The 132,198-nt window shown below is 41.1% G+C and overlaps 1 protein-coding gene across 1 annotated transcript; it reads right to left on the bottom strand.

Moving 5' to 3' along the window:
* Window positions 1-30,362: 30,362 nt before the first annotated feature.
* On the bottom strand, window positions 30,363-98,660 carry TMEM200A (transmembrane protein 200A). The gene is made up of 2 exons (XM_037045758.1): window positions 98,122-98,660; window positions 30,363-33,296 (listed from the first exon to the last, which is right to left on the bottom strand). The coding sequence occupies exon 2, from the start codon at window positions 33,278-33,280 to the stop codon at window positions 31,805-31,807; it is 1,476 nt and encodes a 491-aa protein (XP_036901653.1). The 5' UTR covers window positions 33,281-33,296; window positions 98,122-98,660; the 3' UTR covers window positions 30,363-31,804.
* Between the last annotated feature and the right edge of the window lie 33,538 nt (window positions 98,661-132,198).

Here is a 132,198-nt window from a genome sequence, read left to right on the forward strand (position 1 = left end):
AACAAAAAAATCAAAGTAATTGTAGTATTGATATGCTTTTTATGATTGTAATGGCCCCAATAGAATCTCTCCATGAGTTGTTAATTGTAACTCAGTATTAACACTGGATTATACTGCAAATGTACACAAAAGCTGTGCACAATACCTGTCACACAGTACATGAGCAGTAAGTATTAGTGATTTTTATTATTATAATTATCTGCTCGAGAGGATGGCTGTCAACTCCCAGTTGCAATATTCATAACTGGCTGGTCCATTAAAATATACGATATTTATTTCATGGCAAATTTAAGATCATGTCTTCTTCTTAACAATAATCAATAGTAACAGTCCACTCCACATTTTTATGACATGCTTTATGGGCTTGAAAAATAATAAATGAAACCGTGGCCAAGAAAAAACCATGTGAGTTAGTGCTGTATGGGTGGTGAAGTACTGCTGAGTTGACTCCGGGCATTTCCGGGCATCGTCCTGGGTTCAGAATTGGATTGTTTTCATATTGAAAGAAACAAATAAGATACTGTAATCAATGGTTCAGCCCATCAGCCAAATAGTTGTTTCAGAATTTTAAATTGTTCAGTCACCAATATGTCATCTTAGGGCTTACATAGCAAATATATGATTCAAATAGCTTATTGAACACATACAAGAGAAAATATCTTACTGTTTCCAATTGAAAGATTTTAAATGGGGGTTATATAAGAAAAGGGAAAATCAATGATGTCAAACACTCATTTTAACAGGAAAAAATCATCTATGGTAAAATATTTATGAGCCTAGAATCACTCAGAATAGAACTTTTCTAAAGTTTTCAGTTATAATTATTAGGAAAGCAGGCTCAGAGATTAAGCCAACATGATAAAGACTAAACTCAATTACCTCTGTTTTAAAAAAGCTATAAGCATTTCCTTGTCAGATGGCTTAGAAAAGTGTGGTTACACAAAGCACCTCATTAAATGCTGGTGGAATACCACCAAACGTTCCAGAAAACATTTCATTGTCCCATAAAATTAATTGTATTATTTGTTATTAAAAAACCTAACCAAATACATTCTGCAAGAAATAGGCAAACAATTTACAAGCACTCTAAATCGTGGCAGACATTAGCATGGTTTGGAGCTAAATAAAGAACTAGACGTTCAAAGCATCACATTTAATTGGGTTTTGGATCTTATCAAAAAGTTGAGCCCTTTACATCATTTTTACTCCCTTATCTTTAAATTGCAAAATAGTATAAAAATCATTTTCATTAACTGGGTTAAAACTTCTAAGCAGATACCCAAGCAGGATCCCAGGAATTTGACAATGTGTTGTCTGCATTTATGCTCTCACTACACAGCTTCCAGTGGTGGGGGCTATCTTTGTGCCAACAATGGGCTGAGTCTGTAAAAAGAGTTCTCACCAACCATCAGAGAGATGCAAATTAAAACCACAATGAGACACCGCTTCACACCAGTCAGAATGGCCATCATAAGCACTTCAACAAATAACAAGTGCTGGCTAGGATGTGGAGAAAAGGGAACCCCAGTACCCTATTAGTGGAATTGCGACTGGTGCAACCACTGTGGAAAACAGTATGGAATTTCTTCAAAAAGAACCTAAAAATGGAACTGCCTTTTGACCTGGCTATTCATTCCACTGCTGCAATTATACCCTAAGAATCCTGAAAAGCCAATCCCAAAGAATTTATGCACCCCTACATTCATAGCAGCACAATTTACAATAGTCAAGTGCTGGAAGCAACCTAAGTGCCCATCTGTAAATGAAAGGATCAAAAAATTATGGTACATTTACACAATGGAATACTATGTGACAACTGTACTTGAACAACAATTAAAAAAAAAAGAGTCTCCCTCATATGATCTGCTAATGGAGGAGACAGTCCTAAGGTCTCTGGCTGTCTTCAGTTAGGAAGAACTAGCCAGGGGTCTGCAAGATCAAGGAAGTCTTCCAAAGGGGTAGGGGCCTGTGAGCTGAGATCTCAGTGAAGAGTAGATGCTGGAGAGGGGAGGCAGTGAAAAACATTCCCTCTGAGGAAGGAGAGCAGGGAGCAGGAGGGCCTTACTGGAGGCTGTTTGGGAGTCAGAGGAGTGATAAAGAATCTCTCTTCTACCGACTGTAGTTGCACTCCTTTGACCTCTTTTTCTCTAGTCCTTGACCTTGCCTCCTTCCCTCTCGTCCTGTCTTTGGCCTGCCTGGCCCATTTTTAGCAAGAATCCTGCTAAGTCAGTTTAGAAAGAATCCCCCACTGTTGATGTCTGATCACCCTGGCCAGCTTCCAGCAAGAATCCTGTTAAGTCAAGTTAGCATGAACCAGACTTTGGTATCTCGTCTCAGTATTTTCCATCACTGACTTCCTCTCTGCCCACTGAGGATAAATTCTCACTGTTCTTGTTGTCCTAAGAGTTGAGGTGGCTTATTGTGATTTTTTTATAGCTCCCTACTGTGATAGTCTTGACACTTAATAAAGTGGTATATTGGGACCCACAAAAGAGGGTGACCCCAGGGCCAGTTCCACATCACAAAGGTAAAGCTAAGTCAGCCTGTACTTAGAGGAAATACCTGTCAAGGAAATCTAATATACACCAATCAGAGCCCTCTAAATCAGTTTTAAGTTTACCCTAGAAAATAGGACTTGCTACCCTTAAAAGGAAATTTCCAACCCCCTAGCCGTTCACGATGCATTTCCACGCATAGGGTAAGTGGAGGGAGTCTCGCTGCTTTCTCACCCACATGTCTGGGCAACTAAGGAAAGCAGTTTCCCATAACCTTGAGAATGGGCCTGATAAGCAGTGTTCTCAAAGCCTTGAGACTGGGTGCAATAAATGATTCCCGTAACATTAGGTGGGCACGCATGCGCAGAATCTCACTGCATCATACAAGGTATTCTGGCCCCCTGTAGGCTTTGTCTGTATTTAGTATATAAGGGAGGGAGAGGCTTCCCACAGGATGACACACAGTTGCAGCGTGCGTGGCTCGCCCACCATTGAATACAGGCATGTCAGACATCCCCACGGCTCCACGCATTTTCTTCCATCTGCCCTAACCCAGGAAATTGCCAGGCCTTGACAGGCTGCAAGACACCATGTTTCCTCTTCTGATGTTCTATAAAATTTGATCTTGCCTAAAATCCTGTAAGAAGAGTGCTCCACTGCTTTCGAGTCACTGTGCTTCCCCAATGCATGGATTGTTTTCCTTTGAACAAAGGACATTAAACTGTTGCTTGTGGAAGTAGGGCTCTTTCATGGGATCCTAAGAAAAGCATTTCATGGACCCATACATGGGAGCTTGTGGTGTTGCCGGGTTTATTTAGGCGGAAATAGAAGGTTTCCTCGGTCCCATTTCTGTCCATCCTGCATGGGAAAAGCCCAACCATGTCTTCAGCAAGGCCAATACACAAGCCAGTGTCCAGACCATCTGTTTCATATTAACACTTAGTCCTTTGGTGCCCACAGGCAGCTACTATGCAGCCTCAGTCCCCATCCAGGTAGTTTAATGCTGTTTTCGGTTGTACTACTGCACGTAGGCTCCCACCTGGATCTTGTGTTTGGAGTCTGTACAGCTGCTAGACCTGCATGGTTGCTACCAAGAGAATAGGTGAACAAACAGGCCAAAGAATGTTCCAGAGTGGGAGAGAATGAGAGCTTCTTTGTTAAGCTGGATTATGTCGTTTGGGGCTGGGGATGGACCAGGTGCTTCTCTAAAACAGCCAATCAGCTTCCCAAGCTTTTGTGCAGTTCTGATGAGTCTGCTTCTGGCCAATTAATCCCTTTCCCGGGTTAGACTGACACGCCTCTGTGGTCAAGCTCCTCCCACTGTATCATTTGGACCTCTCCTGTGCGTGTGTTTATTTCCCCCCATAGTCTGGACCAGTGAACCAGGAAGATTGAAAAGAAGAGTGTTAATCCCTTTTGTGGGGTCAAGGCTGCAATCCTCTGAGTGTGTGAAGCTGTAATTTCCTGGTGAAACATGCTTATGTTCCCCAGTTGATTATGCTTAATTATGTCTGATTCCATTTGCTTCCTTCCTTTATTAATATCTAGCTAAGTACCTAACATAACGTAACCAAAAAACTTTTGGTTTTGTTGTTTGATATACCTATTGCAATAGTCCTGAACAAAGTCCTTCTAGCCATCATAACAAGTCTCAGACCATATTTTCAGCAGGAGTGGAGAGCAATGGGTGGGCAGAGAGGAGAGTGGGGCAAAGAAACAGAGGGAAAAGGTGCTAGAGTCTGCCTGGGCCAGATGAGGCAGAGGCCCTGGAGCCATGTTAAAGACTTTGGTCCCTATTCAAAAGAGGACAAAATGGCACTGAAGAGTATTAAGCCTCATAGTGACATAATCAGTTTGCATTTTCGCAAACAATGTTGGCCTTTAACAATGAGCAAAAATTTTATTTAAAAATTCTTTACAATATGTTAAGGGACACTAAAGAAAAATGAGGTCATTGACACACATGCAAATCTGCACCACAGGAGGCAGAGATTTGAAATCTTCCTCAGCCCACAACTATTAGTGGTCCTCAAGTCCATGTTTCCCTGCCTCAGTCCACCTGCAGCTAAAAGACATTCGTATTGATTGGCCATGACCAACCACAAAATTTCTCCACATGCTGGGGGCATGTGCTGTGGGAAATTTGGGTTACTTTAGCAGCCCCACCCGAGACTGGTGTGAGAGCTCAGAGGGGACAGTGCTTGTTCGGCGATAATTTATACCCTCACTTTCTGGTTTAACATATGGTGACATTCAGATATTACTTTGAGAAAACACCTTTTCAATTGTAAATCAAATACCTAATGGTAAAGGGGGGTAAGGAAACAGGATGTGATAGCACAGTGAAACCATTCAGGGCCGTTAATACTTTAGGTTAATAGGCTCCTTATGGTTAGCAGAATAAAAATATTTGTTGGGAAAAATAGAAGAGAACCATCAAGTTTGGGCAGATAAAAGTAAGTTTGGGGCCTAAAATGTTCCATATTGTGAAACAGGTAGAGATAGGAGGTGGGACAAGAATGTGCAGGTGCCCAAAGGGAAAGCCCGTATCCCTGACAATGGACTCCAGATGGGGAAGGAAACCAGAAAAACCGAAAAACAAAAACCAGGTGAGAAGTATCACCTGCCAACGATAAGCTGTGTCTATCAGGACCCTAAGTGTCTTAGCGTAACCTCTGAATCATCTCGCTCCATTCCACGATACCACTTCATCCTCGTTTGCTGGGAAAAATAAACTATGGCTTCTTTTCTGCTTTTCAGAGAGGATTTTCAAGTAAATTTTCTTCCGATGTTTGGAATTTGCCTCAAGTACCATCTCATTACTAAACTTCACTCACCAACAACTTTGTCTCTGATTAAAACATACACATAATCTTACATTATGCTGTATAAGCTATTCCCATCCTCTGCTGTGTTGTGAGATGTTTCTTTTTTATCCACGGTTAGCTAATTAGCAGAGCACGTAAAATTTCTAGCATGAAAAGTAGTTAAATATCTGGAGGGAAGCATTTTGCTTCATGAGTCGGCTGCCAGGTCCTTTGAGATCTTAGTGGTTTATGATTTGGTGACAGTATAAAATCTTGCTCTTAAGTGTTTGCAAGTAGCATTGAAATTTGAGAGGTGGGGGCATGAATTATGTCTGACACTGCTTTGGCAGTGAGCCGTGGAGGTACTTTCAGGAGCTGGGCTGAATGTGCTTGTGTACTCTCTGTGTGACCAACTACAATAATGAAAACAAAGCAAAGGACTGGCTGTCCTGTAGCTACCATTCAATGTTATATTATAATAGCTCAAAAAGCAGAGTTGCTTCTAATCCATTATATAAAAATGGGCTGCAATCAAGGCCTCCTGTTGTAGTCATCACACAGACACAGGTTCTTCAAAAAGCTGGAAAACTAGGCAAGAATACCAACATCACATGAATTTTTTCCCTCTCACCACTTTTTTCTGTGGGTGGCGACCAGCAGTGGATATTACTGGGCAATTGGCCTTTATATAAATGAATGAGCATTAGAATAGAGCATGGATTGGTAAGAATTTTGTTTTTATTAAGCAGTAGGAATTGTGGCTTTCTATTTGGGTCAGAAAAACGACGCAATTAGAGTTTTAATTAGAAATACGCTGGCCTTAATTACCCATCTGTCACTCTTGTTTGACGTCAGTGGAAATAATTCTATTTTTAATTCACAGCTCCTAGTTCCACCTTTAACTTACCCCAGTGGTCAGTTAATATTGGAAAATAGCCTTAATAGAAAAGAGAAACTGTTATCGTCTAGGAACACAGGTAATTATACTATAGACTTTAGAAAACCATACCCTTTCGTGGGAAGAGGCTGCTCAGAAGCATCTGAGGTGTTCTTTGGGGCCCCACAGTAAGTAGACAATAAAGCTGTTACACAGAGCTGATGCAGACCCCGGCTCGTGGGGTCTGCGACATTGTGGAGGGGGAGAGACATTCACACTGACTGCCAAGTCCTGTGGAGGAAAAGGGCGGGCCTGGCTTTTCTCTCAAGGGAGCAAAAGCCTTGGCCCTTGCCATGATCGGCCTTTATTGGGCTTATTACAAGATGGTCCTCATTTACTCTGCACTGGTTGCTTTAGACGGTTACCTTTTACAGAAAACAAAGGAGGCAATGCCGCTAATCACGTCACAGACGAGGGAGGGATATTTGCAGATGAAAAGGGAAAAGTGGTTGAACTGGTTACACTCATCCTTGGAAGGTTTAGCATGGATTTTAGGAAGTTATTTTGCAGTAAATGTTTGCCACAAATCCGGGTGAAGGTGTTTTTAGCAAAAGCAAGACTCAAAGCTGCCTAGGCACATTGCAGGCCTGATTCCCCATGGGAGAACCTATCCATGGGCGTGGGTCCTGTGCATCTCCGAGTGGGAGTTGGACCCACACCACGCAGAACGGTCTCCTACACAGAGCAGAACAAGTTTCATTTCTGCCACCTAGTCCCCAAATGCAGCAAGTTTCTTTCTCACTGCAGCCCAAGTTACGCTGCCCCAACCCCACCACTCTTGCAGGTGCTCAGCCCCACCCCGTACAGTGGAGGGTCTGTGGGGGTTGGGGTGACTCTGGTAGAAGCCCAGGCAACCTGAGACACAGTGAACTCCTACAGGAAAGAAATCCTCCCATCTATCTGGGCCTCCTCACCACGCGCGCGCACACACACACACACACACACACACACACACAGGCCCTGCCCCAGGGCTTACTGCCTCACTGAGAACATTGAAGGTGACTAATGCATAGTTGTAGGCTGACCAATTGATAGGATGAGCCAGGAAAAGTCTTGCTGGCCCCCAATATCACTCAAATTAGTCTGTCACATGAGAGAACTTCTGTAATAAGAGATCAAAAGTTTTGTGCTAAGATAGTATTTTGAAAAAGACTTTTTAAAATTCAAGTGACTTAAATGAAATAACAACAAGTCATCGGCATTTATCATTAATGTTTACTGAGTGTTACTATGTGCCCACATTGAACACCTCACAAATATTTAAATCTCAACCATATCCTTAGAGGGTATTCGCTATTATCCCTATTTTATAAATGAAATGGGGCAATTCCTTTGCCCAGGGGAATTTGTGTAAGACCATATGAACATTAAGGAGCCAAATCCTACCAGCCCAGTTCCAAAGCTGGACTCCAAAACCTTGCTCTATATTGACAAGTCATTTATGAACCAGCATGAGCAAGAAACAGCCTGTATCCCTGAGAAAATAGGACAGGGAACAGGACAGAAAACAGGGAAAAGGAGAGGCTTGGGACATGGAGAGAGAGAGAGCCAGGCAGGGAGGCACAGTGGAAAGGAAGAGTTGGGTACAGGGGGAGGGAGGCATCTGAAAGAAGCCTGCCTGAGTCTTACCTGAAACTGTCCAATTATTCACAATAGCCAGGGTGTGGAAATACCTACGGGTCCATTGATAGATTAATGAATAAAGAAAATGTATATACAGAGAAGTGTTAACTAACCTAATGAGGGCAATCATTTAGCAATATATACATGTGTCTAATCATCACAATGTACACATTAGATATGTTATATGTCAATAATATATCAATAAAGCTGGAAAACAAAATGAAACTCCAAAAACATAAAATTGTCTGAAGCTGACCTTGAACATAGTTCAGTATTGCCAGTTCGAATTAGTCCGGGTAGATTCTTCGGAGGTCAGACTGTCTCTATATCAGTTTCCTACTGCTACTAAAAGAAACTCCTGCATTTTTAGTGGTTTGAAACAACATAAACTTATCATCCTATAGTCCTGGTGGTCAGAAGTCCTAAAATCAAGATTTGGGCAGGGCTGTGTATATTCTGGAGGCCCTAGAATCCATTTGCTTGACCTTTCTAGCTTTCCAAGGATGCCTGCGTTCCGTGCTTGTGGCCCCGTCTTCCATTCTCAAAGCCAGCAGCACCGCATCTTCCCATATCTCTCTCTGCTTCTGTCATTACATGGCCTTTTACTGACTCAGGCCATCTTGTCTCTCTCATAAGCATCCTTGTGATTACAGTGGGTTCATTCCCATCACCTAGGAAGCAATCCATCTCAAGGTGCCTTACCCAAGACCCTTAACTTATCACACATGTCAAATTTCTTTTACCCAGTAAAGTAACACATTCATAGGTTCTTAGGATTAGAAGCATGAGGACATCTTTGGGGTGCCATTCGTTATTAAGTCTATTAAAGTTAGTAGAAGTCCAAGGTGTTATATACCCCACCTCTTGTCTGACTGGCAAACCCCCAAAGATTGGAAACTGTGTTGTTGAGAATGTGGAGAAATGAGGATTGTCCCACAGGAGCAATGAGTTGTGATGGATACAGAGGAATTGTGATGATCTAAGTTTTAAAAACATGTATTTCCTTTTAATGAAACTGTTAAAAGTGTTCTGCTGTTGAAGGTGTGGTCCACATAGAGGGGGAGAGAGAGGAGGGAATTGCTTCGCCACTTCTTTCAGGAGGAACCTCACCATTGTTTCTCTCCACTTGTCTCCATGGGTTTGTGGCTTTGCTCCTCATCCTCTCTGCAAAGCAGCGGCATTCCTTCTGCATTCCGTTGTAACTGTTGTTGCTCTTGCTTTGTATATTTGAGAGCCACGGTTTTGAATAACGACATTGAGGAGTAGTCATCTACACTTATTTGTCTCCTTTGTCCACTTTAAGCCAGGCAATTAGAGCCTTGTTTTAGCATCACTCACAGAGTCCACGTGCATCAGACTGTGTTTGGCTATGAGCCATACAACAACCAAAGCTTAAGCCTGTCAGGATTTTGCCTTCCCTGACAAGGAGCCTGAGGCATGTGAAGCTGGACAACTGTTTGAGGTGTTATGGGGGCCCAGATTCCTACAGGTTGTTCCTCCTTCCCTCAAGTGTAGCCTTGGCCTCGTGATCGCAAGAGCACCCCTGTACCTCTCAGCTATGAGTCCTTATCGCAGGTGGAAGGGAGGTATGCCAAAGGACAGAAGAGAATGCCAGCATGCTGTCCCTTCTATAGCATGTTCCTACCTCAATCCTCAGCGACTTTGGCCTGAATGTTACTGGCCAGACCTGGATCACATCGTCAGTCCAGATATAAGACAGTCTGGGGAGCTGAGTGTTCGAGTTTTTTTGGATTCTCACAGTAGGGAAAAGAAGAAAAGGGGGTTGTGAATGCTTTGGAATGCCAAGCCATTGTGTCTGCACCAGCAATGCTCCAGACCTGCTTTAGAGGAAACTTTGGGTCTTTTGTTGAAGAAATCTCTATGGAGATAGAGCTGCTCTGAGGATGAATTCTGCATCACAGATGTCGTAAAAAAGTTAACTTTTAATTGTGATTGGCACCGTATCTAGAAATTTGACAGAATCACAATTGTATGAATTAGAGAAAAGCAGAATATATTTATACTAGTGCAATATCTCTAATAAAATTCTATTTGTAACATTATTTTATATCTTGGCACTACAAAAAATGGATTTTAAGAATAGCAAGATGCATCCAAGGCTGTCCAGATTTATTATTTTATTTTGCAAAGTAGAAAACACACCAGAGCAGTGGTGACAGGATTTTCTCAGGGTTGGCCAGTCAGTGAATGGCACGAAGGGGCTTCTGTCCAGAGCACCTTCCCCGGCCAGGACCACCTCACGGACCAGCAGCTACAACTGCTGGGACTGCCGGGCTCGCTTTTTCCCCAGGGCCCTGCTGAGGGAGCTGCAGCCGCCGTGGTTCACAGAGTCTCAGCCTTCTCTTTCTCTCGTACCCAGAAATAATTTCAACTATTGCTGTAACTATTGCTGTTTCGATCCAGACATATTCTATTTATATTTTTATGAATTCAAATTAGATTTTAGGGGAGAAAGTTCAAAACTGAAAGTGAAGAAATTCTGGTGTGTATCTTAGTGACAGCTAAAAAAACCTCCATAGGCTATATATCTACTTGTTAAAAATATAAATAGGAAGATCTGGAGGTGAATGTTTATTTTTAAATAAAAAAATTAGTGAATCACAAAATTAATAGGATTTTGCTAGGAATGTTGCCATAGTAACCTTAAATTCAGGTTCTCCTATGCTCAGAATTTTTCATTGCAATGACCTTTACTGTAGATTATTTAAAAGAAAGTGAAATTTAGACTTGTAGGATATACTACCTACTTTTCTGTCAGATATTAAGCAATCATAACAGTTCTCTATTTCCTTAAATAATGCTCCAAGCAGTGTCAAAGTACTAATTACTGCTTTGACACATTTTTAAAAAAGCGAACTGATTTGAAAGTCAGCAGTTTAAAATATGGCTATCGTCATTGTTAAAAAAATTGAAACTATACAGATCAGTGAGACAAGTCCTAGTCCTGTGTCTGCCGGTATAGCCTTGTGACCTCGATGGCGATGTGTCTGGGCTTCAGTGTCCTTCTCTGTAAGTGAGCCTGGTGGACTATCTTACCCCGCAGTCACACGGTGGTCACAGCCAGTGCTTCAAAGGGAATATCTGACTTGCATTGTCTTTATCGTCCTGACCACTGTTCTCACTGAATCAATCTAGGAAGCCGAATCTCTAAGAGTTATGAAGCAATTGACTTGTTTCAGGAATTAGACCTTCCACAAGTGTGGGGAGGAGGAAGGCACAGGAGATCTGAGGGTCCCATAGGGGTGTTGGAGGATCAATGGAGTGGCTGACCCTTCCTCCATTTGAGAAGCCGAGGCCATGTAGGAGAGGCAAGCAAAAGTGGAGCTGGTGGAGAAGTCTACAGGAGCAGCCAGTGGGTCCACAGGCAAGTGTCCAGAGATAGACTTAGGGACACGTTGGTATGCTTATCAAACTGGCTCAAAAGTCAGGAAAAATTAGTGAAAGAGAAGCAGAGCGGAGTAAGCTGAAGCTAGAACCTGCTAGCATGTCTGACCACAGGACCTTCAGAGAGGGAGGCTGCTGCTTAATTCTGCTTCTTCAGTCTGGCTCAAGGTTCTCTTCTGGCCATTTCTAACCTGGAACCCATTTGTAACAATGGGGGTTGTAGATGCGGCTTAGTTGAGTCGATAGTAGAATAATCTAATTCAAACACAACCCAAGAATCTGATGGGATCTTTGTTCTGATTCTTTCCATATTTTAATTTTTTTATATTCTATGCATCTTTGTGAATACTCTCAAATCCTTGATGCAAAATGTTAGGTAATAAACACCTTTAAACAAGTATGAAAGCATCTGAGGATGTAGGAACCATGTGGACAATCTGCCTGCTCACAGATGCTAGAGCTGTGGGAGGAAGAGTAGGAGGTTTTGCAGAAACGGGACACAGAGCCAGAAGGGCAGGGGAGGCAGTGGGAGGAAGTGGCAGGTGGAGATACGGGATCTAGAAAGACACAGAGAAAGGAGTCAGGAGAAGGGAATAGGAGTAATAGGGAACTAAATGTCTGGAAGCAAGAACAATGAAAGTTGGAACAACAACCCTAAATGTACATCTAGCTGGTCATAAGAATTGATCTTGGGAACTTTTGTTTTTCACTACATTGATATGTTTTCTATATCCCAAGGAAACAGATAACGCATATATGAAGGCTGGTGCACTATAATATATCAAATACTCACCACACTCTGTGTAAGACAAAGAACATTACCATAGTTGAAGCTTCCTGGGCACCAGCCTCAGACAGCCTCCCCTGCCTTGAGAAGGTAGACTCTATCCTGAATTTAGAGGCCAGAAATGTGAGGTTCTCTTTTTAAAGAAATGCACAGGAGAGTACGTGGTGTGGGTGAAAGGAGGGTAGATGTGATTTCACGGAGTAACTTTTTTTTCCCTCAAGAGAAACACCAGGAGTTTTCTGTGTGCTCTGACTGTACTCAAGCTTCTCAGTGCTGCAGGGGTCACCTGGGTGGTCTCTGGGTTTATTGATGCGGTGTGGGTCTGAGTGGGCCAGCAGGGGTTTCGGTCCTTACTCAGATTCCAGTATGCAGCACTTCAATGCCTTCTGTATTTCCCCTCCCAGGCAAATTCTCGTCCTACGATTATCACACTGGAACTGAAAGATCCAGTGACCTCAGAAAGATGAGTAACCTCATCTGCAAATACGTGCTTTCTACAAATGACAGGCATTAACTGAGATAGTTCTTGTATATAGAAATTCAGTATTTAATAGCCCTAGTGAAAGCTGTTTGTAAGTGATAAATTAGCAGAACCTCCGATAAAGAAGGATACAGTTCTTTGCCTGTTCTACATTGGTCTCTTCAGGTCCTTTTAGATGTGTAGGTTCTAAGCAGCCAATAAGTAGAAGTAAATCATAAGGAAAGACTTGAGCAGCTGAAAAGAAAGTACGCAGAAGAGAGAAGGAAGGTGGAGGGAGCCAGGGCTGTGCTTCTTGAGGAAGGGACCGTCTTAGCCAATTTTGAATCCTCCCCTGTATCTTGCGATTTGCCTGGCACAGAACTGTTTGTTGATTGTTGAATTGAAGTGAGATAGTCATAATTGGTCAGCAAAGCCTCCACAGCTTTCTCATTTAACCATCTTTTCTATCATCTACTTTGATTCCAACTCCACTGTTTCAGAACTGCAAGCGGAGTTGGAATCCACAGAGAAATCTTTCCAGCGTTGGTGTGTCTGCCAAATGCAGCAGTGACTCAGAAGTTGCCACACAGCAGCCAATCATCATCCTTCAAGCCTGTGAGGATAAATGCCCCCAGAGAGCCAGGTGTAAATCAGCATTTTCATTCCTTTATCTCTGTACCCAGGTTGTCAGAATGCACTATAGTAAACTCCTGAGACTGAGCTCATAAGAGTTGGGGAAAGTGGGAAACTGTAAACTACAGGCAGATGTTCTGAGTTTTGGACCAAGGTCTGGCTAGGTCAGTGTGGCTATAAGGCAGGTTTTCTCAAATCTAGTATAACTGTCATTTTAAAATTTTTATTTATTGATTGATTTTAGAGAGATAGGGAGGGAAAAAGGGGTGGAGAGAGAGAGAGAGAGATCAGTTTGTTATCCCACTTATTTATGCACTCATTGGTTGATTCTTGTATGCACCTTGATTGGGGATCGAATCTGCAGCCTTGGTGTATAGGGATGACACTCTAACCAACACAGCTACCCGCCAGGACTCAAACCATAGTATTGTGAATCTGATCGTTTCTTGCTGTTGGGTGCAGTCCTGTGCGTTGTAGCCTGTCTACCAGCATCTTTGACCTCTCCCTACTACATGCCAATAGTACCTCCTCCTAAGTTGTGACCATTAAAAACACCTTTGGACATTGTCAAATGTTCCCTGGAGATAAATTTACCCCCAATTGTGAACTGCTGTTACAAAGAATGAGTCTATAGAAGTTTTTCCCAAAACATAATCGTTATATCAGAAACACCCAGTGCGCTCATTAAAACACGGAGTCCTGGAGGCTACTCCAGAATCATTGGGATGGAAACATTTGTGCGTGTGAAGTTTGCAGCCCCTCGCTTTCACTGGTGCTACGTGCCTGGTTAATTTTGGGAAGGGGCTCATGCTGTCAGAGTCCTGGCTGTGGTAGTCACAGGGAATGTAGCGCACAGACACTCCTCTGGGCATGGAAGGATTGAAGCTGCCCAATGAGATGTGGAAGAACTGAAAACAGAACAAAGGCTTGGCCTAAAATTTTTTCTTAGGGCCTGACTCTGCCTATAACAACAGATTACATTCGTAAGGCACTTTCTCCATGTTTAACAGGCCCTACCTCATGAAATCTCGATAGCCATGGAAGGAAGGCACTCCATTGAGGATGGGAAAATCCACATTGACAGGCAAAATCATGACCTGAATGCAGGTCTCTCTTCTACAGCATAACCCATGTTCTTACCAGTACATGGTGAGCAGCCTAAATTCCAAAAAGTTCAGCTCAAAAAACCCTCTAGGGCGACAAAAGTCCCCAGGCTTCTATAGATCTATTAGAATCTATCCCAATCTAATTAATAATAACTAATCTATTAGAATTGTTTTCATTTGGTTTGTAATTTAGGCTTCTGTTGTATCAGCATCATATCCTTCTGTCACCTTGGCGGGCTGTCCTAAGGGTAAGGATGAGGAGGGCTGTGGGTAGAGTGGCTGGACCATCCACCAGAGGCCCAGCAGGAGAGCAAGGGCCTGGCTCCCCCAGGGACTGGGAATAGTAGTTCTCCCATCTGGTGTGAATGAAGACCAGAGCCCTTTAAATAGTTTAGTGACATTTGATTTTCTTTTCTATACTCTTTCCTTCCACAGTGTACTCCCTTTCACACCTTCTTTTTTCCTCTAAGACATTCTCTTTCATCCGAATTCATTCACTTAAAAATGAAAGGAGGNAGCTGGACCATCCACCAGAGGCCTAGCAGGAGAGCAAGGGCCTGGCTCCCCCAGGGACTGGGAATAGTAGTTCTCCCATCTGGTGTGAATGAAGACCAGAGCCCTTTAAATAGTTTAGTGACATTTGATTTTCTTTTCTATACTCTTTCCTTCCACAGTGTACTCCCTTTCACACCTTCTTTTTTCCTCTAAGACATTCTCTTTCATCCGAATTCATTCACTGAAAAATGAAAGGAGGTAAGGAGGATGAATCCCAGTGATTTTTCCAGCTCAGCATCCCTGCTGGGGAGGCTGCAGCTCCGGAGCTTTGCAGAGACCCTGAGGGTCTCTTAGTCACCGGGAACAGAAGGAAGATGGGAGTTGGAAGGAAGGTGGAGTCAGAGCCAAGTGCCTGAAGGAAACAGAAGACAGCAAGCTTGCTTTATTTAAATCAGGAGTAAGGGAGGGAGAGAGGATGGGCAGGACAGAAAGAGAGACAGAGAGACATGGTATTCTGATGGGATCCTAGATTCTTAATGTCCAATCAAGTATATTAACCCTAGAATTTATTTGTATTTGTCTGCTCTGTGCTTCTGTGATTCCGTCATCTTTGACATCTTTTACTTTCTTTTTTCTCCCTTCTCATTTGGTTTGGAACACACAATGCCTCTTGAGACAGGATCTGAGGCTATGACAATGTATTTTTATAATTGTTAGCACATTTTATTTGCTTGTGGTCCCCCCAAATTCAAGTTCCATAGAAAATACCAATTAAAGCATAAAATTCAGCTACAATTTCTTATCAAAACCTACCATGCCCCTCCAGTAGGACACGCTCCTGGGAGGGCCAGCGCTTGTCCTCAGGCCTGCCCAGAGCTCCCAGAGAGTGCGGCCAACCCCGCTCCTCCTTTTCCTTCTTTCTGCTCAAAGTCTTCCTGTAAGCAACCTGCAAATCTGAAACACTGTGAACGAGGGGCTTTTCTTGGACTTGCTTCCAGTTGTTGCACTTATATTTATCCCTGGGGGAGAACTGGCTGTGAGTAAAGCACTTGATACCTGTTTTTCCCGTGCAGCGGGGAACGCAGTGGAGAGAGCAAGGCTTTCAATCCAAGGCCACTGTGCCCTGCACTTTGTAAGTTCCACGCCAGCTACTGCTTTGTCTTTTTGCAGAGAAACACCCATTACACAGTAAGAAAACACTCAAAGTTGAAGAAAAATAAAGGAAGCAGATTTCCCTTTGTTTCTACCCAAAAGGGCTCATTTTACACACGCACACACACACATGTACACTAGGGAAAAACTCCCTGAGTGGCATCAGGAAACCCAGATTTTATACACCGGTAGAGAGCAGGAACCCAGGCTCTGCAGCTTGCTTTCATAGAACCATTTGGTGTTAAAGAACCACAGCGATCGTGTCTGTTTTAAAGGCTCCCCAGCAGAGTGTCCACCTTCTGAACGGCCACCTTCGAGCTAGAGTGCTCTCTTCGAGAGAACCGAGATGATTACAGTCGTGTCTAATCCGAGTGACTCCTTTCATCGTGATGACAGCGGACCTTGGAATCAGTCTGAGGTTCTTTGGGGGTTTTCTTCCATATGAGTCTACAAACATGACAGGGAAGCAGACCTAGTTACTGTGTCCAGTGCTGGCAGTAGTTTTTTTTTTTCCTGCATTGCCTCCTCACTACCTCCCTTTATATTGCAAACATTAAAAAGAATAAGTAGAACGACTTAATTGTTCACATTTTGGAGGAAATAACAGGGACTCAAATAGAATTCATTCTGTTTGGTCACGTTTTCATATCTGGAGATACCTGCTGTTTCTGAATTTAAGGAATATAGTAGGAAAAGTCCAAAAGTTTGGACGTAGGCAACCTAAGAGGACGCTCTTTGTTTTAAACTATGCCCTTTGGTTACAGATAAGGTTTCACCTTCCATCTTTTTGCAGAGGATTCCCTGAGCATACAGCGTATAAATATCTCCTTCTGGGCATTCATCTTCCCTACACCTTGTCTCCTCTGCAACCACCAGGCACCAGCGATGAACACTGCTGCTCTCATTGGGTTGGCCCTCCTTATAGGACAGACTAAAGCTCCCACTGTCCACAGCAGCGTGAGCCTACTAAGTGGCCAGAATGACACTAGTGGCTTCAGTCTCTTCTCACACTTCCTTCCCTCTGCCCCCACCGCACCTTGTCCTGCCTCTGTTCCAGAAATGGCAAGAACAGGTTTCTGAGAGGACAATGTGCCATTCTGCGGCACCATTCCGATCCTTGGCGAGGGAGCTCAGGCAGTATGGAAGAAGATTACATGGCACAATTGTTTTTTAAAACCTATGAGAGCTAACATTTTAAAGTTTGTTAGTCTATTGGGGTGATTGGATGCTTTAAAAGACACACAGGATGAAAAGAACTTTAAGGAATGTGACAGGAATACAAATGCTGATAATCCAAAGGTACCAAGAACCTATCATTTTGCCATCTTTCCAAAAAGGCTTTCTTCCATCTTTGAATCCACCTCGTTATAGGACAGCCTACTCTCTTCCATTGTTCCTGGGACTCTTTCTAGGAAAATCTTGATATCTGGCACAGTATTTATTACCTCTGATAAATATAGAAAAGATCGGAGACTTTCCCTCATCTACTGTTCACTCCAAAATTTTATTAATTTTAATGAAATTCGGAAACTGTAATTCAATCTCAGTTCAACTTGATTGACACCTCTGTTCTGAAGAATATGTAATGTTATGCTTAATATTTATCTTCTTTTTCCTTGAGGGAGTTATACCTAGACCTCCTCAGTCTATTTCCAGGTAAATATGAGAGTGATGCATTATGTATGCTTGAAGTTATGATAAATATTTGATGCAACCAGGAGCTTTTTCAGTGAGTAAAATCTCTTTGGATCTTAAAGCCTTGTACCCTGGAGCCAAAAGACAGGTTGGCTAAGAACACCTCTGTAATCCGGTTGTCTGAATACAGATTAATTATTGGAAGTGGTGAGCTGCTTTTCTAACATCAGCAATGAGACATTTATGACTGGGGCTTAACATTTCAGGATTACACTGCCATCAGCAACCAGCCAGTGCTGTGGTGCAAACATAAATACTACAGTTGCCACGGAAACTGAGATCACCTTGGCGATGATCAACAGCAGCAGGGCTAACGGTGGAGGTTGCAATCACATCCTCTGGCCAAATTAATCCCAGTCAAAGAAAGAGCAGCTAACACTTTTATAATAACACATGAAGCAAACCTCTTTTCCAGACCATTGAAGAATTATCATATTTTATGTTATCATATTTTTTTTCTCTGTGAGTAAAGAAGCCTCTTACGTTAAAGAAGAAAATGTAAATAGCCAAATTTTCATTTACCAAACAACTTTTTATTTGCTCAGTTGAAGAGGGTGTTGAATGATTCAGAGAGCGGAAAGGAAGGTTTGATGAGAAACACATAAAGAAAAACTTATGAGCTTTTTTATTATTTTTTCCTTTTTCTAGGACTCCTCATCCTTTGAGAATCTGGTGACTCTACGTTATTATAATCCTTGACACAAATGTTTGTGGCTTTTTGAGAGATTGCCTTGTTTGAGAGAGAATTGCTAAACCACCAAATATGTGATGTTATCAAAAAAGTCTAAAACTGGACAGGAAGAAATTATTATTGCTTAAACAGAAGGGTTCTTAATAGAACGTTGAGGCAGTAAAAACTTCTTTGTTACCTGGCACGGTTGGCTGGAGATGAGGCTGTCTTGGCTTTAAAAGACAATAAAATCATCCAGTTCCAGTCACCTAGCTCTGTCAGAAATGTTAGTATCAAAGGGAGACAAAATAATGGAAATACTTATGTTTTGGAAGTAAAGAGTGTTACATTATGAAAATATTATTAAAAATTGATAATGTCAAAGATGATTATTTTGGTGCCTGCGGTTCATAACTCTTCTTCTGGAAAAAGTGATGTCACTATTGATGCAGAGTGAGGAGTAGCATGGTTTCCATAGTAGGAAATCCCAGAAACCTCAGAGGTTTAATTCTGTAAAGATTACTTCTCCATCCCAATACAGTCTAATTGCAACGGCCCACTGAATAATTTTAACATCACGAAAGAGACCGTGCACTTCATGTACCTCCTTAGATCCAAGGAAAAGGACACAACAGCCTCTACAAAATGCTGCTGCCAAAAAACCTCACTGATCAGACGAACCATACACAATACATATGGGGAAGAGGAGCTTGTGAAATAACCCCTGAGAGATGCAATGAGCTGAACCAGAATGTGGAAAATAATAAAAGACAAACAGGTTGGTTTCTTCAGCACAACAATTTCAAGGAAAAAACAATGGAAGAGGAACCTAAATATTAAAAGAGACTTAAGAGGCATGTTAACCAGTTGTATTGTATGAATCTTATTTATATTTTGATAGGAATAAACCAACAGAAAAAAATTATCAAACAGTATCAAACAGTTGGGGAAATTTTAATACTAAATGTTTAATCATATTTAAACACTAATACTTTGGTGTGGTAGTGGTGTTTTCATTAAATTAGGGCTGTTGAAACATTTACAGATAAAATGGTGTATTTGAGATTAGCTCCAGAACAACGCAGTGGGTGGTGGTAGTCGGGGTGTTCTTTCAATCTCTCAGCAACAGCAGAAGCTTTGCTCCTTAGTTTGATGATATTAGAAAGGACTTCATGTTGCTAAAATCTGTGGCTTTCTGAAAAGGAAAATGGTTGAGAAAGATGGGCTTCCACCGTGAAATCCATGGTGTTCACAACAAGAAGACTGGCTAAAAACCTTTCAGTGTTATCCCTACGCTGACACGAACAGACTTAGAAGCCCCGGGATCCCTTTAATTTCGTTCTTTGTCTTTCATCCCTAGGGATGGTGCCTGAGGTTTTATTTCTAAATTGTCCTACATCCAGATATTGGGTCAGAGGATTCTATCTGCATCTGCTGATTTTTGAATAACTGAATCCCGACTCTAGATCAGTGAATCTGAAAGCATGTTTCTGGGACCTCTGGGGGCCCCCAAGACTTGGAAGAGGTTCATGAGATGAAAATTATTTTCCTAATAATAAGGCTGTGTTTGCTTTTCTCACTCTCATTGTCTCAGGAGTGTGTGATGGAGCTGTCCCGAGGCTACATGCTATGCAAAAACATTATTGCTCTGGTAGCTAGTGTGTTTAGAAATGTGTGTTTCTTCTACAAAAGTTTATTTTCCTATAAAATAAATACCCATGGATAGAAAATGTAATAAAACCTTTTTGGAGCCTTTAACAAAATTTAAGAGCAAAGGATTCCTGAGCCCAAGATGTTGGAGTATCACTACTTTAGATTGTTATCACGTCTCCCTTGAATGAAACTGTCATGCAAGGTATTAATGGGGTTCAGGACATGCTCCTTAGTATATTGAATATTTTAAACTGAAAAGTTTGAGAAAATGGCAGAAGTAGGAAGGTGACTCTGATCTCCCCCACACTTGTCCTTCTTTCTTGAAAACAGGAGATAAATTTACCATGTGAAAGTTACCCTCTCTGTACCACGAGGAATCAGACATCCTTGTCACCAGAGAGAATTTAAGGTTAAGAAGGCTGTATAAACAAAACTTGTTCCTTTCTCATCACTTACTACTCCTAGCCCAAACCCTTTTGTCTCATCAGTTCTTCACAAATTTATTGTTTCTTTCTCTAAGGCATAAATCCTTCCTTCTCCGGTCACTTCTTCAGGTCTTCATTCTCATGTGAAGACTTCTATGTACACAAAAAAAATAATAAAATGTGTATGCTTTTCTCCTGTTCATCTGCTTTTGTCAGTTTTATTTTCAGAACCATATAGGGGCTGAGAGAGGTTGGAGGAAAGCTATTTCCTCCCCTACAGTGTAATAGAAGCCTATGAATTTTTGGAGAATTATGACTTTATTAAGCTTATAGAACAAACTATTTTTCTCCTACTTGTGCATTAGTGTCTTTATTGTCCCAGAATAGGGTAGAATAGTAATTATAACATATAATATTCATTATAACCTGGTAGCAAGATAAGAAACTAACTTAATATTCACCAATAATTAAGACACTGGTGTGTATTGGTGAGTATTATAATCAATAAAAAATACTTAACAGTTATTTGTGCCCATATTGGCTTAGGTCACTTTGTACCAGTAATGAAAACCGTAAAGCATATATGCTCAGAAGACTTGAAACAGAGTGTTAGAAAGTTGAATGGGAAATAAGGCTAGGGGATGAGCAGATAGAATGAAATCCTGATTCAGGCAGAGAAGACACCGGGAGAAGTTGAGGGGAGGGCTCGTATGGAGGGAATGTGAAGGATCCAGTGTAGAGGTTCTAAGTCCCAGAAAAAGCAGGAGATACGGGACTCAGACTCCTTCATTCCTGGCATTTCCTGAAATAGTTCTCTGGCAACTAACCCAGACCTGGATTCCCTTCTCGAGAAAGGAGCCTTCAGAAGAGTAATGACTACAGAAATACAAATTTCTCACGCCCCACCTGCTTGTAAAGAGTACAAAGATATTCACTTCACAGTTAAAGATAAAAGGCTTTATATTAAAGTGTAATCAATCAATAGGCACAAATGTTTATTTTATATTTTTTTCTTTTGGGAGCTCAGGGGATGAAGGAAGTTGTTCCCAAGGAGACATGTGTAGAGATAGGAAAAGGTGAGTAATGAAGGCTTAACTATAAACAGACATATATCCAAAATTTCTTTAGCATTTCTCCAGGCTGGGTCAAGTACTACTTACTTGGGTCCTTTTTCAAGAGTAGTTCAAAATATATGCCACTCTGTTTTTCAAGTTTTGGAAGATGTTTCCTTTTTTCTTTTTTAATAATGATTTTAGTTCTGAGAAGATCTGTCACTGAAAAAGCAAGAAACAGAATGTATTCAAATCCATTCAATTACAGGTGACACAACAATAATTTTTGAGTTTCTGGATCAGCTCAGAAACAGACTTTTCAAAACTGTTTGCCTTTGGTCTTCCTGGCCTGACCCAGCCTCTTCATTCTGAATCCATTGTTTCCACCTCCTCATCCCTCATATTGTCAGCAGGGGGTTCTGCGCATTTACAGAGCCAGAAAAGGCCAGAGAGGTGGGGGGTGACCAGTTAGAATAAATGGTTTGTGCCCAGAGTGAGATGTGAGATAAAGGGCATGGCACAGTGACTATGTCTATGAAGGTAAGGGGAATTTTATTTATTTTGAGTTTTGTGTGCTGCTTGAAGGACAAGCAATGTCTCACTTGGCTTTGTTTTTGCAACACCTAACTCAATGCCTGGTACACATAGCTCTCTAAAACTGAAAGATCCTAGGTATCCTAGGGTGGGGTCATGGGGAATATTTCATGTCTATTTTGAAAGACATACTTCCAGTAAGAGGTAGCATCATTGTCCAAATGAGGCAGAACCCACATTCAAGGTTCAAGCTCTTCCTTGGGAAACCGGGAGAGGGAAAGACTGTGAGAAAAGAGTAAACGAGAAATGCTAACTCAGCCTCTGAAATGAAGAAGGCATGCCACCTGATCTATGGCAGGGACAGCTATTGGGAGAAATAATATTGGAGGCAAAAAGCCACACACTGTAGGTAGCCTTGAGGCAGGAGACTGTCTGTTGTGTTCAGAACAGCAAGAAAAATGAGTGGCTAGAGCTGAGTAACAGGGAGAGTAATAGATGAGATTAGAGGGGTAACAAGGAATAGATTACGTGGGGCCTTGCCTGGAGTGGGAAGCTATTGCAAGGCTTGAGGAGATAAGTTACAAGATCAGTCTGGTTGCCACGTTGGGAAGAGACTACACATTAGCAAGGACAGAAATAGGAAGATGAGCTAGGTGGGTGTCTCAGAATTCCAGGTGAGAGGTGAAGGACTGGATCAGTGGAAGTGGTAAGAAATGTGAGGCTTGTGCATGTAGTTTGAAGGCAGAGAGAGCCAACAGCATTTGCTGAAAGATTGGATATGGGATGTGAGAAAAGTTTAGAGTCAATGACGAATGTAAGGTTTTGGGCTGAGCGGTTAGAATATTGGAATTTCCATTGATGGAGAAAGGTACACCACAAACTTGTTAGGTTTAAGGAATGATCAGAGTTCAGTTTCTTATACATTAAATTTCACTTGTCTATTAGACGGCCAAGTGGAAAAGACAAGAGTCTGGAATAAAGGGAAATGTTTGGGAGTCATGGGCATTAGATAGTTTTAAAAGCCCATATACAATGGAATATTTAGCAATAAAAAAGAATGAAATCATGCCATTTGTGACAACATGGAAGAAACTCAAAGGCATTATGCTAAGTGAAATAAGTCAGACAAATATTACATGATCCCTCTTACATGTGGAGTCTAAAAACAATACAAAGCAAAATAAAAAACAATCTCATAGAGACAGAGAACAAATTGGTGGTTGCCAAAAGCAGGTGGTGGTGGGTGCAAAAAAATTTTTAAATCGAAGATTGCATGCAATGAATAGTGAGAGACCACCTAATAAAGTCGCTGTTTCTGACTTGTCATGGGAAAGTACAAAAACTTTTTATCTTCCTGCCCCTATTCTACCTTCTTATTTCTTTTAGGTCACATTGACAATGGATGTATATCAAATAACTTAACTTCTTCCTTTTTTAAACAGAGGCAGCTTCAAATAGGCCACAAGAGGGATGTTTGATTAGATTAGATAGATAGATAGACAGATATGAATAGAGATGTTTTTATATTAGTATATGAAAATTTCAGTTACCCCATATCCTCACACTTTTTAAATCTTATGTCTTTTTGATTATTGCTATTCTAAGGAGTATGACGTGCTATCCCATTGTGGTTTTGATATGCAGTTCCTTGATGGCTATTGATGGTGAGCATTTTTTAAGGTGATTATTGGCCATTTTGTATCTTCTTTTATGAAGTGTTCATATGAAGTTTGCAAATTTTTGTTAGATTACTTATCTTCTTCTTGTCAAGTTGCAGGAGCACTTTACAAATAAAATATACAATAAGATAAAAGCTGTTACATCACCAAGTGAGGGTAGACATGGGAGAAAGGAAAGGCAAAGACAGAGCCCCAGAGCTCTCCAATGTGACGTCAGTGATGGAGACTGAGCGAACAGGACTAGTAAAGTGGGAAAAATACCCATGTTCTGGAAACCAAGGATAAGAGAGAGACAAGCAGACAAGCTGATGAATTAGGTCAGATGATGACTGGGAATCAGACATTTCCCCCCTTTCCTTGTTGCTGCGTTGATACAGGTCCAAATACTCTTTTTCTCCTTACCTCCAATACTCCCCAGTCCACTCTGCAAACCACCACCAAGTTTATATTCCTAGAAAACCTCTACCAGCGTATTTCCATTGTGCTTAGGAAATCTCACCAGCATCCTAAGACCCAGCTCCTTGGCCTGGCTTTTAAAGTTACTGCTATTCTGAAGCCCCAAGCTTCTTTCCAGTGTATCTTTGGTTCTTCATCAATTCAAATTCGATACTCAAGATAGTCACATAGTCAGCGGCTTTACTTCTCCCTGATTCTGTCTTAACCTTGGCTGCAATTTCCCTCAACGAGAATGGCCTTAAAATATTTCTCTGATGCACACAGATCCTTCAAAATCTACCTTAAAATATTTCACCCTAGGAGCAATATTATCTTCTCTTTGATACATTCCTTTAAGGTGTCAAGGAGTGCAGTTCTTGTAATTGGTTCCCAATGTCGTAAACAGAAGTTGTATGAATCTGTAAGATGTTTTATACTCTTTTTAAACAAACTCTTTCTTCACCCATTTAATAAAATTAATAATGTCAGGATTGATTTTCTTAACTTGGAAGAATGAATATTTGCATCTTCAATATCTATTTTCTCATTCTTTTGGTATCTGCTGTTAGCTCATATATATAAAAGTTCATTAAGAGCAAGTTCCTATTTTGGGTTTACATTTAGGAGATGAAAGTAATTTGCCTGCTCAGGTAATGTTGGGCTTCCTGGGAGACTAGGGAATGAAAAAGATGTGCTGTACCCATCACCACATCTTCATAAAAGGAATTGTAACCTGAGATTCCCACAATGCAGTAACTGAAAGATATTATTTTGACTTATGGATAATTGTTTCACTGATAAAGAGGAATATCAGCTTTATTTCAACTAGGACTTGGGCCTTAATGTTAAAAGGCAAACATATGGGACAAAAAGTACAAAGTTAATTTTCAAAAAGGCCATTGACCAGCTCTATAGTTACCAAATTCCTTCTGCATTTCAGAAATAGCTTTTTTGTTTTCTTAAGCTTTTAAAGGATATACACATCTTTTGAAATTATTTTTCTTGTTCATCCTAAGATCAAATATCAAAAAATACCACTGGATCAATTCTTCCTTTCCCTTCCTGCAATTGGTTGATAAGCCAGTCTATGCCTTGCAGTCCAATAAAACCTAAAATTTTATAACCAGCTGCACGTGTTCTCCCTTTGTTATCACAGAGTATTTTGCACACTGACCCATAAGTGTAGGGCAATAAAACATAGACTATATTTTTCACCAGGAACTAAAAAGTAAATTAATTGTATAAATATGCATTGGGAGGCCAATGTGTACCAGCAAGGCGATCCTCTGAGGCATGTTGATGAATAAAGTCTGAAGTTTAGAAAAAGAGAAATATTGACAAGGGAGTGTACAAAGAATACATTAAAATCAATTCCAGAATTTCCTGGACTTTCCAAAATATAAATAATTCATTGACATACCTAAATTGGCAATAGCCTTCGTTCTGACCAAGAGTCAACTCTTGGTTAACTATGGCAACAAGAATGAGAGAACAAAGATAACTCATATAAAGTATATAGTTAGAAATACTCCACATCACAGAGATTCTCCCTTCCATTATGAGCCCACGGCAGTATTAGCATTACATTGCAGAATGGTCAGTACTGAATTTTATTTCGCCTTTAACTCACCAATCAAAGAACATAACCATAAAGTCATGTGAACAAAAGTAAATAATGAGATATATAAATGAAGAAAAGAAGTTGAAAGAGAAGTTCAGTCTGAATGATCCACAGATTAAATACTAAATATCTGAGAGCAGGCTATCCGTCTAAGACTAGACTCCTATGGTGTAATTTTATAAACATCAAATAATTTTGTATCAGAATTTCTTAGTGTCTGTCATTGCCAGAACTCCACAGTGAAAAAAGAATGGCTTATATTAAATTTACTTTCTAAGGTGTTAAACATCTTGCTAGCCAGGGTTAAACACAAGTAGTGTTCACATGTCATAGAGAATGTTTCACTTAGAGTATTCATTAAAATTTTTCCTATCTGTTAAATGATAATGAGCATGTTTAAGAGATAATTAATTGTAGCCCGTATTGAATATGACCCAAGTTCTAAATGTTCATATTTTTTACTCATATATATTTTAGCTGATCCCTTTAAAGCTCTGAAATAGTAATAAAATATAATAATGAACTCATATAATGCAAGAGACTTTGAAAGACATTCCTCAACTTAATTTTTCTCAGGTTATGACATTGTAAATGATAACAGAAGTTAACACATTTGGAAATTTGAAATGCTTTAGGGAAAAATATGTATCTAATGAACACAGGAAATGAGTGCAAAAAAGTGACTTCATTTTTTTTAAAATAACAAACTCTGGAAAGCTTTGAGTTGTTGATGACTCATTGGTTGACAACCTTAAATTCCTAATTAATTCACTAACCCTTAGGGTGACTGACTCAAATAAACTGAATAATAAACACTGTTCATGTATTTTAAAATCAACTAAGAATATTTTTTCACTGCTTCGGGGATTAAAAATTATAAGCTTGGTTTTATTCCAAAATAATGCACAAAGAGAATGCCTTCGCTGTGCATGAGTTTTCGATAATCAGAGAAAACACGTCACTTGCCCCCGGATCCCCCTAACCCACACTCCTTCCTTCCTTCCCTCCTCCTCCTCCTCCTGCCTCCCTTCCAGTACATGTGGTTTATTGAATATGGATGTAAATGACTCATTTTAGTTTCCCAGATCATGTTCAAAGAGAATACAATGGCTCAGAAGGACATAATGGCACAATGTTCATGGCAGTTATATACCTACCTGATATATATCAAAACACAGGAAACCGATGCATAAAATAAATATGAAGATTCCCATTCCACACTCTGTGCCATCTCTAATGTCAGTCCCTGGTACAGATCACCCCCCAGGCACCCCCCACACACACTCCTAACGTGATGAAAATTTCAACCTATATTTCCTGCCCGAAACTTAGATATTTTTCTCTTTACCAGTCCTAATAAAGTCATATTTATTCATCAGATTTTGAACATTTTTAAACCATCTTCAGTTAGCCACCTTACTGAAAACAAATGACTTTTTTGGCCAATCCAATATTTTGCTTCTTTTAGTCATTCGTGGTATGTTTTGGTAAGGATTAAAATAGGTTAAATTTGAACTGAGGAAACAACTGAAAACTCACCTTTATCTAGCAAGTGTTAAATGCTAGTATAACATCCATTTTGATACAAAATCATGCTAAAAGTATTTTTCTTTTTACTTATATTACCACTATGTTTTCTAAAACTGTATAACAGAAACATTCTTTTGAGCCTGAAAGCTTTTACAGCTGATGCCTACTCTTAAACCAACTGTGGGCTTTATATTTTCATTATCTACCAAAACCAGTATTTACTGCTTCAAAGAAGCTGTTTAAATTATTATGCTTACATTAAGATTATTAATGCTAAAGTTAATCTAAAGTGAATCACACATCCTGGTTTGGGCCACTTGCCTTCTCCTGGTGTCGTTACCATTCATTCACCTTGCTTACAAGTCAGCCGACAGCTTGCTCAACTGCTCTGTAAAAGCTCGTTTGGTTTGGGGGAATGTATCAGTTCCTAATGGCTGCTGTTCACAAATGACACAAATTTAGTGGGTTAAAGTATTTATTCACTTATTTATTCACTTGTAACTCTGGAGGCCAGAAGTCCAAAATCAGCTATACTGGGCTAAGGTCAAGGTGTCGGCAGGGCTGGTCCCGGTAGAGGCTCTGAGGGCAGAATGCACTTCCTTTCCACTAGACCTTTGTCCCTTGCATTTCTTGGCTCCTTCCTCTGCTTTCACAGCCAGGATCTTATTTAGAATCATCCATTCTCTCTGCTTTGGTCATGCCGTCTTCTCTGTAGTCAAATCTTCCTTTGCTTCCTAATTATAAGGACTCTATGATTTCATTGGTTCTACCTAAATAATCCAGGAAAATCTCCCCCATCTCAATATCCTGAATTTAGTTGCAAGTCCATCTTGCCATAAGAGGTAGCATTCACAGTTCTGGGGATTGTGGGCACAGGCATTTTTAGGGGCCTTTTTTCACCTTACCATAGGGGATATACATAGGGTTGGGATGAGGACAAGGTAAAGGTTTGAAAGCTCTTAAGTAACACTTTCAGATGGTAATAGCGCATATACATGATGAATGCTCACTATATGCCAACTCGGGCACCCTCCTAGATCCTTTATGAGCATCGACTCATTTAATGTACAAGACCACCCAGTGATCTTGTCCCAGTGGTTCTCGGCACCTCTGTTGGGTCAGTGCCCAAGGCCACATGACCAGAAAGTGGAAGAGCCAGGCGCAAATCCTGGTCCTCTGGCTCCAACATCCATAAATCTAAGCAGTGTGCTCTACCGCTGCTCTTGCCGCTCACCTGATAAGCAAACCACTGCAGAGATGGAGTCAGGCAAGAGAGATCTTCATTCAGGGCACTGGGAACCCTGCACCTTTGGAGGTGGGACTTTACAATTTATGTTCTTACTCAACTCATTTCACAGTGGAGGAATCTAAGGGCTTGAAATTAAGAAATCAATTGAAATTGAATCAATTAGTATTGGGAGGTTAAGTGATTTACTTAAGTGTTACTTAAGAGCTTTCAAACTTTTACCTTGTCCTCATCCCAACCCTACGTATATCCCCTATAGTAGGGTGAAAAAAGGCCCCTAAAAATGCCCTCATCAGGGGCATATTGTGACCTTCTCACCTAGGGCACCTGCACACTAAGAACACTCGTTCGGCTCTTGCACTTCCCAACAGCACACCTCATGTTAGGAACTGAATTGTAAACTCCCAAATTCCTTCGCTGAAGTCCTAACCTCCTGTACTTCGGAATGTAACTATATTTGGAGATGAGTGTGGCATTTGACAATAGTGATTAAGGTGAAAAGAAGCCTAAAAAATGGGGCCCTAATCCCACATGGCTGGTGTCCTTACAAGGAAAGAAATGCCAGAGATACTCACGCGCAAAGGCCACATGAGGATACAGACAGGAGACAGCCATCTGCAAGCCAAAGAGAGGGGCCTCAGGAGAAACCAAACACCTTGATCTTGGACATCTAACCCCCAAACTGTGAAAAAATGAATCTCTATTGTTTAAGCCACTCGGTCTGTGGTATTTTGTTACGGCAGCCTTGGCAAACCAACAGACCCCAAGACAGGCCACAGGCCTTAGAAACTCTTTACCCTGGCAGCACCTGGCCCCTGATCCAGATTCCTGAGGTTTCCCACAAGAAGAAATGGAGTTTCTGAATAATTGTCAATAGGGAAAATGCAGAAATAGTCTAATTAAAATTCCAATACGGTAGCATCAATTAGCTCGTATTCATCCGAAGCTTTAATTACAGAATGTATCTTTGATTAATTTAAAATGAGGAAAGTATTTATCACTTAATAAAGCTGATTTGTTTGGTAAATATAAAACTTAGGTTTTCTGATGGAGATTGCTTTAAGCCCCAATTCTTTTATTTGCATCCTCCAAGACCCATGCTGTTCAATCCTCTTCACATTGTTAGAGCTCTTTCAGGCATGAACTGAGCAAATTGCATGACTTTAGTCATTTGTCACCTCAGGGGTGTTGAGAGCCATTGTTTTAAAATCTGTATCACTGACTTTTGCTAGATACAATATATCTGGTTATTCTTCTGAGAGTCGATGAAATTTTAAGTGAAAATGATCCTAAGTGTATTAGTCAGGGTTCTCGAGAGAAACTGATCCAGTAGCAGATAGGTATATACAGGGAGATTATCATAAGAAAGGACTGGCTCACGGGGCCTGTAGAGGCCAAGTAGTCCCACGATCTGCCTTCTGCCCAGGAAAGAAGGCAATGGCCTTCCTTCAGGTTCAAACCTGCAGGCCTGAGAACCAGAGTCCGAGGGCAAGATGGATGTCCCCACTCAGGCACAAATTTGCCTTTTCCTCTGCCTTTTTGTTCCATTCAGTCCCTCAATAGATTTGATGATATTCACCGGAATTGGTGAGCAAACGGATTCAATGCTAATCTCTCCTGTAAATACCCTGGAGATATAGGCGTCCCTTAGCCCAGTCAAGATGACACATAAAATTAACCATCACTTCAAAAGAGCAAAATATGAAAATAGCTTAATTAAATAGGTGAAGAAACCTACCTCTCTAATCTCACAGAAGCAAAATAAAAAAGTCACAGCACCCAATACATGCACTAGAATATTAACAACCTTATGGAGAACGTGTCTGAAAATTTTAAAAACAATATTTTAAACAGAAATTCACATTTTATTAAAAATGTATGAAGAACACAAATTTTTATTAAGAAATTTATTAAATGCTTTATGGTAAAATATTGAGCCCACTCTATTACCATACACAGGCTTGATGATCTAATAAGTAACACTGTGCCTCAAGTTCATGATGCCAATACAGGGTGGAACTGTGGCAACCTACAATCAGAGATATATCTTCCTTCTCTTCTTCCACAGCAAATGCACTACTGTTGTTCAGAAATGTTTAGGTGTTGAGAAAAACCTGTAAAGTTCCCTAAGTATTCCATTAAACAATTCTTAAAATTATATGTTACCTTAATGGCAAACATGAAAATTTTTTTATGGAAACATTCATTTTAATATTTACTATCTTCAATAACTGAGAACCACAATCCCTAAAATGTATTATATCATAAGAAAGTCATTGGAGTCATTGTCAGGCTTTCCAGCACAAGTTCAACTTCAAGGCAATTTATCAGGGACTGAATTTTCTCAAATCGCCAAGCTAGTGATATGGGAAGATAAAAAGAAATGTCAAGGTTAGCAGATCATTTTCCAAAGCACAGGATCTAGATAACAGTGGGGGAAAATATGAATGTGAGAACGAGCGGATATTGGATGATAATAGAGATGACTAGCAAAAGGAACTGAGACTAGTTAGCATTAACTAGCATACAATGTATTTTAATTCATTAGTCAACATTTTCTTCATGTATATTATTACTATTTTAAAGTAGCATTTCAAAAACTTAACTAGTCCGTTCATTTTTTTAAGTCAGTCGCAAAGAAATTTTGATTCTGGATATTTAGAGTTATAGCTGATAGAATTTGATTTCTTACCCCAAAGAATATCTTGCATTCTCAGCCATAACTCTTGAATATATGGCTTCTTGATAAAATATTACTGTATGTACTGATGTTCAAAAAATATCTAGCTACCAACTTAACCAATTCATATCAAGTAGCTCACAGAGAACTAAACCAATTCACATTATTTAGCCCCCACAGGAGCTAGATCTTTTTCCTTTTAAATAATCTAACCAATTCTATACAAAAACAATTATTCAGAAAAGCAGCCCTAAGACTTGCACTCCTACTCATTCATAAATAAATATGGTGGCTTGGGCCTGAATTTGGTTCTCCTAGTCCACACTCTGGTTCCCGGTACGCCTTTTCAATAGTGGACACTTCATTCTGAATATGATTATCAACGAGAAAATTAAAAGTAAAGGAAATGAGTTTTAATTCAAGTGAAAATATTTTGTATTCATATTAATAAAAGAGATCATGCTTTCAAAGGAATGGGAAAAAATAAAATCATATGTGATAATGTAGAGTACCGCACCTTGTAACCCAAGCACACAACTATCTCCATCACAGAATTAAGCAGCCAGGTCTAATATACTACAAACCATTTGATTAAAAAGGCTTATAACCAATGCTTTGACAAGGACACACTGCTGAAAATAGTTTTAAAATATATAGTGTTGTAAAATGATATATTTTAAAACATTAAAATCTTGTTTCAGAAGTTCCCCGCTTCAGGTTGTTACTCAAAAACTCATCATGTTCAAAGCTCAAATTATTGTGAGATCTTGAAATCATAAGAAGCTTCTCCTTATTGGTAAAGTCTTTTTTGATTGCAGCTTGGGGCACAAGCAACCTCTCCATCGGGTCCTCTTTGTTCTCGAGTTTCACATATCCTTTGCTGTTGCTACGATCCAACCGAGGCCAACTTGGATGCTTCCGTTGTTCTGAGTGAACAGTTAGGGTGGAGCGACCTCGGTCTAAGTCTAGGGATTTTGAATGTGATGACAGCACATGCAAGGATGTGTTGGACCCAAACTGTCTTCTAGCAGCCCCGGGAGACAAGAGCTGTCCAGCCCCAGGTCCAAGGGCCACAGAGGACTTGTATTGACTAGACAATGACTCCCCGATGGAATTATTCCTCGGGAGTGCCATGCTGGTGGGCTGAAAGCACTCATTGGTGTTGGGCAAAGGGACCACAAGGGAATCCATGGACAAATTTCTTGACCTACTTTTGAGATTCTCAGCATCCTCTGTGATGTTATCTATACTGGGCTCATCAATAACACAGTTATTAAGTTTGATCACAGGCAATGTAAAAGCACTGATGGATGACGACACAATTGACTTGGTTTCACATTTCTTAGAGCAGCTGGTCTTATCATCAGTTGTCTTGGAAGGAGTTGGGTAGAGGCCAAAGACAGAGACAGAGCTGTCAGACAGCAAAGGCGGCATGAGATGCCCCAAACTCTTATTTTCATTTGGCACAAGCTCGTCCTCTTCAACAGAGCTGTCCATCCGAAAACTGCTCCTGAGACCTGACAAAGAGGCAATGGTGTTTGCTGCCAGTCTCGACGCACAGGAGCTCCCGTTCTGTCTAACGTCTGTTTCTCCTATCACACCAGTGTACACACCATTCATATGCTTTTGCTCCTTGATTCTTAGAGTGTGGATGTCGATGACTGTGGAATATATGTCTCTCATGTGTATGATTTTGGTTTCTTTGTCACGGTTCTCATGAAGAATGGCATTAGCACAAATGAAAATGAAAATGCCAATCCCCATTGTGAAAGGACCGAGCATTTTCATCTTATCAGAATGTAAATGCTGCTCAAAGAAGCGAACCACCACACCACTTTGGTTCCGAATGACCTGAGTTTCGTTTGTTGACAACGTGGTCTCAGTGTCGATAAAATGTTCTTTTTGGGGCCAATATCCAAGAACTGCCATCGCAATTCCTATGATGGAAATAAGCACTCCTAAAATGAGGAAGAAACCAGAGGGGGAATAAAGCCGGATTTTGCCTCGAACAACCACGACATCAGCCTGCGGCCGACGTCTGACTGGTTTCTTCTCCTGGGCAGCAGGCGATGGGCTGAGGTTGACGTGATGCTGCGATCTGGCCGAGTCTTGCCTTTTCAAGGCGGCCAGGCCAGTTATCACTCCACCAGTCGCTATCATAGCTCGGTCTTTTATTCTGGAAGGAAGGAAAAAAGATGATATTCTAAATATGTTTTGGCGAAGGCTCATAAATTCAACACTTGTTTATATATTGTTGTTGTCGTTCCGTATAATGAAATGGGGCAGAAGAATAGTTTTTTAATTGGCATAGTTTGGGCAGAAGGTTTATTTACTGACTAATGTAAAATCCTGGAGACTTCTTTTGGCTGAATCAGTGTCTCTATTACTAGTGAAATGCAAGTTCAAGGTCTATTTTACTTAACTAATTTCATTACTTTTTATATACAATAGTCCCCTGGTCATGATCATAAGACCTTCTACCCCACCCCATCACCACCACCACACACTCTATCCTCCTTATCCGTGTTATTTTAAAGAAGTGGGAAAATCCAAAACACTCGACAGGCCCCAAACAAACTCTAGACCTCAAAGGAAAATACATCCCAGCAGCTCACATTTCTAAGACCGCTCTTGTGAACGTCACCCACGAACTCATAAACTCCCACCTTTAATTTCTCAATTCTCATTTTCCTTACTTCTCTATTTCCATACATATTACTGTCCCCTCCTGTCCTGAAACTCTTGCCCAATCTTTAATGATTCTAAGTCTTCTGGCTCTTCCCTGACCTCATTGTTTCCATTTTGGCTCATCATTCCTCATCTAAAAGTCGACCATCATCCCCTGAGGGTCCTGTCCTTGAGCATCTTCTCTTTATACGCTCTCTTGACATTCATATCCACTCCTACACCTTCTACCATTCCTTTATGCTAATGATCCCCAAGTCTATATTTCAAATCATAGCCTGAGTTTCAATTTCACATTTCCAGCTCTCTAGTGAGAAATGTGTATACATTCAAACACCAGTAGGAAAGCTGAACTTAACTTTTTACCAGTATTGCTTCACTTTTTAAAACAAAATTTATTTTTAAAGAGAGGAGAAAGAGGGACAGAAACATCGATGTGTGCTCTTGTGGGCCCCCAACTGGGGACCTGGCCCACACTCCAGGCATGTGCCCTGACTGGGAATCGAACCAATGACCCTTTGGTTCCCAGGCCAGCACTCAATCCACTGAACCACACCAGCCAGGGTACTACTTAGCTTTTTTGATGGTGTTGTTTTCAGGCTTGACTCTTCATAGCCTTTTTTAACCCCACTCTTCCTTATTCCTCTCATCTTCCAACCAGGTTCTAAATCCCAGAAATTTTAACTACATGGTGTTTCTCAATTCTACCCCTCCATTCCAACCTACTCTTCCCAGCCCCAGCAGCTCTTACTGACTCTTACTAAACCACTGTAATAACCTCCCATCTGGTCTTCCAAACTTCAATTTCTCTTCCTGCACAATCAAGCTTATTCACTGAATTAGGATTAATTTACCTAAAACACAGCTCTGAAGTTGTTTAAAGAGTGGAACAACGGGTAAAATATTCTCCACTACCTACTGAAGTTTAATCTGGCATTTCAAACCTATGGAATTTAGCTCTATCTCTGACTGCACCCTTTTGTTTACATAAAACTAAAACCCATCTATAGTCCATATTACATTGTTCCAGAGACTTTGTTAATAATGCTTTATCCATCAAGAACCCTCTCACCCCTCCTCTGCAATTTCACATATTGATGTCTGGCCTAGTCATCAAAGATTTTATTCCTCTTCCTTTATTCTCAGACTGACTCTGCAAATCCATGTGATCTCTCACTCCTTGGAGCATTTTGGCAAGTTTTCAATGGCACTCACTGTATTATAATATCTTAGTTCTTCCACATCTTGTAGCCAAGCATCAACTTTAGTCATATCTTTATCACCAGAAACATTCACTATAGTACCTTTCGCATGGCCACTGCTCAAGACATATTTGCTACAGTGTTCAATACGGGAGTAATTCTCCTGAGACTTGCTGAATGACCGTCACATCAGAACACTAAATTTCCTAGTTAAAACTATAAACAAAAACAGAAACCATACCAAAACAGAAAGCAACATTTTGTGAGCTGGTAAAATATTTGTCTTTATTTGTAATGAGAAATTCTCAAGCTGCCACGTCTGACTGGTAGGAAACGGAAGATATTTTTAAGACCCACAACATCTCTGGTGAATATCTGAGAGGGTTTCTTCACAGCAACAAGTCTTGCAAAATAGAGCTCTCCTTTTCAATTTCTATGTATGATTTCTGAATTGTGCTTAAAAAACAGCCTCCCTTGTGATGGTACATACCCTTTTAGCTAGCTGAGCAAGCTGGTGAGTAAATCCAGCCTTCCCTGGAGTTATAACTGGGACTAAAAGAGTTTAATGGTCAAAGAACAAACTACGTTGCAACCCATAGCTCTAGTCTATAGAATTTATCAAAGTACATATATTACGGTCTTAAACTTCCCCCAAACCTTGCCCAAAACAGATCTTAGTGTCGGCTTATGTTTTCTTATATAAAAACAGTTTTAAGTGTTTGGGAAAAATGCTTATTAGGTAGCCGGCATCTCACTCAGTTATTCCCATATGGCAGGATAGGGTTTACTCTGAAATCCTTCCAAATCAAATGAAAACAAGGCCAAAAGGCCTTCGCCTGGTTTAAAAACAACCATCATGAATTACCATTCCTTGCGGACTCTTAGTCCTCCTCCACTTGGTACAACAATTACTGCACGCTGTGCCATTTTCTATTCCTGAGGCTGATACAGGAAAGGGGGTGGAAAAAGAAAAAACATATATTTTGAACGATAGATAGGACTAGGAAGGTGGAAAAGAGTCATGAGGGATTGAGTTCCTTTGTGAGTAAGTAGAGCGGGTTCGATAAGACATGAAGAAATAGCAAGGGCAGTTTAAGAGTATGACAATTTATTTTTAAAATGAAAGGAGAAAAGGCTCCTAGAGGAGTCTAGAAATAACGAATCAAATTGGGAGAAATCAAAGCACCACACAGCTTCTCCAGCCAGCCGGCCCTGGTGAGGTCTGGGCGGCCACCCTGATGCCTGGATCAGCGAACTCGGGCTGGGAACCCTTGTCCTCCTTTAATTCCACTGGGGGCAATTCGACATTGGGGGCCTCCATTGTGACTCAGGGACCCAGCTCTGAGCGGGAGGCCAAGGTGTGAAAACTCAGCCACTGCTTGAAAAGCTTCGACCCTAACGAAGGAGCTGTCAGACCCACCAGAAACAGTGGGACAACCCTGACAATGAAAATTTCAATTAGGGGGGCCCTGGCAACAGCCTTCAGGCAGGCAGCTCCACTCTAACATTTAAAAATCAAGTGAACCGCCTTTCGGGTAAGATAAAGAGAAGAAAAGCTGGATAACAGAGCCCCGGCCTGCCTTCACACACAGATCAGCACTGGGGGAGGAAACCAGGTAAAGCCGGAAAGGGAAGGAGGGCCAGGACCTGGACATCAGGACGCATCACACCTAAATGCTTGATTTTACACTCACACACAACAGAGTTGGAGTAAGATACCAGCACTGCTGCTGTTACCTTAGGAACATCAATCTCAATTTGTAGATGAACACAACCATGCAGGCCTGATATTGGGAAAGAGCGTGGGGATGCTAAGGGCAGTTTTGCAGTAGGGAGCCTAGTGAGTCTGCGCCCCCTGGAGGGACTGCAGGCACAGGCCTCTGCGTCTGCAGCTGCAGTGTCCACCTGGTCCAGACTGGTCCGTGTAAGCAAAGCAGCCAAAGTCTACTTCTCAGTTTATGCTGCAAAGCCACATCGTACACATTCATCACTTTACGGGATGCGGTGGAGGTAGTAGTGTGGAGGGTCTTCTTTAAAGTTTTAACAATAATAGTAATACTATAACATATAAACAAGCACTCCTTAGGGTCAGGCATCGTTCTAAGTGCTGCAGGTATGAGGTCATATTTATTCTCACAATTCTGGAGGTGGATGTAATCACTACAAGCCCTATTTTGCAGATGAGAAAACCAGAGCTAAGAGAGTTTAGATAACACACCTAAGGTTGCGCAGCTCCAGCAGGCTCTCATAGAATTCGAAACAGAGACGGGCCTCCAAGTTTGCTTTCACTGAGATTCTCTTTCCCTGTCAGTTTTACCTCTATTGATTCCTCTTCCCCTCAGAACACCACACCTTAGAGAATGCTCTTTGCCTTTAAAACTGTGACCGTGGGCCAACGAAGTGTCATTTCTCAAATCACACTGATCACATGGGAAAGGCCACCAGGTGGAGAGGAGGTTAAAGGACTATTGTCTTAGGGAGGGTGGGACCTCCCACCCCTGTCCAGATGCCCTTCAGGGTGTGTGCAGGGGCAGGCTCAGGAGAGATCACGCCCACCACAGTCCTCCTCTTAGCTCTCCGCCATCCACGACAGGGCTGGGCAGAGACTTACTTCCTCAAAGAGCCAAACGAAAAATCTGCCTATAGTCGATTTTACTTTGTTAACTTGGGTAGAGCTTTTGTTGACCAGTCTCTGGATTGAAAGCTTCACCTAAAATGTAGTTGAAGAAAGCCCTGTGGCATTCCAGTAGAGACCTCCTTCTAGGGAGACCTTGTTAATTTGTGTGAATATTCATTCAGGTAATTAGGGAAAACTGATGTCTGGTAGTACATTAGATACAGGGCTCAAAGTATGTCTCCTGGCCCCAAGAATATAATGATCAGCAACTACCTTTTTGCAGAGTTCATCTGACTAGTTATTACTAAGCCTAACTAAAAGGTCAGCCACAACTGGTTTCCATATTCTCATGATTTTTATGATTTTACCAAAAGCCAGACAAAAAGATAGATATGTATATATCTGCTGACAACCAAAAAACAAAAAAAAATTTGGTTAAGTCTTGGCTACATATCAATCATTCTATTTTTCATTTCCAGGGTTCACAAAACAGCCATAATTTTGCTAGCAACAGCTCTCAAGATTGCCAGCTTAAAATTTGCACAACACACCTTCTTCTTGGCTGTGCAGACCAGGGTCTTGCAGGGCTATCTCCAGGCCTCTGCCATCTTACCCATTCATCACAGTGCTCAAAAATCATCAGCAGAAATTCAAACTCATTCGCTATCTTTCTCAGTGCAGATGCAGAGCCCTCCACTCATTCAAGCGTTCTGTTAGTCTGCACACCTACCATGGGCTCATCTTCCCTCTGGACCATGTTTATTCTACCCTCTCTGTGAGAAGCTCTCTCCTTGAATGAGATTTCTGCCTTGTATGTCATGTGTTAACACTACACCATCCCATCTGATCGTCAGGCTTAGTCTCTCCTATTCTTGCTCTGATAACTTTTAAGGCTGTATTGTTGTTGTCTTTGACCATTTTTACACATTCAAGCACATTCTAGACATTGCATTTCATGGCAATGATCTATACCGTTTTTAGTACTCACATTCTTGTGGAAGTTTATTCATGTACTCTTCGGACCACACTGCAAGCCTACTTACGCATCAGCTATGGTTCCAGATGCCTTCACACACTTATATCTGAGTTGATGATAAGTAAATAGGCTCACAGGGTTGACAGACTTTAGAAGTTTTTGGATCAGATATTTCTTTTAGCCAACTACAGATGAGGAATGTGGTCTAAGTTCCAATAATGAATTAGCAAGAAGGACAGAATTGGAATTCATGGGGGTTTTTTTCAGGCTTCATTGCAACGTTCATTTTTGGTGAAATAGTCCTCTCTTTGTTTTGTTTTTTTTTAAGATTTTATTTATTTATCTTTAGAAGGGAAGGGAAGGAGAGAAGGAGAGAAGTATCAATGTATGGTTGCCTCTCGTGAGTCCCCTGCTGGGAACTGGCCTGCAACCCAGGCATGTGCTCTGACTTGGAATCGCACCGTGATCGTGTGGTTCACAGGCCCGAGCTCAATCCACTGAGCTATGCCAGCCAGGGCGTCTCTTTGTTTTTTATGTTATCCCAGTGCCTCACAAAGTGCCCAGAATGTAATAAACACTCAGAAATTTTATCTGTTGACTGTGAACTGGCTTAAATATCATTGAAATATGCTAGACCCTAGGGAGACTCCACCTTCAAGGAATCTGTGGAGTCCAATGGGAAAGTAATCAAAGTGTCATTTAAAAGGAAATGAGCTCATGGCTGTGACAGAACTAGGGGAACACTGAAGAGCCTTCTTCTGCACTGTCTGGAGGTCTCAGGGGAGGCTTCCATGAAACAGCAAGCTTAAAGGCTTGGTCCACCAACGGGAGTTTGCCAGACAGACAGATTCTAATTTATCCTGTCTCTGATTCTTTCACCAGGGTCCTTGTTTTATGGTTTCCCTTTATCTTCTCAACTGAAGTATGCCAAGTATTTTAAACATACTCAACATTGTCTTACTCATACATTTGAATTTTATTCTTTTTCTTTTTTACCATTTTAATTTATTTTTGTAGAAATGGGAAGGGAGGAAGAAAGAGAGGAAGAGAAACATTAACATGTAGCTGCTTCTCGTGTGCTCCTTACTAGGGACCTGGCCCGCAACCCATGTGCCCTGACTGGGAATCAAACCAGCAACCCTTTGGGTTGCAGGCTGGCACTCAATCCATTGAGCCACAGAAGCCAGGGCTGAATTTTAATTTTTATCTCAAAGTTTTAAAATTTTCCAGAATGTGAGGCCTGCCAAATGGAAGTAAAAATTAATTTATGCCTTCAGGACCAAACAAAAACATTATATAAACCCCCCCATGTGGTATCCACAAATGTGACAGATGGAAATATTTTCTGTTCGAGCTAGAACAGTTTGAGGACTTTCTTCCCCATAGAATCATTTTAAACTTTTATAACAGAATTTCTAGCCTATTTCTTTACCAGAGTTTAAAGACAACATGCCTATGGAGACTAAAACGTCAATCATATTAACATTTAAAAGGTAAGGCGGAATAGGAATCATTTTCTAATGTGTAGCACAAACGTTTTGTACGTGGACTTTGGAATCAAAGACACAAGGGTCCCATTTCTGCTCCATCATTTGGTAGCCATGCCACTTTGGCCAGGTTGCTTTACACTCTTCTCGTCTCGGTTCTTCTCCATGTAAGATGGCAAAGCCCTCTTTAATACACAGTATACAGCACGCCCCACTTCACAGCCCTGCTTGAACAAATGACTCAGCCTCTTGGCACCTCAGTTTCCTCATCTGTACAATGAGGACCGAACAGTCCCTCTAGAGCCATTGTAAAGAGAAGGAAATAATGAATGCCAATCACAGCGCAGCGTCTGGGGACTGAGGTCTGCACTGGTGACATCAGCTCTGCTGGACTTTAAGGTCTGTTTCAGGACAAAATTAAGTCATATATAGAAAGTTTTGACAGTGTCAATTATAGTAATTTTTCAATAAACAAGCTAATATTATTAATTCTTTATTGCTCAGTATTAATTCTTTCATCACTCAGTGAGGCAAACCAAGAATATATTTTAACAGAATAAGTTAAATAATTAATGATGGCTCATTGTATGTGGAAAGGAAATGATGACTTCCAGTTTGTACTGGGATTTAGAGTCAAACACTATCTGAGTGGAGTCTGTGTACTTTAGTGGCAGAGCATGAAAATCTGGTAGTTGCAAAGAAAAATTTGTGGAAGAGAGAGACAGGTGGGGATTATATTACAGAAAAAATAAAGTATGCCTTTCCTTTTCATTAATTCCATTTCTTCAGATTGAAAGACTTGTAACAAAAATAATAGCAAAAAAATGTAAAAAAAAACCCAAAGCAGTTCATCTGATGTTTTTACTCATTTTAATGATGCCCTTGAATCAAATGCATCAGTAATCTGATCAACTCTGCACCATTCTCCTTCCATTAGGACACTTGGGCACAGAAAAGACAGAAAACAAAGAAATATATGGGGATTAGGGACATGGGGACTAGAGCAAAGGCCTTAAGCGAAAATGTGCAAAATGTTAATTTTATGAAAGTAACTTTAAGCTATGGTTTTAGGTACATTCTGAAGGCCTTTGTTGGTCTGTTTTGGAGGGAATGGTTTCCTAATACTCAGTATGGTTCTACATTCAAATGAATGCTGGAATTAAAAGGAAGTAGGGCATTTTAAAATAATTAGCAGAATGTTAGTTAAGCCATTAAATATAAAATATTGTTTTTTGGTCAAGTACTTCCTAAGCATGCAGAAAATGCTAGGAGTAGAGAATACACTTGGAAATCTATACTGTGTGTGTTCTTTGTTCCCGATGCCTTCCAAACCTGCCACCCTGACAAACTATAAAATATGGGCCCAAACCAATTATAAGCTGTGTAACAATGACATGGAACAATTGCTCTCTATAAACTCCACAGAACACAAAAAGTCTCCAGGAGGCCAAATAAGGGATCCATAATGAGGCAGTAGAAAAAACCCTGCTGAGACCCAGTGGGAGACACTGTCGGCAGGAGCAGAAGAAATTAGAAGCCTATTTTCCCCAGAGTAGAAATATGCTTTATGCCCTGTACCCCAATTCTTTAAATCTGGACAAGCTCTTACAGTGACTGTCACACTCCCTTTCAAATGCATTTCCTGGCAGGAAGTCAACTTGAAATTGGTGTAGAGAAGCTTTCCCTAAAGAGTCACATATTTACTAAATGCTGGAAATTAGCTGAGATGTCCCCGGTTAAAGAGCTGCAGCATTTAAAATCACAAATTAGACTTTTATACACATCCCACCCCTGCAGAACATGTGTGGGAACTTCACTTAGAGGTCTGATGACCATGCTGGTGAAGACAACATTGGAAAATGAGATTATAATAGTTATTAATATTTTTTCCAGTGATCTTAAATGCCTGGAAAAATCCCACACACTGCCAACAGCCCTGTAGGACCATGGAGGGCAGCGGTGAATTTCAATTCCAGTTGTGCCACCTTCTATCATTTTGTATAAGCCTATCACTTTCACAGGTTAGCCAGTTGTGCTAATACTGTTAAGGATGCAAAAGCTCTTTCGTCTGTACTGCAAATAAGGAATCATCTCTCACCAGAGCAAAAACACCAACTAAATTACCAATGAGCTATGTCATCTTCTAATCCACAGTTACACACATCAAATTCCCTTTAAATTTTCTAAGCCATGGTAGCTCAAAGCTACCATTAGCATTTTTTAAGCCCTAGAAAAACATTAGGAGATAGTTTGAACTATGTTATTTCCACTGGCGAATTTGACTTTTTTTAAGTAAAATCTGAGTAGGATTTCCCCTGAAGCAAGGTAGAAAGATGTGTAAGGAAAGGAAGGCCTCGTGAGGAATGGTAAGACCAAACTCCGCACCATGCACAAGAATGAGTCTAGTAAGCCTAGAAATACAAAAAGTCCTTTAGCATTTGAGGGACATATTCTACAGGTCCTTTAGCGGACTCCAGGGAGGGAGGCTGTGGAATGCACGTGACTATTTCTATTTTCATCTTCTTCCCTCTGTTCCCCTACTTGAACCTGTTAGTGGCAGCAAGGGGAACTGAGGAAATCACATTTTCAGACTTCCAATTTAAAAAAGCACATTAGTCAGCATGTCTGTCTCCTCTCTCTTCATCTTGGAAATGACCTGTGCTCACAGAAAACCCCTCACAGTACAAAATGAAGCATTAAGTCTCTCCACCAGTGGTTCTCCTGCGGTCCCCTACCCACAGTTTAGAATTTCTTGAACTAGTTCCAGAGAAGGGGGAGATGTTTTCTCAATTGGTTTGCATAGAATTGATTTATAAAAGCACTTTCCATATTGAAGGACTCTGCTCTGTAGGGGTGATATGTCTGGAAAACATATTTGATTTATATTTTTACTGCTCTTGATTGTATCTTATATCAAAAAGAAAAACTCAATTGTATGTGGTTAACTATATCAGTATGTTGATTGATGTCTTTGTATAACCACTAGAAAGACCTTTTACAGTTTATGTTTTTAAAAATTAAATTCCACTAGTTATCCCAATAATTTTATGGTCTAATTCTCTTACGTTCTGATTTTCTCATGTATCTGGAATTTGTTTTTGTGTAAGAATTGAAGCTAGAATCTAATATGTTTATAGGTAATCAATATGTCCTTCTTTGGTATGTGATACTTTCATTACATATTAATTTCATATATTTGTGCTATATACCAGATCTCATGCATTTGGGTGAATATTAAGACTTACCAATTTTTTCACTTTGATTGAAACTATTGGGGTAACATTGGTTAAAATTAGAAAGACTCATAGATTCAGAAAAGAGACTGACAGCTGTCAGAGTGGAGGGTGGTTTGGGGGAATTGGTGAACATGGTGAATGGATTAAGGGAGGAAAAAACCTCATTGACACAGACAACAGTGTGGTGATTACCAGAGGGAAAGAGGGGTTGGGGGAGATAGAAGAGGTAAAGGGAGTAAATGGTGAAAGAAGGAGATTTGACCTCGGGGGTTACTATACACAGATGATGTATTATAAAAGCCTTACCATTCTGTTCCATTAACCTATTAATTTGCCAGAACTAAACTGAATTAATTACTATTCATACTGTAATACATATTTGAATATCTGATAAGATTAGACCGTTCTCATTCTCCTTTGTCATAAGTTTTTAATCTATCCTTACATATTTTATGTGGCCTGTGAACTTTAAAACTTGATTGATTAAAATGTTGTTAGTATTTTTATTGGGGTCATGCTAAATCTCTACATAAATACAGGGAGAACTGACATTGTTATACCATTGTTATACCATTGATACTTAGATTTTATCTAAAATGTGTTCTTTTAGGTAAGTTTTTAAGATAAGGTCTTTCTTATTTCTTATTGTTTGTTTCCTGGGTATTTCCCACTGGGTTTCCATTGTATATTAGTACATTTTCTTCCACTATCATTTCTACTTTCAAGTGCTTGCTGTTTGGATGTAGGGAAGCCTGATTTTTGTGCATTAATTCTGTACTAGTTACTTTACTGAACTTGATCAATGTTTTACAAGAAGTTTTTGGTTCATTCTCTTAGGTAATCTAGAAATACAACTATATCATTCAGATGTAGTAACATTCCCTTCCCCAACTTCAAATCTACAATTGCTATTTTCCAACTGTTACCACTTATTACCTGGAGAATAAAGGTGACTACGTAAACAACAAGGATGACAAGGACATCCTTTCCTGTATCCCAAATATAGTGTGCTTGCCTACTGTTCCACCACTGAAACAGTACCAGTCAATGCCTGCTTTATTTAGAGTTTTTACCTGGAAACAAAATTAATGGATTCAGATCCTGGAGCAGAAGATGGTGGAAGTGAAAGAAGAGCAGAGGGCAGAAAAGAAGAAGGAGGAAGAGGAGAAGAAATCTGTTTGGGGGAAGAAAATTATAGATAATTATTGCAAACATTATCTAAAATGATAGGTAACTCTTCTATACAGGGCCCAGCACTAATAACACCCCTTTTTATTACAGAATCTTTTATTACAAAATCATAAGCATGTTATTCTATAACATAACAATATCACAGTCAAGGACACCATATGACATCTGAGGTGAAATGTTCAAATTAAAATTATAAATTGCTACACCCATATTATTACCCTACCAACCACACTCAACCAGGTGTTACTTCTGCTGGACCCTGTATTTTCTATAAGGTCCTTACTTCTTTCCATCTCTTTTTAAGAAACGCTTATATAAGGACAGGAATTGCCTCCTGGGATTGTTAGGATTACTGAATTATCTACCAAATCCTGACTCTATATAAATTATCTGAAAGGAGAAAGTTCAGAAGAATGATATACTGCATAAGACATCAGGAATATTAAAAAGACAGGAAGGAATGCTTAGTACTAAAAATGGTTTCAAGGGAACACTAACCTAACAAAAGACGATGAAGCCAAGCCTCCACACACCAAGTGCAGGTTACCACTCTCTACTCAGGGAGGGTATTTCTGGGTCATTCCTGGGATATTTTTAGCTTCAAATAGCTGTTACACTTTATAATGATTTGCTTCGTGGCTATTTCCTTTGAGAGAGAGCAATCCAAGACAAAAATGGACCAAAGATGTTAATAGCCAATGCACAGAAGAAAACATACAACTGTCCAGTTGACGAGTGGAAAGAGTACTCGTAACTTAACAGTAAGCAAAGAAGTGCAAGCTAAAGTGATTTCGAAAGTAAAAATATAACTTCACTAATTGACAAAAATGAAAAAAGAGGGATTGATTATGCCCATTATTGGTGGAGTGTAAGGAAACAAACTCTAATACACTGGTAATGAGAGGACAAATTGGTGCTTTTTAAAATTTACCGAATTTTTCTGACTGTAAGATGCACCAGACCATAGGTGCACCTAGGTTTTAGAGGAGAAAAATAAGGAAAAAAATTCTGAAGCAAAAAATGTGGTAAATGCCCTGGCTGGTGTAGCTCAGTGGGTTGAGCGAGGGCCTGTGAACCAGAAGATCGCGGTTCGATTCCCAGTCAGGGCACATGCCTGGGTTACAGGCCAGTTCCTAGCAGGGGACACATGAGAGGCAACCACACATTGATATTCTCTCCCTCTCTCCTTCCCTTCCCCTCTAAAGATAAATAAATAAATACTTTTAAAAATGTGGTAAAATATTTAATAACATAAATAATATAGGCCATCCCCGCACAGCAAGCCAGGTAAGCTACATTTGGACTATAAGACATACCCCCATTTCCTCCCAAATTTGGGGGTGTGTGTCTTATAGTCCAAAAAAATACATCATTTGAGGAAAGCGTCTAAAAGTTTAAATACCCATCACCCTCATTTCACATCTATGAATGCCTTTAAAAATACTTGTAGATGTAAAGCTCTGGTTGGTGTGGCTCAGTAGACTGACTGCTGGCCTTCGAACTGAAAGGTCACTGGCCTGGTTCCCAGCTGGGGCAGATGCCTGGGTGGCGGGCCGGGACCCCAGTTGGGGGTGTGCAAAGGACAACTGATGGATATATCTCTCACACATCGATGGTTCCTCCCCTTTCTTTCTCTCTCCCTTCCCCTCTCTCTAAAAATAAGTAAATAAAACCTTCTGAAAAATACTTGTAGATACACACATAAAAGTATACATTTCATGCTACAGTGATGGCAACCCCCTGAAAACAACTTAATGCACGTCAATGGAAGATTGGCCAAATCAATTATGCTACACCTATATAATGGAATATGATGTAGATATTTAAATGGATTAACCTGTGACACTAAGGAAAAATTTTCACATCGTGTTTTGTAGATTTGAGAACAGAAATTAGGAGAAAGGTCCTGTTTGTGTCAACCATACAGAACACCGTTTGACTGTGCACTGAAGGGATGCATATGGCAACATCGCCGGTACCAAAGCGTCTGGTTGAAGAGGGACACTATGGGCGACAGGTAACACATCTCTACTTAACATGGTACTGCACTGTTCACCTTGTTGCAAAGAGCACGCGCTGCTTTTATTTAATTTCCACTTTGGAATTCTAATGAAATACAGAGCAAAAAGAGGATGCTGCACTTCGGAAAATCAGAGTAAAAGGCAAACCTACCTGATACATATTTGGGTAAGTGGGTGGGCTGACTCATTTAAAAACATGCGAAAAGAGCAAATGGCCAAAACCACTAACTAAACTAAATCAGAAATTCAGGAGAAAAAAAGACTTGCTTATGATACATCATAATCTTGAGGCACAGAAAACAATTCTGCCTTCCTGGGAAATACCCACATTTCTAGGTACAAGGTAACATATCGGATGAATTAAGAATTGGTAGCTGCCTGTAAGAAATGTGTATCTAGAATACGCTCCGGGATAATGCTGTGCGTTGTAAGGCAAATCCTTTATCAGGATTGACAAGCTTCAACTGTCCTGGGTCCCTCTGCCAGACAGCCCCCTCCTGGCCTTCAGAGGAGTGGCTTGCCTTCTTTCCCGCAAACTCTGTCCTCACTGATGACCCTCAGTGACTCTCGCCTCACAACTTGACTCACTTACGGAAAGGAGCTTCTTTTTGATAATATTCTGCAACTTCAGAATTATTCTTCTCATAAAGCATGAGAGGCTGGACAGAAATCTCCAACTTCATTCTCAGAGGAAAACCCATCTGGGACTCAGGAAAGGGGTCCTCCACTTAACCTGAGGCACATTCATCTTCTCATAAGGATGACAGAGCAAGGAGGAATCTTATTTGACTTTCATGTCCTGGAGTTAAGTCTCTGTTCTGCCCCGTCTGTTTACCCTGGTTCATCCTTCATGTGCAGGGCCCATGGCAGATGCAGGTGGCGTGGTGGGAAGGACGCAGACCCTTGGGCTCAAGGGTGACCCCGTGCATGCCATTTCCCTGCTTAATCTGAACTTAAAGAAGGTATATTTATATCGAACTTTTCTTCAAGGCATTAACTCTCCTGGGGCCTATTTAAGATGAGTTCACGCCAAGACTGAGCTGTCTTATAAATTCACGTGGCTTCAATCTGAGTTTCAGAAAAGCCTTCAATCTTGACTTTTTCATCAAAATCTAATACTAGTAGGCTTATACTGGTTTTGATATGTGTGCCTTATAAACAACTACTTGGCATTTGTTAACATTTTTTATCTTTAGTGATATCAGATCCACAAACGTAATATACTATAATTTTCTAAGATTTTTTGTATTTGCTAGAATTTTATGCTAAACCAAAAATTTTATTTGTAGCCATTTGGAGGTTACTCAGACATTGATGGTTTATTCATATATTGGCTCAATAATCCTCTTAACAACTCTGAGAAGTAGTTATCAACATCCCCCATATACAGATGAGCTCAGAGTCCAAGAAGGTAGGTAACTTGTATGTGACTGTTTTATAGGCCTTCGAACCCAAGTTCTTATTATACAACTTCTGTAGCAATTACATTACTTCTGAACTGGCTGTATCTTCAAAATGAAAATCATGTACAGAATTGAAATAATTCCTCAGCCTGTTCAGGCTTCAGTATCCTTTACTTTAAACCATTTATTTATAGGCTGTCTGGATTATTTTTACATTACTTTTTGAATGATGAAGACTCTTCTTTTTTCTTAAATCTGCATAAGATAATGAACTCAAGTAATTAAATAAATTAAATCACATTCCTAACTCCTCCAGAAGGAGGATGATAATTGATTCAAATTTCTAGTTCACTTTGAAATGCAGAGAATTTCTCTCATTTCATTTAGCTCTGCTTGTGCTGTTTTTAATGCTGATCATCACTTATCATCATTTAAACCTTCTATGCTCCTTTATCGGAGGAATCCATGCCTGTGATGTTTAACATTTATGTCTGCATTCAACTGATACTCGTTGAACACTGAACATGAACCAGAGCTTCAATGTGAATCCAACATCCTCTGTGATCTTACCAGGCTGAGTGCTCTGAAGCAGGGAGACAAGCCGGTACTGGGAACCCTTCTGCACAATGATGGAAGTATTCATGGGGTGAGATGGTTGGAAGGTGACAGTGATCTAACAGGTTAGGGGTAGGAGTAGGGATGGGCGGAAGAGATTTCATAAAGAAGGCATCCTAGAGCTATCTTCAAAGAAGGGGAGAAGAAAAGCAGAGAAGTGGAGAGGAGCTCCCAGAAACAGAGGAAAGATTACTCACAAGCACAGCATAAACAGACTCACATGAATTCAGACCGATTGGGGGTTTAGACCTAACCAAGAAGCATAACTTTCTATCTGCAGTCGCCAAGCAGAGACTGAATTCAGTGGGGAAGTCTTTATCTTTATTGATGGAGAGAGACACTGGTCACAATCACAGCTGCCCGTACCCAGCCCTGCCTGCTGAACCTGTGATATCTCCAACAGTAATTCCTTCTCATAAAATAGTTAAAGACTATGTTCTTGCTTCAAAGGTCATTTTAGGATTTGTTCAGATTTCAATGGAATAAATTTGACTAAACTAAAGTTTACAACTTTCTGATATCAAAGTAAATATTAGTTAAATGGTGACTTTGTAATAATGATGAATTCCAGAAGGAAAGAAAAAAGTTTTATTTTGAATCTTTTCCAAGAGAACTGCCAAGAGGTTCAAATTATTTATTTCGAGACTTTAGGGGAAAGTATGAAAATTGAAAAGAAAGAATGAAAAAATCAGAAGTGTGTTTTGATATTTTTAATAAGATTTATACAAGGGGGGACACAAAACAACCCTGTAATTTCCTCGTGGGTGGGCCCCCTGTAGTACAGGCTTCCCCGACTAGCTGGGTGTTCCAGGAACCCACCCATATCAGTGTGCTGGCTGGCGCTGTTGTGGGAGGCCGCATTCAGCTTCAGTGATTTTGGAAGGTTCTTTCAAAGCATTTGCCCATTTCATGATGGGTGATTTGCCAGTGCACCAGCCCACACCACCCTGAGTGTTCAGCAGTTTTCGACCAAAAATGGCATGACCCCCGCCTACAGGACCCTCCCTATTCACCTGCTGTCACCCTGAGTGCCTTCTTTTGTCTCTCTGGATAAAAAAATAGTCTTAAAGGACGTTACCAATGTGGAAAAAGTAAAACAAAAAACAACAGAAGCAACACAAGGCACCGAAATCAATGAATTCGAAAATTGTTTTGAGCAGCGGAAAGTCTCGATAGGTGTATTGTATCAAATGGAGAGGACTCCGAAGGTGACTGAAGTTTAAATATGTAAGAATAAATACACAATTTTTAAATAAATTAATTCTTGCTTTGGGGGCCCCTGTCACACAATCATGTTTAATCTTTAGTAAAATTCTTTAACAGAGAAAATTTTATACCATTTCATTGAGGCTCAGAGAGGGTAAGTAATTTGCTCAATGCCACACAACCAGGAATTAGAACAATGTTTCAAATGAAAGAATATGTAGCTTCTCCTTCATCACACTGTACATTATCAGAAATAGGAATAGCAGCAGTGGAGGCATATTGGATGAGAGAAGACAAGCAGGTAAGGGTGAGAGAGAAGAGTTCATGACTATGAATTTAGAATGCAGTGAGAAAAATGTTATTTAAATAAGAACAAAGTATGCCATTTAAGAAAAGAAATCAAATGCATCTCTGAACCGCACAGCATAGTGCTGTGCCCTCAATAACTTGAAATTGCTGGGTAGGACAAAATGAGTTCAACTTCTAACCTTTATGAGATCCCACTTCTATAAAAATGAGTAAGGCTGTGTGTGAGAAATAATAAAAAAACAAACCCCTGACCCATACCACCCAATGCACAGATAAAATAAAAATCAAATGTGCACAAAAGCAGGTTAACAGTGGAGATACTTGACTTAGTTTCCTAAGTATCATAGTACTTTGCATCATACGTTTTGGTAAAGCTACAGATTTGGTCATCTGTCTCCAAAAGTAAGAGGGTAATAAAAAATTACTCCTATCGCCCTAAATTGATTGATAACACTTCAGAACCCAATCAGTTTAAAGATTTTATTTCCCCTCTAATGTATCATATGAGAAATGTAAACTAAGGAAATATCAGCAAAAGCTTTTTCATTTTTAGCAATGTGTATATAAAAGTTTTCTCTGTCTTTCCAAAGGGTAATCGGACAACCTGTACTTTTTCTTTCAATTATATTAACACAGTGATGTGATCAACTACTTATGGTATATTCAAGTAAAAGAATACTATGTAATCACTTAAAAATGTAGCAAATCATTTACTGACAGGAAGAAATGTTCAAAAATAAGTTCATTGAATATAAAAACCAAAGTTGGGTAAGCAATTCTGTTTAAAAATATGTTTTGCCCACATAAACAAAGAGCTGGAGAACAAATACCAAAAGGTACACAGGTGTCCACAATCTCCCATGGACTGTACCACACCAATGGCTCTGTTAACTGAAGGTACATTGAGAAAAAATATACATAAAGAAAACATCCTGATAAGCCATATGGAAAGAGCTCACTCCATGGTCCAACTAAATAGAAATTGTATTTGCTTGTCTATTAATAGAAGAAGATAGAAGAAGATAGCTTAAATTTTGGATTTTTTAGGCTAATGTATGCCTTTATTTTTGAAAGTCAAATTACTTTGTGGTTATGAATTTATAGTTCAAATAAGTCAACTAAATGATAAAATTCCTTGTGAAAAATTGCAGACACTCTCATTTTATCTCTCACCAATAGAGCTAAAATAAATATTTTTTAAATTATTTCAAAAAGACTAACCAGCTAACCAGCTAGGTATTTACTAAGAGTATAACAAAAACACTCATAAATTTTTTAAATAGTTGGTTACAAGGTCCAAATGTCTCTGCTATGAGAAAACCATCTTACCCTTGTAAGGTACTGTGCATTCATTGTGTGTAGTGCTTTACATTCACTGAAACCAAACACAGCTTTCAGAAGTGCTGGGCAGGCGCTCCCTCCTTCTCTGTGAGGCCTTCAGGGACAAGGCAGTTCCACTGCATAGGAGTTCATGATCCCTAACAATCAAAACATTTTGGCAGATACACAAAAGGGAACACTAGTATTATGATATCATAAAAGGAGAGAAATAGTTCCAAAATAAGTAGTGGACAAAAAATAACACCGAAGTCTAGGAGTGAAGGGAAGAAGGAGGGCCGGGAGAGTTCATGCAGATAGAGTGGCGCTGCTCAAAATGAGGCAACGTTCCTGTAACACGGGGCTTCCTGGAAATTCAAGCTCATGAGCCCACTGCCACCTGTGGAATCAGAAATGGGGGGTGAGGCCACACTGCTGTTTAAACAAGCCATTCTCAAGGTCATTCTGAGGCCTGCTCAAGTCTGAGGGCCACTGACATGCGAGAGTTTCCTCAACAGACCCAGCCTCGGCTCAGATGAAACCGAGGATGGAAATACTGGCTGCATTTCTTCTACAACGGGACTCTTTTTCAGGGGTGACATGAGGTGGGGGAGGGAACCTTATTTTGGTTTTTAAAAATAGTTTAGTTTTTATTGTATTTTTCCATTACCACTTAGCCCCCTTGTCCCCTGAACCATCTCTCCCTTCTCCCTCCCCCCTTGCAGTCACCACGCTACGTCCATGTCCAGGAGCCCTTTTTCTTTTTTGCTCGATTCCTCCACCCCCAACTCTACCCCCCCCCAGAGCTGTCACCCTGTTTCTCTATCAGTGAGTGTGCTGCTATTTTACTTGTTAGTTCAGTTTGCTCATTAGATCCCACATACGAGTAGGTGGAGCCCCTGTGGAAAGCAGTATGGAGTTAACTCAGAAAATTAAAAATTGAACTGCCTTATGACCCAGTGCCTTATTCCCTTATTCTACTTCTGGGAATTTATCCAAAGATACCCCAAAATACTAATTTGAAAGAATATAAGCACCTTCATGTTCACTGCAGCATTATTTACAATACCCAAGATTTGAAAGCAGCCCAGGTGTCCATCAGTAAATGAGTGGATAAAACAACTGTGGGAGCTTTATACGATGGAATACCACTCAACCATAAAAAAGAAGTAAATTCCACCCTTTGGGACAGCGTGGATGGCCCCGGAGAACATTACGCCGAGTGAAATAAGCCAGGCAGAGAAAGGGAATGCCATTAGAGAGATTTGGCTGGGGACACGCCGTCCAGCTGTGCTGGTAGGACCAGGGGGGCTTCTTGCTTCATGAGGGGTCACCACCTACAGGACTCTAAAACCGAAAGGAGCTGTGTATGCCAAACATGTTTTGACTACAATCTGACCTGGTTCCTATCAACTTGGAAGAATGGGTGAACCTTTAGCAGGTGTGTGTGTTTTGTAGCTTAACACGGTGCCATGGAATGTGCAGAAACAAGGTTGGACACTCAAAAATGATGAAGTGGCTCCATAAAACGCAATGCAGCACTCCAACCCTCTTTGTTCCTCAGCAGTTGATAAATCACAAATTTCCCATCTGGGTAGGAAAGAGTAACTGGCCACTGTTACACATAAGTCATCCAAGTTGCTACGCCATGTCTTTGGAGCGCACTGAGGCATTTCCGTCACACAAGGTTATGAAGTTATGCAGCCCCACATTTTTTCAGACAGGTTTTATTTCAGGCATTTCATTTTCTTAAGGGATACTACATGCAACAAGCTGAAAAAATTTTCAAGTCATCATTATTAATAAAGTTGATAAGCAATGTAAATCATAACTATCCCTAATATTTACCTAGTTCTTGTCAGGTGCCAAGCTTTAGGCTTAGTGTTTTAAGTCACTAACTCAATCTTCCTGACGATCCTTTTCTTTTAATATATTTTATTCATTATGCTATTAAAGTTGTCCCAATTCTTCCCCCATCACTCCCTCCACCCACCCAGTTGCACCCATTCTCTTTGGCAATCCCCCCTAAGTTCATGTCCATGGGTCAGGTATATAAATGCTTTGCTAGTTCATTTCCTATATTTTCTTAACATCCCTCTGTCTATTTTGTACCTACTGGTTTGAACTTCTTCATCCCTGCACCCTTCCCCCATTCTTCCTCTGCCCCCTCCCAGCTGATAACCCTCCAAATGATCTCCGTATCTATGATTTGGTTTCTGTTCTGCCTGTTTGCTTAGGTTTTTTTTAATTCCATTGTTGATAGCTGTGGATTTATTGTCATTTCAATTGTTTTGATCTTCTTCTTTCTCTTAAATAAGTCCTTTTAACTTTTATATAATAATGGCTTGATGAGGAACTCCTTTAGTTTTACCTTGTCTGGGAAGCACTTTATCAGCCCTTCAACTCTAAATGATACCTTTACTGGGTAGAGTAATTGAGGGTACAGGCTCTTGCTTTTCATTCCTTTGAATACTTTTTGCCTGCAAAGTTTCTTTTGAGAAATTGGCTGACAGCCTTATGGGAACTCCTTTGTAGGTAACACTCCGCTTTTCTCTTGCTGCTTTTAAGATTCTGTTTATCTTTAACCTTTGGCATTTTATTTTATTTTTTATAAAGATTTTATTTATTTATCTTTAGAGGGAAAGGGAAGGAGAGAGGGAGAGAAACATCAATGTATGGTTGCCTCTCGTGGGTCCCCTCCTGGAAACTGGCCTGCAACCCAGGCATGTGCCCTGACTGGGAATCGAATGGCGATCATGTGGTTTGCAGGCCCGCGCTCAATCCCCTGAGCTACACCAGCCAGGGCCTGGCATTTTAATTGTGATGTTTCTTGGTGTGGTCCTCTTTGTGTCCACCTTGTTTGGAATTCTCTGTGCTTCCTCGACTTGTATGTCCATTTCCTTTGCCAAATTAAGGAAGTTTTCTTTCATTATTTTTTCAAATAAGTTTTCAATTTCTTGCTCTTCCTCTTCTCCTTCTGGCACCCCTATGATTCAAATATTGGTATATCTGAAGTTGTCCCAGAGGTTCCTTAGCTTGTCCCTTTTATTAGCCAGGGCGGGGGTGGTGGTGGTATTTTTTCTTCTTGCTATTCTGATTGAATGTTTTCTTCTTCCTTATGTTCCAAATCACTGACTTGACTCTCGGTTTCATCCACTCCACTTTAATTCACTTAGTGTAACCTTCAACCTGGTATGAACCAGGTTGATGGAGTCTTCAATATGGTATTGCAATTCTGTGGCTCTGTGTGGGGGAGGGCTCAGAAAGGGGGCAATGGCCACTGCCTGGCCTCTGGAGTAGTATCTGGGAGGAAGACGTCCCCTGGCACTCACCCTGGTGCCACACAGCTCAGTTTCTTCCCATATGCCACTGCCAGCTGCTGCCCCAGTGCTAAAGCCCAGAGGGAGGGAGTGTAAGTCCTAAGTCCATTGTGGGCCCAGTAAGAGGAAACTCCTGAGAATCCCTCAGTTTCTTCTGCCACCCCAACACCTACTAGTTTTTACAGCCAGAAGTTATGGGGATTCATCTTCCTGGCACTGGAACCCTGGGCTGGGTGGTCTGCTGTGGGGCTGGGATCATCTTTCCTGAGGTATCCCTCCCAATTTTTATCCATCACATGTGGGCGTGGTACTGCTCATTCTGCATCTCCGGCCCTCCTACCCATCTGAATGACTGTGACTTCTTTAATTCCTTGCTTGTCAGACTTCTAAACAGCTCGATTTTCTGATGATTCTGAGTGATATTTGTCTTGTAAGTCTAGTTGTAATTTTTGCTGTGGTTGTGCAAAGAGGTGAACTATGTTTAACTACACCTCCATCTTGACTAGAAGCCTCCTGACAATCTGAATGGGACCAGGTGGTGCTCATTAGGGCTTTTTATCAGCATATGGCCTGTTCTCCTTCCAGGCCATAGATAGACCCACTGTTGGGCTGCATTTTCCTGATTGCATGAAGGGAACAAGAAAGGTAGATTGTTTTGATCAGTGAAATGTGAGAGGAGAGATGTGTGTCCCTTCTCAGCAAAAACCTTTAAGAGGCTGTATGTGATTTGCATTGATTCCTTCCCCTTGACATGATGACTTCCAGATAATAAAAAATCAATCACCCTGGGTTCTCATATAATGCTGAGGTTGAAAGGCTTTGGGTTCACCCACAATAGACATGCGTGAATAAGAAATACATTTTGTTATTTTAAATCACTGGGATCTGGGGCTGTTATGGCACATACTCTGATTGTTACATGTAGGTGCTATTATTGTTCCAGTGCTATATATAAAATAACCGAGAGCCCGAGAGGATAAAAAATAACGTAGTAAAACAGAGAAGGGCAGTATCACCAGGTAAATGTATTGCTATTTAATGCCTGGTCCTTTGGCTTCAGGAGCCAAAGGAAATTCATTAGCTGATTCCTCAAAGATAATTTTTGCTTTCATTATTACAGAAAGAAACATTTCTAAAATGTAATACTTCATTCCAGGCTCCTCAAACAATATTAAACATGATTTAATTTTGTCTTGATGAGTCAGAGTTGTTTTGCTTTGTTTTGATTTGAATATCAGCTAGGACATGGTTTTGTGCAATACACTGAAAACCGGTGAAAATCGAGGTGCTTTCTTAGGAAGCTCAAGATCAAGAATGGGAAATGACTTTTTAAAGGCATAATGTGCCACCAGGCAAAGGTGATCAGAGCTGTCACACAAGTAGGGTCCAGCAAAGTCAGGAGGAGGCAAGATGACGCTGCTGACAACCACTGCTGCCATTGGGAAGGTGGTTACTGCAACCTTCCCTCCCAGCCCTTGTTTGGGGGTTGGCCTTAGAAATGAGAGAGTCAAGTGAATACGTTTATTGATACTGTGTGCAAAGTAAGAACAAGCAAAGTTGGAATGAAGACGTTGGGGGCTTTGTGATATCTATTTAACTTCATTTTTCTGTTTATGTTCTCAGTGCATGTCTACTTCCTGGTTTTGCTGCATTCTTAATAGGTCTGCAAATTTCCACTGAGTATAAAGTTGTATGTTGGATTAGCTTTTATGTAAAGAGCTGTTTAGATTATGTGGTTATATGAATACAAGATGAAAATTTTTTCTAGATTTTACATTCCATATACATTCACATAAAAAACCTTTTTCTCTAGTTCAGAGCTTATCAAACATATTTAAATTTCTTCACCTTAAAGACTTTTTCCATACATATCCATACATCGCCAAATCCACAAATCATGAGTAGACAAAACTGTTTATGATACTTTCAAATAAACTTTTAAAAAGTACCACCCACTTGTACTCAAATTTTCATTATTTGGTTTCTTTGAACTCCAACTGTCATAGTAACTCAACACCAAAAGTAAGTATTTGAGTAATCCTCATACCAGTCTTCCATTCATTCACATATTCATTTATTCACTTTTATCCACCTAAAAAAGAGTGACTGAGCATTTGCTATGTCTAAGGCACCTTGCTGGGTGGCAGGGATAAAATGATGAACAATTCAAACTTGATCTTCACGTCCTTGAATCTTTATATATCAGATGGCAGTTGGGTTTTTTGTTGTTGTTTGTTTTTACATAGTGATACAACTTGAGACACCCTTAGGAATTGTCTCGTGGGTGTCAGGGAAGGAGGCATCCAATGACACTTAAGTAGAGAAAAGCAGATCTCATAAACAGAGGAAGGGTGGGCAGATTTTTCTAATTTAGTAAACTGTGAGTGTGGGACTCAAAGAAGTTCCAATGTCCTCTCAAAATTTAAGGATTTGTCATATTATGGAGACTTTTTCCTTTTCCTAACTTCTGACATGTAGGTCTCTTTAAATTATAGAGAGCTGATTTCTTCAGCAAAGAATGGTTCACTTCATTAATAACAAGCATGCTGTTGGCAAGTCAAGCCCACAGCATTGAGGAGAACATAGTGAACAATTCCTCTTTCCAGGTTCCAATGTTCCCTTTTAGCGTCTACAGGGTGCATAGCAAACTGTGGGTGGGAGAGGTGCCCTTCCTCTCTTCTGCTCATCTTCCTGCCTGGGCACTTACCACGCACTTGATGGGAGAAGAAAGGAAGGGAAAACAACAACTTTCCCTCCCAGCCCTTGTTTAGGGGGTTGGCCTTAGAAATGGGAGAGCCAAGTGAATACATTTATTGATACTGTGGCCTTCTCCTTTGAGCCAAACCTCAGTTCTTTCCATCTGTCATGGTCCCTACCTCCCGGCTCTCTTCCCCACTTTCTCCAGCTTCCTTAGAGGCTAAATTTCCAAGTCCTTCCATGCCAATGAATTATCTTCTGGGTGAAGTGACAGTGGACAAATGATCTATAGAACAATAGAAGTCTTGTGTATTGCCTCAAATAATTTATCTCCTATGAGTTAATATGCCAAGAGCCTCTGACTCACCTTTTCCTTTGTGTTTCATTTCCAGAGGTTGGTTTGGAAGTTCAGTATATTTCTGGCTCCAGAAAAACACCACGTACGAGCAAGAGAAAAATATCCATCCATCCCTGTTTGTATTTGTTTGTTATGTGTTTCTTCCATTAGTTCATAATCTCTAAGAAACCATTTTTGTTCACAAATTCCTAGCATAGGGCTTAATGCACAGCATATTCTTAAACAATATTTACTGAATACAAGCAGAGTCTTTGCCAAGAGATGCTACACAAGTCACTTCTCTGTACTCATGATGTTGGAAATTTAAGAATGACATTTTGTACACTGAACTGTTATGTGCACATAAGGAATTATTAAAGTATTTACAAACACCATTAATAAAAAATTTATCATCTTTACTGAAATGAGTTATGTGAAAATTAAACTAGTAACAATTTGATAACAATAATACTTTGAATTCCATTTTATTTCAGATTTCAAAGTGTTTCATATACTGAATATTTTATAAACACTGTTGCTTTTTTTACTTTTTATATTTTAAATGTTATAATTACATTGATTTTTATTAAGACATTTATTTTAGAAGCAGTCAGAAGCAGACTCTTTCTTATTGTTTTCTTAATAGTGAATTAAGTTTAACAACTATTTCATACTAATTGCTATTGAAATTCTCCTTCAAGTACAAAATAAATAACATTGTAAGAGAACAGAAAATGGTCCTCAAATCATAATCATCAGTTAGCATCAGGTTCTAATGTGACGATTAAAGGTTCTATTTGGAATAAGAAAGTCTGTGATATTCTAGGTGGATGATGTTCAAAAGGTTCCCAGTAGTAAAATGTTGGTATGTTCCAGCAGTAGAATGAAGGCCAAGTGCTCAGGGTGTAGTGAGGGGTGAACAAGGTGGGGCTGGGGGGATGGACAGGGACTGCTCATGTGGCTGTACATAGGAGCTGTAGGGTGATGAAGTGTGTGTAGGCAGGTCAATGACATAATCTGATATGCAGACATCACTCTGGCGGTTGTGAGGATAATGAATCACAAGATGACAGGAACGAAGGAAGAAGGAGCTCAGATGAGAGATGATGGTGGGTGTGATGAGGGCTGGGACAGGAGGTGCTGAGGACAGAACAGACCACAGACTGCCTTGACCTATTCTACGTAAGAGACAAAAAGGAGAACCAAGGACATTTCCGGATTTCTGGCTTAGAGAATGGTTGTGCCATTCATTCACTGGGATGGGGAAGACTGAGAAGGAAATCTGTGTGGGGATGGTGGTGTTGGAAATCAAGAGTTCAGGTGTGAGCATGCTCAGTTTGAGCAGCTTGTGAGACATCAAAATGAAGATGTCACAGAGGCACTGGCTACGGGAGCATGAAGCCCAGGGGATGCCTACTTGACGTGTCCATTGTGATATTTCACAAGCATCTCAATAACAAGGGCAGTCCGAAGTACAGGACTTTGTAAGCAATTCCAGGGCCAAGACCTGGGCTGGAAATATAAATCTGCAGTCATGACTACACATCCCCATGTGTATAATGGGAAGTGCCTTTGACCCTTGGTTTAATTTAAAAGATCATAGATCTGATGGAATGTAAATGAGGACTTGCTGGTACCTGATTCTAAAGTTTTCATCATAGATTTCTTTAGACACAAAACCCTCCGCAGACAACCTACTCCTAAGTAATTAGAGCACATGTCTATTTTGGAGAAGACATGCTATAAATATGTGATCAAATGCAAGATCAATTAAACATCAGACCTTGGCCCAATTAAAATATGTATCTTCACATTAAAAATATATCTTAAAAAATAAATTGGCATGAGAAGACTTAAGCAATCATTTTTCTTCAATTATATGTTCCCCAATCCTGGTGGAAAAATATGACCATAGACCTTTCGAGTTTGGAAAATTACTTGGTAACTTCTATATTGACATTTGAAAGTGGCATCAAGCCCCATTCCCTTTCATGAATACTTCATTCCTAAAGCCCTTTGGTGGGACTGAGCACGGTAGAAAACCACACAGGAGTGGGAGAGCCATGGTGGTAGAGAACGGGATGTCAGAAATTGGCCAGCATCAGGAAGATGTTCGCTCAGAAGGGTGGCAGTCCTCAACCAGGATGTCAAAATCTGGGCAGAGCAAAGAAGGCATCCCCACAGAGAGGGGCTGGGACGCCCAGGCACAGTCTCAGAGCCCAAGCAGAGCAAGGGATACTTCCATGTGAGACTATGGCAAGCACAGGGTGTCAGAGGCTGAGCAAAGTGAGACGGGACTCCTGCAGAAGGGACGAGGCGGCCCGACATGGGCATCGACATCTCCGCAGCGGGAGGAAGGCGTGCTATGGCGCAATGGCCCAGCACAGGGAATCAGGGCACTGACGCTGAGGAGGGATCCCCCGGCGGTGGGATGAGGGCAGCAGTGATGAGAGGCTGTTTACAGGCTGAGCAGGTTTCTTGAGCAGCAGCAGCACCCTGATAACAATGAACACATCTGTCTTCCAGATCTTGGTTTCTAAATACCATTCTCTGCTATAAGGAATCAGGGCATCTGGGAGAAAAGGCTAATCTTAGAGCTAGGGCAGGGAAAGTATAAGGTGATGTCAGAACATTGTGTGCCCCTGCCCCTCCCAAAAGCAAGGAAATGCTCAAAGAATAATGGAGGTATATCAAAGGACATAGAAGCCAGCTTGAATTATCTGCCATTAGATAAATAGGTGACAACCGAACAACAAAATAAGTGATAGTAACAGATTATGACCCATTAAACCATGAGACCATAATAACATAAACAAATAAATTGAAAATTTAAGAAGAATGAGATGCTTGCATAAATTCAGAGTATCCCCTCACAAAGTATTCATTAATTAAAAATGGAAAGCAATGTTCAACTTGACAGTGGCAGATACCTCTGCATTAGGTGACCAAAGTGACCATCGTCACCATGAGATGACCTGACTTTGGACACTACCTGACACTGTGAGATACAGCACTGTGGTGGGGTCCAGAATAAGCCGGTGGAGCCTAAAAGTTGTTTTCAGCCAAAGGATCTTGAGTTCCTGAAATCCCTTATTTGCCTAAAAACAGAACCTCCCAAAAGAACTCAGAAAAATTCATCATAAATACTATCCAGGAGAACAATTCCAATCTCCTCTTTCAGATACTGTAACAAAACTATCATATCTCCCATGTATTCTCTATGGGCCCACTCATCTTTCCCCAAACACCATGTGTTTATCTGTAGGTGCCCTTTGCCCCATTTCCCTCGTAAGAAGTCCTTCTTCTCCCAGAAGTGCGCCTGCGCCCTCCCATGCCCCATTAAGATGGTAACATAAACCTCAAGTCCTGGGTGGCTCTTGGAGCCCCAGTTCTTTGGGAACGCCTGTGCATACATAACTAAATATTTTTCTTTCCTCTTGCTAATCTGTCTTTTGTCAATTGAATTGGCTGGCCTCCAAACATTAAACCAAAGAAGGCAGAGGAGAAGTTATTCTCCTCCCCAAAAACCACCTCTGAGAAACTCCTGCCAAAGGAGGAGCAGCAGCAGACAAAACCACATTGAGAGACATTCTACAACAACTGGCTTTTCAAGATCATGCAAGTCCAGAAGACACCAAGGAAACCTACCAGACTGAAGGAGACTGAAGATGACCGCCGATGCCAACACCTGATTCTGATCTACATCCTTTTATTATAGAAAACATTAGTGAAGCAGCCTGAAAAACTCCAGTGGGGTCTGAGGATTAGATGGTAGCCATGTACCAATATTAACATTCTGAACGTGGCGCTTATGTTGTAGTTTGTAGGAAATGCCTTTGGGTGTGAGAAATGCACATTCAAATGCACATACTTGAAGGCGAGGATATCATGCCAACACGTTATTTTCAAATGGTTTAGGGAAAAAAACGTTTGTGTGCTCTACTTGCAAAACCCTTATAAGCCTGAGTTTTAAAAATAAACAGTTAAAAAACAGCATTGATTTGCCTTAATGCCCTGTCCATTCATCCCAGCCTAGCCGATTACTGGTTTGCAACCAATTTCCGGTGTTGACTGAGATGCCATATTGATTTTCCAAAACTCCCCCTGGCACAGGCAGCCCCCTCACTGCAGCCAAGAGCACACCCACGCAGTTTCCCCGGCACCACAACAGCACTGAAAGCTTCTTCGTAATTAGATAAGAAGGTCATGCCGCCCACCTGCGATCTCAATCAGAATTAACATACAAGTTTTTTTTAACATTTCACTTGGGCTTTTGAAGTGATCGTTTTTGTCATGTTCACTGGTTATCATTTAGCCTTGTTTAAACTGGACAAGAGCAGCACCTCATTTGGACACAGTGCCCAGTGCTGTAAAACTGCGGTAGCATAGGAGATTGCTCACCAAAGAGACTTCCCAGCACTAGGAACAACTTCACAGAAACAAGCTATTTTCTTTACATGGCTATTTTCTCATATAAGCAACTATTATGTGTTCTCTTTAAATGAAAACTTACTAGAAAATGCCCACAATCACAATGATGTCATTTGGAGCTAAAAATGTTTTTAATGTAAAAGTTAATGGTAAAGGCATCTAACATTTTCTCACTTCCCAGATTTTGTGTTTTTGTCAGCCATTTAGTTGTCTCCTACGGAACAGATTCTAATGTGTAAGATGAAAGCAAAGCAGTGAGGCGAAAACCACGAGGTTAGTCCTCAACCTCTCCCTAAATCCTGGACCACACAGGGAACTCCCATTCACGGAGAATTCGAGAAGGGGCCCAGGTCACGGGGGGCACCCAGAGGTCTGCTCAGCAGATTAGATAAGGCTCAACTTCACAGCTTACCTCAAACACATTGGTCTTAGTTCAAAAACATGATACTCAACCTAGCACTGTATTTTAAATAAATGTAGTATACAATTTTGCTATTAGAAGTACCATATACAAACTGCAGTAAATAGGACAGACCTTCTAAAAACTGAAAATTAACTTCCATACTTTTCTGATGTTTGGAGATTACAACCTTCTTCAGGAACACAATTCACTGTTTTTACTTACACAGTGAATTTTTATTAAAAAGAGAGAGAGAAGTGCCTTTCATACGTAAGGCACAATATTCCATGGAGAAAAACTGCCTTAAAAATCACATGGTGCTTGGCTATAATTAATCCGGTCCTCCAGAATTGTAAGTCACAGGCTTTTAAGACACAGAATTATCTTCCTTTTTTATCTAACCACCTGCTAGTCATGAGATATCAAAATACTTTATAAGAATGACAGGGGAAAAATCGTATCTGTCTGAAGCATTTCCTGTCCATCAACTCTCTGAGCTTGAGCCAATCCTGCGGCGATGTGAACTTAAGTAGAACTAAGCAAGGCTGGCGGTTCTACACTCAGCCTCCGGAAGCCTGTCGGATTCCAGGTCGTTGAAATGATAAACTTGTGCAAAGAAGCTTGGTATGCCCAGAGGTCCAATCTGATCTGAATTAATTTGTTTAAGATTACCACTGACTTCATAAAACTGTTTTATTTCATGGAAAGGAAAGGATGCTATGTCACAGAGTAAAGCATAAATAACCATTTAAATATATACTAAAATTTAAAAATAGACTTTGAGGCACCATGTGTCACTTCATGTTCTATGGGAAGCAGATGTCAAGACAGAATTAGAAATATAAAAGGTTACTGGGGGAAACACCTGTGATGGATAAAGGGGGCAGAGTGAAGAAACAGGCAGAGAAAGCCTATTTCAGCTCACTGTAAACTCTTGGCACCCGTGAATGGAAAGGGAGAAAGAAGGATCGAGTAAGAGGAGCCTCACGATGTTCGAGGCTCTGAGGTGCTCTCTGCAGCCCAAACTCGACCCAAGACTGCCTGCTGGATGACTTCTGCACTGGGCAGCACCGGCCCCTCCAGGGACCCTGCCTTGCTCAGTTCTTGTCTGGGAGCAGCCCACAGACAGTGTGGCCCTGTGGGAATGCAGCGGTGGGTCAGAAGATGTGGCACCTGCCAGCTGTTGGCCAATTACTGCATCAGGTCCCCTCATGAAGAGAGACAGGAGCAACACACCTCATCATGGCTTTAATGCAGAAATAACAAGACTAGCTAAACAGTATGCACTGACCACACAAGACTTTTCTCGTCACTCTCCTACTCGAAGGCCTTTCAAACTCACCCCCAGCCCACTACCCACATAATAACGCCCAAACTCCTCGGCAAAGCATGTATATGGACTGTGCTTTACTGGTCGTCCCCATTTCCGACCTCTGTTCCATAAATGCCCTACCTATGCTCAAGCCACACACACTTATTCATGCTCCCCACATGCCTCATGCCCAGTCTGCCTCCCTGACTTTCCACAAGCTCCCTTCTTGGCTTGTGTCTGATTCCCCCACTCAGTCTAAGCCACAGCACCTGCTAAATCCATTCATGGAAAGTAGATAAGAAGTAGAACGTGGCAGAAGGTGAAGACAGAAGGAATTGCAGAACTATTCAGAGTCTGGGGAGGTGCATCATACATTTTCTTCAGCCCCAGGTATGGTTGGAGAAAATCCTCAAAAGGTGTGCGGAAAAGTTGGAATGCTCTCCTTCGTGTCCCTCTGGTGAATTTCTATTCCTTCTCCAAGAGCCCCACTGGGCCCCGAAGCCCACGCTCTCTGCACTACCTCATCAGGGCTCACGCCTCTCTGCTTTGTGCCGTTACAGTACCGTGCACAGTGGGGCACTGCTTGTTGTACACTGGGAATACAGTTTCCACATTTGCCTCCTTACCCTCGGAACTTCCCAACCCCATCTTACCAACCTTTGTATGCCCACACACTGTAGTGGAGCACAGGGAGCATGCAAAACAGGTCTGATGAATGAACTGCATCTGTCACAAATGTCAGGACACACGGGGTATGTAAAGAACATCATTAGAGCCATTATATAAAAATAAAAAGGATAGAGAATAAAAAATTCTGAGAGCAGGTCTGAGAGGTAGTCTCTTACACCTCCTTCAAAGAGAATAAATTTCAAAATCTGTGAGAGTCGAGCTCCCTTTTCACATGAGCCTTTTATACCTTTTCTGTTCCTTAAATGCCATTTACAGACTGATCTGCTGCATAAACAATGTGCCTACTTGGTTTTTTTCCCTCTAGATTAGAGACAACTTAAGGGCTGTATCTCCTATTCATCTCTGAGTTCCTTGCAGCACCAATCGGTGTTTCAAACATAGCAGGCATTTATGATGTTGTCAAAATGAAGTATCTTCATGTGTATAATTATAAAGCAACAAGGATAACTGACACTACATTATTTGGATAATCATTTTAATAGAGACAACTGAGGCAAAAAAAAAGGGTTTTGGATTGGAATTCCTTAGATCATCATTTCAATTCTCTTTGCTAAACTTTGCAAATGCAGACAAAATATATCTGCTGGACATCACCAATTCCACTACAGTAAAAGCTTTGCCCAAATGAGAAGTACTTATTGATTCCACTGCCAAGTAATTGTGATATTTCACAAACTTGATGCCTGAACCACATCCAAAGTGAACTGAATCCCTGAATAAAAGGAAACAGTTAGATTTTTTTCAATTAATTTGGTTTTCTATCACCGTTATTCAGAAGGAACTTCAATGCATTTAAGCATTTTCAGATGTAAGATCAAGTTTCTCCTCCCACCCCTGAACCACAGAGACTTGATAATCAGGGCATCAAGAGACTGTCAGAACACAATTATAATGCCAGGAGTTTTGACACTGTTATAAGGAAGTCTTCACTGTACCCATAAGAATATAAAAGGAATGTTACATTAACATCAGGTACAGTGTGCTCAAAACCAAGAAAACCAGAGTGTAAACCCTTTGAAGCTTATGTTTAACATTTAGCAGAAGAAAAAAACAGCCTATTAAAAGCCCTGTCAAGAAAACCAGAAAAGAAAGTTTTAAAAATCATGGAGATGTCGACCATCAAGATGGCAAACAAAGCCTGGATGGGAGGCTAAGACACAGAGGCAGCACCATGAACTCCTCTGAGACTTTAGCACTGAAGGAAAGGAGAACAGGCATTAGCTAGAGACAGACATTTAAGGAGAGGGGACCCGGTTTCCAATTAAGACAGAAGGCTTTTGCTTCTGGCAACAAGGCTGACAATGTGAAACAAAATAAGCTCTTTCCAGGGAATAACAATTGAGAAGGAAAGCTATTTCGTTTGTAATTTAGGACATTATGTGCTGGGTCAGGTCCAAAGTCTACAACAGTGCACCTGGAAAATGGTAATCAGGTAAGAGGAAACTACTGTAACACACGTTAACAGAGATGAATGTGACAGACGTAACTGTGATCGAAAAAGTCAGTCTCAGCCCGGACTAGTGTGCCTTGGTCCGGCATTGTCCCACAAAGGGAAAGGTCACTGGTCACTGGTTCAATGCCCGGTCAGGGCACATGTCTGGGTTGATGCCTAGATCCCCAGCCAAGGCACAAATGACAGGCAACCAGTCAACGTTTCTCGCCAATCAATGTTTCTCTCTCACATCAATGTTTCTCTCCTTCTCTTCCTCTCTGCCTTCCCTTTCTTCTAAAAATAACTAAAATGTCTTTTTAAAAAAACTAGTTTCAGAAGACAATTTATATTATGATATTAAATACATGTGGCACTCAAAAAAGATTTTTAGGGGATACAAACACGATCGATCAAACTATAAAGAACTACAGGGTGAGTTCATAAATATGGATTATGAATATCCATAATATTCAGAATAGTGTTTGGGGGAGGGAGGGGGATCAGAGCACCTAATACCTTCAGATATACCGTGAAGGGCCTAGGTTTAAGCTGGGTAGTGTTTGTTATGCCATTATTTTTTAGACTGCTGAATAATTTGTATTTTCATTTTACCCATGTGGTAGGTTGCAGGTAGTTTTCAAAATCAAATATAAAGATTGAGACCACTTGGCAATATGCTAATGAAGCCAAGGAGAAAGTTAGCAACAAAAGCTATGGAGTGACAAGGAGAACTGAGGAAGCCAGGTCTTGGAAGAAAAGGATTGAAGTTCCTGAGGTGGGAGAATTAACGGTGAAGAGGTTTGTCTCTTCTGGAAGTCAGGGAACAACAGAAGGATAAAGATGAGCATACATTCTCTTGAAGGAGACACAACTGCTGATTTTGTGAGTTGGAACCAAACACGGGTGCACCCCTTACATGGAGACGCAACAGTCCAGTGAGGTGTTACCTGGCGAGGGTCTGTCGTCTGGATTAGGATTGAGCGGGCGAGGAGACTGGGAGGGCGGGGAGAGCAGCATAGGGGAGGAAGAGAGGCACGCAGAGGGCTGCCGAGCCAACGCTGAAAGTTCAAGGGGCTGGAGACAGACCGTGTGATGGCACTAATCCGCAGACCGCCGCCTTTTTCTCCAGCATCACCGAGCAATCCGCCTGTCAGAGGGGAGGGACTGCTCACATGGACATACATGCACATAATTCCCCATTCTCAGTTAGAGTGACTCCTACCGTGACACAAAGTGAACTAATGGAGAGTGGATTGTAAGAAGAAATCGAGCCACTTGGTGGGCAGGGTGAGGAGGTCTGTGGAGGGAAGGCAGTGGCAGAGCTGATGGACCTGTGCAGGCACCTGGAGTCGTGAGATGCTTGGAGCTGAACTGTGACCGGGAATGCTGACCTGCAGACTCCTGAAAGACAGTACCTGAGTGGTGCATTCCGAAGCTGGCCTGGGTTGGCAAAGGAAGGCAGGACTATGTGCTTGGGGGTATTTTTAAATGGAGTTGGACTCAACAGCAGAAATCTGCCATTAGTCTAAATCTGCATAACGTTTAAATAAACAGCCTCTTTCCTTTTTCACTGAAAAGGAAAAAAAAAACAAAAGGAAAGAAAAGAAATTAAAACCAACTGCAGCAGTAGTGGATGTGCATGGTAAGAGCAGTTCTTCAAAGTTTTCATATAAGAATTCACTCAAAAATGATAGAGGGATCTATGCTTTTTCACCTAAAAATACAAGTGATAAGGAGTATACATTTCTCACTCAAAATTCTGTGATTTTTAAACACACAATTTGCTTCTTCCAAATAACACCCTGACTATCCAATGTAAATGAGCAGGAAAACATTTTCTTGAAGTTAAAAAAAGAGAGAACTATTTCTTGAGACCGTTTATCAAAATAATAACAATATCAAAGAAGAATTCATCTTTGGAGGATCTAGAATCCCCTTGGTATTCAAGTGGTATCATCTTCGGTCAGACACTCTGAACACCTGGAGAGGAAACCTGTGATCTGATGTTACCAAAAATTAATTCTAAAAAATTCTCAGGAATGTTCTGTCACAGTTGTCAATGGAGTTCAAATCAATCATCAGTGATCACTAATGTAGTGACGTGCGAGGAATCTGAGACAGAATTTTCTGTCCATGTGCTTTTCCCAACGTTTTTACCTGGCGAAGCTGCACCTAGAGATAGAAGGAGAGCGAGCAGGGACAGAAATAATATGAAATTAAACCACTGCAGATTCGGAAGATGGAGAGTGGTCAACAGGACCAAGATGCAAAAATAATAGTGAAAGTGATACAGGAGGATAGAGAAGAGATGAAGAATGGTTCTTGCATACAAGTTGACAAGTGCAATGGGTAATATTTTTACAGTAAATTAACAAGATATTATATAAATAACATTGCAACAGGTAGGGCATTGAGCCTCATCTAACATATGTATCTTTTTAAAGATTTTATTTATTTATTTTTAGAGAGGGGAAGGGAAGGAGAAGGAGAGGGAGAGAAACATCAATTTGTAGTTGCCCCTGGTGCACCCTCTACTGGGGACCTGGCCCGAAATTCAAGCATATGCCCTGACTGGGAATTGAACTGATGACCCTTTGGTTTGCAGGCCGGAGCTCAATGCACTGAGCCACACCAGCTAGGGCCTAACATACATACTTTTAATAAACTTTCTATCAATTTTCTATAAAATTAAGTAAATTGTGAATGCAGGATTTATAAAAACTCCTTGAGTACATTATGAGTAGTTGAAACTGCACAGACATATATATTTTTGCATCTGCAGTGTTTTTTACGATCAGTTATATACACTTTGAAAAATCTTAGCTATGTTATATATGCTGAAGGACAAGAGCTAAAGAGAAAGGGAAAGTATCAAACATAAAAGATAGGAATACTGGATGGAATCAAATTCTAGAAGACAAAGTAAATTGCTGAATCTTGAAGTAGATAAATGAACTTTGTAAGGCTCCTCCCTCCTGGCAACTGGGAGTGAAGGAGAAAGGAGGCAAGAAGAGAGAAGGATGAAGCTGAGTTGGTATCAGGTGGAACCAGATAGAACTGTTGGTTCTGCAGGGGAAAAAAGGTCAAACATCAGCTATTTCACAGGGATAAACCTAATGAGCCAAAATATCACCCACAAATTATCTTCTGGAACATAGCAGGTAATCAATACAGGTTCATTGAATAACAAACACAAAAATCAAGCTTCTTTAAAACTGAATAGAAGCCCAAATAACTTCCATAAGTATAATAAAAAGTTCCATTGTATATACTAACCAGTTAATAAATCCCTAATAATACATAAATAGAAAAGGTGATTGTGGGTTTTATACTTCTTTCATTTAGGTCTTCTGCGCTTCTTAAACTTGTTACCATTTTTTAATCACCCTACTCCCATTTTCCGTGGGAATTTAAAAACAGGTACAAAACAATTTCCTTTTTTGTTAAATACATTAATTTCATCAGTATGTATGCATATATCGAATGTGTATATATGTTACAGGATTTTTTTAAGTCAGGAAGGCTATGCACAAAATACAGACAATTTCTCTGGAATGAGAACTTACTGCCAACTTTTATTTGCTTCTTTACACTTTGATAAATTATGACTTGTTTTCTAAAAGAAAAGCAAATATTATTTTTATAAAACCAACAACAATAACAATCACCAAAAACCAATTTGCTCATTTTCTCTTGAGAAATTTGATTCTTTACAACTTTTACATCACTAGTTTGGAATATTCTTAGTTTAAAAAAATTCCAAAGTAAGCCTGAGGAATTTCTCAAAATTTCAATAAAAATTAATTAAACAAAACATACATAAATAAATGTTGCAGAAGATTTTTAAAATGTTTTCATCTCCCACATCACCACCTGCTAGCGTCTGCAGAGCACCTACTGTGTGCAAGACACTGCTCGCCCTACGTGCACAAACATCAGAAACATGAGCCAAAAAAGTCTGACGGGAGAAATTTTTAAAATTTTTAATAGATATTTTTAAGCCTGATAATTAAACTATCCTGATTTTGCCCACAAGCTCCTAAGTAAAGTAGATCTGATCATTTTCTTTGAATATGTTATTTCATTGAATAACAATTCTCGTCATCTTCCCATTTACTCCAGGAAACGGGATGTCGAAGGGGGAAGTTGTAGTCTCTAACGGTACCATAACAAGCTCGATATCCCTGCCTGTTTTAGAACTGCTGTCAAAAAACGATTCTTATCTTCAGTGAGCACACTCCTATGACCTCCAGAGTCTACCTGCTGCTATGTGCGGCATTTCCTGTAAATTCAACCAGACTTTGATGCAGCCTGAATTAACTTCCTGGGTATGTAACACAATACAGTCAAGGAAGTGTGTGGTGCGCCTGTTTCGTCATTATTACCAACAAATCTTCCATATGACCAGTGAATTTAAAAGCAATTCCTTTGACAAAACAGAAACAGACTCATAAACACAGAGAACAAAGTGATGGTTGCCAGATGGAGGGAGTTAAGGAGCTGGAAGAAAAAGGAGATAGGACTTGAAAGTACAAATTGGCAGTTACATAATGGTCATGGAGACACGAAGAACAGCATGAGAAATATAGTCAATAATATTGTAGTAACCATGTACAGTGCCAGGTGGGGACCACACTTACCAGGGGGAATCACTTCGTAAGTTATACAAATGTCTAACCACTCTGCTGCAAAACCGGAAAATTAATATCATATTGAATGTCAGCTGGAATTGAAAAAGTAAAAAATAAAAACAACTGCTGTGAACAGAAACTTAAATTATGATTAACCTTTTGTCTTCTAAAAAAATCACTTCCTAATATCAAGTTTAGTAAGAACTTTTTAAAAATTCGTGGAGCACTTAAGATTCTCAACTAGAACCTGAAATATTTGCTGAGCAACTTTCACTCAAATTAGTTGTTTATATAAGCATCCCCTCTGAAGAAATAATTTGTGAGATGTTCTTCTTGAGTATGCCTTCACAAATCTGCTATTACTATTTCAGATAGTATAACAGAACAGACCATCAGGGCACGCGAGTGCAACTGCTTTCCCACAGCCTCCAAAATTACAGATGGACTTTGCCATGTTTCAGCGGGCTGACATTTCAACCAAGGGCTCCAGCCATCTGAAAGGGGGAAAGCTACGGAAGTGACTCCTTTTCCAGGCAATTCAATCCAGCTGTGAGAATCAGAGCCAATCCATCCAGCATGGCTATGAAGCTGCAGGAATTTTTTTGAATGGGAAGGGGGAGAGGTTCTTTTTTTCCATCCTGTGGGCAGAAAGATCTACGAAGACAGATATTTGATACACCTAAAGGAATTTATTGAGTGCCCACTACTTTCAAAACATTGCGATATAGCGAGAATAATACAGGGCAAAGAGAGACCAGAATTCTGGCGTAGGGTCCAGCACTGGCCAGCTAGGTGGCCTTGGGCAAGTCCCTTTAGTGTTCCTGGCCTCAGTTTCTTCAGCTGGGAAAGAAGACAACAGATGGCACAAACTTTCAGATCCCAACCTGCTTACAAGTTTGAGATTCCGAGATTCACTGTTCATTAAAGGGTCTGGAGACTTTGGCAAGAAGGGAAGTAAATCACACCCACTCCCCTCTACTTAGTCAGCACTGTGACCACTGTTCTAAAGAGAAAGCTTCTAATACCTCAGACCCACTAGAAACTTTAGGATGTAAATTCAACCTTCACTCCAATGCTTTGTACATGCCATCGACATCTTAACAAATGCATCAAGGATGCCAAAAAATAAATTAGGCAGGGCAGCATCAGCCAGACATCAAGAGAAGAGGATAACTGTGCCAAAAAAACGTCCTCCCACATGTAAAGAAACTGGTAATTGGAAATCGGAGGAATCCCCCACCCCCAGAGCAGACTGTGCAGAGGCGGGGCGCCCCTGCAGATCCCCAGACCTGTGCCAGAAGCAGAAGCAGCATGGGCAGAGAAGAAATCTCTCCTACCCCTGCCGCTCTGCCTATTTACAGGGAGTCATTCCAGTTCCTGCAGGAACCAGCTGGCAGAAGTAAGCACTGTTCCTTCCTGTAGGGAATTTCAATATGGCAGGTGTCAAACAGCAGAACTGTACCTGGCCTTGATCAAAAGTCTTGCTTGGGTATGAGTTCAGCACTTTTCTTTAAGCAGTCTCAGGCTCACAGACTCCAGCCTGGGGTGCATGGAAGGGTATTTGGCTCCTTGGATACAGAGTGGTCAAGAGCCAGATCCTCTGAGGCTGGTGTAAGATGTTTGAGAAAGGGTGAATACTGACTTCAAATTCTAACAACCGGTTCACAAACGCAGTTGACTGAATCACTAACAACAACCGGGGATGTGGTTCATTGCTATGTCACCTCAACAACATTGCAGTGTATACACAATGGGGGTGAAAGTTCATTTATGATTCTAATTTCAGAGCAATGGGTGCTAATCAATTTGTAAAAGCAAGAAAGGAAGTCCTATCTCAGAAGAAAGGAGATTCCGAAAGCTAAAGAGCAGCTGGAGATTTTTCTAATGTCATTTATGAAAGCATGTATTCAGGCAATGTAAAAACATGTTCCCTGGAGCAAGGAGACCAATATGGCTCCTTTGCAAAAATCGTAGGTTAACATGGTTAGCGATGCCGCTAGCTGATGTTTGAGTCACCGCTTAGTGCTGAGAAAGTGGACGACATATTTTCCCTGCTTTACATAAAATGCCAGAAAACAATCTTCCTGGAAAAAGAACTCTTAAGACTATTGCCTTTAGCAGCAAACCAATCTAATAACGTTCAGGTGGAAAATGACAAAACACGAGCACCTTTTGTGGTGTAGGCCATGTGATTCCAAGACAGTCTGGTCTGCTACACAGGACCTCTGATCAAGCCCTGGAGGTGCAGCTGTTATAGCCACTGGAGGCTTGAAACTGATGTGAAACATGCCACTGCATACCTGCCTTTGATGTCTGAGCCGATCATTTCTGGCCCTCGGGCAACGACGTGGCTCCATTTGTTGAAAAATTACTTTGTCTCTAATGCCGGGATACTAGGTTCATACCTTTTTAAATAGCCCTCTATTGTGAGAATTGATTTGTTTTTCCTCTGGTCTTTCTCCCTTATGAAGTCAAGTTCCTTAAAGTCAGGGACAATTTAAAAGGAGGCAACAAGCCTTAACACCCAGAACTGCAGGGTATCCTGTCAACTTACTGCAATTCAATTTTTTCCTACAATTTTGTCAGTCTATCCTGCTTCATTCAATCTTCTGAAGTCCTAGCTTTATTTAACAAGGAATAGTTGTTAAACACACATAGTGCGTGCTAAGAAATGAACTACTCAGTATAGAAACCAAAATGAATTCAATGTCAGAAATTCACAGTTTAGTGAGGGGCACAATCAAGAAACAAAAGCTACACACGTTAGGGGCTGGAAAATACATACACACCGAGTGTCAGCATAGATTGGGGCCATGACTTCAGTGAAGGGTGGCCAAGCACTGCTTCTAACATTTAGAGATGATGGAGCTTTGTCTTAAAGACGAGTAGATGTTTACCCAACCAAGAAAAGAGAAGAAAAAACAAGGAAGAGGAAAAAGCCAATTCAAAGGCATGAAAGCCTGGGATTAGATTGCTAACGCATGTCAGGAAACATCGATGGTGAGACTGAAAGGTAAGCAGCAGGCAGGTCACAAAGGGCCGGCTACCCCAGGCTTGAGAGGCTGACCATCATCATAAAGGTGACAGGCGACACTAAGAAATATCTCCACCCAGACAGCAAGACAATGCACAGATAGACTGAAGGTGAAACAGGAAGCAAGAAAGGCTGGTTAAAAGGCTACTGTACCAATGCAGGCCAGGCCTACACTGAAGTCCTTGCACTCGAAATGGAAAGATGGGCCAGGTAGAACTGAAATGGGAGGTGGGGTTAACAAAGTGTAAGGTTTTGTAGTGTGGGAACAGGTGACTGGCGAGAGATGGAGTAAGAAATAGCTGTCAGATATTCAGCTAAAACAAGTTTTGGACAATTAACAACATATATCATTTGTTAAGCAGGACATTTTTTCCAAGTAATTTACATGCATCATATAAGTAATTTACATACATTTTCTTATTTAATCCTCACAACCACCCTGGGAGGCCAGTATCCATTTGACAGATGAAGAGGCAATCAGGAAATAATCTGCACGGTAACACTGAGTCGTCATGTGGCAACAGGAGACTGACTCCAGAACCCTGCACCCGTCTCTTGGATGCAGAATCCCAAAGGAAGTTTAAAAGGAGCAAAAGAAGGGCAAGATGAGTTCAGCTTTATACACACAGGGCTTCTATGTCTAGGATTACAAACTGTACAAGAGGAGATCTCTTATGGGGCTGGAAAGCATGATTCTGGAATTCGTAGGACAGTTCTCTGCCAGACACACATATTCGGGGATCTTCGGGGCACAGGCGGTCGTTGGAACCTGGGTGCAGAAGGCATTACAGGGTTTGACAGAGGAAGAGAGAGAGGTGTCTTTCATACCCGCCTGGACCTTAAAGCCTGAAGTCTCAGGTAGCCAAGCCCAGATTAGCCTCTACTTGGAGTGAGCGCACTGCATAATTCTGTCAATGATCAGGTCGTGGTGGGAGAGAAAAGTCTGAGAATGTGGTGACATTAATGATCTCAGAAAAGAGACCTTAGATTATGGCAAGTCCTCACCTTTTTGGTCCAGAAGAAAACAAAAATCCACTCTATATAATGAACCAACACAATCCCTGGGACTGATTAGTTAAGTATCTGTTCCTTTTCATCTTTCTGTATTTCTTGCACTCCTACCACGGGTGGGAGCTCTGGCTCAAAGACATGGTGTCACCCTCCAGGGGCTGGCTGGCTGGTGTGGAAGGGGCACAGGCAGACTGATTAGTACATAGCAAAGTGCAAATGCTGGAAGACCACTGTGAACAGTGGTTCCCAAATGAGGGTAACTTTGTTCCTAATCAACAAGAGGTTATGTCGGTTGACACTTCTCATTGTTACAACTTGAGTAGGAGTGTTACTGACATCTAGTAACACATCTGTTACTGACATCTAGTAATACATCTACAGGCTACAGATGTGGCTAGACATCATACATGGCAGGAGACAGCCTCCCACAACAAAGAATTACATGGGCCAGACAGTAAACAGTGAGCAGAAGTCCTGCTACAATGAAGGAGAACTGACAAAGACCAGGGCAAAGGAATCAAACACTCAAGGCTGCCTTGGAAGGTCAGCGCAACCTCACAGATCTCAGCACTGACTCCAGGACTCTGCCAGACCATGAGCCAACAGCTGATCTTGGTGGACATCTGCTCCTGCTGGGAAGTCCCAATCCATTATCAGATTTATTAAGCACCTACTATATGCAATGCATTTTAGTTGATATAATTCACATAAACTCGGATAATTATGTTAAATAAGGATACTCAAATGCTTTCTTTTTCCAGTCTTGGTAATTTTAGTGTTTATACACAGGTGATGCATGTAATTTTTAAATAACATAATGATTTTAAAAATCAAATATATACTTACAAAAATTAATAGCCATTGTTTCTGGTATCCAGATTAAGAAAGCATGATTATCTAATTATGTCACTCACCAAAAGAGTCAATCACCTTATCAGAAATAGAAAAAAATAGGGATGTATAAATTTAGATTATGAAATGTTATACATGTGTGAAAACATACATAAGCAAGAATGCACATAGAACATCCACAGAAACAGAACTTACCTATGCAACGAGTTGTCACACCAGGGGAATAGGTCCTATTTTCTCTGAGGACAGATAGAATACCTCTCTTGAACATCAATTTTGGAAGCTATCAACTTAGGAAGTATCTATAAATAGCTAATTTCTAATACTGTAGTTTAAGCAAATTTCCTTTCAAACTTACTTTTCCTTAAAGAGGGAGATTTAATTCTTACATCTGAAAACCATTAACACAAGCCTTCTCATTTCCAGCATATTCCTTTCACATTTTCTAGTTTCTTAATCAAGCCTCATCATTCACCTAAAACTTCACCTCCTTCACTTCCCCCATGATATGTGGATTACTGGAGTGGATATGATAATCTGCAAAGGACCTCCACCAGTGTACAGCATGATAAAGCTAATGAAGTGTAAAATTTTGCTCTCCTCTTTCCTGAGTGGTACTTGCCATCCCCACTTCTGCTCTCATACTGCTCATCATGAAAACTTCCGCCTGTGAAAAGAAAGTCATTTTGAGCAGAAACTCACTGTATATCTCCAATTCTCTAAAACATTAGAATAGCTATGCTCAGATTTTACATGTTCTTCCCTGCCTTCACAAAAAACAAACAGGACTTCAAAAGCTTCCAAAAAAGAAAAAACAAAAACAGACATTGGGCAGGGCTCGAAACCAATGCAGACAGAAAGTTTAAACCTATCTATTGTCAAGTGCATTTGCCAGAGAGCTTCCTGTATGACTATTCCAGATGTGGAAACCGTGCCATGATTTTGGTCCAGAATTCCCTCCCCAGACTTCAGTCCCCTTGGCTCAAACAATTGTAAACAAACTTGAGAAATCAGGTGTCAAGGTCCATAAAATCCAGGGTTGCCTAACCTTTTCAAAACCCTATTCAAACAAAAGCATGCGTGTGTTCTGCTACAAAGGAATTTATGGGAATTTTTGCAAAGTTCTTTAATGTTGTTAATATTGTTTTTATTATAAACACAAGAGGTCTGGGGGACAGTTGCACACAGGTGATCCCTCATTCTTTCTCTTCAAGCATGTCTTGAACTACCACGTTCACCTGAGACATTCAGTCGCGAAGTAATAGAGCCGGGGTCTTAAAGGTCAGTTCCTCTTAGAACTGATAATTAAAGAAAAATCCCCCTTCCACCCGCTCACTTTAGAATAAGCTATGTGCCCGCCTCCGCCACAGTGGGAAGGGTTAGAAACAGGTTCCCTGTGAGGGAGGGCTGGGGAGGCCTGCAGGGACCTGGCCTTCTAAGCTTCTGCTGAAGAAACAAAACTACTCCTTTTAACACAGTTTTGAAACAACAGTATTGTAATGCAGACCAAATTTGCTATATTAGAAAATGTTCCAAGGTCCTAGCTGTTGAGAGTATATTTAGAATAGTTTTTCTTCTTTTGTTTTCCTGCGTGGGTGCGTGTGAAAAAGTGTTTCAGTGTTAATCACCTGGAGTAGCTTTTAAACATAGATGGTTTCCTTAATGTTGGAAAGGGGATAGCGATTGGGCAACACTGCATCCACTAGGGGCGGGGAGGCTGAAATGACATCTCAGGGAAGAGCTTAGAAGTCCTCTCGAAGCTTCTCAGATTCTCGCTACTGGTCCGAAAAGACCATCGATTCCCAGGAGCCCGTCTTTATGGCTGACAATAACATGGTTTCCTTCAGGAACTCTCAAAAACAGACAGAAAAAGGTCCACCATTAGGCAGCCCTCAGTTGCTATGATGGGCAGAATCTCAGTCCAGAGAAACTTCTGGCTCTGCCCCACGCACAAGTAGCTGCCACCCTTTCAGCAGAGACTTCCAAACACGCAAATGCAGCCACGCGAATGTCACTCGCCCTTCCTCTGAGTTCAGACAACAGGACCCATCCCTGTTTCGGCTCCTGTCTCACTGCGTTAGACATCATCTACTTTTCAGAGATGGGGCTGGGATTACATCAGAGAACAGAAACCAGAAAGCCTTTAATACTTCAGATATTTTTAGCAACAACTGCATGTCGGTTGTTGTATAAACCCAGACACATACACCCAAATGAAATATAGAACATAGGAAAATTTCAGATAGCTCAAGTCTAAGAGCCTTCCCCTCGCAAATATGTAAACAATTTTCCCAAAATATCAATATGATTTCAGAAAAGGGGGAGTTTCATTTGCTTCTCAAAACATGGTCAAAGGCCCAAAAGGGTCACCTACAAAAACTCCCCTGAAAATTCTTCCTGTGGTTTATTTATAATACGTGAGATTACACAGCATTATGAGTTGGTTGGTGCTCAGACTCTTGGAAAAGGTCTTGAAAATGGAAAAGGGTGTGAAAGATGGCTGGTTAAAGGTTATAAACCTCCTTTTACTCCAAGCAGAACACGATGCCATTATAAAATTACACAACCGCAAAGAAATTAATTTTTTCTTTAGACAATGGCTTCTCAATAAGGACACTTCCTCTGGGGTGTTTGGATGAACAACCTTGTTAAACAGCCTCCTCTACAAAATGATTTACGAACTGACTTTTACAGTGAATGTTTTACCCGGGCAGCGACTTATCTTTATTGTGCATTAAAAGAATTTATTGGAGGAACTTTGTATTGGCAAAAACAGATAACTGCCTTATGTAATAGGGTTAGCAACAACAACAAAAAAAATGACCTGACAAATCCCGGACAATAAACTCTTTAAAACGTAAAGGATCTCTGTTAGACCACTGGAAGAACAGATTATGAAAATGACCATGAAAAGCCACCTTCCAGGTGACAATCAGGCCCCCAGAGCCCTGATGTCATTCCTCCCTGGCACTCACTCACCTGCAGGTACGAGATCCCAGGCGGGAGCCCTGGCACCCTCAGGCCTTGCAGTGGCTCCATGATGTAAGAATGTGAAGTGTTACCATGTAATCTCCATAATTAGTAAGGCTCCAGAAGTATTGTGCAAGCATGGAACATAATGTTAACCAAGCGAATGCCCTTTCTAGATAAACACTTTTTTTCTCATTACTTCCTTCCACACTTACACCCAAAAGATTGTATTAAAAACAACTGAATGGTCTCTTGTGTTCCTCTCCACCACTGTGCTAGAGATAAATCCTTTTGCAAAGAGGTAATAAATAAATGTACTCCAAATGTAAACTTTTGTAACATTTGAAGAAAAAGAAAAATAATCCCAAACTGTCTGACACCGTGAAACTTCTAAAAAGAAGAAGAAAAATTGTCGGAAAAGTCTACGGGAGAGTTATCTGCCCTCTGACAACTTTAACTGCAATGGGATCTGATCATCACTTCAAATTGATAGAAAAGCCCAAAATACCCAATGACACATTCGAAAAACATGCTTTTATTTCCTAAATCAAGGAAACTGCAAAGGACAGTTCTAAATGTCACAAGAATTAACATTCACTTTTTTATTCATTAAAAACTGTAATTTAAAAACAGGTAACAGAACACCACGCATCCTTTAGAAAGGCATGCTTACAGAAATGTCAGTACCAGGACAAATGCTTATAGTAAACTAAAAAACACATTCATAAAGGGGAAACTTATTTCATATGAAATAAGGATAAAACCAACTTATAATGTTGAGACAGTACTTAAGAAAGTGATTTTTTGCATATAATTTAAGTAAATTATTCTTTGGGTTCATTGGCCTTCAAAGTTTTAATAATTGTCAGACTTAATCAGAAAAAATATAAAAAGGAAAAAAACTCTGTACTCATTCTGAAGACAACATTCACCACTTTTTGATATTCCTTTTTATTTCTATACCTACCAAATGTGATTTATTAAAATGCTAAAAAAAATTTTACATGGAGACAGTGGGCTTTGAGCATGACAGCACAGAATTCATTGATCAGCATTTTCAGAGACCTGAAAAGCAATACCTAGAGACAGGGCTGAGTTATGAGTTATGGGAACCAGGGTATTTGCCGCCACCAGGCATTCAAGCATCCAACTTTAAATTTTATTAGAATGGCTTCGTGGATGTTACAACACATCAAAATGAATAAGGCCAAAAAAAGAACTGGGTTATCTACTGCCATTTAATCTTCCCCATCTGGCTGTGTCTTGGAGTGCCAGCAGGCCCGACCTGGCTGCCTCATTCTGGTCCGGGCGGCGCTTCCTCTGAACTAGTTAAGATCCTTGCTTGATAAGACCGAGGCTGCAGCCAAGGTGACTCTACTGTACCCAATGCTACAGGTGCCTAATGAACCCTTCAGAGCTGCTGCCCTAATTCAATTGAATTCAACAACTCAATAACCACTGACAGGAGTTGCGAACACAGCAGAGCCCACACCTAACCCTAAGGAGCTCACCCAATTCATCAGGTGAGAGAGTTTGCGTCTGGTCTGGAGTCAAGAGGGGCCCAGAGCAGGTGCCTTGGATGGCCTGGCCACAGAAGAATCACTCCACAGAAGAAACGTCTCGAGAGAAACTTGGCAGACGCATCAGCAGACAGGTTCCTGCTTAGTGCAGCTGCCCTGCCCCTTCCCCAAGAAGACGGGGAGAAAACTTTCCTGGGAGGGTGGAGAAGGGTTACTTCTTGGAGAGCTGCAGCCTTGCTCCAGACCCCCATCCACGGGTGTCGGAAGGCAACTGCTCAAGGCTGCATCATAGACCTGGAGTGGGCTCCATTCTTGCCCCACTGCCAGCCGTGACACTAACGGAAAATGACGACAGAAAACCCTCCTTCCAACCTCCATCCAACTCTTTTTGCTGTTCCAAGGGAGACATTAGGTCCACTTCTACTACTTACATTCCTGGTATCAGATTGAGACGGAAGCTACACAAATCACTCTCAGTGCATCAGGCTTAACTGCTGGCACGGGCAGAGCACGGAGAAAGTGCTGGGAGGTACGGCCAACTCTCCCAGGAGAGGCAGGAGAAACTGCACAGAAGAGGTGCAATGGAGGTGGGTCTAGAAAGATGCTGAGTGCTTCCCCGAGCAAGGATTTCCGCATAGATAACAGGCAGAGATACCAGCTGTTTCACACATGGCACGGGTGCAAAGGGCACCCTGGTGGGGGTGAATGAGGGAAGGGAGCCGGAGAGAAGTGAACACACCAGGCAGTGTCCAGTTCCTGCCACACACTGTGTGAAGCCCTCACTGACATGACCTTTTGTAACCCTCAACGACCCTTCTAAGGCAATCAGGTCATCCCAGCTATGGACCAGGGAGCCCAGCAGGGTTAAGTAACGTGACCAAACCAGCCAGGCTCACGTAGCTCTTAGATGGTAAAGCTCAAAGTCCCCAGTGATTTTCAAACTGTCCCCGGTAATGGGACTCTCTGTCATACAAAATCTCACTTAAATCCTAAATAGCCCGGAGATTCAAAAGTCGACTCTACATGTTTTCAAATGTCTTTGAAGAAGAGCCACTCCAGCTAGACAGCCAGATGGCAGCGGGCTCTGGTGGGTGAGGTGTCAGGTCCCACAGGGCTGGGAGTCCAGGAGAGAGTTTACTTCACACTTTTCAATCGTAACGTAAGAAAGTCCTATGGCCTTAATAAGCATTATTAAGTGCTCTGATAACTTCTTTGATAAATAAAGTTATCTCTGAATCTTAATGGTTAAATATAATAAGAAACTACGGAAAAGTAAAAGGCTAAACCGTAAGAATAGAGAAAAAACGTGAAGTGAATGTAGTTAATCGCCTCTAATTTGACAACACTTCACGTGAGAATGGCTGTCTATTCCTGCACACTAGTCCCACATACTGCGAGCAGCTCTCCAGCGGGTCCATCTCTGCAGAGAAACAGAAACGAAGATGTGATTCTCCCTCTGGGGCCGCCATCACACACCACCCTGAACAACAGGTGTTTTTCTCTGCGATTTTAATGAGCTAAAATGCATTTTATGATCAGAGCCAGGGTAATCCTCTGAGTCTTCTGATAGCTGTTCAAGCACTCCCCTTTTCAATTACATACTTCCCTTGTAGTGTCCAGGAAAAGCAAGCAGCCTAAAACTCTGTTTGTGGTTTTTAAAAACATCTGTCACAAAGTTGATATGTGACCTAGTAATGCTCTAAAATAAATGGATAAGACATGCCCCAGGGATGTTATGTAGAGTGTGGTGACATAGTTAATGATACTGTGCTAGACATCTGCAAGTTGGTAAGACAGGGAGATCGTAACAGTTCCCATTACAAAAAAAAATTAACTATTCTGATGACAGACGTTAATCGGATTTATTGGGTAATCATTTTGCAATATACACATTAATATATCAAATCACCATGTTGTACATCTGAAACTAACATATGTTATATGTCAATTATGTCTCTTTTTAAAGTATATTTAAATGCTTTAAAATATACAAGGACCTACTAAATTGGAAGGCAGCAATAGAACTGATAGTAAAAATAGATTAGTAATCAGCAGGATACAACTGACCTTCAGATGTGCTATTCTGTTATTATTTGTGTGTGTGTGAAGGTGTGGCTGGTGTGTCTAGTCTGTCCTTATGCAGTATCAACAACTATGACATGAAATAAAAATATTTTTTCAGCTAGTTTCTAATCTCATTGCACCCAAAAGTTGGAAGGCTACATACAACATCCGAGTTCCCCTGGTGGATGGAATTGGAGAAAGACATGGAACCCAATCTTCGGAAAGGACTCACTGAGGAGCACGTGCCAAACTTCACTGCTTCACGGCATGTACACCTTCCACAGATGACACCCCACCCCTGGCTCCTCTCCCATTTCCAAGGCTGCCATGTGTCCACATGCTTCTGCAACCACTCACAAATGTGGAAATCCCTGAAGTGCGTGCCTAAGTCACCTTCTCTGCTCGGTCTCAGTTCTCTCCCCAGCTTTATTACCAACTCCATGCTCCATGCAAATTTATGTCTCCATTCCAAATTTCTCATCTGAGCTCCAGATCCATCTGTCAAAACGTCTACTTGCTCTTTGCCTTGGGATGTCTCACAGGCATCTCTGATGTAACATGTCCAAACCTGAACTCATGAACGGAACCTGAGTATAGTCTTCCACCATCCATGTACTTTCTCATGCTAAAACCCTGGCGTGTCCTGGGCCACCATCTCCCACGTGCTATCAGTTACCAATGTCTGCTGATGCTGCTTTACAAACCTCTTCACTGTCTCTCCTCTCCATCTTCAGTGCTGCCACCCAAGCCAAAGCCCTGTTTTCTCTTTCCTCATGCATTCTTGTCTCCTCCAACTTCTTCACCACAAAACTGCTGGAGTTCTGTGTGAATATAGGTCAGTTCATGGCCTTCCTGTTTTTTTTCCAAAGCCTGCACTCTGGATCAACTATCAGACGCTCCCTATTTTGATCACAGCACTACACGGTGGACCATTGCCCAGCTTATAACCTGTCCTCTCTCCCCTGCTCACTGGGATCCAATAACAGGGTTTTCTTTCTGCTCCTCACACAAACCAAACTCTTTCCCTCCTCAACCTGCCTGCATGGATTTTTCTCTCTGGCATGCATCTGCTCCAGACAAGCTCCTCCGGTTTCTGATCTCATCTTACATTTCCTGGGGAAGCATTCACTAACCCTATGACTCACAACCGTCTCTCTCAGCAACCTGTATGCCTTTGTGGCACTAATTACACCCATTACTCATGATGTAACTGTGTTTGCCAGAGCACAAGCTCCCTCCCCAACCCATTCACAGCATCTTCCCCAGCATCACACACATCCAGTGCCCACATCATAGGAAGTGGTCCATGAGTATCTTCTGACCAAAAGAATGCTGATGTTTAGGGAGGTTCTCTGGAAATACACCAGGTCGTTGACCCTGGCAGCCCTGGTTCTTATCAGTAGCTAATTTCAGCCCAAATTTCCCAGGTTTTCTTTTCCTTAACAGATGTGTGTCACTGCCATTATTCAAGGGCCCAGAGCAGGTGGTGTAAAGCCTGATTTTAATCCTGTACCTGCATTTAGTATCTGGTAAATGGGCTTTAGAAAAAGCAAACTGCCTCTTGGGCCTCATATTTCTCACTGCTGGATGAAAAGGCCTCCTGTCAGCTCTCATGCTCTGAATCTGTGAATGCACGCTGTTCCAAAATCACAACAAAATTTTGTTCACACCCAATGTAAAACAACTCCCATTGGCTTTGGAATTCTCTGGGCTATGCTTGCTTCAAGGTCTATATCAATGTCACTTTTATTTGATTACACGGCTCCTGAGAACCCTGAATTAGAGTTCAGGCCCATCAAGCAGGTGATGAATGCAGACACACAGGCCTCCACTCACTGCCTGTTTCCTCCTGAGACTAGTAATGACCTTGAGGATGCAGCCCAGCAAAGCTCTCACTGTTGGTTAGGATCCCAGCAGGTGCTTCCCCTGTTCCTCAGAATAAAGTCCAAAGTTCTCTATGAGCCCCTTGCTTTATTTGAATCACCTTGGCTGTCTGTTATTCAAACATTCCAAGCCAACTCCTAGGCCTCTGCACTTCCTATTCCTGCTGCCTGATACTCTCCTCCCCAGGCATTGAACGATTCCGATTCCTACCCTTCCTTCATTCACGTCTCTGTTCAATGTCAAACCTTATCAGAGGGGCTTCTGTGACTACACCCCACTAGTTCCCATCCCATTTGCTCTCTGTCCCTGAGCTCTGCTTCATTTTTCTTATTATTGTTTGTCACAAAAAATATGTATACTGTCTGTCTCCTCCAGATGGAATATCGAGAAACTCTGGATAGAAACAAAGTTTATCATAAGGAGAGAAACTTTGTTTTGTTTCCTGTTATACACGTATATCGGGTGCCTAAAATACTACATAGTAGGTACTCAGAAAATATTTGTTGAATGAATAAAGGAATGGATGAATGAGTGATGCTCTACAAGAAATGAAAAAGGAAGTAGGATTGAGAATCTTCCCATGTAATGCTGCAGGAGTAAATGAAGGCCAAGGAGAAGGCTGGGAGGAGGAGCTCAGGTCCCCGGACACCAAAGCAGGAGAGCTACGAGGTGGCCCTCCAGGCCGCATTCCTTCCAGGAGGCTGAAGAAGGGAGAGTTGGGCTTATGGCGCGGCAGGTGGGGTTGAGTCCCCCAAGACCTACCAAATGAACAATGAGCCTCTGTTGTCGGGGCAGGGAATCCCCAGTAGAAATGAGAACGAGGACACAGGTGGCCTTGTTACCTGGAGATGGATGGCATGTGCTGTCTTTTTCATCTTTGTCTTCCTCTTGTAATGTCTCTTAGAAATCACTCAACCAAATTCTCAATGTAAAGCTCTTGTGAATTCATCCACGATTTCACTCATTACCATCCCCTTTCCCTAAACTCAGAGTCACGGAGTCTTACAGATCATCTCATTCCATAACTCTCAGCCTTGCTCTAACCCTGCGGATGTTGGCAGAAGATTCCTGAATAGAGGTTAGTTCAAAGGTTGGGAGACCCACAAAATAAATAAAGAATTTCTACACATACCAAGTAAAGTGTGATAAGACTGATGATAATGAAAACTCTATCTAACAGGTGGATTTTCCAGAGCGTTCTCTCTACATTGAGAGGGTAGGGGGTGGGGGAAAACATAAAAATAATTATAGCTGTGTATTTGAATTTTCAATATTTCAAGTTGTAACACTTTGAATATAATCTTAAAATATTATTAATATCAGAATACAGTTAACAATTTATCTAAATTTTTTTCAAAAAAATTATTTGGTCTTTTTATTAAAATACTGTGTTTAAACATGATTTTATATGCTAGAGTGACTTTTTTCCTGATATTATAGAAGACCCAATATAATTAGTTCAACATTTACTGAATGTATACAATATACAATTCAAAAATATATGTTTCTCCTGGCTGGCATGGCTCAGTGGCTTGAGTGCTGGCCTGCAAATCAAGGGGTCACCGGTTCAATTCCCAGTCACGTCATATGCCTGGGTTGTGGGCCAGGTCCCCAATGAGGGGCACGCGAGAGGCAACCACACACTGATGTTTCTCTCCCCCACCTACTCCCCCCACTCCCCTCTCTAAAAATAAGTAAATAAAATCTTTTTTAAAAAAGTAAAAATATATGTTTCACATAACAAAAACTTTGCAGTGGACTAAGGTGTTTACATTCTACCGAGAGAACAGTATTTATTATGCTATTTATATTAAAAAACCCTTTGAAGGTGGATGCACTGTTTATGGAATGACTCCAGTCACATGTGACACATGGCACATTTTGAGCATAACTACACAGGGAGTTACGAACGTGAATATTGCTTTTGCTCCCACCCCCAATACCATCATCACAGGGAAGAATGTACTACTTTCCATCCCTAACCTCAACTCCTTTGCTAATAATGACCTCACCCGTCATGCTCCACAAGAAAAGCCTGCTAATGGCTTCCCACAGCAACTGAGAATTAAACCTACCCCCTTCCCACCCAAGTAGGCAAGGCTGGTTCCTTACTAGTTCAAAGGCCTTTGTGCAAATGCCTCAGAGGAAGACAGCCCCTCCCCAACCATGTGACTGGAGGAGCCCAGGGGGTCTGCCACGTCAGATTCTTTCGCTCTCTTCATAGCCCTTCCCCACCGCCGGAAATGCACTCACTCCTTACCACCCATCCTCCCCACTAGAATGTACTGCACCCCCACCTCTGCCTGGCTCCCCACCCTGCTTGGAGCTGCAGGCACTGAGCATGGGTTAAATCAATGATTAATTAGTGAACTTCCCACAGGGCTTGCGTTTTCTATTTCATGCATGTTATGAGAACTTTTACATGTCTTATTAGAAAGCAAATAATAGATGGATAGGTCATGATTTTCTACATGGTTTTCTGTATTATCATTATATGGGATGTGCTCCACATCTTACAGTTAATTAGTGTCATTTAATAGCAACTGTTGAGAGACTCTCACAAAATAATGATTTGGTGAACAAATGAATGAAAACCATTTTGTTCAAAATTACTGACTGAGGTCCATAAAAGAAAATGGAGTTATAATGGCATAATATCCTCCTTCAACTTTTCAAAGAAAACCAAATTTATTTCCATTTTAGTTGTGAATTACTTTTGTAGGAAAACAGCAGTTGTGGAAAAATTAAAACTGGCACTCAAAATGCACCTCACATTGACTGTTACGGCAAGTTTACTAGTTCCCTTTAGTCTCAAGCAATGTTTTTACACCACAACAAAACTCTTTCACAGTTTAAATGACATTCAAGTTCCTCCAGCTTGTGGAGGGAGTCAAAGTTCATCACTGTGAAAACTAGATGCTATGAGGTGGTGGCTCTTCTTTGGAAAAGGGAGGGCAACCAGCAGGTCCAAAGTTCAAGATCTTCAGTGTGTGGTGAGGGAATCAGTGACTGATGGATGAGAGGTCCCCCAGTGGGGTCGGGGCGGGGGGAGTGGGAAATGCCAACTGTTTTCACATGGCATATCAGAGCACACCTCACCTCACCTTCTGCATACTGGCACAGCCTGGTCCTGGGCGACCCTCTGGGGACACACGCAGGAGTAAAGGAGGCATGGGTCTGCCCTTACTCAGGTCACAGCCCATCGGACAGCATAGGGACCACAGGCACAGCAGTTCCGGTCTTCCGTGACTGCAAGGACCTAGCTGCCCACCTGCAGATGAGGGGTCGGCAGAGGGCTGGTTCCACAAAGCGGGGCTCTTGCTCTGCATCATTGTTTTAAATATTTAATGATATTTAATTCAAATGTGAAAGTCCAGCACAAGTCCCTCGCAGGTTCTCAGCACTATGGTCTGCTGAGTGTCCACCCAGGATGTGCATATTATTGGCTCTAAAACTCATTCGGATCTTTTCTCCATCCTGTGCCCCCATCTGCATAGATGAGAACACTTGTAAATAATTTTTTGATTGAGTGGTTCATCACAATCTTTTACCAGTATACATTCTAAAAGACAATTTTTGGTAACAAAGGAACACAATCAGTTGAGAGCCTAAACTGTTACTTGTTTTGAAGTGATAGTTGTAAAAAAAATCCTCACCCTAGGGCATGTTTATTAATTTTTTAAAAGATTTATTTTTTTATTTTTAGAGAGAAGGGGAGGGAGCAGAAAGAGATAAAGAGAACCATCAATGTGTACTTGCCTCTCATGCAACCCCCACCACGGATGTGGCCCACAACCCAGGCATGTGCCCTGACTGGGAATTGAACCCTTTGGTTCACAGGCCTGCGCTCAATCCACTGAGCCACACCAGCCATGGCATGTTCACTGATTTTCAGAGAGCCTGATTGTGAATCAAACTTGTAACTTTTTTGGTGTGAGGGACAATGCTCCAGCCAACCTAGCTACCCAGCCATGATGTGGTAGCTTTTCTTAATTCTAAAAATAAATAAACCCCTAGTGCATAGTGAGGAGGTATTTCTGTGTTCTGTTAATCACAGGTTCCCCTATTCTTCAAGCCAGTTTTGCATTAAGCCATCAAGTATCTTAACACATTCATTACCTTTGACCCAGGAATTACCCTTCTAGGGACCTTGCTCATTACAGAAGTAATCTGAAATCTGTACAGAGTCCATCAAAGTTATAATAACAGACATTTGGAAACAGCCTGAAGGTCCAATTTTAAAGGAATGACTAATAAATTATGGTGTCCCCATACAATCAAATATTATTCAGACATTAATAAAGCTTGCCTGGAAGTTGGAAAATATTTAGGACATGAGTTAAGCAAACAGAGTAGCGTATAATATGTTATTGACTATGGAAAAATTCATTAAAAATAAGAGGGAAGAAAAATGCCAAAATGCTATGGTTGCCTTTGGGTCATGGAATTATAGGCAAATATTCTCCTTGATTTTTTATACTTAATATATTTTCCAAAGTTTTATTGGGAGCATGTATTGCTTTCATGACTAGAAATAATAAAGTCACTTCAGAAACACTAACTCTACAATATTACAAATACTTGCACATGTATGCTCACTGAGTGAAAATGTGTTCCTCTCCTATGCCAAAATTAGTACTGAGATTTTTTTTTTGATTCACCCTAAATTTCAGCCCAAAGGCGCTGATTCTGAAAAAGGAACAGCACTCCCGCCCCACAGGAGAGTTTGTTGGAGAGACCCACAGGGTCCTAGAACATACACAAGCCCACCCGCCCAGGAATAAGCACCGGAAGGGCCCAATTTGCTTGTGGGAAGCAGCAGAAGAAACTGAAATCTGAGAGAGCAAGCACCATAGTTCCCTCTCTGACTCCGCCCCCACATACAGCACCACAACCTAGCAACTGGTGAACACCTAAGGCTCCATCCCTCATACATAACAGGCTTGACCAAACAAAAAAAAAATGGCCCAAACGGAAGAACAGATCAAAGCCCCAGAGCCAATACATCAAAGCGACCAAGAGATAGCCAACCTATCAGATGCACAGTTCAAAGCACTGGTAATCAGGATGCTCACAGAATTGGTTGATTTTGGTCATAAATTAGATGAAAAAATGAAGGCTACACTAAGTGAAATGAAGGAAAATGTACAGGGAACCAGTAGCGATGGAAAGAAAACTGGGATTCAAATCAATCAAGTGGACTGGAGGGAAGAAAGAAAGAACCAAACAGAAAAGAATGAAGAAACAAGAATTCAAAATATGAGGAGAGGCTTAGGAACCTCCAGGACATCTTTAATCGTTCCAACATCCGAATCATAGGGATGCTGGAAGGGGAAGACAAAGAGCAACAAGTGGCAAAGTTATCTGAACAAATAATAAAGGAGAACTTCCCCAATCTGGTGAAAGAAATAGACTTCCAGGAAATCCAGGAAACTCAGAGAGTCCCAAAGAAGGTGGACCCAAGGAGAAACACACAAAGGCACATCATAATTACATTGCCCCAGATTAAAATGAACGAGAAAATTCTAGAAGCAGCAAGAGATAAGGGGACAGTCACCTACAAAGGGGTTCCCATAAGAATGTCAGCTGATTTCTCAAAAGAGACCTATTTTAAAGGCAAGGGGCTAAAATAAGGCAAGAAGTGGCTGGAAAGAAATATTCCAAGTCATGAAAGGCAAAGACCTACATCCAAGATTGCTCTATCCAGCAAAGCTTTCATTTTGAATAAAAGGGCAGATAAAGGGCTTCTCAGATAAGATCAAATTCAAGGAGTTCATCATCACCAAGCCCTTATTATACAAATGTTAAAGGGACTTATCTAAGAAAAAGAAGATAAAAATATGAACAGGAAAAAGACAGCAAACTCAGTTATTAACAACCACACCTAAAACAAAAGCAAACTAAGCAAACAACTAGAACAGGAACTGAACCACAAAAATGGAGATCACATGGAGGGTTAGCAACAGGGGAAATGGGAAGAGGAGAGAGGGAGAAAAGGTGCAGAGAATAAGTAGCATAGATGGTAGGTAGAAAATAAACAGGGGGAGGGCAAGAACAGTATGGGAAATGTAGAAGCTAAAGAACTTACAACCCATGGACATGAACTAAAGGGGGGAATGTGGGTGGAAGGGGGTGTGCAGGTGGGAGGGGAATGAAGGGGGGAATGGGACAACTGGAATAGCATAATCAATAAAACATATATTTTTTAAAAAGGAACAGCAGCTGCCAACCTATCAGCATCTCTGTGATTAGCTCGTTATTTGCACAAGAGCCTGCTCCTGCTCAGCATCACTTTTATTCCAAGAGACCCTCGCATTCTTTGCCTATTCTATTACCTCTACCAGCTTTATTCCAATGCATTGTGAGCATTTGGTTTATATCTGGCTCTTCCGGTAGATCATGTGATTCCTGAGATCACTGTCATCCTGACATCCCCAGAATCTAACACAGCATGAGGTAAACGGTGGCCATTTAATAAATGCTGTTAAATAAGTTATCAGAGTACAGGGGTAAACAACCATGCATGAGACTTTTAAAACAACACAATGGAATAATATAATTTTTAGAGCTGGGAGGATCTTTAGAGAGTAATCAAGTTTATAGTGCGATCTAGTGTTATCTAAAAAATCATTTCAACAGAATCCTATTATAATGGAAATCTTGGTTGGCGCACGGGATATAATACACTCTAGAGTATCGCTGCCAGTTTATGAAAGAGCAGGGTAGCTCCTGACACCTAGGAGCTGGCCTGGAACCCACAGCCATGCCCTGATGTCCTCCTGTTAGATAGAAATGGTACCACAGAACAGCCGCACTGGACAAGGACACTTCCTGACCATCACGGATCAGGACAGAAGGAAGACCACCATGTACTCATATCTGAACACAAACAAAAACTCGAACACTGTCCAACCCCCAAATGACCAATATCTCTCTAATCCGGCTACTGAGAGCCTGATGCTTCTTTGCCGATTATAGTGTTAGCTTCTGTGGCCTTGCCGCCTTCTAGGTAAGATTTAGTAAGAAACAAAAATCATAGGATTATCCCCGCTCCAATCCAGAGCAAAGCCCTGCTTCTTTAATCTCTCCCCCAAAGCACTTAACACAGCCCAAATCCCATAATAACTAATTTCTAACACCCTCTTACTGAGATGCCCCACTTTTCTCTATAGTGTATATTCTCACTCACCACAATGAGTAGCAAACCCTGTTTTACTATATGTAATTTCCTGGCGGTATCGGGCTGGAGAGCACTGATAAGTTTTTTATTGTTTTTTTCAATTTATTTCTATTGCCTTTTATTCATTGCCATTTATTTCCTCTAACCATGCCCCCCCCACCCCAATCAGCACTGTCACCAAGTTCTTAGTCCTACCTGGAATGTTCTCCTTTCACCTCTCTGACCATGCACATTCAACAGAACTCACCTCCTCCTCCTGGAAACCCTCCAGGTTTCAGATGGCTCCATTTCTTTTAGTCTCCATAACACTTATATTCAGCTGCTACTATTATGTTTGTATTTCATAATGCTAGCTAGTACTATAATCTTGATTACTCTCGAAAGGATCCTTCCAACTCTAAAAGTCGTATTGTTTCATTGTGTTGTTTTAAAAGTCTCATGTATGGTTGTTTACCTCCCCAAATAGGCCATGAGTTCCCACAAATGTCTCAAATACAGTTTTTCACATATCTTCTCCTTCCCCTTCCTTATATCACATATACACACAGTGAAGACCTACCTCCAGTCATACACCTAAGCAGATACAAATTTGACCTTGCATTTGTTGGGGAATGATATGATGATGTTCCACTAGTAAATAGTTTCATTTAGACCTTTATAATACATTCAGTGTGTGTTAGTGCTTCTCTTTCTTCTTCTCCCTCACTCTCTTTCTCTTTCTTTCTCTCTCTCTATTTCTTATTTATCATGTGTACCTTACATATAAAGGTAAATCCAGGCTATGGCAGCTGGCAGAGGTCCCTGCTCTTCAACTGAAATCAGTCACTAAAATTAAGTCGTCCAAACATCTGACTTACTGATGTATGGATCCTACATAATGACAGAGATCCTGTATTGAGGGCGAAAAAATGTACCATATTATTAGGTTTTCTTCCAATGTTGGATATAACCCTGCCAGACGATTGTCTTCAGATCACCTGCTCTCACCTTGTATCATATTCAGATGTCCGAAAGTTAGCTCATGGTCTCCCTGTACAAACATACGCCCCTGCTGCCTTCCGTACTTCTATGGCCCAATTTGAAACTGACCTTGCCCTGCGAGGACTAGGATGACTCCCTGAAGACCCAGGGAGAGGTCTAGATTCGGATTGGGCTGGGTATCCATGACTGCTCCGTTATCTTCTGGTCTAGCTCCAGAAGCCTGAGCAAGTAGCTTAACCTCTCTAAGCCCCCACCATTTCCTGGGTTTAAAAAAACCCTCCCTAACACTTCCCCTCCCAGGACTCTCATGAAGATTTAGTAAGATTATGTATCTAAGGTACGTGAAATATACTTTACAATTGCTAGCTACTTTTTCCGTAATAGTAACTGACTGCTAATAGCACCCAGTCTCCCCAGGAAGAGTCAGTTGCCCATTCCATATTCTTAGTGACTTATAGTAGGATGAATATTTGACATCAGAGCAGATAGTAGACTTCATGTTCTCAGATCAACAATTAAGCCCTAGTTGTTCTACTGAACTACCCACCTGTTCCTGAAACCACTCCCATCCACTTTCCTTGCTACCTCCCAAACCCCACCCCAAGCGTCTACTTTTACCTGGCATTCACGTCCAGTTTGCCTCTGAGCATGGCCGTTCTGCACCTTCACCCTCACAACCTCTATTCTGCCCTCTCTGTCTGAACTGAACTTCTGGCACTCTGGTGGCCTATTAGAAGGCACAGTATTGCACCCGTCCCTCAATCTGGCCTGCGACCTTGTATTCTGACCTTCAGCATGAGAGGTAATGTTGCACAGGGTCTTAAAGCACAGCTTTTTGTTTCAGAACTCCGGGATTTGAATCTCAGCTCCACCACTCAATGACCACATAACCTTGAGAAAGTTATTTACTCCCTGACTTTCAGTCTTCTCACCTTAAAGGACTATTACGAGGTTTAATATAATCGAAATAACATGGGACCTAGTCTACTATGTAGGTCTTTAGTAAGAGTCAATGCTACACATATAAAGGTTTTGTCCCTGGGACTCCTGGTGACCACAGACATCCTTTCTACACAGTCTGATTGCTGTGAACCTACCCATAACACACAGCCATTTCACCTACTGGCCCAGTCCATCTACTTGGTCTAGTCCCTCTTGATCCAGTTCATCACAAAAATGCTCCTGTTAATACAGATGTTCCTTCATCCTGTCATACAATCTCACCAGGCTTTCGTAATGTTGTCCACATATACCAGTGTTCTAATTTGGGACCTATTCCCTTATGCTCCTAAGTGATAACTCTAATCTGAGCCTGCTGCTTCCCCAATCCCCCACAAACGCAATGAATTTATATAAACAATAGTTCTGTGTTCATCACTTCACTTCCCTGCTCAAATTTTCATTGACCTGTAAGTAGGAGTCTCCAATCTCATGATCTCTAGGTGACCAGGGCTTCCGGAAATGAAATTCCTAGGCTGGGGATAAGGCACAAAGTGTTTGCTAAAAGTACACAGATACAGATAAATGGTGGGCTCCTCATTCAATATTATTCTGTGAACTACAGTCCTTTTGGCAATGTCAAGACACGAGGGGTACTATTTCATCATCAGGCTTTGCCTTGGTTGAGAGGAGGGTCCCATTTCCAGAATTTGCATGGCATTTGAGTTGTCTCCCTGGGATGTCTCCCTGTGCAAACTTGATATCACAGTGCAGGTGACTGTCCCAAAGAAGGAGTGGGCAACTCTCTTTAACAGCCACAGACTGTTGTTTTTGATTGACTGCATCATTAGCTTGGGAGAACCACACCTGCATGTAAGTGGACCGAACTGTTTGTCATGGTGCCCCTAACAGCCTCCTCCACTCCACCCCACCACTAGCATCACATACACACAGTTCTGAGCACATAGTCTAGTCTAAGGCTATCATGGTACCCCTCTCTGATGGGCATAGAGACTCATTTAATGACACCAAAGCAGGGCCAATCCAAGTCCTTCCAGGAGATTTCTATAAATGGGAACTAGAAGTAACAGGACCTCTGCTTTCTTCTGGATCTAACACCCAGAGATGCAAGCTTGGAACCATTGACAGTCATCTTTCCTGGCACGTGGAAAGGGCCTCAGAATGAAACTCACCCAGAAGAGGAGCTGAGAAGCAGGGAGAGAGAGAAAGAACACTGACAAAATTGTGTGTCTCTGGCATTCAGTGATGACTGAAGCAAAGTCCACCTTTGGACTTTCCAGTCACGTGAGTCAATAAATCTTGCTCTTTGCCTAACCTCGTTAACCCTCACACGTATAACCAGATGAATTCTGACCAACCCCTTCCACAGGAACACAGAGTGGGGTGTAGGGGAAGGGCTTGTCCCCTTAATATACTTAATGCTTTGAGCAGATGAAGAGGGCACTGCAGGAAGGAATGTACAGTTCCACATCTTTCCACCTTGCTGTGTAATTTCTGTGACTTCTGTGTAATTTCACCTCCGGCAACAAAGTTTTCAAAGCACACCAGCTACTGGAACATATCCCATTAATTCACAGCACAATAGCCCAGGAATCCACACCTTTATATGGGGATTTCCTTGTACCAGTTGCACTGAAAGCTCTTGGAAGAGTCCTATCAATGACTCTGTAATAATAATCAAATCCCCAGAATTCCTGCTGGGGAAGAAAAGGGCGGGGAGCTGAGAGGAAGCACAGACAGGAGTCATCAGATTAAACTTCAACAATGATCAGAACTCAAGACGTTTCAAGTCTCTATTTCATAACTGGAGACCCTTCCCTTCCAGAATGCAACCTAAATTTTTACTCAGAAGTTTGAACCTCCACTACAATCTGACGCCAAGCTTATCACTCTCTCCTATTTCCACAAGCTTTCTAAAGCATGTCTTATTTAGCTTCTTTTATCTCTACAAATCCTGCAGAAAGGCAACGGAGCTTGCTCCTCCAAGCTACTTTGAAGCATGAGTCCTGGTTTCATCACCTTTCCGCTCTAATTGCTTCTTGGGTTGTGGTGAAAATCATTTGCCATTACTTGTGAAATTTCACTAAAAACCATCAAGTACTAAGTGAAGGGTGGTATTCACTTGACTGAGTACTGTGAACACAGACAATCAAAGTCGGTCAGACACCCCAGGTCACATCTCCTTACCTCCTATTATCATCACAATACCCATCCCCTGGGTCGTCCCCCAACCCAAACTCTACTAGGCACCAACACCTCTCCATTCCATTCAGATTTCTCCCTCTCCTTAGTGCCTCTAAGACTGCCAGGCAGTATTTTTAAAAAGAGGATGAGACCTGGCTGGTGTAGCTCAGTGGATTGCGAACCAAAGGATCGTGGTTCGATTCCCAGTCAGGGCACATGCCTGGGTGCAGGCCAGTTCCCAGCAGGGGACTCACAAGAGGCAACTATACATTGACATTTCTTTCCCTCTCTCCTTCCCTTTCCATCTAAGAATAAATAAATAAAATCTTTTTAAAAAGAATTTGGGGGAAAAAAAGAAGATGGAAAGATCACACTCCAAAAGCTTTGGAAAGACCACATTCCAAAAGCTTTGATCTGTCAATGATGGCAAAGTCTTAGAAACACCCAAGGGATGTACTCAAGGTCATATGACCAGTGGCTTGGTCAGGACAACTTGGTTTTTCCAATTCCCCTTCCAATGCCTTTGGCACCCCTAACACTCAAGGACCACCCCAGATCCGTAATGACCAGGGGCGCATTTTCCCACCCCCTCTTCAGCAGCCCGTAAGCTCCCACAGGAGGAGCAGCTGCCTTGCCTTGCAGCAGGGAGCATGACCCTGCAAGTGTTGCTTTGAGCTTTCTCGGTGCTTGGGTACATGTCACACCTTTGCAGACAAAACAGACCTGAAAACGGACACACATGATAAAACTGCAATTCGTGTATTCCTCAATAAAATAAATGGGCCATCTCACTGCAGATTTGTTTGTTCATGTCTACACAAGTTCCTATTCCAATTGTGTTTCCCTTGACGAAGACTTCCCATGCTGTCTCCTATTTAAGGAGAGTAAAATTAAATGAAATTTATTTTTAAACTACCTCCTCTTTTTAAACTCTACATTCTATTAGAAAAGCAACGTGCATTGCCATGAGGACATATTTCATCTTCCACTTATTTAGTTTAAGAAATATAAAAAGTGACATCTGCTTTCACCTTTCTTCTTCCCTGTTTCCCTCAGGTAAAGATGAATCTCTTTTCCTTTAAGAGAAGTGTCACTGTGAGAATGAGAACATTTGAACAAACAATTCAGACTCACTCCCCCTACACATCAGCAGTTGCTTTTCTCTGCCCAACGAGCTGTTGTCAAAATTTGGAAAGTACACCAGTCCAGCTACCACAATCTAACTCTTCATGCATTCAAAATCTTCACTGAAAGTGTCCCCGAGTTAAAATAACAAGTATAGTCACTCTTCTTCACAATGATCTTCCCTCCAGAACCTGTTCTGATTATGGGTGTCTTTGGGATACTACGTGCATTTACCTGGACGTGACACAGGAGCAACAGGTAAAACCTTCCTGTGCCAACTGCCTGGAAATCGCACACAGAGCAGCCCCAAGCCACAACTCTCTTTCACTGAGCTTCCCCAGCCTGGGATACCAAGCTATGCATAACCAGGGTTACTACACACTACAGCTAAATCATCACACAGTTATGGGCTCTCTATTTAGGACTTCCTTAGAGGAAATCATGCCTAACACCTCAGAATGTATTTTTAAGAGTACACCAAAAAACCCCATAACATTAAATTGCTAAAGCTTTTAACTATATTTCCACATAGTGGAAATATTTTGTTTAAAAGGACACTTTCTTATCACGTAAGCTGTTTGAAAAGCATGAAAGCACGAGCCAGTGCTTCTGTATGGGTAAACAGTAGCAGAAAAATAGAGCAAGATTTAAGAAGTTTCAAAATTTAGCCTACTTTTTGCAAAATGGTTATATATTCCAGTATCAATAGCCAAGTAATAAACTGAAGGTCATTTTATGTAATAAGTATTACTGCAATGCAATGCATGACAAACCACCAAAGTCAACAGCTTTTACTGTACCTCAGACCTCGGTTCGACTGCAAAACCAAAATAGTTTAATATTCTTACTGAAAAAGTAAGAACAGCTGTTGACTCTCGAAATGTTTTCAGTATATGCAATCGTCCACGCGACTTCTGAAGGTCTTTGGAAGAAAAAGCAAGGTAGGTAAGAGACACTAGTTCAGGATACTTACTTCTTACATACACCAGACTATGGTGTACCGGGGTTGACTACAATCAGTAAATTACAAAAATGTGAAGCATATGACTTTCTGGCATTAGCAATGCCTGGCACTGAACAATGAACTGTTTTTTGTCACAAATACATGCACACACAATTTTCAATGTAAACCCAAGGGCAGAAAATACACAGCAGAGAGCTTACAATTACACAATATGAAATGCTGGCTTGAACAATTAATTATAGCAAAAGAATGATTAATGAGGCAAATCTTGCAAACCCTCAGCCCTTTTTCTTAAGGACAGACTGTATAGGAAGAAGAGTAATGTTGAATTTGGCAAATAATTGCTTCGCCTCTCCATTTTGCCTATCTAGATACTACCACATACAGATGACGCTTCAGGAGCCCCTGAACACATTTTGCTCCTGCCAAGAACTACTATAAATTAACGCCGTGAACATCTTTAGAGAGAATGCTGACTCTGGAACGGAAACAAAGGAGGGTGCAGCTTGGAGAAACCCAGCCAGGGCTCCTGGATCTCGAAGGCTGCTCTGCACGGCTGGTCCTGCGCTCAGGGACCGGGGAGTCCAGAACTGCGGATGGTGGACTTAGTTTATTTCCCAAACTTCAGGAGACAGTGTGTACCCTAACTCTGGAAGCTGAAGCAGGGGGAAGGGGGCGGTGAAGGTACGCCTCGTTTCGGCTGCAGCGGTTGCCCACCCATTTCCCCACCCTGATAGCACCCTTCCTTCCCCCTCACCTGTCCTGAGCACGGGGCCTTGGAGGTACAGTCGCTTCTCCGGGCTCTCACCCTAAGAGCTGATGGGACGTCTGGCGCCTCCGGAGACAAGCGGATGAGGAGGCGGCGTTGGGGTCGGGGGCGTCAGCAGAAATCTCGGCAGCCGCCCGCAGCCGCTGTCTTGCTCCCCATCCCGGCGGGGCTCGGGCAGCGGATGCCGCGCGGCCACCGGGGGCGGATGAGTCAGGAGAGGGGGTGGGTGGCGAGGGGTGCAGGGCCGTGGAGGGGGGACGGGGACGTCCCTACTCCCGCACCTTTGGATCGGCGTCGGCCTCCGAAGGGAGGGCGCGCAGCTGCCTGTGACCCCCACTAGTCAGGGACCCACTGGCCGCCGCCATAGGGCGCAAGGAATCCCAGCGCTCTTGCCCTCGGTGGTCAGCAGGCGGGGCGCGCGGGGCCGGGGTCAGGGAATCACAGCTCAGGCGTCGCCGCCGCCAAGAAAGACAAAAGAGATCGTGGGACTGGGAAGGGAAAAGTTTTCCGCTCGGCTCCAGACGTCTCCCAGCGAGATCCTCCCGCCCTAAGTACNTCTAGTCGGGGACCCACTGGCCGCCGCCATAGGGCGCAAGGAATCCCAGCGCTCTTGCCCTCGGTGGTCAGCAGGCGGGGCGCGCGGGGCCGGGGTCAGGGAATCACAGCTCAGGCGTCGCCGCCGCCAAGAAAGACAAAAGAGATCGTGGGACTGGGAAGGGAAAAGTTTTCCGCTCGGCTCCAGACGTCTCCCAACGAGATCCTCCCGCCCTAAGTACCTAAGAAGCGGGTGGGGGGCTGGGTGCGGGTTCCAGGCTGGCTTCCAGGAGCTTAGCGGTACGACAGCTGCCCGGAGCCCATCTCGCCGCCGCCCACGACCCGTGGGAACTGCCCCGGCCCTGCCGCCTCCACTCTCGTGTCCCGCCTCCCAGTGATCCGTGCAGACGCGATCTGCTCTTCCCCGCTCCAGGACTCCCACCCCCTGACCCGCGCCCAGCCACAAAGTTGCACTTCCATAGCCAGGATCACCCAGACCAGATCTATATTGGGGAACAAAATACTCGCTTGCAGGAGGTCTTCCCGGGCCTGGAAGGCCGGAGGATGGAAAGGGACACACCCACGACAGGGCGCCCCTTTTCTGGGGTGGAACCCCGGTCGCAGAGCCGGAGATCCGAACTCGCCAGTCCGCGGGGCAGTAGCAGAGTCCGGGCCGAATCCGGTTTTCCGGTGGCAGGCGCCTCGCCTCCACGCCCCTCGGACTCTTTTCTTATCAGACGCCGCCGGGCGGGCCGGGGTCCCCCTGGCGGGCTGCGCGGGCGCTGCGCCAGCGGAGCCAAACCGGCTCCGAGCGCAAACGCCCGCACTGTATGTACAAGCTGCTCTGGAGCGTCCGACGGGTAAACCGAGGGTCTGGCCCGTAAAGGGGTTCTGGGAAAGCAGCAAGGACGAGGAGGATGAGGTGGATCCTTGAGAGCTACGAAGAACAGTGCTGAGGTTCGACTCCAAACATCAAAACCAACGAGAAATACTATTCCTCCCTCCGGACCAACATTCAGTGAGTGGAGGCTGTGCCTTTATCCACAGAGTAAACCAATATGACAGTTACCTCCAAGTGGGCAGCGGCAGAAGTGATGATTGCAAGTAAATTCAGCAAATAAAGTTTCACGTAAAACTGGAGTACCGGCTATTCCAACCACAGCCCAGAGCAGTCAGACCACAAGGGCTCGCAGCTCCCAGCGCTTGGGAGTGGGGTGTGCCTGTGTGTCTCCTGAATGTATTTTAGAACGGGGGTTTTCAACTGATGTGCCATAAGAATTTTTTAAAACGTGATACCTGACTCTTTATTCAGGCACGCTGACTTCTTTTCCCTTTGATTGTCAGATTTTTTAAAAAATGACAACAGCCAACCTGATAGCCATCTGGTGTAGATGAATTTTTTTGTCACAGAATTTTAGTAATTAGTTTATGTGTCACGAGATGGAAAAGGTTGACAATCGCTAGACTAGAAGGCAAGTATATCGTTCTGGTGCATTGTGTATTTCAATGTGTGGTCTGCTGAACTCCTTTTTCAAGAGGAGTTTGTTTCTGGAGGTAGAAGATGTGTGAGTGGGGGAGGGAGAGAGGGGGAAAGAGAGAAAATTCCATGCAAAACTTCCCTCATTAAAAAAAAAATCTTGGAAATCAGGTAAGAGGCTGTAGAAATGGATTGTGTGTGGTACAATCTTTCTATCTTGACTACCAATATTTGGAGATTTGGCACTTTTAGTAAAAAGTTCACAATCAAAATTTTAAAAAACTAACTAAAGGGGTTGGGAGGGATGTGGAGAATGAGTCACGGCTATAAAGCATCTGTAGTTTTATTTTTACCTGCATATAGCACATTGTAGCCCACAGCCACCTGCTCACTCTGTTGGTTTTCTTACACATTCATGCAGGCACCTCATCAAAGGTGTGTGATTCTGCTGGGCCTTGCTTCTAGTTGCAACCCCTACATTTTATAAAGAAACACATTGAAGCCATCTTTTCTACAAAGCTCCTGGCAGTGGATACCTCCAGGTTATGGTCACTAGCTTCCCAGGGAATGAGGAACAGGCTCAGATTGTCCTTAGAAATCATTAAGCAAGACATCTTATCTAAGACAAGCAGTGAACTTTTAAAATGGTCATCTAACCATCTTAGACATTGAATAACTGAGCCTTCCTCAAAGAGAGACTGATGAAAGAGTTAGCACATGCTAGTGGCCACAGATATTGATGATTCCTCATTTCTGAACTTAGTTAAATTTCAATGACTCAGCCCTAAAGGAAGTAGCAGAAAGATGAACTACATGCGTAAGACAACCACAAGGGAATTATTTACATTTATTTTAAAAATAATGACTCTCAGCCTCAGAAAAGACTAGGGTAACATGTCTTCTAAATAGAGGATTATCTACAGTTCAGTAGACCTAGCAACTCCTGAGATATTAGTTATAAATTCTTCCCTGGCATTGAATGCTCAAGACAAACTCAGGGAAATTACTTAATCTCTGCTAATGGCTAGTATCTCTTCATCTGAGAAAATCCCAGTGAACATACCATGCCAGTAATAAAATTTGAACTTAGCTCCATACCCCCTTACCATCAAGTTGCACTGTACTTCACACATAATACTTTTTGCATCTCCTCTGAGATGTATAAATTTCCATTAGAACAAGCCCATTTTATGAGTGCATAGTGAAAGAGAGCACTCCTCCCTGTGGTTCAGGATCAATTACCTACTTCCAGAGGGATTTCAAATCTTATTTCTTCCATCCCTTAAGTCAGAACTAAGTACCCACTGCAAGGTATTTTTGTGCAAATTGAATGAAATGGTACATGTAAGACTCATTACCTGTGATACAGCTCAACATGTAGTTACACACAAACACACACAAACTTGTTTTAATTCTAGTAACATAGTAAAAACAGAACAGAAGGCTCTTCCTCTGGAAGCAAGAATTAATTTAAGAAAAACGTTGAAATAGGAAGATCAACACTTTCACTCTTGGTACAATACAAATGTAAACCTAATGGATGGCAACAAAATTTTGATGAATTAATTTTGACCATAGAGTGGAATGAAAAACAGTAATATTTTTAAGCAGATCATGTAACAAGGTTAAGGAAGGGCCTATTAGAAAATTTACACAAAATTATACCCATTTTCTTTTGCCATAAGTGTAGCCCATAGCATGTGAAGGCTTGAGAAGGGGGTCCTTCACCAAAAAACAAAAATATCTTCAAAGGAAAAGAAGTTAAATTGTTTTCCAAACTGTTATCTGAATTATTTTGCTCCAGCTGTGAAACAGATTAATAGTCTTAAAGTCCCAGTGGTATTGCTGCTGGCAGCCATAGTTGCTATTTCAAAGTAGGGTGTAAATGAAAACAGTGTCAATCAAGGAAAGTGATCCATCTGATTCTATCCTTAAAATATAGAATTTGGTGGAACAAGTACACCGAAAGAAAAAGGGAGCAGAAACACATTTTAAAATGTTAAAATCACTTTTTCCTCTTTTTGACATATTTAAAATTTTCGCATATTTAAAATTTGCCATATTGACATATTTAAAATTTTTCTCTTTTATCATATACAATTGACCAATAGTTCAGTAGATTTAGCAGCAAAAAGATGTTGCTAATTTCTGTTCATCAAACGTGTAAGTTAGAGTGCCACCTCTCTCAAGTAAATATTGTATAATATTGAGGCTGGTGATATTATTCAATATTTTATGAATTCTGTATTAACTTTCCTTACTTGATAATAAACTTGATTAATTTTTTTTTACCTGAGGAGCACTGGCAACATACGTTTTAAAAATGCAAAAGAGGCACCCTCTGCCCTTTCTGAAGCCCTAGTTCTCTTCTCGGGACAGATTTGTACCTATATGAAGGGGAGGGTCACCAGAGAGCTGATAGAAATCCACGAAGGAACTTTTTAAAAAATGTTGTCTGTGTGTTTTGTTACCATAATCCAGCCACAGAAGATATTAAGAAATTTGAAAGAAATGTCAGAGAAGGTGATGGTGGAAGCGCACCTGGTCCGCTGTCCGTGGTGCTGAATTGGTCACTGGGCTTCAGCTCTTGATTAGTAGAATCATGGTCTCTGGATGGGCAACATTGCCATCACTGGGGAGTTGTTAGAATAGCAGGATCTCAGACCTCGGCCCAGACCTGTACCACACTCTGCAATTAATGGCATCCTCATATGACTTGTCTGCTTGTTAAAACTTGAGAAGTGATGCACTAGGATGCAGTTCATGTTGCCTTGCGACTTTCCTGGTGCTCTGCTTATATCACCCCTCATAGTAGGTCCTCTGGAGGCACAGGCCCCATGCTGCCTTTTGAGCTACATTTAATTTGCTGACTGCAGTGTGCTGCTGTTAAGAGAGCACAGCCTTCGAATCAAACAACTAGGGTACAATCTCAGCTTGCACTGACCACGCTGAGCTTCATTGTCCTCATCCATAAATGTCAATATTAGTGTATATCTTTATAATGCAATGCTGTTTTACGGATTCAGTGATAATAAAACAGTATTTGTAAAGCACTTAGCCTGGCCCATAGCAGATGTTGAATACATCTCTCAACCACGGTGTGAGTGTTACATCCGCTACCAGGAGAGAGGCCCTCTCAACCTAACACTTAGAAGAATTTGATCTCCAATTATATGCTCAATCTAGTCAATGGTACATTCACATTAAATTAATTAATACAACAAAAACTTAAAATCCACCAAATCTTCTTTCAGTTTGATGTTCTGAAGTACAAAAAGATAAGGTCTTTCTTTAAAGTTGTATTAGATCTTTTTTCATTAAGTTAGAATTAGGTGACTTGGTAATTTGAACTGTAAAATGTTTATAAATATCTGAATGCATGTTTTAATTTTTCTACCAAGAGAAACTTATACACATATACAGCTGACTTTGTAAACAATAATTATTTATACTTAGGTATAGACCCTAATTAAGCCACAGTTTTGGTAGCATATAATACAGTTTAAGTTGTACTATTGAGGAGCCCTGGCAATACTGTTCCACGTATTTATTTTAGAAGATGATGAAAATTGATACCTTCGTTTTTCAAAAGGAACATCAAATTTGATCATCTGTTCCATTACAATAGTCATTTAATGCATTTATTTAAAGCCATGGTGAAATTTATATTGATTTTAGAGAAAGGGAAGTAGGGGGAGAGAGAGAAATATGAATTTTTTGTTCCAATTATTTAGTCATTCATTGGCTGATTTTTAGATGTGCCCTGACTGGGGATTGAACCTGCAACCTTGGCTTATCAGGTCGATGCTCCAACCAACTCAGCTATCTGGCCAGAGCTGACACTAAAATCATTGCTCATTACAGCATGTTTGATCTGGAAACACTTGTTTCTTTAAGGGAACAAGCTATAATGAACTTGAATAAGTCGAATTTTCTTTCAAGTACTACATTCAGTTTTTAAAGTTCCTGAAAAATAATCTTAAAATACTGTATATGTCATTTCTTTTAGCTCCTTCATTTTTTTTTATGTACATGAGTTAAGTGCCTGTCTCAGGGTCATATAACTACAGAGTGCTAAGGCCATGAGTAGAATACAGATCTCCCTATTTCTAGTTCAGTGCTCACTGGATACTCACAAAATAGGACTCATAGTAGGCTGATTTAAAGCCCCTGGGTGATTGTTTGAGAGGTTTTTGCATATCACTGGAAGTATTTGCATTTCCCCAACCTTACCACATCTCCACACCTAAGGAAAGTCTTATGGTAAAAATAAGAGAAGAACTTCAATTTTAGAATGCTCATTCATTAATTCAGAAAGCATTCACTTAATATATTGGATTTTATTCACTTAAGGCCATGTAAAAGTGAGAGCATCAGAGCCCTTTTCCTCATATTTATTGTGGTCTGGAGTGTTTGGTACTTTTATAAGCATGTGACTAGAAAAGTGCCCTGATAGGAGAACAAAATGGTGATATTAAGTAGGCATCATTAAAAGTCTTTGGGGATCTATAGTTCAAAGGGGATTTAAAACATGGAGATAAAAGATCTTCTTTTTAAAAAAAAGGAGGCTTCAAAAAGGTGAGCAAATGGAATTCAAAGAGAGAGAGGTGTGTGTGTGTGTGTGTGTGTGTGTGTGTGTGTGTGTGTGATTTTCAGAGGAGAGAATAGTTGTACATTTAGAGGAGTGTAGGTAAAGTCAATACAGGGAAGATGTGGAAAATGTGGAAGTAGGAGCTTTAAAAAGGAGATTGGAGAGAGCAGGTCCTTAGGTGAGGACCAGCTCACCTAAGGCCTTGCCTTCCAGGTTAAGAGTTTAGGTTTGCCCTGGCCATGTGGCTCAGTTGGTTGGAGTACTGTCTAATGCACTGAAAGGTTGTGGATTCAATTCCTGGCTGGGGAACATACCTAGGTTGTAGGTTTGGTCACCAGGTAGGCACATACAGGAGACAACCAATCAATGTTTCTCTCTCACCTTTCTCTGTCTCCCCCCTCTTTATTTCTCTCTCTCTAAAACTAATAATGATACCCAAACAAATGGTAAAGTTAGTCAATTCAATATTTTCAAATCAATTCCATAGAGTCCTAATCATTTACCTTAGCTATTCTGTTTTACCTAGGGATGGCCAAAAAAATTTGCACATTTGTTATACTTCAGGTGCAAAAAGAACCCTTACATACCATTTTTAATGTAATCTTAAAAGAGAATCAAATGGCAGAAATACCACAATTCATGTCAAAACAAAGAAATTCAGAAAATAAATATCTTTATTTACAGTTTCTAGCACTGGTATTTAAATAAGCAGAGCAACCCACTGTCCTTTCCATTTGTTCTACTTCTGCTAAATGAGAAATGAAGTCTAAGAGTTCATTGGATGTTTTCACCACAGCCTAGTTCTGTGCCCTCAGAAACATCAGATTCATCCAAGAGTTAAAATTCAGGTGTACATGAGAGCAATGGATTGCAGTATTGTTCATACTGCAACAAAAATATAGCAGAACTACCTTTCAGTAACAAAAATGTCATAACAGAATTCCATACAATACTAGCATTCTTCTAAGCATTTTTATCTATTAATTCTTCACAATAATCTAAAGTACCAATTTCCCCCCATTTTACAGCTGAAACAACTGAGAACTAGAGAGATTAAGTAACTTACATAAATTACTAAGTTACTTACATAAATTAGTAATTACATAAATTAAGTAACTTACATAAATTAGTAAGTGGGCTTATGAGCACATGCAGTCTGATGTCAATGTGTGGGTCTCAAGATCTAAGTTAGCTGTCTTTTCGTGAAAACTGGAAATCACCTCTGTGCTCATCAATAGGAGAATAAATTATGTTGTGTTAATACAGTGGAACATCATGCTACATTAAACAGAAAAGATCTATGTCCAGTGATATGGGTAAATGTCACAGAGACATGTTAAGTGAGAAAAGAAGTTGTAGACTACCTTGTACAGTATGAACCCATCTTTGTTAAAAGTTCATCTGTATATGGGGGGTCTAAGGAACGAAAGTATATGTACTAAAGTAGTAACAGAAGTTACTGTTAGAGGATGCAATTAGTGAGGAAATTCTTTTATTTTTTATTTTGCACTATGTTGTTCTTTTTAATGTTTTATGGTGACAATGTATCACTTTTATAATGAACATTTTTTAAATAACAATTACAACCATTCACACCTTTCTCTCGTCTGTAACTATAGACCTAGCAATGGGACAGATCTGACTGATAAATGACAGATTTAGGAAGTTCACCATATTTTTAGAGCTTTTCTCCAAACTTAACGTATACACGCTGCAACAAATATAAAAATTGTATTTTACTTTATAATTCATCAGTTAAAGTACAAAATTTCTGACATCTTTACTGAGACCTGTGATATGAATTGAAAGCTTCCTAAATTTTCACTGTATCTAAAATGAAGTTCTAAGACATCTTCTGGCAAGTGCAATCAATTACCATTTTTATTTTATTTTCTTCTTTGAGATGTGTGGAAGAATGACTGACTTCAAAATGTGGGAAACAGCAAGATAACGGTTGCTTGATTTTTTTCTTGATATCTCACTAGCAAAACCATGGTCTACTTATACTCTTCTACCTCTATGGAAGAACACAACTTTTGCCATATTATATTTCTTTAACAGTGATAAAAAAGGTAGAGAGTGATACATTATTGCTATTGAAAAAGTAAGCCTATTAATTAACCATATCACGAATTTAGCATTTCTTTTCCAACTAAGATAAATCTCTATTTCTCAAACTCATGTTAAATTAGTTTTTTTTCTTCCTGTCAGTTTCCTCATTAATTACTTAAACAAAACTCTTGACATGCAAACAAAAAAAATTGGAGAATGGCGCTTTCACAGCCAAGCATACTCATGAATTACACCCTTTTACAGTGTTTTGTAAAAGTCTACAGTGTGAAAGCAGGTGTTCTTTCACAGCATGATCAATTACACTATAGAGGATCTGAAATTTCTTTTTTTAACTTTGAGAAAGAAGATACAAATTAGAATGTTGGAGTTCAGAGAGTTCAGCTTGCCCAAGATCTAGCCCCTAATAAATGTCAGGGCTAAGGGAAGAATGCAGATGAATCTCTTACCCTGCTGCCTAATATTTTCCTGTGCAAAATACTATCTTCTGGAAGATGGTCACAGTACGAGTACAGGTCATTGGCCATGGACAAATCAAGAGATTAGTGTGGGACATTTACTAATGTGGAATCAGCAATATTGCTGGATGACTGAAGGAGGAGTTTTTATATTAAACTATGAGAGAATTTTGAAAATCACATGGATTTTTTTAAGACAAAACACAATATATCAAAGGAGCTCTGCATTCCTGTCTAATGATTTGACCTATGCCCCCAGATCATGGCATAGTAAATATAAAGGTAAAGGCTGTTTTCCTCAACAAAAGGAATATTTTGATGAAAGTATAAATCACTTGGAAAATGAGAAGCTTATCAACACTGACATAAGTCAATCAGGTGAGAGAGTACATGAAATATGAATTAATTACTGCACACTGGTGGGTACCTTGACTATCCTCTTATCTCTTCCCTATAGTTTTGACAGGTGAGTAGTTCCCCCAGAGGAAATGAACCTATAAGACAGAGGAAAAGACAAAGGGTTGAGGGCCAAGCACATATTGATGAACTCCACCCTCAGGAAGAAAAAAGATAATGAGGAAGGCTGTTGAGGTCTCTGGTACCATCTTCTAGATCAGAAGCTATAAACTTGTGATAACACTATTCATTCCTTTATTCGATGCACTTTTATGGGTTCCTACTACTAGTGCCGGGCCCTGTTCTCCACATCTCCGCCTTTAACGACTTGGATCCCAGAGGGGGAGGAAATCATTACATGCAAAATATGTGTCAGAAAGTGGTAAGTGCTATGGTGGAAACAAAGGAGGGAAAGGAGCTAGAGTGTGACTCTGGGGTCCGGTGTGGATCTACAGGGGTGCCAGGGTCGTCCTCTGTAGGAACTGACGTGTGAGCAGATAATTCAATGAGATAAGGCAGGGCAGGGATGTGGGAGTATCTACAGTGGGGGCAGAGCAGGCTGAGGGAAGAGCAAATGCACAAAGACTGAGGTAGAACATTCTGGGCAGGTTTCGGTACCGGCCTAAAGGCCAGTATGGTAGGACAGACGAAAGAGAGTGGATGGTAAATGATGAGTGAGGAGGGGAAGCCAGGGCCTGTAAGACCCAAGTTTTCATTCTAGGTATGATGGGAAATCAGTGAAGATTTTAAGACAGTGAAGTGATCTACATTTTACACAACCTGATTTTCCATCACCAAGACTCTGAGAATTTAGGAATATTTTCAAACAATAATAGCAGCTTAACAACAACAACAAAGAACAGAAGTAGATTGCATCTCTGGAAGCTTGTGATAAGAAAGGTGGGGTAGATGGGAGGAACCTCAAGTGAAGAAGACATAGCAGATACTTAACTGGCATAAATCTTTTGTGGTTTCTCCAAATATTCAACGCCCCATGCTGCTCCATACCTTGTATGAGATGTTTTCTAAGGGCCACTAGGCTGAAGTTGCCATGCTTCTCAGGGCCTTTCTGCTGTTGTCCACTTGCTTCTGAGCCCTCTGGCTCACGCTACTCCTTCCCCCACATCTGTCATATCATCTGTCCTACTAGGGACAGGTGCTTGGGCGGCCCCACGGAAGGAGTCTCCTTTCATTGCCTGGTGAGCTCAACATTTCCCTTTTCAAACCTGGAATTCGTCAACATTAACATTATATCAAGTGAGGACAAGCTTTCTCCACTGAGAAGAGTTTATGTCTTTTCACAGTTTTTCAGTATCTTTGAAACCACTTGGACAAACAAGGAAAACTTGGGCCAGAATCCTGTGCACATCATCCAAGTTTAGAAATGGAGGGTACAGCGATGTGGGTCGCATTCTCTTTGGAGACGTGCCTATCTGCAGTTGATGGCATGTAGGGTGCAGAGTTCTGCAATGCAATTGATCTGGGAAATCTACACCTGACTGACTGATGCAGTGGTCAGTCTTTAAACATAGGTTCCTGGGCTCTTCATAAGCAGTTTAATCCCCTGTCACCCAGGGAGGGATAGCTTCGGAATACCGCACTTTGCGGGGGAACTGATATCTGAGAGAGAACTGACAGCCTGTGAGCACATTTGTGTGAGTGGATTGTGTGCTCCTCCGTGAGTCTCAGACTTGTAGGATGGCTATTCTGATCTCTTTTCTGGCCTTGTTTCCTTCTCTTTCCTTATCCCTTTGTTGTATTTAAAATAGCATGTGAGGTGACTGTCGTAAGTAGTCAAGCATCACTTTGGGTAATTGAGTTTATTTTGTAATGCGTTTGAGGGTTATAAAATCTGGACAAAAGGAAGGACAGGGTATCGCAGCAGCTGACACCCTAATTTGTTGCTGAAAGATGATTGCGAATGACATCGTTTTATGTCGTATCCTGCAAAGGTAGAAACTGGGGTTTGATTTCGGAAGGTCCATTTTAACCTATGGACTATAAAAGTGTCCTGAACGCTGCTGTCTTGGGGTGGGGGTGTGTGTGTAGGGGATGCTTCTGGAGATTTCGGTGCTCTCCCTCCCCCCTATCCTCACCTGTCCCATACCAGTCTCAGTCATAATTCTGCCAAAAGCTCGTCTTAGCCTCGGGATCCCCACTCGCCAACACGAACACGGGTCTGTCTGGACTGGCACAGTGCCTCTCTTCCATCGAGGAAGAGAGGAACACCCTCTCGGGCAGGAGAAGCCCGGGCGCTGTTTCTGCATCTCACAGGGAAGGCGTCTGCTCATTTCTGTCTGACTGGAAAAAAGAAACAGTGAGATTTCAAAACTTGTCCTTTTCATCCCCAGTCTCCCTTTTCACACGCCTCTCTCCCTCGAGGAGGCCCTGGGCCCCCTACCTGCGCCTCCGCGTGGGCACCTGGTGCCTTCCTGTGGTCTTCAGGCTTCTTCCTCCACCTCTGACCTCTGCACTAACAAAAAAGAAACACGAGAAAGAAAAAACAAAATTCAACTCAATCCAGTGCTCATTATTGTTTATTAACTATGGGGCCATATGATCCTTGTCCTACCTTAAGAGATTTAGATTCAATTAAAGTATAGAGGTTTCAGGTATACAAGTCTATAGTACATCATCAATGTGTAAGTCTATAGTACACATTGTGTGCTCACCATCCCAAGTCAAGTCTCCTTCCAACACCATTTATACCCCTTTGCCCTCCTCTACCTCTCCCTATCCCCCTATCCCTCTGGTAATCACTATTATGCTGTCCATGAGTTGTTGTTTTTGCTTCGTCCCTTCACTTTTTTCACCTAGTCCCCCAAGCTCCTCCCCTCTGACATGTCTTTTGTTATTTAGTCATTTCTATGCCCATACACAGAAGTTTCCAATAAAGTCCTGTGTGACTAGAAAACATTTTCATTCTCCCGGTCATGACCTATGAAATGGGCAGTTCACTTAAGATTCCAGGGTGTGGAGATTTGGGGTTGCCTGCAGGGATGGCAGAGAGAATGTCTGAATTTTCAGTTAAACAAAGTCTTTTCTAAGTTAAAAGTTTATTTTTAAACATTCTGAAAGCATCCCTGAAGTTGCTTTTTATACCAGATTCTACAAAAGTAGATACAATCAATAAAAATTAATCCCAGAAGTAATTACATTTTATTGTCATTTCTAAAAAGTTAACTCTTTTTTCAGAAGTCTTATAAAATTACTTACTCATCTCCATTCTAAAAATGTCAAGTTTTGTTTGTAGTAGTTTTAAAGCAAGACCACCTTGACATGGTCTGAATTTCCTGGGTGCACCAGCTACACTGCTTATCAAAGCATGGAACATTTCCTTTTCTTTATAGACAAAGCTTTTGATAATTTTATAGAAACTTTTATAATATTTGTTGCTGCAATATTTTAAGAAAGCTTCTTTTTTTAAAATATTTTATTCATTTATCTTTAGAGGGGAAGGGAAGGAGAGAGGAAGAGAAACATCAGTGTATGGTTGCTTCTTGTGCATCCCTGGCTGGGAACTGGCCCCTGCCGGGAACTGGCCTGCAACCCAGGCATGTGCCCTGACTGGGAATCGAACCGCGATTATCTGGTTCACAGGCCCGTGCTCAATCCACTGAGCTACACCAGCCAGGGCCAGAAAGCTTCTTAATGTAAGTGAAGAACAGTTAAAATCAATTATAATATTGAGTTACATATAAAACTTAATATATAATTAACTATTGGGTGAAATAGTTAATTGGGTTAAATCTTTTTTAACATTAGATTTTCACATTTTTAAGCTATGATTAAAGAGAAAGATGTGTACATTTGCAGTGTTATGAGATTTTGTCAAAATGGGATGGTGTTTCATATTTTTAAAAAGAATTCCTTGAAAGAATAAAAACACACTGTGGTTGCAGAGCCCCTAAAACAAGCAATTAACTTTAATTAATTCTAAATATAATTTTAAGATATTAAAATTAATAACCCAATTCTTAGCTAAAATTAATTGAAAATTATGCCTAATGCACAGGTTACTTAGCAATTACATTTTATGCTTTCAAACTAATTTTCTAAAGCTGCTTCTTAGTTTATGCATGATAGCCAACATCAGCTCATTATGATTCCAAGCAATTTTTTTCCTTGGGTTTATAAGCAGCATCTTGTTTAAAAAAATTCTAAATCTCTGGTCTTTAACCATTTTATTTTCTTTGTTATTATTTATTGGATATAATAAATAATTAGATGTATGAAATAATTAGATAGTGTTGTTGGAGAATCTGGTGAAGGTTATGGCTCCTCATTTCAGAAACAGAAGTTGCAACCGCATCCACAATTTTTCCTGAGGTTACAGAGAAGTCCCTGTCAGCCCAATCTCCATCTGGACCACGCAGTCATCTGTGACCCAAGGTTAAGAAACCCCATCGAAAGGACAAGTCAATGTTCTATGTTATGGCCAAGAGACAGGCCTCAGTTTTAGCTGTATAGCAAGTCTGTATTTCCCTTCCAAGTTTAGTTCACTGCTGGAATAACAAGCATGAATAGTTTATGAATATTTGACATGTGCTGAGCTGATTTACAAAGGTGTTTGGGTGTGGAAAGCACATAATTGCACATTTTAATGTATTCGCCCATCAGCAGGGCTGGAGAAAGCAGAGAAAACATGGTGAATTGTCATCCTTTCACGAACCATTTCCTGAAAGTTTCCCAAAGTACATGTTTCAATGAGCTTAACAACTTGCCACAAGAGCAGCAAGTTGTCAAACACAGAAGGACTGCCATCCACACCACTCCCAGGGCACCGGTTTCGAGATGCTGCCCAGATCTTCCCCCACTTTCACATGCAAGTTACTCCTCGCCAGCACAAAGTTCTCACTAGAGATGCAACCCTATCTCATGGGCCACAGAGCCTACTGCCCCAGAATGCCTTCATATACCTGTCTCTAATTTAAATGTTATTGGAATTTTTCAGCCAGAGTGTGCTCCAACTACTAGAGTGGGCCTTATTAATTTTGGAGCAAGTGATGCCTGGTCATATTTCATTTCTCAGACAACAAACCTTAGTAGGTTCTCAAGTGAGAGAAAACAACAAACAAAACTAAAACAGGAATTAAAAACAAAAAGTAAGAACGAGGGTTCCTATTGCATCTTTATTCTAAGAGTCACTAATGGTTGACTATCTTGCATTGTTCGTAGAGTAGTCTCAGTTGTCGGGAAGCTAAAGAATTCCGATTCGTGTGTGGTGTTAAAACGAGGTGGGATGATAGACCATATCAGTTATTATCACTTAGCTCTCCTTTCTTTCCAGCAAACTGTCCAATGATACACAAATGTACTTTACCACCGAGAGTTTGTGGAATTTAACATCAGTAAGATGCAATCATTGCAAGCCCCTAAAACGTTGTGTGGCCCCAATGTATTAGAAATCCTTTAATGCCTCAAGCATCTCTCTTTGCTTCCAAACAGATTTCATTCAAGGATGACACATGTTTTCCAGAGACCCAGTTGCATCAGGGAAATTAAACATCATCAGAAAAAAAAAAGTTACAGAAAGAGACTGAAACACAATTTGAAGCAGCATGACTTTGACCTTTGTCATACAGCATTCCAGATTAGTGGCTACAATAGAGGAAACCTTACACTAAAGTGTTTACGGAAAATGTCTCAAAATGATATAAGTATAAACATGGTCAGAATATTGAATTAAATCAAATCTAGTGTTTTCTTCCTTTTAGAGTTTTCAAGGAATTTTTTGCAGAATGAAAAAGATGATTGTGTGAATCCATGATAACTTCACCTTAACTCTTTTTATTTTTCCTTAATTAGTATTTGTGGTAGGCGTAATAATGACTCCCCCAAGATGTCCTTGCCCTATTCCCCAGAAATTGTGAATATGTTACATTCCATGCCAATGGGAATTAAGGTTGTGGGTCCCATCAAGCTTGCTAATGAGCTAGTCCTGAGATGGGGAGACTATTTAGGTGTGCCCAGTGTAATCACCAGCATTCTTATAAGTGAAGGATGGAGGTGGGAGAGTCAGACAGAAGTTTGAAGAAGCCCATCTGCTGATTTTGAAGATGGAGGAAGGGACTACGAGCCAAAGAAGGCTGGAAAAGGCAAGAACACCCAGGGAACTAACCCTACTGCCATCTTGATTTCAGCTGTAGAGTGAGGCTCATTTGGAACTGTACACTTCCAGAATTACAAAATAATAAATTCATGTTGTTTAAGTGTTGGGTAATTTGTTTTATCAGCAATAGAAAACTAGTGCATATTACTGAGCACATACTGTGTGACCATCTGTGCATTATGGATTGGGTATATGTTGAGGTATACGTCATGGTCCTTATCCTCAAAAAGTTTAGTGAAAGATGAGATTATGTTTACAAAATATTCTCTCTGCATATCATGTAGTGAGTCCTATAGGGGAACTTTTATGACATTAAGAGTCCCCTGAGTTTTTTTTCAACTGTAGCTTATATTCAATATTATTTTGTGTGAGTCCATTGGCTTTTGAGGGGCTACATTAGAAGGATAAAGTCAACAATATTAACTGAGAGAAATCAACTTAGAAATTTATGTAGAATATTTGAGTTGGAAAGGCCAACATACGATACTGTCTCAGGGCTGGGAACCTGATGTACAGACTGCCGGTGTTCTTCCTCCTACACCCAAGCGCTGGCTGAAGGAGGTAACAGTGGGAATGAATTCTTAGCCGTCCTGGTTTTTGGGGGAAGGGTCTGTAGAGGAGAAAGTGTAATTGTGGATTCAAGTGCCCAAGCGCCCTCCGTGCAGCGGCAGGTGGTGAATGTTCGATGCCCTGAGAGTCAACAAGCCCCAATTTCAGGTTCGCTTCAGGGTTCTTACAGTCTTTGCTGGTGGTGTTAAGCATCTGATGGGCTAGTCTGATTATGACTTGCATTCAGGACTTTATTGTGAGCCATAACACTTTTCGTAAGCCCTCCTTGAGTATAAACCTTTTCTCACGTGTGGGGTGGCTGGAAACCAGTCCTGTGCAAAGTGCATCAGAGAGCTGTCCAGCAAGATGCAAATTCCACGTCGTGCATGGAGGGGTTGAGAGCTGAAGAAAAGTGCATTACACATCCAAATTCTGACATGCGTACAAGGAAGAAGCACAACCTCCCCTCTAAGGGTCATAATTTGTAGCAAGGAATGTGCCCTTCAGGCACAGAGATGCAAAGAATCATCAAAGAGCTTTCTGTCAGTTATTTGGGCACAGTAAGCAGATGTGAGAAACAGTGGTGCCGAGTGTGTCCTCATTATTAATGTGAACAGCTAAAATTTTAGGTGGTACTCCAACTTGACAATGATCATCATCTTAGATAATGAGTTTTCCGGTTTAGGAGGGAATACACTTGCATTTTGACCACTTATAGAACACTTCACCTACTATAGCAAGATTGATTATTCTGGCTTCAGGTAGAAAATTCCTATGTTATAATATGTGTTCCCACAAGATTACTACTTTGCAGCATGTAGGAAAATATGATGAATTTTCTCATCATTTCTGAATAGAAATCACTATGAGATGCCTATTGTACTTATGGGAAATGCACAAATACAAAATCAGTTATCAAAGATATTACTTCCACTCACCCAGTATATCCTCTTCATGGTCGTTAGTATTCCTCCTTTCTGTTTTAGCATGTAAATTTGCTCTACATAATCCCATGAACTAGGTTGGGGCCCTTGAAGGCAGCGTTATACAGTAATTAAACACAAAGAAATCAGCATTCAAATCCCAGTTCTAATGCTGTGCGTTCCCCTAGTGACCTGAACCTCATTCCTCATCTGTAAAGCAGGGGTGCTAGAAAATATCTCATAGGTGTTTTTTGATCACTAAAGAGATAATTTATGTAAAGTCCTTAAAACATTGTATTAACATTAGCTTTCATTTTAATTGCTGAGGCCCAGGAATCTACTAACACAGGGTATGTGTTTAATAATGTTGGTTCACAAAACCCCAGCCAGGTTTGATAACGTTGGGTGAGTGAATAAATGAATTAATGAATGTGTATCTGTTTTGCTTAAGTCTGTAACATGTAATAAGAATGAGTGCATAGTTCTTCACTTGCCAGGAAGATTCGCTAGTGAGATTGTCTCCCTGATAGTGATTGTCTTAGGCTGAGCTGTGAAATTCTTTGATGTGTTTGTTCTGGTGACAGGTCACATCTCCAGTGGATGCGATCAGGGCCAGACTCATTGGCTTCCGCATGTTGGGCTCCCTCTAGGACATGCACCTACCATAGTGGGAGAGAACTCAACCTTGGCTTCAGTTCTGTTCACCCTGGAGCATGACAACTGCTGCGAATCAACTGCCTGCTGACCATTTGGCTTGTCTTTGGGACAAGGAAAGCCAACTTGAGAAAAACAGCAGCTGGGAGCCTGTCTGGCCCCGGCCAGTCTCCTGCAGCTCAGAGACAAAGGTGATGGATATTGTCAAGTGTGCATGCAAATACTATAAGCCTTTTAAATGGAAAGCATTATTGATAAATCACATGTTGCTCTTTTCACACTGGAACTGCATACCACTTGTCTGCTGGTAACAAATCTGTGTACTGTTAACATGGCCTGGTTGTCCATTTTTCACTGCCTTTCTCAGATAACCACACTGATGGTGCAGTGTGCAAAGAACGCCAGTGAGAGAAGGGGGCCCTGGGCATTCACTCTGGATCTGCCACACACTGCATATATGGTTTTGCGCAAGGGGGAAAGGGACTAGCATGGTTGAATATCTTCTGTGTACCAGTCTCTGGGTAGGATGTCAGGGATGCACGTAAGCTCTTTAAATCTTCCATCCATCCTGTAAGGTAAGTAGAATGATCCCCATTTTTAGGGATGAAGTTGAATCTCAGAAAGACTGTATAACTTGCCCAAGCTCAATGAACTAAAAAGTAATAGAACTGGTAAGGTAACATAGTTCTTTTTTTAAATTGAAATATATTTAACATATATAACATTGTGTAAATTTAAGTTATACAATGTGTTGATTTGATACGTTTGTATATAGTAATATGATTGCCATTGTAATGATAATTAGCTCCTCTATCATGTCACATAATTATAATTTTTAAGTCTCTTAGCAAATTTGATTATACCACAATATTGTCTATATTCAGTATACTGTGCAATGTCTACTAGTTGCAACTTTATACTCTTAAACAACATCTCTCCTATTCCCACCCCCCACCCCTCAGCCCCTAGTAACTACTATTTTATTCTGTTTTTATGAGTTTGGCTTTTTTAGATTCCACATACAACAAAGATCAGACAGTATTTTGCTCTTTCTGGCTTATCTCACTTAGCACAACATCCTCAAGTTTCATGCATGTTGTTGCAAACGACAGGAGTCCCTTCTTTTTCTTGTGGCTAAATAATATTCCGTATCCCATGTGCATATGAGTACACCACATCTTCTTTACCACTGACATGCATGTGGGTTGTTTCTGTATCTTGGCTGTTGTGAACAGTGTTGCAATTGGTTCTGCTCATTGCGGAGCCTTTGTGGTTTGCTACACCGTATTGCCTCTGGAACTCAGTTCTTTCACACGTAAAAGGAAGGAGGTGAACTAGACAGGGCATCCACGTTTTCTCAGTAGAGAACCACACAAGATTAAAACCCAATGCCATGAAAGCCATAGTCTTTCTCTTTTTTCTATTTCTTTTCTTTCTAAAACATTTTTAAAAATAACATGCCCATGCCTCATGCAGAAATGTCCTAGGATTATTCACTGAGACAATAATTCATTTAAATATGCTTCCCTCCTTCCCTCTCCTCCCCCTGCCAATTACCAGCAGTAGGCAGGGCTATGCTCTCTGACTCAAAGAATATTTGTGGCAGGATGGAAGACAGGAGCCATTTGAAATCAGACAATCTTCTTAGTTTTTGTAAAGGCCTGAACACCTCGACATGACTATGATAAGTGTCTCAGAGGAAAGGGAAAGAAAAAAACAGTACCTTTGAAGTCAACAGAGGGACGTGGAAAGATTTCAACAGAGAAGGAAAAGAAAGGAGTTCTGTGTGCAGGAACCCAAACAGAGCTTCAGGACAGAGTCCCAGAGAGGCGGCGGCTCCACTGAGTGCTCTCGCTGTCCTCTGGTTGTATCCAGGCTGGGTCTTAAGCAAAAGATTTGCAGGGTCCTTGTGCTATGACAGCAGAGAATGCATGGGCTGAAAAGCATGAGAACAGATGACTTCGATGAACTAAGGGTGAAACAATCTCCCCTCGATTAGTCAGTCCCTCATTTGACTCTCATGCAGTCTTAATAACTAATACTGGATTTCTCACTTACCTGACAATATGAGTGCTTAGGGCAGATTTTATGTGAATTTAAAATAATATATAAATGTGATATTTTTCTGCCATAAGAGTTTGCAGCCTGAATCACACCTGCTCTACGATATTAAATGTGACTCAGACATGAGCTGAATGCATGGGGAAGTTTTATTTAAATCTTTGTTCCTTTTCTCTTTTTAATAATGTCTCATAAGCTGCCCTTTTCATGGTTTAATTTTAAAGGAATTAACTATGAGCTACTCAACATTCTATATTCAGTGCTACTCAGCTTGCATTAGACTTGCAGACCGATCCAAGTTTGTCAATATATTGCTAGTGGTCAGCCATGTAGCGATCATGTAAAAAGGAGCTGAGATGCACTGTGCCGCTACCTCACACTTAGTTACAACTCCCATTTCAGAGTCTTGGTTGCTTCTGAAAAGAGGCAGAGCAATCGGGTCAGAGAGGAGCACACAGGGTCAGAAGTGAATGATCACGTTCTAAAGTCTAGATCTTAAGTAGGTGGTAGGAGCATGAGGCTTCCCTCTATTATGTAGACTTCATAACTTACACATGCATAACACATACTCGTTTGCATGTATCAAACATGCATGACAGGATTTTGAAAGCTGCAAACCTCCAGCAAGGCCCAGGTGATGGTTCCAATACCAGTCTCCACCAGCTTTATTTCCCTGCTCTGCCAGCAGGCTGTTTCGCCCCTTCTCATTTCTCCTCAAACCTGCCACCTCCTTACAACACGCACGCACACATGCACGCACACGTGCTCGTGCACACACGCAAACTGGCGTCCTTGGACATCAAGGAAGTCAGCACAATGATTGTGTTCCAATCACTAAATCTCCCAAACTGCTTGCATCTGACCTTTATTTCTCCCCTCTCTTCCACTACCATGGGAAACCCGTAGCAGCGTCGGAATCCTGTCTCCTCAATCACACCAACTGCTTCTCCCATTTCTGGCCCCAGAGCACTCTAGTATCTCAACCCCATGAAACAGCCTCAAACAGCCTCCCATGACCTCAGGTCCCCCTAAGCTAATTTTTTTTCTTCTCAGCCAAACTTCCTTCTAAAAGTCTGTCTATCCTCACAGCCTCCATTTCCTCATTTTCTAGTTTCTCCTTGGCTCACTCGGCTCCCTGTCTCCATGGAAACCACTCATATCAATTTCACTTCCAACCACCTCAACAGGCCCCTTCTTCGGTGCCCTCTCCTGACCATTTCTCTGGCTAATCCTACATGTCAGACTGCCCAGGGATCTTTTTAGGCCCCATTTTTCTCTGTAATCCTTCCCTAAACAATCATCATCTCAGATTTAATAGTATCTGTTTCTGGTGACTCCCAAATATGTAACTCTACATTTGACCTCTCCACTTTCACTTCAGATTCATGCATCTGTCAAACTTAACATGTCTAAAATATGAGTACTGCTTCTCTTTGCTCCAGATGGTTCTCTGTCTGCTTTTTTCCTTCTCAGCAAGTAGCACCACCTTCTACAACCTCAGTCACTCAAAACAGAAACTCAAGAACCATACTTTACTCTTTTCTCCTTCTTCCTTCATATCCAGATTCTCAGGTTCTGACAAATTCTGCCTCCTAAAAAATACCCCAAGCCTATCGACTCAGCTCTATTTCCACCTCTCTCATCCTAAGCCGGACATCATCATATTTCGTTTTAGCCCCTGCAGTAGTAGGAGCTGAACTGGTCTCTTGCTTTCATTTTACATCCTCATAAGCCGCCCTTCACATCACAGTCAAAGATACTGTTCAGCACAATTTATATCACATCACTTCTGTCACTAGCAAGGCCCTCTGAGCTGTTCCTGACCATCTCTCTCTGCACCTCCACCCCCAACCACTCTTCCCCATTTGGTTGTGTTTTGTTTTCTATTTCTTGATCATACTAAGCTTTTCTTACCTGTAGGTCTCTGCTCTTACCATTTTGTCCACCTGGTATGATTCGCCCCTAATCATTATAGGACCATTTCACCTTGATGTCCAAGTCTGGTCACAAGTAACTCCTGAAAGAGGATATACTCTGTAACATCATGAAAAGTGAGGGGAAAGAGAATTTGGGATTGAAGTAGAACCCCAGCCAGTGCCTTTAACTAGAAGACAGAGTTAATCTCACCCAGAAGCGAGCCTCAGCAGGGGCTGGGCAGGTACGTGGCTGCAGCCGGCAGTCGGAGCCCAGGGTGCATGCTCCTGGCCCAGCAGGTCCTGTACCGTTCGTCAGAATTGGGGCACAAGCCCCATCATCACTAGGGCCTAACAGTAGCAAGTGAGGAGGGGCTAGTAGTCAATTGGCGTGGGCGTCTACTTCCGCGTCTACTTCTACCGCGTCTGCCGTGTAGAGCAGCAGCGTTGTAGAGTCGGATTTGAGACCTCGGTTTCTGGGGAAAACTCAGAGTGTGTGGCAGACGGGCAGGGACAGAAAGGAGTCGAAGGGACTGTGTTGGAGTGTGACAGCCTCCTGGGTGGGTCAACACTTAAACTCATTTCTAGGATTACACAGTGATGCTCTCATTAAGGCTCCTTGTTGATTTGAGAATACTTAATTTGATTATTTTTTTTTCATTCTCTTCTCCCTTATTTTCTTTATTTACCTCTCCACATGTGTTTCATCAATCATAATATGGGCATTGTAATCCTTTTCATCTTGTAAGTTCTTTTGAGAATTAAAATGACAAAATGTTTAAAGTACTTAACATTCAGTATAGTACCTGATACATAACCCTCAATATGTGGTTATTATAAATATTAATATCACTGTGGGTTCCACTGAAGATTATAGATACCAGCTGTCCATTTAATAAGTCTTCACTGGGCTTTTTGCCCACTTGATTACCCAGTTTTTATGTGATAACTGTTTGACACACAGGTCTAATGGTTATTTTTATTAGCTTCATTGTTTGAAAAAGTCATCTGTTTTATTGTCCATGAATTTATAATTTCTTTTAGACATGTTAGACACATTTATAGTTGTAGGCAATATTAAATTCCTGTGTGTTCATTTCACAAAAAGAAAACTACAAGGATCCACATGTGAAATGAACAAATATTTATGGACTGCCTTTCATGTACCATTACTACAGTGCCTAAGAAAGACGTTCTGCCCAGAAGGAGCAGAGAAGGGAGCCAGACTGAAGAACTGCAAAATGAAATATGACATCTGAATTCAGTTAGAATGCACAAGGTACAATGGAACAAAAGAAAAGAGGTGTTTAATACAACCTGGAACTGCAGAAAAGAATTACTGGGGAATATGTCACATTGACTGAACACTGAGAATGAGCTGGAGTTTGCAATTAAAGACAAACAACCAGGTCTTTTTAGAGAGAGAAGCATCATGGGTAAAGTCATAGAGGCAAGAAATCAAATTATACAAGCCAGGAGCTGTAACCAGATCAATGCCGTTTAAGCATAAAGTATAAGGTCAGAGGTTAACAACAGTGAGGCCAGATTTAGAGACAGGTGCAGTGAGAAATGAAAGGGTCAAAGGGCACAAATTGGAATCTATTACTATAGCCAGGTAAGGCCATGGTGAGTGGTGAAACTAGACTCAAAAGCAAAAGTGGAGAGGAGGATATAGATTAGATCATTATTATTTGTCATTCATTTATTCCTCAAATATTTATTAAGCACCAGGGACCAGGATACCCTAGAATTTATAGAGCAAGTCCCTGCCCCCATGGCAACTGCTGAAGTCCATGATTAGGTGTGTGATAAATGGAAGTGAGCAAGAGAAAGCAGTGCAGGTGACTCCTGGTTTTCTGGATGCGCAACTGGATAGACATTGCCGTTCCCTGAGAGCAGTAACGCTGGGAAAGCAGAGGGACAACAACGAGCCCGGTAACGAACACACTGCATTGGAGGCTCCTATGTCATGACATTTAAAAAATGATCTCCGCACCGACTGTGCCAAAAGTGCCAAGAAATATGTAAATCCTAAATGAATAGCAATGAGGTTTCTGCTCAACTAAAAATCTGCTGGGTACAGCTGTTGTGTGTGAGTACGTACAACTTTCCAGGGCCAAATTGCACCTGCGGTATTTCATGGGATTGCACTGGTATTGATGGCAATAAAAGATAGTTTACTTTAAAAGGCCAAGATTATGATTTAAAACATAAACGCAAGCCCTCGACACCTTGGCAAGCCTGCGGGGCAGCGGCCCAGTGCGACAGGAGAGCAGGTTGATCCCCTGCGCATGGGCTGTGCTGAGCCCGGGGCCGGTGACTGTGCCTGGACACCCTCGTGTATTCAGTAACCTTTTTTCTGCTCCAAGAATTTTCCCCCCAAAATGATTTCTGTTATTTTAGTTCCAGCTATTTCCAGGGATATTCAGAACCTTTGAGTTTAGAAATTTTCTCAATATATATGAAAGATCAATTTGTCTTTACCCAAGCCTAGTTTTCCTGATAAACAGAGTATTTTTTAAAATTAATGATCATTGCATTTTTCCTTTACCCTTTAGTCCCCTAATATGTGCCCCCCAGCAATCACCACTCTGCTGTCCATGCCCACCATGTCCATGAGTCCTTTTTCCTTTTTGCTCAATCTTTCCACCCCCTAACCTCCCCCACCCAGCTCCCAACTGTCATCCTGCTCTCAATCTGTGAGTCTGTCCCCATTTTCCTTGTTAGCTCAATTTGTCCACTAGATTCCACATATGAGTAAAATATGGTACTTGTCTTTCAAAACACTTCGAAAGAACATAAGCACCCCTATGTTCATGGCAGCATTATTTACCATTGCCAAGATGTGGAAGCAGTCCAAGTGTCCATCAGTGGACGAGTGGACAAAACAACTATGGGGCATTTACGCAATGAAATACTTCTTAGCCATAAAAAATAAGGAAAACTTAAAAGATTTAATTTATTTGTCTTTAGAAAGAGGGAAAAGGAAGGAGAACAAGAGGGATAAGCTGCTGGCCAGCAACCCAGGCCTTTGCTCTGACTGGGAATCCAACTGGCAACCTTTTGGTTCTCATGCCAGTGCTCAATCCACTAAGCCATACCAGCCAGGGAAAAAGGAAGAAAAGTTTACCCTTTGTGACAGACAGTATGGATGAACCTGGAGAACATTATGCCATGGTGAAAGAAGCAGAGTATTAGCCCAGTTTCTTCGAGGAAAGACAAACCATTTCCAAAGGGAAGAAAGTACCCAGTAAATTGATACAGATCATTTAGAAAGTGCTTTATAATGCGAAAGAGGCTAAGTACAGCTCTCAAAATAAAATTTTATATTTTGACAGTGAAGAAGCCAGTTCCAAAAATAATTGTGTAAATTGATATAACTGTACAAAAATACAAAATGTCAAGAGTATTCCTCACATACATTTTTAACAGCCAAATCAACCACACTTAACATACTTATCATACTAATGGCTTTTACCAAATGGTGGCAACAGTAAGTTTAAAAAGAAAATAAATAACCCCTGAATTTAATGGCCTGGTTTCTGGTCTGAAAGCAGGAGAGTTAATGATCTCAAAGGTAATTTCTAATTAAGTAGGTATACTATTCTAAATCAATATTTGGGGATTCAACTAATCTTTCTTAACTATTACCTTAATGTTTAAGAATATCTGATCAATATAAAATTTAAAGAAATGTTTTAAAGATTTATTTATGTAAAAACATTCTATTTTACAGTACATTTACTTAACTATATTATAACCATTAATGTAATAGCTGCCTCATTTTCATTCAGATAATAAAAAATGATGGTATAAACCTCGTTCAATTGCAATTTACAAGATAATTTTTCAAGAGTGAAAATAGAAAACTATTAAAAATAGCTAAAAGGATAGCATGTGTTATAGTGCTCAGTGTTTCTATAACTGTTGGTAAGGCTTACATCTAAATCTGATGCAGAATTCTTAGTGACACTGGAACTGTTTCTTTCTCAGCCACATGGTGTGTATGGGTACTATGAGTCTGGAAGAGACTGGCTGTGAGTACAACCTCTTGTCTTCAGCTGTGACTGCACAATATCAGCAAGTGTACTCTGTATGTTTCCCAGAAGCATGTCCCCTCGATAAACAACATCGCCGAAATGTGTCCAGCTTGGTGGGTTTCTTCTTCTAGCTTCTATGAGCTAAGAACCTATAAAGCAGCTGTAGATTCTTTACTTGGCTAGGAATCTACCTGAGCATCAGTATCGTTTGCTGTTTTTGCAAACAGTGCTGTAAAATACTGGGCATATTCTGCTGTGGGATTAGCTGGCTGATCTGCGAACTGCTACCTGAGTATTACTAAGAGGCAGGAGCACCCCGTTGCTGCAACACTCCAGTGGAATTAACCAACACTGATCTGCAGGCGAGATCACCAGGTCCTGTTGCCTCATGGGCCGATCTGCCAGGTTTCTCTCACCAAAATGTTCTGTTTATTAATCATGCAAAATAATATGTTCATAAATGTTCCAAATGTTCCATGTCATATTGTATTTAAATCATCCTGTATGCATCTCAGGTGCTCTATCATATTTTAGCCACTCGTGTATTTATTCATTAATTTAAAAATGTATTGAGCATGTGCTCCATACCCAGCACTAGCAAGGCACTAATAAAAGAGAAGGAACCAGAATGCACAGTTTCTTACCTTTTCCCCCACACTCTGGTTGCTGAGCAAACTATTATGTGGTGTTTACCCTGTGCCCCGTAAAGACCAGTTGAAGCACTGGCCTTATGTTAACTCATCCAAGCCCTGCAGTAACCGGAAGAGGTTAGTCCTATTGTCGTCCCATTTTACAGATGAAGGAAACGTAGTACAGAGGGCTAAGTAACTTATCCAAGATCACACAGCTAGTCAGTTGTGTTCTCAGAATAAGAAAGAACAGAGAAATTTTATACTGCAAAATGTTAGGGTATTTCTACACATAATTTCAAAGAAATGCAGATGAAGAGAGTGTGAAAGTTACATGAGGTGACTCATCAGGGATTTGTCTCAAGAACGTCTCAATAGGAAAAGGGGAATGAAGATTTGATGGCAAGAAGGAAGAGACGCCTGGGAACAGAGAGGCTGCTAGGTACAACTAATGAGCCGGGTGTTGGAAGCGTCGGAAAAGAGGTATTTATTGTTCTATTTGCTTTCCTGTCTATATTTTAGATATGTCTTTCATCTATCAGAAGAATCATCGAGGAACATTTTTGAACATCGAGGAGCAGACATTTTTGCTGTTTTGACTTTTATAAAATGACTCATTATTAACTACTTACTTATAAAACAGTTTTATTTTATATGCCAATGGGTTTTGACACGATAGTCATTGGTTGGCTTGCCAGCTATTATTCCACGAATATTTTCTACTGTAAACTTCTAAATGTCAGGGAAAAATAAAATAAAATAAACCCTGTTAATTCGAGATTCAATCCTCTTTTCTGTTTACCAGGAAATCACAACCACACTGCCACCTAGTGGACCTTAGCAGCAGCCTCCATGAGTGACAGAAATTGTAATCCAAGCCTTTCTGACAGGTGTGAGATGGTATCTCAGTGTGGTTTGAATTTGCATTTCTCTGATGACTAGTGATGTTGAGCATCTTTTCATATGTCTGTTGGCCATCTGTATGTCCTATCATCAATAAATCAGCAAACAACTAATGCTGATGAGGATATAGAGAAAGGGGAAGGAAACCTATTGCACGGTTGGTGGGAATGCAGACTGGTGCACAGACTGCGGAAAGCAGTGTGGAGCTGCCTCAAAAAATTAAAAATGGATCTGCCTTATGGCCTAGTGATCCCACTTCTGGGAATATAGCCAAAGGAACTCAAAACACGAATCGAAAGAACATAAGCACCCCTACGTTCATGGCAGCGTTATTTACAATCGCCAAGATACGGAAGCAGTCCAAGTGTCCGTCAGTAGATGAATGGGTAAAATGACTATGGGGCATTTATACAATAGAATTCTACTTGGCCATAAAAAAGAAAAAAACTTTACTCTTTGCAACGGCATGGATGGACCTGGAGAGCATTATGGTAAGTAAAATAACCCAGTCAGAGAAAGACAAATACCATGTGATTTCACTCAGATGTGGAATCTAATAAACAAACTGAACTAGCAAGCAAAACAGAGACAAACTCATAGATGGAGAGCAGATGACAGCTAGTGGGGTGTGGGAAGTTAATGAGTGGAGGGATTTAGTAAAAAAGAAAAAGGACCCAGGGACTTGGACAGTAGTGTGGTGATTGCTGGGGAGAGGGGGTTTTTCCATTACTATTCAGGGGGCTGAATAGTAATGGAAAAAATACAATAAAGATTAAATCAAAAGAAAACAAGAAATTGTAATTTAAATATCTTCAGCCCACAGTTTTGCAAAATTTCTGTTTTTAGGGATATCTGCATTTACCTTTGTTGCTTGGAATCCACAGTTCATTTTAATATATAAATGATATTCTGAGTGATTGTTAGGTTTCCAACTTGTTCACAAAATCACGTATCCCATGGTGTGTTTTGAATGAACACTTTCCAGTTATGTTCACCCACCTGTAGTCACAGTTTCATGGAGTCGTCTTCCATTGTGTCCTGTGTTCCTTCTGCTTTTCACAGCCATGATGTCTCTGGCCTTGGAAAAAAAAGGAACATCACGGGAATCAGCCTTTTCTGAGCCTACTTCTGGTTCTTGATACTGTGACTAAGACACCAGGCGGGCCCAGCCTTTGTCCCCCACCCCCAGTTCAGCTGGGGCCAGCCTGCTGTGAATCCCCCCACCCTCTCCTTGCCTAGCCCACTCTGACTTCCCTCTCCAGGCTTGCCTTGCTGAAGGCTCTGTCGAACCCTCCCTGATGACTTCCTATCAGCGATCCTCACTCTACCCTGTGGCTCTTCTGCACAGGAGTGTTTTCTTCCCTATGTATTGCTTCTTTCCAAGTATTTTGAGTGCACGATGAATTAATACCTCGGTTGCTCATCACAGAGAAAAAGGAGCACAGTAGTGTGGCGAATTTCTTATTCTTCTGGTTTCCTGTGAAAGCCTTCTCCCCTTGAATTGGTATCTATATATATCTAAGAGACTCTTAGCTAAGGAGAATCTGCCTTATAATCTGGACTTTTGTTCAACTTCTATGTGAAGGTGTCAAACATGTTGTTAAAATGTATTCTAATTATTTGGTTACTTGTATTATTACTACAGTAAAGACTTTCATAGGCTATACATAGTAGGTCTTCAAAATATACTTTTATGAAGGTTTATGGAGCTGTTCCTCACTCTTCTTGGAAAGATGCTAATGGACATGCTACCAGTTTACCTAAATCCAGACAGTCAGTCTTCCCATCAACATTTCAAGATTCCAGGAAGGGATCGGACTGTGCCGCTGTCCTCCTTTGCCCACTCCCTTGTCATCTAACAGCTAGGGAAAATGACAACCCATAGATACAACCAGAGCAGTAAGGCAGATGGCCAGTGGTAGCTGTGAAGTAAAACCCCACCGTGTGTCTTAGGCTTTCCCATCAGTGCGTCTGCATTGCATTCTTAAAATACCATAGACCAGGAGTCGGGAGGCTTGGATGTGCAGTCTGCCCTGTTACCCACCAGCTGGGCAAACTGGGGCAACGAACTGGCTTCCTGAAGCCATTTTCCCATTTATTAAATGGGGATGATGATAATACAAATTTACAATCTCTTATCTTCAATTCCAAACATCATAAAAATCTGGCTTACGAATGAACTGGAATGAACTAAAGAGAGGCTCTTTAGAACTTTTATTTATCCCATTAGGATTATGAGGTCTTCTCTCAGCACGTTTTGGGTGTCTTGTATAATGTGCGTGTGGTAAAGGCATAAGCTTATCTTACTAAAACCTTAAAAATTCAGAATGCAAAAATCTGGCTTCAATATACAGACCTTAATAGAGGACACTTGGGACCAAGCAATTCCTAAAAGGGACTTTGTGTCTTTTCACACCTGATGGGATGGTTGTGAGGCAGCATGAATGAAAGCTCACAGCGCCTGGATACTTTAAAATGTTAACCTCTTTTACCCCTAAACCCAAGACATTTTCTCAGTTGCTCTGGAGGGGCACAAACAACCTGTAGTCACTGGCTCTTGTTTTTATTGTACTCTGACATTTTCTTCTCCCCCTTTCCTCTTCTCTAGTATCTCATTTTTCTCATCTCTGTGAATGTGATGACAATGTGGATCTTCTCAGGAACTCACTCCTCAGCCCATATACACACATGTTCAGGGGGCCACAAGTCCCCTAGAGTCCCAGTCACATGGTCAGTTGCTATTTTATATAATCTAAACTTATTTTCAAAATGATTTCATACTAAAAATACAATTCCCAGTTTTAATAGATACGATTTCAAAATGGGTAGACAAATTTGAAATACAATAAAAAGAAATAGAAGGCACAAAGAGAGAGGTTGCTTTCCCGAATGGCCACTCTTTACGAACTTTATCAGTTCTGTTTGTCTATGATTCTATTCTTGTCAAAAATTTACATGCATATAATGCATAGTTTGTGAAGTGATTTCACACATATTATCTCAATAAACCCTCAGAGAGTTTGGACAGATATCATCTTCATTTAACAGCTGAAAAAAATGTCGTTTCAGAGAAGCCAGGTGATTTAGATCTGAGGTTACATAATTAAATCTCTAAAGGTGTAATCTAATGATTATAAGACCATATTCTACTGGCCCTTATGACAATTAGTTCCATGTATACCTTCTCCATTACAAGTTTTCATCGACACCCTATACCACACATCTGCATTGGGTTTCTTTTTCGTTTCTTTTTCATAGACAGGGTTGAGCAAAAGTAGGTTTACAGTTGTTCATATGGAAAAATATATAATACAAGAGCAAATAATAACCAAAGAATACACTCCATATTTTAGGTACTCACAACTGTAAACCTACTTTTGCTCAGCCTGCATATAATTATATTCATTTTATATATTATATTAAATTATAATTTGCAGAGAACATATATTCTACATATTCTTCTAATATATACTTATACATCAATGAACAGACGTATGTATGTTCTGACATACTACATAGGATGGCTATGACCACTTCTGTCCCTTCCCACATTTCTTGTTGACTTTCCACCTGAGCACACTCAGGTTACACAACATGCCATTGTAAAAGTCAGCCGATGTGGAACACAAGGACAAGAGCACCATAGTTTTACTCAACACTGGCTAGCTTAAAAGCACCATATCCTATACAGTTTTAGTAGGGAACTTGTGGTCTGTCCAGATACTGGGATTCAAATAAATCATAATGCAATGGAAATATTAATTTCTATTTGATAAATATGTGCTAACCAGACATCTTTAAAATGCTAGTATTCAAAGAGCACTGACTTTTCCTAGAAGTTCCCGGGGGGCTTGTGCTGCAGAGAGCTGGCCACAGCTGCAAGGTGCTCAGAAGGACTCAGAGGCCAGGTCGAGGGTTTATTCACATGGCACATTTCAGCTGTGATGTTTTTACAATTTCCCTACTGAGAGATTTATTTCCGAGCGATCTCGTGGTATTTCTGGAGTCAGAGGTTTACCTGTGAAAATTTTTCCACCTATCATTTTGTTAACGATTGAATTTACACTCAATATCCTCTTTGTTAACTTCTTTGGGCTAAATCCCACCTGATCCCCAAAAGTCACAAGAGGAGTTACGCATGAACAAATATGACTAATACTTAAATAACACCTTGAGATTGCTTTCAGATTTCAGATTATTAGTACTTGGGAGAAACAGCCAAACGATTCCACTGACTAGACTGTTAATAACAATAAACAAACAAAAATCTCTCAATTTTTCAGGGGACTTTCAACTCACATGAAAGCTGCTTGGATTAGAGCCAGAGTTTCAAAGTCAAGGGCAAGACCACTGTAAGAATGGATAGCTCTGATTTTATGGATAAAATTAGGACTTATTTTCTTTGCATTTTAGTGAGAAATCACAGCCCAACATTCTATAAAGTTAAATTTGAAATGTATAGAAAGTTTTAATAAATATAATCTTTCTCAAAGACATCTGCTTTAGGGTTTCTTTATCTGAGTCTCTTAAAGGCTGTATTTTCCATTTCAAGTGTTGTTTTTATTGAACAGATGATAATAAAATATAACAGGGCTTCAGAAAAAAACTTAAATATGAAAAGAATGTAACTTGTATTTTTTTAAAATTCTTTTCTTCATCTTTAACCAAAATCATTAATAACACCTCCCCAACTCACATATGTTTATGCTGGTTCCACCCTCTCTCTTACCAAAATCTCATGAAAAAAATAAACTGCTGGAAATTCTGGTTATACACAGCTAGATTAAATATACATATTTATGTTGCTCCTTTGTAATACTCCAAAATAAAAATAATTGCATAAAAGGGCATTATTCTACAAAAACAAGGAGAATGGGAGAACAGATAAAAGCAGGTGAAAAAAGTAAATAAAACTTTGGACTCAGTAAAGCAGATGGGCGAATAGTAAATGATTTAGCAGATCAGAGAAAACGGAACTTGCCAGAGACAAAACTGCTTAGCTCTGCTGAACCTCAGAAAGACTCCAATCTGAAGGACAATAGATATTTCTGAAAGCAGAACTTCAGAGCAAAGCTCCAGACTGGAGGACAGGTTGCAAGTTTATGGGAGGGTCCGTTTGATCTCCAGATTCCCTCTAAGTGTATGGAAGTGATTTAACTTTCCAGAAATTTACAACTTGAAACGGAGAATGAAATAATATTGGAGAAAGGCAGTACTGCAGATAAGGAAATGGCACAGAACCTTTCAACTGAATAGCAAGACTCTCAAGGCCTTCATTGCCTCTTTCCTTGCCTGCAGCTGGGTTCTTATTTTCTAGGCACGAGATGGAAGAACACCTTAAGTTAGCCAATGGTTCTCAGTCCAGCGATCTGGCTCCTGGTGGACCCTTGGCAATGTCCAGAGATGTGTTTGGTACTGACATCTATTGGGTAGAGGCGATATTGTTAAGCATCCTCCAAGTGCACAGGGCAGCCCTGCACAACAAAGAATTATTTGGCACAAAACATCACTAGGGCTGAGTCTGAGAAACTCTACACTACGGTAGTGATGTTCAAAGTTGCACTACGGTAGTGATGTCCAAGCCCAACAGCCTCTGCATCACCTGGGAACCTGTTAGACGAAAAATTCCTCATAGTCTCTCTGGAGACCTACTGAATCACAAACTCTGAGGGAAGGGGGTGTAAGGCTCAGCTTCCTGTTCTAACAGATCCTCCAAGTGATTCTGATGCAGCTGTAGTTTAAGAACTGCCACTGAGCCTCTGCTCTGAGGAAAGCCCAACCCAGGAGAGAAGTCCTTCAGGCCTTGAGAGCTGGTGATCCCTCAGGCAAAAGCCTGTTACCACCTCAGCATCCTCACCATAGGCTAAACCCACCCCTTAAATTTCCTTGCAGAAGTTCTATCAGATGATAGGATTGCACTTGGCCATCTCCTAGCTAAGCAAGGTGGGGTTGGCTTGTTGTTAATACCTCTTACTGTTTTTGGATAATACACCCCTGGTAATATATAGATCTAGATAAAATTTGGACACATGTCAAATACTTAAGTTTAAGTATTTGAACAGATAGTTCATAGTTCTTTAATATCTTCAGCTGACTTCCTTCAGGTATTGACTTCTAGTTCAGATCTATTCTTCAAATTGGACTGAGTGTTTGTTATTATAAAATTCTTAGCTGTTACAAATCTTCACCCGGTTTGCACAACTCCGTGTTATAAGGGCATCACTCGGTTCATGGTTACTCAATGTTTTGAGATGATCACTAAGGCCTATCAGACCCCTTGGGATAAATCTCCAGACACTGAGGATGTTGAAGAGACAGGTCAGTAAAGATGTCTTCTGTTCCGGGGCTCTTGTTGCTCAGCGATGACCTGAGGCTTCTGTGAAAAAAGCAAACCTCTCTCCCTGCTACATGAGACCAGACACAGCAGGCAGGGGTGAGCCTTCCCTTGATGAGGAACCAGCAACGGCACAACATACCCCTAATGAGGCAGCAGACAGCGTGTGGCCCATGATACTTTTAACAACGGATCGGTGCTGTTTTCTAATGACTTATTGGGGATGCTTCCAAGGAAAGATCTTAATCGAAAGGGGGAAACTGTCGAATAATACAAACAGAGCCACTTTAAAATGGAACCAGAGCTGACAGGCCAGAGGAACTGCCTTGCACCTATTGTGCCTCAGACCTTTGGGAGGTTGAAAAGGGCAAACTAACTTTTGGACCGGGCGGAGGGCAACGCTGTTTCCCAAACCACTCCC

Source organism: Sturnira hondurensis, unplaced genomic scaffold, assembly GCF_014824575.4.
Source record: "Sturnira hondurensis isolate 20B ecotype Veracruz unplaced genomic scaffold, ASM1482457v3 Scaffold0004474, whole genome shotgun sequence".
NCBI classification, from domain to species: domain Eukaryota; kingdom Metazoa; phylum Chordata; class Mammalia; order Chiroptera; family Phyllostomidae; genus Sturnira; species Sturnira hondurensis.

Excerpts from the sequence above, each read along its gene's own strand:
- TMEM200A (XM_037045758.1), bottom strand. The coding sequence starts at position 33,280 with ATGATAGCGACTGGTGGAGTGATAACTGGCCTGGCCGCCTTGAAAAGG.